The following is a 121,984-nucleotide window of genomic DNA, read 5'->3' as shown; positions in this document are numbered from 1 at the left end:
TGTGCCAAAGTCCCACTAAAACCAATAAAAACATTTAAAATCATAATTAAAAACCCCATTATCATCAGTCCAGGTTGGCCTGTTGGAAAAGATATGTCTTAAGGTCACGGCGAAAGGACCGAAGGTCTGGGGCCATCTGGAGCTCCAAGGGGAGCTGATTCCACAGGGCAGGTGCCCCCACAGAGAAGGCCCTCCCCCTGGGGGTCGCCAGCCGACATTGTCTGGCCGACGGCACCCTGAGGAGACCCTCTCTGTGCGAGCGCACAGGGCGATGGGAAATCGTTTCTGGCAGCAGACGGTCTTGCAAATATCCCGGGCCTAAGCTTGCCGATGTGTGCAAATCTAGCTGCAGTGAAAAACACAGACCCTGAAATGGTGGACCCCAGTGGGCGCACTGCCCTCTTTGCAATGTTTTCTAAGTTTATTGTAGGAGTGGACACTCTTCTTTGGGCACTGCCATTCAAATTCATGGAAACTAGCAAGAACTAGAGTTCCAGGGTTTTGGGGAAGTTAACGGGATGTGCTTCAGAGCCTAGCCTTCTCAATTTGGGCCAGAGACGATGACATATGACTCCAGATACCATCTCACATCCTGCTGACGGAGTTGGAGGAAGCAAGTTTTTTGAAGTTTCTTATATTGGTTTGCTTAGTTGAGAAGCCTGGCTAGGGGAAAAAAACCATGTGGAGCTTTGCCGTGTCCATATTCTGCCTCTTGACTGGTAAGTGTATTTTTAGAGGTTTTCTCAAGAGCTGGTGAATAAATCTGGGGATTCTGATGTTCTAGATTTAGATTTTTAGAGTTATTGTTTTGATAGCTACCTCAAAGCAGCAAACAGCTAATATTCCTTCCTCCTCCTATTTGTCTCTATGACAATAACCCGTTAGGTAGTTTTGGGAGAGAGAGAGAGAGAGAGAGAGAGAGAGAGAGAGAGAGAGAGAGAGAGAGAGAGAGAGAGAGAGAGAGAGAGAGAGAGAGAGAGAGAGAGAGAGAGAGAGAGAGAGAGAGAGAGAGAGAGAGAGAGAGAGAGAGAGAGAGAGAGAGAGAGAGAGAGAGAGAGAGAGAGAGAGAGAGAGAGAGAGAGAGAGAGAGACTGGTCCAAAATCACCCAACTGGTTTTCTTGCTTAAGGTGGGACTAAAACTCATGGTCTCCTGGTGATTGGCCCCAGGTCACCCAACTGGCTTTCATGCCTAAGGTGGGACTAAAACTCAAGGTCTCCTGGTGATTGGCCTAGTCACCCAACCAGCTTCTATGCCTAAGATGGGACTAAAACTCACAAACTCCTGGTTTCTAGCCTGGTGTCTTCTCCACTAGACCGAATGGCTTTCTCTTCAGTCTAGAGTGCCACCCACATGGCTATAGAAGAGGGGTCTTCTAGATGAGTTGGAACCACTTTCACCCTTTCCAGACAATGGTGGACTTGCATTTCCAATGTCTCTCCCTCCAGATTGGAGGGAAGGCATTGTAGAATCCTCTTTTATGGGCTTTGTTTGAGGGGTGGGGTGGAAGGACTGGTTCCCCAGTGTCAGCCTCTAGCACATAATGTGAAATCGAGGGACTCATTTAACTGTATCTTTTTATTCCAAATATTTCACATTGGATCACAAGCTGCTCTGTGTTGGCTCTCCATATTTCAGTCTCCAAATGCTGGACTACAAATCTTATCACTTATGGCTAATATTGAAACCAGTTGCTGATCATAGAATGTAATCTAGCAAACTCTGGGCATCACATCCAATGAATTAGGAGGCTCTGGGGGAACAGAATCTGAAAAGACTTTAATTAGTGCTTTAGAGATTGGTCTGTCTAGTCTATGGAGGCTAAATCCTACTTGCTGTAGTAATGCAGTTTCTTTTGGTGGCCCTTTGTTAGTTACAGCCCCTGTGCTTACACAAAGTGCTGAACCAGATCAGTTGCAAACATAATATACCAAGCTTGGTTAGATCTTATGTGGGGTTGTGTTGAATGTATAAGGGCTATGATTTGTGCAAACCCAATGCAAGGGCTCAGTAGTAACTAGCTGAAGTGCGTGGACGTGAAGCCAACTTTTACGCCAAAGAAGATTCAGCGGAAATCTATTTAGAGTGCTACATTGAGGTTACTCCAAGTCATATGTTGATCTCCATCTGAAGATCACATGTGATTAGTTGTGAAATTCCTGGCACGCATTGTCTTCACTGATATAGAGTTGCTAATGCTTCTAGCAGATAATGGCCATGTTCACATCATCACAGACTATATATATATGTATATACGGAATAACTCAACCCTTGTATGTTTCCATGCAGAACATCAGTCCCCTAAAATGATAAATGAATTTGTGTGACCCTTCATCAATAAAACAAGTCCTTTTCCTGGGATTCTGTTCAGACAAAAGCTAAATATAACCACTGCCTATTAATCATATTTTTTTTATCTGTATCAGAAATGTTTCACTATCCCAAGTGTCCGCTGGGACTTTGAAAGACAAAAGGAGGAGGCATTTTTGATAGTGTTCTCATTCTGCCTGTGCAAAACTGATGCAGTCTCTTTTTAAATAATAATAATAATAAAATTGACTCCCCTTCCTCGAATTTGGTCATGACCCTTTGGGGGGTTTTAACCCATAATTTCAGAACACTTGGCTTCATATGATGGCCTGAACACCACAACATTGAGGAACTATCATTTCAGTGTATCCATTCTGATGCATGAACTTTAGGATATCTTGGTTTACTACCGTATTTTCCGGCGTATAAGACGACTGGGCGTATAAGACGACCCCCCAACTTTTGAGATGATTTTCATGGGTTAAAAAGTCATCTTATACGCCGGAAAATACGGTAGCTCTGGAAGACCACTCTTAAGACTTAAGCCTGAGCTGCTTTAGAGTTACAATCAAATAAAAGAGGAACAGACATTATGGACTTCATATGCAATTCTTAACCACTGGGTCTGTCTTCTGAAAAGATCCTTAGTAAAGTGTTTTTTCAAAGAAAAAAAAAGAGAGGTATATATAGATGTCCATATGGAGGGGGATGTTGGTGGCCATAGTTATAAAAGCTGAGCTTCCAGCAATCACCCAGAATTCCTGATATTATTTATGTCTTCCTGCTGCTAACCATAGAACAATTTATATCTTTTCAATAGGACCCCTTTGAGTAATGAGTACAATCTGGTTCGGTGTAATGTAAGAGAGCTGCTTTTGATGATAGTATAGCCAACCTGTCTTCAAAATGAGCATTTTTTGTTATAATCTGGAATGATAAAAGACAGAATAATCTTCAGCCATATGCTCCTTTGAAACACTGCAGCAAATGCCTGGGATATGGTCAACCTAATAAATGTATGCATGTTTCTATTTATGTACATTATTAACTTCTCAGTATAATACTGAGCTCTTAATTCTTGTATATTCAATGTAATATATCAATATTCAGCAAAAGAGTTAGCTCTGATGTTAAGTGAAGGGCTGCTTCCCATCTATTTAGGATATCGGTGAGATGAAGGGGAAGCTGCTTAATCAGTACGTTTACCTGGGATCTGAGAGGTGAGGTAGCTGAAAGCATAAGAAAATCCACTTGCATAAGAAGTTTTATATTTGAATAAGTCTTCTTTCTTTGTTTTTTTTTCTATATTAGTTTTTTTTATATATATTTAATATTATTAAGGTTTGTTTTATCCTATATAAGCTAGAGAGTGATAGATTTTAGAGTTTATGGTTGTTAGTATATGGTTGTTTATGATTGTTTTTTTTATATATACCTTGTATTTAGCTCTGGGAAGTCGGGGGGGGGAGGGGGGGAGGGGGGAGAGGAAGGGGGGGAGGGAGAAGGGGGGGGAGGGGGGATTTTTTAAGGGAAAAATTGTATGTTAAAACTTTTCAATAAAAAAAAAAAAGAAAATCCACTTGCTCAAATCTCAATCCTACCTTTTATTGCTTGTGATGTGGCACCATCAGGAGAGGGCTTCTAGGCAGAGGATCACAATTCAGTAAAGGAAAATAGGAGATTTATTCCAATATCTAAGGGGCTGCCACAAAGAAGAGGGGGTCAATGTATTCTCCAAAGCACCTGAAGGCAGGACAAGAAGCAACGGATGGAAACTAACAAAAGAGAGAAGCAACTTGAAAGCAAGGAGAAATTTCCTGACAGAACAATTAATCAGTGGAACGACTTGCCTCCAGAAGTTGTGGGTGCTCCAACACTGGAGGTTTTAAAGAAAAGATTGGTCAGCCCTTTGTCTGAAATGGTATGGGGTTACCTCCCTGAGCAGGGAGTGGGACTAGAAGACCTTCAAAGTCCCTTTCAGCTCTATTCTATTCTATTCTATTCTATTCTATTCTATTCTATTCTATTCTATTCTATTCTATTCTATTCTATTCTATTCTATTCTATTCTATTCTATTCTATTCTATTCTATTCTATTCTATTCTATTCTATTCTATTCTATTCTATTCTATTCTGAACAAAGTCATGCATCCTAAGATCTAGAATGATCAATTTTATAATCGCCTAAGTCAGCTTTCCACTTGGTGCTCCCCAGATGTGTAGATATCACCTTGCAGAATTCGTAGTAATAGCCACACTAGCTGGGGAATCCTGGGACTTCAAGTTCACACATCATCTGGGTTAGCAAGTCCCAGGTGGACCGTTATCTTCTGAGCTGACCCCAACCAATTTGCTATTCTTTCAGCTTTCTTCATGTCCCTTTCTGCCCTTCAGCTCTCTGTAATCTGGAAGTATTATTGATAATTGCATTTTGTGTGGTCTTCAGGGACCCCCACAATGCTTCCGCATTTATCCAAAATGCCAACCTAGTGTGGGAGGCTCAGCAGAGGGAGCCTGGCCAGATCATGGTGCCCAGATGGTGGGCTTTACATGAGCGAGTAAGTGGGTATTCACAACCTGATTGGCCCTTTTCTGAGTATTTCACTTACTCTTAATTCCTTTGTTCCTAATTACTGCTAATTTTCTCCAGCCAACGAATGCCAAAACCCTCTGAACTCTCTGGCATGCTATTCTGTAATGGCAGTGATTGTTGATGTGATTGTGGGCACGGCTTGTGCAAACCCCTGATGGGGCTTCAAAGAAGAGGGAGAAGGGAGGGGAAGGAGTCTTCTGTTATTTTAGAGGACAGAAAGTTTTCTGTTTTCTCTGGCACATGAGAGGACTTGAATGAGGCTCAGAGGAACTGAAAATGCTGGCGGCCAAGTGCGTGTGTCGGGGGGGGGGCAGGAAAAGCTGGGGGGGCGCGTGCAAGAGGAACTAGTAGGATGAACTTATCTGCAGGGGTGTATACTGTAACCACAATCCCCCCCAAAAAAAAAGTCTTAACAAAGTTCAACAGAGACACAGGCAACTCCTCTTATTTCATGCCTTTTCAGCCGTAAGGCCTCATCTAGGTAATTTCACATTAAAGCTTTCCCGTTCATCAAATGGCAATAAAAATGGGCAAGTCAAGCTGAGCTCTCGGTGACTGCATGGATGCATCCATGTGTTTCTCTTAACCACTGCATGAAATTGGGTTCGGAATAACCTTTCCTGAGATTTATTTATTTATTTTAATTTCCCGATCTAACTTAAGCCTGACTAAGTGACGGTCGGTGGGAATGGCCTTGGGAGACAAGGTGGAAGGCTGCAGATTAGACTGCTGTCCTGCAAAGGACGTCTCAGCCCACAGAAGGAGGGAGGGTGTGGGAGCTTTTCAGAAGGGACCCTCCCTTATTTTCCAGAGAGTAAAAAGTCTCGCAAGAGTTCATTAGCGTATCCTTACAATAAAGATGGGGACGGTGTGGTGGCTCGGCGGTTAAGACGCAGGGCGTGTCAGCTGGCAAAGCTGGCATCTCAGGTTTGAGAACCGAGCATCACAGAGTGAGCTCCTGTCTTCGCTCCAGCTCCTGCCAAGCTAGCCTTTCGAAAGCATGCAAATGTGAGTAGATAAATAGGTACCACTTCGGTGGGAAGGTAACAGCGCTCCATGATGTCATACTAGCCACATGACCCTGGAAATGTCTTCAGACACCCCTGGCTCGATGGCCTTGAAATGGAGCTGAGTACTGCCCCCTATAGTCAGCAACAACTATTGGAGTAAAATCCGCAGGGATTTACTTTATCTTTACAATAAAGATAGCGCTAATGTTCATGGTTGTGCTTTCTGTCTGGACTACCTTGAAGAGCTAACAGGTTTCCACCCAAGGACTAACCACTCAGCCTTCACTTAGCTATTTTCAAAGTCAGCCAAAGGTGTTGAGATGCTGCCATTTAGCTGGTTGTTAAGACTTCGTAGTTAATCCATATAGAGTTGCTCTCCAGTAATGACTCTTCTAAAATATGGATTCCTAAAATTATTTTTGCTTTTGAATTTTTTTTTGTTTTTTTCCTATTTTCTAACCATGACTTATGTTACATATTACAAAATGCAGCGCAGCAGGAAGTCCAGAGTTAACACTCAAAAGCAGAGAGTGTGCTGATTCAATTAGTTGACTTCAACTTGGGGGGACCGCTTCCCCAACTGCAAACTTATTATTAACTTCAGAGATTTCAAGCCTCTAACCTTTGCCCTCCAAATACGGTAGGTTGGACTACAATTCCCATCACTCGTAGCCTGTTCAGTCATGCATCCGGAAATATTGCAAGGGAGCAAGATTGAAGAAAACTATTTTTATTAATGCAGACTTATAGAGCCCTGTTTGTAACTGAGCTGTTGTTTCCTTTCTTTGCAGGATTCACTGTTGCTGAGGGACCAGGTGAGGCATGCAAATTGAACTGATTGTTTTTTTAAAAAATGGTTTTTTTAGCAAATGATTCATGAGTATTGAAATATCTGCCTGTTTAACCATGCATACGAAACAGCCCCATTTATTTCTGAATTTGCTCACCAAAGCCCATGTATTTTTCCATTCAGTAAGACGCAAGGCCCACCAGCAAATACGCATTTGTGTCTACACTTCAGAATTGGGAAGAGTCATTCCAATTTGCATTTAAGCAAATATTCCAGGATCATTTATCACTCTGCACAATGAGTCTTTGGATTTTACAAGAGTGTCAGCTTTCATTTTCATTTTCAAATATTTAAATCCGCAGCAAGACTCAGTCAAGCTTGCAAGCAAAGCTATCTATCTATCTATCTATCTATCTATCTATCTATCTATCTATCTATCTATCTATCTATCTATCTATCTATCTATCTATCATCTATCGACATTATACACACACACACACACACACACACAGAGAGAGAGAGAGAGAGAGAGAGAGAGGGGGGGGGGTTATAGGTATAGGTATAGGCAGGGCTTTTTTTGTCATAGAACGCTCAGAACGGAGTTCCGGCACCTTTTTTGGATGGAACCTTGTAGGGTAGGCAAGGTGGGTTGTATGACATGTGTGAGTACCGGCACCTTTTTCTTTTACAAAAAAAGCACTGGGTATAGATATAGATATAGATATAGATATAGATATAGATATAGATATAGATATAGATATAGATATAGATATAGATATAGATATAGATATAGATATAGATATAGATATAGAAAACCAATGAAATGGCTCACTCCAGTTCTGGATGGGACCCTCTTTCAGTTAAAAATTAAATGTTATTTCAACTGTGTTTTGCCGAATCTTCAGTTGGATGGCTTTGCATGGCAGGCTAAGCCTCATGTCAAAGACTTATAAGCTTTTGGGCCTGATGGGTACATATGGAAAATATTTGCCATGATAAGCCTGGCTATTGGAAATGCCCAATTATAGAAAGCAAGCTGATAAAAGTGCTCCCCACCACATCTTCTCCAGCCTCCATGGAAGCAAGGGATGACGTGGATCCAGTTTGGAGCATGGGGATCTGGCTTGCATGCACTAAGCTCGGTGCCAAAGCACACTCCAGTTTGCCTGGCTAAGCTGTGGTTGTTTGTCCAGGCAGGACAGAAATCCTCTGTCAGGGCAGCCTGATAATTTTATCTATTTGGAGGCGCGGACCCACACCAACCCATTAATTACTTTAGACCCGTGGTGGCGAACCTATGTCACGCGTGCCACAGGTGGCACACAAAGCCCTCTTTGTGGGCACGCGCGCCATCACCCCAGCCCTAGGCCTTCAGCTGGGTTTTATAAAAGCTTTTTGCTTTAGGCCTCTGCGGCCGTGGGCAAAAAAAAAGGTTCAATCAATCAATCAATTTCAACTTCTCACAGAAAAAAAAGATCTCGCAAAGTTGGAATTGATTGATTGAACTTTTTAGTCCCACCCAGTCTGCCATTACCAGCGCAGCCACGTCCACCCAATGGGCCACGCCCACCCAATGGGCCATGCCCACCTGGCACCCGATGATACATAAGTGGGTTTTGGGTTGCAGTTTGGGCACTCGGTCTCCACCACTGCTTTAGACGGTCCTGGCATTGCACAACCTGAGAACGCTCTCGCTTATGACAATGAATGAATCCGGCCACATGTTCACTGCTAAAGGTGAATGGATTAGTACACTGGCCACCTTCACGTAGCTATTGAAGGGATTTTATTGTGTTTATGGTTTTATTATGCTTAAGCTTGATATTAGTAGTGTTATTTTGTAACCACTTTATATTGACATTAGTAGTGATACTTGGTAATCGTTTTATATATAACTTTGTTCATGTGTAAGCAGCTTTGCAGGTGCCTTATACTGGGAAATTATTTACATAAAAGCGAACATTTCACACACTGTATACAGGTGATTGCTTGCATAAAAGGAGCAAAATAAAATTCAATGGTCCAGGAAAGAGGGAGGGGAAAGGTGAGCTAGCCTGGAGTGATGTATATGTGTCACCAGCTTGGAATTTGTTTTTCCTGTACCTTCTTGCTCCTGATACTGAGACCTGAGCCTTTTTGTTCTGAAGGGGTACAGAAAGTGGAAGAAATCTTTTCTGTGTGTGCCTTCATCCCTTTTAAGCAGCCACCAAAGGGGAGGAGGACACCCAGCTCTGTTTCGATCAAAATAAAAGTCTTTTGCTTGCTGAAACCTTGGCTCAGGAGTTTCTTTGGCTTTCTAAAATTCCTGAGTGGCCCAGAAAAGATTGCAAGGTTAAAAAGGAGAACCTTACACTAGGACAGGGGTAGGCAACCTTGGCTCTTTTATGACGCGTGGAAACCTCTCCCTTTCCCCTCAGCATGGCTGGCTCAGGAATTCTGGGAGTTGAAGTCCACGAGTCATAAAGCGGCCTAGGCCTAGGCCAGGGGTAGGCAACCTTGGCTCTTTTATGACTCATGGACTTCAACTCCCAGAATTCCTGAGCCAGCATGGCTCAGGTTGGAAACCTCTCCCTTTCCCCTCAGCATGGCTGGGTCAGGAATTCTGGGAGTTGACGTCCATGAGTCATAAAAGAGCCAAGGTTGCCTACCCCTGCTCTATACAGGAAAAAAAAGCCTTTAAAAATGTTCATCCAACTATTCTTAGCTAATATATCGGCCCAGGAGTAAGCAACCTTTTTTTTCTCATTGCTACTCTTAAGGGACCCTAATCTAAGTCATCCGGTTAGTTAGAAATTCTGGAATTGCAATCTAAAGGCCCCTAGAGGGTATCAATTCAGAGAAAGCTGATCTACTGGGAGTGTGGGAATATACATTTAAAACCCATCTGTGAGAGGCAGTGTAAAGCTTCAGTTTACAGTTTCGAATTAAATCAGTTTCACTTTCTGAACCCAGTGATCAGATCAGAAGCCTCCAAATTGGAAGAACTTTTTCAGGTTTGCAAAATTTTGGAAACGGATTCAGATTGTCAGAGAGGATCACGTCAGGGATTCAGATCAATTCAGCAACTGAATGTATTCTGAGGGATGAGCCAAGCTGCACCTGGACTCAAACTGAATATGGATAAGGGTATGGATTTTCTTTAGACGCCTTCTACTCCCTGCTCCAAGCAGAGCGACGCAGGAAAGGAATAGGGACCTGGACTGATATTCTGCAAAACTGTGTTGTAATTATGGCAGGTCACGTGGAATTAGTCCTAGGTTGCACATCCCCTACTGAAGGGCCCTGTCCAGTGGTGGGATTCAGCCAGTTCACACCACTTCGGCAGAACCGGTAGCTAATTTTTTGTTGCCAGGGCACAGAACGGACTTCCGGAAGCGGCATCCACCCAGAGAACCGGTTGTTCACCTATTTGAATCCCAACACTGCCCCTGTCCCTTTGACAAGCAATGATAAAAAGGTGCCCTCTGTATATTTCATACTTGTATCACACCAAGGAGACCAACTGACCTTGCTTCTCTTATTCAGGGAGTTATGGCGACTGTTACCATATTAATATAGGCATCATGGTTGGGATTGCGGTTGGAGATCTTCTTCTCACCCTCCTCCTCCTCCTCCCTGTTTATTGCTGCATCCATCGAAAGGGTTTGAAGAAGAAGAAGAAAATGGGTAAGTGAACCACGCTTAAGAACGAGTTTCTTATGGGTCCAGCAAAAAAAGGGAAACGAAGAAGAAGGAATGGGGAGAATGGCCAACTGGACTGAAGTACTATTTTTTTTATTTTTTTAAATTTATTTTATTTCCATTTATATCCCGCCCTTCTCCGAAGACTCAGGGCGGCTTACAAGCTTAGCAGTAGCCTTCATTCTATGTATATGCCTGATTGTTAGGGCTTTCACACACACCCCAAGCGGCATTATTACAAAGTCAGCTTAATTGCCCCCAACAATCTGGGTCCTCATTTTACCTACCTCGGAAGGATGGAAGGCTGAGTCAACCTTGAGCCTGGTGGGACTCGAACCTGCACTAATTGCAGGCAGCTGGTGTTACTTAAGGAGGCATTAGCCCACTGCTCCACCAAGGCTCCTGTTTCTGTTTGCCTGACCCAGTCTTCCTCAACCTGGAGCCCACCAAATGTGTGAGATTATAAGTCACAACATCTCCTCTTCTCAGTGATCTTAAAGAACACCCGTTATTTGATAACTCACGTAAATGAGGGGCCCTTGGTGCTCTCTGAGCTTCGTTGTTTTCTTGCAGACCTTTCATTACCCAAACTAGGCAACATCATCGGTGCTAGTAAGGAGCGGGCCTTGCTCTCAGTTGATATGCCAGTGGCCCATAAATTCTTAATTCCAAGTTAGTTCACCTAAAGTGTGATAAGGGCAATTTATTATCCCAGTTACTAATAACAGGTGTAAAGTCAGGAGTGTTCAAGGGAGATCAAGATGTTGGCTGTGGTCACCTGATAGAAGCCCCGCCTCTTTTTAGGTATGTGGGGAAACGGGCGGTCCTTCCACTGCATTGGAGCCACTATTTGAACATTATTTTTGTCCCACTGAAAATGTTCTCTCTTTCATTGCATATTCAGTGAGCATATGTAGGCATTTCCAGAGCCCCTGACCTTAACTCTCTATCTGTGAAATTGGCCTAGCAGCTATTGCTTTTACCGCCAATATGAGTGAGCTTGCAAGTTTTTATTATAATTCCTCTCCTAATCTCTTAACCCCTGCCCATCATACAGTTACGTGTTCTTTGGTGAGAAAATGCCAACCCTTGTTGTTTTGTTCAAAATTATTTTCAATTCATTTAAGGGCAGGCCATTACGACGCTGTCCTTTGCATTGAGGTGTTTTTTTCCCTAATTAAAGGCAGGATATTAAAAATAAAAAGCCCCTATCAAACCTAATTGACCACCCTTTGTTCTTTCTACAGATGAACCAAGGAATTATGTGAACATGATTGGAGTACAGAAATAATAAGCCTTCCGGTTGGAGCTGCGTCAGATACGATCAGATCCGTGCTTCTGCAGAATTAAACATCAGGAAGTCCAAAACTGGCCCCCAGGATCAAGGATGAAATCTGCAAATGCCTCCATAACAAACTCTCTGAGTCTTCTAAATCTCTTGCTCGCTTTGCCCCTCGGAAATAGTTTGCAAATTCTCTAGCACGACATTTTCTTCCCCTTTTGCCTTCTTTTCTCTTGACAGAACCGTCCATCGCGAATTCCAAAGCCAGAGAGGAAGAGACCTCTCATTAGATTACAGATCCGGCTGGCCATTAAACCTTCAATACTGATTGGCTTTTGGAACAGCATTGCTTTTTTGTTTCTTTGTTTTTTTTAAAATTTTTTTTTAAAATTGCCTTTAAAGTAATAAGAGAAAAAGGAGAATCAGCGAAGCAAAACACAAAGATCATTGTAGTGCAAATACAGGTAGCCGTCGACTTGCCGTCACAACTGAGCTCAAAATTTAGATTGCAAAGCAAGACATTTGTCAAGTGGGTTTTATGAACTTTCTTGCCACAGGTGTTAAGTAAATCACTGCAGGTGTTAAGTTAGTAAGACAGTTGTAAAATGAATCTGCTTTCCCCACTGACTTTGCTTATCAGAAGGTTGCAAAAGGGGATCACACGACCCTGGGAGGCTGTGACCGTCATAAATAGGTGTCAGTTGCCAAGCCTCTGGATTTTGATCACGTGACCAAGGCTGCAGTGGTCATAAGCATGAAAAACAATCCTAAATCACTTTTTTTCAGTGCCGTTGTAATTTTGAATGGTCACTAAATGAACCATTGTAAATACTTCCTGTATGTGCAAACCAAGGGAAAAAAACAACACATAAAAAGTGTCTTAAAAAAATATAGAAGAGAAAAAAAAAAGGCAGTGTAATATACTGTTATAACCACGAACTGTTAAATTCTCTCTATATGTATATCTAATGTAAATATTATTCAAGTGCTTATAGGTTAAATTTCTTAGATAACTATCATTCTTTTTAACTTGCTGTATTTTGTATGAATGAGTTCTACAGTTCATTGTACTTGTCCATATCTGTGGATCACTTCTGGAAGATTTGGAATCGGCTATTTTGACATCTGAACAATGGGACATTTCCATCTCTGTTTCTGAACTGGGGATGACTGATAGATCTGGGTGGTTAGAAAGTGTGATTTCCATTTTAAAATGGGGCCCCTGGATGTTGCTTGGGAGGAAAACAGAATGAATAGACTTGGAAGGGAACTTGGGACGTCTTCTAGTCCAAGCGGGGGGGTTGGACTAGAACAGGGGTGTCAAACTCAATTTCATTGAGGGCCGCATCAGCATTGCGGTTGCCTCAGGGGGCCGGGTGGGTGTGGGTGTGGCCAGGGTGGGTGTGGGTGTGGCCAGGGTGGATGTGGCCTACTGGGTGGGTGTGGCTAGAGTGCGTATGGCCTGCTGGGTGGGCATGGCCAGCTCTTACAACGTTCGCATCAAGGGTGCCTATGGGGGCCTGGGCAGGAGTGGGACAGATCTGAGGGTCTCTGGCAGAAGGAGGGTCTCTGGGCCAGGGCCAAGGCAGTGGGGGCCGTTCTCTCACTGTTTCCAGGATGGCTTCGCGGGCCGCATGAAACCACTTCGCGGGCCGGATCTGGCCCCCGGGCCTTGTGTTTGACATGTCTGGACTAGAAGATTGCCCAAGGTCCCTTCCAACTAGGCAGGAAACCCTAATACCGTTTCAGACAAATGGTTGTCCAATCTCTTCTTAAAAACCTCCAGTATTGGAGCACTCACAATGTTTGGAGGCAAGTCGTTTCACTAATTGTTCCAACTGTTAGGAAATTTATCCTTAGTTTTAGGTTAGACAGAAAAGGTCTAAGGGAGGATTCTGGGAAAATGGGCTGTGGGAATTCTTACTTTATTGCTAGATATGTGTATATCAAATCAAGCAACAGGTGGAAATTCTGCCTAAAAGAATGGACCATCTGGCTTGCTGCATCCTCCACATGGCATATAGATCTGAACTCTGAACTCTGTATCTTGAATTAAATACATAGGACTAGTTGGAATTTTTCTGTAATGGCATTTTAGACTTTCTACAGTAAAAAAATTACTTATCAGAAGTTCCTGGATATTTGTATACTTGTATTCTTGTTTCATAGAAGGGACGCGGTGGCTCAGTGGGTTAGGACGCTGAGCTTGTTGATCAGAAGGTCGGCAGTTTGGCGGATCGAATCCCGAGTGCCGCGTAACAGAGTGAGCGCCTGTTACTCGTCCCAGCTTCTGCCAACCTAGCAGTTCGAAAGCACGTAAAAATGCAAGTAGAAAAATAGGGACCACTACGGTGGGAAGGTAATACCGTTCCGTGCACCTTTGGCATCTAGTCATGCCGGCCACATGACCACGGAGACGTCCTTGGACAAATGCTGGCTCTTCAGCTATGAAACGGAGATGAGCACCAGCCCCTAGAGTTGGAAACAACTAGCATGCATGTGAGGGGGAACCTTTACCTTAACCTATTCTTGTTTCATAGGTTCCTGTCTAGCCTGTCAGAAGAGAAGCCTGACCTGTATCAATTTGATTATGGGGTTAATAAAAAAAACTTCTCTAAATCAGTTGAAGTTGACTGGCTTTTCAGATCTCCTAGCCTAGATCTCTATACTAGAATATAACTGTATTGCTCAGCCTAATCAACAATAAGGGTGCAGTTGTGTTCACAATATACAGTAAGTACCAACTTATGGGACAATTCAATATGTTGGTTATCACCTTTAAAGCTGAGGGCCTGGGATCTTCAAGACTGCTTACAATTAGCCCTCAACTTACAACCACTTGTTTAGCAACTGTTCAATGCTACAACGGCACTAAACAAAGTGATTTACAACTTCCATCTCTGGAAGAGCTCCATGCACAGAGATGTCATAGCACATTGTCTCGCTGATGTCTCCCTGACTTTTATTTGAAGCACATTGCCCTTTTCGATAAGTACTAACTCTTCTCCAATCTGTTTTCACTAGCAAGAAAAAGGTTATCTCTGGTAAAGCTCTGGATTTGGGGAAGTTATTAAAATTTGATTTCTATCCCTGTTGATCAGTGCCCTTATACATTATTAGCATCCTGCTTTTAATATTCTGTCCCCCACCCCACCCTGCATATAACTGCTCTGAACATTGAGAATAGAGGGCCATGGAAATGTTAATTATCTGTAATAAAATAAAAGCTACTTTCAGGGCAAAGCACGGGTAGCCCATACAAAGGCCAGATTTTTGTAAGTCATGTGTGAATAGTGACACTCTTGTTTTGCAATGAAAGCAGAACTTTGGATACAGATAGTCCCAGGGCAGACAACCCGCAACCCCACATCCCATTAAAATATCTAAAGCATCACCCTGGTAGCATATTTGGTAGCAAATTTGGTAGCATAATGGCCATATGCCCTCCCTTGCTGTTCTTCTTAGAAGCCTAAAAAGTAAAAGGGAGATGGGAAAAAAAATTAGTTCTCTCCTGTTAGTGTGCCCAGCCAAGAGACTGGAAGGTTGAGTTATAGCTAGAGTAACAGAGGTGGAAGGGACCTTAGTGATCTTCTATTCCAACCCGCTGATCAAGCAGGGGATCCTTTACCATTTCAGACAAGTATCTGTCTAATCTCTTCTTTAAAATCTCCAGTGATGGAGCATCCACACCTTCTGGAGAGAAGCTGTTCACTGAATAAATCTCTGACTGTCAGGAAATCTCTCAGTTCTAGGTTGGTTCTCTCCTTGATTAATTTCCATCTATTGCTTCTTATCCAGCCCTCAGTGCTTTGGAAAATAGGTTGATTCCCCCCGCCCCTCTTCTCTGTGCCAGACCCTTAGATGTTGGCAGATTGCTACCATGTTACCCAGCCTAGTCCTTCTCTACACAAGACTGGACATGCTCAATTCCTGCAACCGTTCTTCATATGTTTCTCCTCCAGCCCCCTAATCATCTTTCTTGCTCTTATCATTGACTAATATAAATGATAACGGTATAAAATATTGTTTATGCCCCTCATCGTCAAGGCTATCTATCCCTGCTTCTAACCCCAACGGAAAAAAAAGCTGCATCACAGATGGTCACATTTTGTTAAGGCAGGCTGTTTAAACAAAAGGCTCTCTTTTACTGGATCTGTGATACATTTCCATGCCTTTTTTTTCCCCAATGGAGGAGTAAGTGCAGAAATATTCAAGAGGAAAGAACCGACCGCACTTGCCCTTCCCTTTAACTCCAGCAGGCGGAGTATTGAGTTAGAAGAACCTCTGTTTTTGGAGCTAAGGGTATGTACCATTGCCACATCTGTGTGGGAGTTGACTTCCTCTCTTAAGTTGTCTTTTGGGTACCCATCCCAATTACTTGTGCAATCATGAATGATCCGTGCATTTTTTTTTTAAATTTTTTTTGTCCCTCCTCGATTTCTTTTCCTTTTCACATCGCAACCATTCGGCTCTAAATCCACAGCCTGTGATTTCGTGGCCTTGGGTCTTTGCACAGGTGACAACCAGTGAATTATAATTAAAGCTTTCCCCTCCCATATGGGAATGTTAGGAGGGTTTCCTTTACTTTCCAAAGTCATGTTCTGTCGAGGATAAACTGGGGCGAGTCCTGTGCTTGATGGGAAGAGCTGAGAAAAGGTCCGCCCGAAAAGGTAGTCCAGACTAAGGAAGGAATGCCATAGAGGTCAGGACTATTTTTTACTGGAAGGGCTCTGGTAACAGAACTTTGCAAGGCTGAATGTGCTTCCCTCCTCCCTCTCTTTGTGTGAACTAGGGAAGGGCTTATATCAGGTATTTTCTCAAGTTGCTTTCTTGGTCTGGGCTTAGGCCAGACATGTCAAACATAAGGCCTGGGGGCCGGATCTGGCCCGTGAAGTGGTTTCATGCGGCCCGCGAAGCCATCCTGGAAACAGTGAGGGAACGGCCCCCACTACCTTGGCCCTGGCCCAGAGACCCTCCTTCTGCCAGAGACCCTCAGATCTGTCCCACTCCTGCCCAGGCCCCCATAGGCCCCCTTGATGCCAACAATGTAGAGCTGGCCACGCCCACCCAGCAGGCAATACGCACTCTAGCCACGCCCAACCAGTAGGCCACGCCCACCCAGGCCATACCCACCCGGCCCGCTGAGGGCAACTACAATGCTGATGTGGCCCTCAATGAAATTGAGTTTGACACCCCTGCCTTAGAGAGTCAATGAATCTCTCTCCACCCCCCCCAGGCCTTTCATTCTTTGGCTTTACTCTTTCTTCTCTCATACAATCCTCGTTTTACGAGATTGCGTAATGCAGCAAATCATAAAGAGGCTCTAATTTATAACCCACCCTAGTGCTTGCATGCACGTTCATTCTTAACCAGTTCATAATCACATTTATGCTAAACCTTTTGCAGCAATGCAACTAAATTGCAGATTTTATTGTTCCAACACTGATAGACTCTATTAGTGTGGTTCCAGAGAAATAACCGGAGAGCCAATTTAGGCAGGAACCCAGCTGGGTGACTTTGGGCCAGTCCTGATCACTTCGTCCAACTCAGAATGCTGATGTTGTAGGGACAATAGGAGGCAGAAAGTGTGCTGGATATGTTTGGATATCAATTGTCTATGGGGATTCTCAGTCATCCAGGTCATGGTTGTCCCATGACCTGTTCTGGGCATTCTATGACTCATTCTATTACTCTGTTCTGGGCATTCTATGACAAAAAAGGGTCTGCACCTACCTAATGGGAGAAGGTCAGATGGAGAAAAAGTTCTGACTCCATTGAGATCCCCTAATACAGGGGTAGGCAACCTCGGCTCTTTTATGACTCGTGGACTTCAACTCCCAGAATTCCTGAACCAGCATAGCTGGCTCAGGAATTCTGGGAGTTGAAGTCCACGAGTCATAAAAGAGCCGAGGTTGCCTACCCCTGCCCTAATATTTCTGAGTAGCCTTGGGTTTCTACGAACCACCGACATCCTGCTTTCCTAACAAAAATTGTGGTGTGCTCACGAATGCTTAAGAAAGCAGAATCCACTGCTCTGACCCATTTTATCTAAAACGGTCCAGCCCCCCCCTTCAGTTTTCAGTGGGAAAAACAAAGCAAATTTTGAATCAAACATGATCTTAAAAGAGACTGAATATTAAGTAATGGAATTCGTTTAGCTGACTGCTGAGTTCGGCAGAAAAATAAAAGGAACATTAGCTATAGAATGTAGCCAGTAGACATTTACATCTCTCTCTCTCTCTCTGTCTTTGAACAGCTGAACTGGATAACTGCCTTTCTTTTATTCTTATCGGATGGTGATGCTGTTGTAAGAGGGAGAATGGCAACTTTAGAAGAAGAAGAAGAAAATTGAAAATCAGATAGTCCTCCTGACTCCTCTCATGTGCCTATCGCAGGCCGAGCTTTTTGCAAGTAGGGCAGAACCAATGACACTGCATTTCAAGATGACACCGGAAATGTGGCAATATTGCAGCTTCGGGACACAACATAGTGTCTTTAATAAACTGTATAGTAAGTCAATAAACTGTCTTACTAACTTGGCAACTGCAGTGATTCAATGAACAACTATGGTTGGAAAGGACGTAAAATTGGCCAAAATTCACTTAACATCTTGCTGAGCAAATTTTGGGCTGCTTGTAATAAGAGATGAAACGGTCTGATTTTTGTATGCAACTGAGAGGAAAAAAAAAAGATTCTGAGACTCTAGAAAAAGTACAGAGAAGAGCAACAAAGATGATTGGGGGACTGGAGGCTAAAACATATAAAGAACGGTTGCTGGAATTTAACCCTAAATGGCTTGGGTCCGGGATATCTGAGGGAACACCTGCTGCCGGCATCAAGTTCCCTTCGTCCAGTGCGCTCCCACACTGAGGGTCTTCTCAGGGTGCCACCGGTAAGAGATTGCTGGCGGACAACACCGAGGGATAGGGCCTTCTCAGTGGGGGCGCCTGCCCTTTGGAACCAGCTGCCAGTGGAGCTGAGGACTGCCCCCGACCTCCGTTCATTCCGCCGGGACCTGAAGACCTGGCTCTTCGAGCTCTCTGGCCCAGGCTGAGAATTAATCTTAATTTTAACTGGGGTTTTATTTATGCAGGGACAAATATATTTTTTTTAAATTTGTTTTTAACTTTTGTATCTTGGTTTTTTAATCACCCTGTAAACCGCCCTGAGTCCTTAGGGAAAGGGCGGTATATAAATGTAATAATAATAATAATAATAATAATAATAATAATAATAATAATAATAATAATAATAATAATAATAATAATAATAATGTCTAGTTTAATGAAAAGAAGGACTAGGGGGGACATGATAGCAGCGTTCCAATATCTCAGGGGCTGCCCCAAAGAAGAGGGAGTCAAGCTATTCTCCAAAGCACCTGAAAGGCAATACAAGAAGCAATGGATGAAAACTAATCAAGGAGATAAGCAACCTAGAACTAAGGAGAAATTTCCTGACAGTAAGAACAATTAACCAGTGGAACAACCTGCCTCCAGAGGTGGTGAATGCTCCAACACTGGAAGTTTTTAAGAAGAGACTGGACAACCATTTGTCTGAAATGGTATAAGGTTTCCTGCCTGAGCAGGGGGTTGGACTAGATGACCTCCAAGGTCCCTTCCAACTCTGTTACTGTATTCTAAAGTTGTCTACAGCTCTGCTTATAGACTTGCCAATTTAACTATGGCTTATACAGTTAAAGGAGTTTGCTGCAGTTGCATGAAGTATTGAAGCCTGACTTAGCAAATCATGGAAGTTTACTCTAAGACCTTTTCACACGATCATTGGCTTTGGTGCAGCCCCACAACCCCTCAGGATTTTTATAAGTTAGTGTGACTGTCCTCAGCGATGTGATTTACTCCATGCACCACGTTCCCTTTTATTTTTCCCATTTTCCTCTGGGCAGCGGGCAGAGGCAGAAGGAAACAAAGATGGTGGTCAGGAGCTCCTGACTGTTCCCTTGTTGTGTATGCTTTTTGCAGAAAAAAAAAGCCAAACGCAAATAGCCACTCAATTGGCAAAAGCATTTCTCAGAATTGTCCAAAATTGCGAAAAAAACCTGTTGCAAGGCCCACGGTATCTGATTTCAAGAGGAAGGAAAGAAGGAAGGAACCCCAAGGAACACAGTGCTAGGATGAGGCAAGCGTTTTCATGAAGGAGAAACTGTCCACCACCCAGTTCCAGGTGAAATTTTGCTCAAATGCCCTCCTTTTTCTTTAGTGCAACTGCTGAGCTAGAAATCCATTGACCCGTCTTGTGAAAAAGATCAGTCTTATGGCATACGTCCTTGGCCACTGGTGTGCATCTTCAACCGCAGGATGGAACACGGTCAGCCAAGGAACAGCTGATGTTAGCAAACCTCTGGAAGGTTCCGTCTCAGTTGCTGTGCCTTCTTTTTGAAATGCATTTTCATTCTGAAGCGGTTTACAGCCTGATTCAGACCCTGCAAAGGGTTGCTTAAAAAAGTGGATCAAACTGTTCGTCATTCCATTGTTCAAAATATGCAAAATACAATAAGCAACAAAATACATAAGAAAGAACCCTGTCAAAACAGAAAAAAGCGCAGAGGAATGAGCCCATTGGGAGAAATAAAGTCTTTTAAGCCCTCAGGTCTTAAAGTTGCAAAGCTGAGAAACCCTGATTTAAATTTATTAACCCCCCCTCCCCCCCCAGCTCCAATGCCCGTCTTTATTTGGCAAAGGGCAGACAATAAGGATGCTAGTGGCATATCAGTTCGGATATAATTTCTAAATCAGGGAGTTACGACTGAAAAAGCCTACTTCTGAGTCATCCAAAAGGTGCTTTTCTAAAAGGCAACTGCAATTTCTTCTTCTTTCTTTGTCAACATTTCACTTCTCATCCAAGATTTAGTTCTAACTGACTAGTGGGAAATCCTTAGAACAGAATAGAGAATGGAACAGAATAGAGCTGGAAGGGACCTTGGAGGTCTTCTAGTCCAGCCCCTGCTCAAGCAGGAGAACCTATACCAGGGGTAGGCAACCTTGGCTCTTTTAGGACTCATGGACTTCAACTCCCAGAATTCCTGAGCCAGCATGGCTCAGCTTGGAAACCTCTCCCTTTCCCCTCAGCATGGCTGGCTCAGGAATTCTGGGAGTTGAAGTCCATGAGTCATAAAGCGGCCTAGGCCTAGGCAACCTTGGCTCTTTTAGGACTCATGGACTTCAACTCCCAGAATTCCTGAGCCAGCATGGCTCAGCTTGGAAACCTCTCCCTTTCCCCTCAGCATGGCTGGCTCAGGAATCCTGGGAGTTGAAGTCCACGAGTCATCAAAGAGCCAAGGTTGTTACTGTACTGTCATAGATACTAAATTGATGTTGAATTTAATTACGGCAGCAAGACTTTTAGTAGCACAATATTGGAAGGAGGAGGAACTGTCTACTATAGAAGAGTGGACTTTGAAAGTTTCAAACCTGGCGGAAATGGCAAAGATTTCAGCATATTTGAAAGAACAATCGCAACAGAGATACACTGTGGAATGGAGAAGATGGATCGAATATATTCAGAATAAATATGGGACTAAAAAGTTTCATTTAGCATTTGAATAAGTATTAGTTTTATATGATGTATTATTAGTAATTCATTATTTGTTAGTAATTTAGTTATGTTTAAGGGGAGTTAAAGTGGAAAAGCACCTTTGGGACAACCATGACTTGGATGACTGAGAATCTCCATAGAGTAGACCCTTGCTGCATTTCAGCATAGGAGGGAACTTAAAGCTGGTCCTCTAACTCAGAGGTCCTCTACCTTTTGGGCACCAGGGACTGGTTCCGTGGAGAGAGGTTTTTCCATGGACCGGAGGGTGCGTGGTTTTGTGTGCTGCCTGCATCCCACGGATGGGGCTTTGCTGGTTTGTGCGGACCAGTTGCTGGCATGCTGCGGCCCAGTACTGGTCCACAGACCGGGGGTTGGGGACCCCTGCTCTAAGTCTAAAGCAACCTTTCTGACTTTGAGGACTGGCGGAGGGAGGGAGAGGGTATTGTTCCATGCGAACGGTGGGCAAACACATACACATGCGCAGCTCCATTGCAGCTGATCCAAAGCCTTAAAAAATAAATAAATCTAAAGTGTAGATAGCAAATGGCGTTTCAGTGTTTCTGCTCTAATACAGGACAGTGACGAATTGGATCTGCAATCTGCAATCTGCCTGTCTTTAAGAATAACCTGTTTGGTCAGATTTATCTAATCCTTTATGAAAGAGTTTTTAGCCTTCTTACCAAACAAGCTGGGCAAACAGACAATACGATTCTACTAGTGCTGAATTTAAGAAGCATGGTTGATCTCAAGGTGAGATCCATTATTCTTACTCTTAAGACAGAGTTTAAAAGAATCACCGATTTAGGAAAGTAGTAAGTCTCTGAATTTCTTGGTTGTGCAGCCACCTGGGTGGAGGGTGTGTGTATGTGTGTGTGTGAATGTGATTTATGACTTTTTAAATTTGAGATAACTTCTTGCAGTATACTTCATCTTTCATAAAGGGAGAGTTTAATTAATCTGGAGGCTGCTGTCTCCAATAACTTCACCCACCCAGTATGTTCCAGCAGAGTGGGTTTACTCTTTTTTCTCTCTGTTAAATGTTGTCGTTTTGCGAGATCAAGGAAGCATGACTTTTTTGTTGTGCCCCCTGCTTCAGACCCCCCCCATTAAGATAAGGCTGTCTCCTAGGCATGGATCTGAAATTTAATAATTGACCAAGGTACCTGTTTTGTTTTGTTGATTTTGTTGTTTATTAGTTCATTTTAGTCCGGATTGTCCATCTGATTTAATGTTTTTGCTGCTTCTATGTTTAGTTCTAGAGTCCATTGGAGTTGGGTGGGCAATACATTTAAATCAGAGCTTTCAAACATATGGACTTCAACTTCGAGAATTCCTCATCTAATTGCTGGCTGGGGAATTCTGGGTGCTGAAGTCCACATGTCTTAACGTCGAGGACTGAGAAACTGATTTAAATGATTAAAAGAAGGAATAGATTTGTAATGAATATATACATTTATAATGAGTAATTTTCTTCTCTATGTTGGAGAAAGTATAATAATTGTAAAGGCGAAGTATCAGAACAATATAAATGATGTCTAATTTCTTAAATATTCAGAGTATGGGATATATAAGGCAGAAGAAAACCAACAAAAGGGTTACAGAATTCTTGTCGCTAAATTATTCTAATACCATTAGCACCTTTACCTACATACATGGCTTTCTGTTTACTTTTTTTAAAAATCCGTTTGCTATTGTATTGAGCTTTTATTCCCATGTTCGTAAAAATGTCTGCTTTGTATAAATTAAATTGGTCTTCAAGATTTTTCTTTTCTTTTCTTTGGTATCCATTTTTATATTTTGCCCTTGATCCAGATTCTTTATGAATTGATTCTAATACTTCTTCTTTTTAAAGAGTGCTTGAATAAATACAGTACTCTTTTCAAAGTGGCTTTTATAGCATCCACTAATGGGATGATGTTAAGAAGCCTGTGAAATGGTCTCTTTTAGTTACTTCACGTTTCCATATATGCTCCGTGTATTTTTGTGTGCACATGACACACTGCACCACAGACTAGCCAATTGCACGTGTGTGGTGTGTGCTCCGCCAATCGTTCAGCGATTCCCCAAATTTAAAACCTTTGCTTAAGTTTGTGTACCTGTGTTCTGCAACACAGAAGGAACAACAACAAAAAAAAGATGTTCTGTCTTCAGATACCCATCTCTCTGCAGCAAGCCAGGAGGAAGTAGCTTGTGGCTTTGCACTGTGTGTGTGGCTATGTTGCAAGGCCACTAATTAAAAACAAAAATTGTGAGGATGTACCCAATCGTTGCCCAATGCTGTAATACAGATTGGTCCATTTTGTAATTAACTAGTTGGCTAAGATCATGCAGATGGCACTATGCTTTGCATTGCCATGGCCAGTTTTTGCCCCGGCCTGTTTGATGAATGACTGGATAACTGGACAGTCCAGATGTCAGAGCTGCCATCCTTTGCTCATACTTACTGTATGCTTCGCTAAATGCAATAAGCCATGGGGGAAGATGAGGGAGAAACCGAAAGTGATCTTCGTACCATCTGGAGACATCCCAAGGCAGCAGACCTGGAAATGGAATGTAACGTCTATCCATCTACCCAACCATTGCAAGGATAGCTATCAAAACATCTTCTTTGAATGTCAGTGGACAATGGGAAGATAACGTGGGGCGGTGGAACAGAGAAGGGGAAGTTAATTCGGATTCTTAGATTCTTTGTGTGCAATCCTTTAGATCTGGCTTCGCTACTCTAAAGGTAAAGGTAAAGGTTCCCCCGCACATGCATGCTAGTCGTTTCCAACTCGAGGGGCCGGTGCTCATCTCCGTTTCAAAGCCGAAGAGCCAGCGCTTGTCCGAGGACGTCTCCGTGGTCATGTGGCCGGCATGACTAGACGCCAAAGGCACACGGAACGCTGTTACCTTCCCACCGTAGTGGTTCCTATTTTTCTACTTGCATTTTTATGTGCTTTCGAACTGCTAGGTTGGCAGAAGCTGGGACGAGTAACAGGCGCTCACTCTAACCACTTGGCTTTTAGTAAAAGTAACCTTTTCGCTTGTGGATCGAGAACTACCAGAAGTACAGGCAGGATTTCGAAGAGGCAGAGGAACTAGAGATCAAATTGCCAACATACGCTGGATCATGGAGAAAGCTAGGGAGTTCCAGAAAAACATCTACTTCTGCTTCATTGACTATGCTAAAGCCTTTGATTGTGTGGATCATAACAAACTGTGGCAAGTTCTTAAAGAGATGGGAGTACCAGACCATCTTATTTGTCTCTTGAGAAACCTATATGCGGGTCAAGAAGCAACAGTGAGAACTGGACATGGAACCACTGATTGGTTCAAAATTGGGAAAGGAGTCCGGCAAGGCTGTATACTGTCGCCCTGCCTATTTAACTTATATGCAGAGCACATCATGAGAAAGGCAGGGCTAGATGAATCAAAAGTTGGAATTAAGATTGCCGGAAGAAATATCAACAACCTAAGATACGCAGATGATACCACTCTAATGGCAGAAAGTGAAGAAGAACTAAAGAGCCTCTTGTTGCGGGTGAAGAAGGAGAGTGCAAAACTTGGGTTGAAACTTAACATTAAGAAAACCAAGATCATGGCATCTGGCCCTCTCAATTCCTGGCAAATAGATGGGGAAGAAATGGAGGTAGTGACAGATTTTATTTTCCTGGGCTCCAAGATCACTGCAGATGGGGACTGTAGCCAAGAAATTAAAAGACGCTTGCTCCTGGGGAGGAAAGCCATGACAAATCTAGACAGCACACTAAAAAGCAGAGACATCACCCTGTCAACAAAAGTGCGTATAGTCAAGGCTATGGTCTTCCCAGTTGCAATGTATGGCAGTGAAAGTTGGACCATAAGAAAGGCTGAGCGCCAAAGAATTGAGGCCTTTGAACTATGGTGCTGGAGAAGACTCCTGCGAGTCCCTTGGACTGCAAGGCGATCAAACCGGTCAGTCCTAGAGGAGATCAATCCTGACTGCTCTTTAGAAGGCCAGATCCTGAAGCTAAAACTCAAATACTTTGGCCACCTAATGAGAAGGAAGGACTCACTGGAGAAAAGCCTAATGCTGGGAAAGATCGAGGGCAATAGAAGAAGGGGACGACAGAGAATGAGGTGGCTGGATGGAGTCACTGAAGCAGTAGGCGTGAGCTTAAATGGACTCCAGAAGATGGTAGAGGACAGAAAGGCCTGGAGGAATGTTGTCCATAGGGTCGCGATGGGTCGGACACGACTTCGCAGCTAACAACAACAACAACAACAACCTTTTCGCTACAAATAAGAGTCCAGACCGAATCTGGTCTTTTCTAGAAAACCAGGCTGAACCCCTGACAGGGGAACTGATCTCTGATCTCTGGGGAGGGGCAAAGTTAATGCCATTAACCTAAGTGATTGTGATTAGTAGTTTTCCCACTGCTACAGTGGCTTTGATTGAGCTCATGAAAGCTAGAAGAGATTTTAAGTTTGTACCCCAACTGAACTAAGGTTTTGAAAATTGATTCCACAAGCCTATGGTGGGGTGAAATGCTGAGGTGAAAAAAATAACAGAATAACAGAGTTGGAAGGGACCTTGGAGGTCTTCTAGTCCAACCCACTCCTTAGGCAGGAAAACCTACACCATTTCAGACAAATGGTTATCCAATCTCTTCTTTAAAACCTCCGGTGTTGGAGCACCCACAACTTCTGAAGGCAAGTTGTTCCACTGATTAATTGTTCTAACTGTCAGAAAATTTCTCCTTAGTTCTAGGTTGCTTCTCTCCTTGATTAGTTTCCACTGCTATCATGTCACCCCTTGTCCTTCTCTTCGTTAAACTAGACCAGGGGTGGGCAACCTTGGCTCTTTTATGACTCGTGGACTTTAACTCCCAGAATTCCCGAGCCAGCTGCCTCAGGAATTCTGGGAGTTGAAGTCCACGAGTCATAAAAGAGCCAAGGTTGCCTACCCCTGGACTAGACATGCCTAATTCTTTCCACCATTCTTCATTTGTTTTAGCATCTAGTCTGCTGGTGATTGTCCCAAAGTCACCTAGCCAGCCTTCATCTCATCGTCTAAAAACTCATCATCTCCTGGTGATTGTTGCAAAGTCACCCAGCTGGCTGTCATGCCTACGTTGGAACTAGAACATCATCTCCTGGTGACTGCCCCAAAGTCATAATGTCCACTTGAAATCCAGCCAATCTACAGGTGGCACAATGAGCGGGTAACTGGCACAGTTGGTGCGCATCTTAAGGTCTTCTCTGGCTTTTGTTTCTCTGATAAGGGAGACACATTCCTTTCTCGAGTGGATAGAGATGGAAGAAGGAAAGCAGAAAGCAAACGTTATCTCAGGCAAAAGCAAACATTCCCCCTCTTCCCAACAAAATGGTAGGCCCCAAAGCAAAGCACAAGAATATATGTGGAAGGGAGACAATAAAGATTTGGGGACCTGACAATGGCGATGGTGAAAAGCAGCTAATTAGAAAGAACACAAGCACACAGCAAAGAGCTGCCCAACTCCTGAGTGGAGATTGCTCCGTTTTGTAATGAATGAGGTGGCTAAGACCATGCAGACGGCACATGAATTTCACTGCGGTTTGCATGCCCTGCCCATTTTTTTGTGTGTGTCCCTGCACAGTTGATGAATCTGATCTTCTCAATGGAGGGGCAAAGTTATAGCCAATACCTCTAAGTGATCTTGATTAATAGTTTTTTTCCACTGCTGCAGTGGTCTTGATTGAGCTCACTAAGGCTAAAAGGAATTTCAAGCTTGTACCCAAAATGAACTGGGGTTCCAATAAAGGCAAATATTTACAGCTCAGGATTGAAATGAGGGGCCCTTGGTGCTCTCTGAGCTTAGTTGTTTTCTTGCAGACATTTCATTACCCAAACTAGGTAACACCATCAGTGCTTGAACTGGGGTTTTGAGATAGATTAATTCCAGAAATGATGAAGAAATCTCTTCCTAGGCACAATAGAGCCTGGTCACCCTTAAACCTGCTTAGAGCTTCTTAACTTTTTAATGTTTTTCCACACTGAAGGTCATTAGAAGCCTGACTATTTAAAGGTCACTGAAGGCAGCCAGGATGCAAAATATCTCCATAATTGTTGAATGGTCTCACAAGATCAGAGAGCTCCTGAGATGCCACCTATTTCTTTACTTTTATTTTGCATTTAAGAAACCAAGCTGTTCCCTCTAGGAGGCTCTCACAGGTCGAGTGGCCCTGTGTGGTAATCCTTAGTTTAGCTCAGGGGTAGGCAACCTTGGTTCTTTTATGACTCATGGACTTCAACTCCCAGAATTCCTGGGCCAGCCATGCTGAGGGGAAAGGGAGAGGTTTCCATGCTGAGCCATGCTGCCTCAGGAATTCTGGGAGTTGAAGTCCACAAGTCATGAGAGGGCCATAGTTCCCCCATGCTGGCTCAGGAATTCTGGGAGTTGAAGTCCACAAGTCATGAGAGGGCCATAGTTCCCCCATGCTGGCTCAGGAATTCTGGGAGTTGAAGTCCACAAGTCATGAGAGGGCCATAGTTCCCCCATGCTGGCTCAGGAATTCTGGGAGTTGAAGTCCACGAGTCATAAAAGACCCAAGGTTGCCTACCCCTGGTTTAGCTTGAGATGGGAATCCAGCCATTCTCTTTACAGCAATCAGAGACATGGAGTTTTCTCTCTGTTATAGCAAAGCAAACTTTATTGAATAATAAAAAAAACCTCAATGAAAAAATGTACACAAATTGTTATGTATGCAGGCCCACTACACAATACAAATTATATCCAACAAAGGTAATAAAATTGTTATATCAAATTATAAACAGGAAACAAAGGAAAAGAGGATCTCTTACATCAGGGATGTCCAACCTTGGCAGTGTTAAGAATTGTGGACTTTATCTTCCAGAATTCCTCAGCCAGCTACCTGGCTGGGGAATTCTGGGAGCTGCAGTCCACAAGTCCTAAAGTTGCCAAGGTTGGACACCCTTGTTTTAGATGTTCTCTTTCCCTAGTTGGAAGACAGTGATAGAACAACTGCTTGCATGCTGGCAGTCCAAGGTTGTCTCGTTAGCCTTTCTGATTAAAAGAAGGTTATGGGAAATGCCTCTCCCTGGAACCCAGTGTCTACTTGAAGAAGTTAATAAAGAAATAGCTCTAGTAAAAGCAATTTACACATCTTCCATAACTACCGTGCCTTTAAGGTTGAGATGGGCTAGAACCGCACCTTGAAAAAAGAGTGCAAATTATTGGATTGGAAGTCAATGGAACGAACTTCATTGAAATCAGGTTTTAAGACACTATTCATCAGGTTTTAAGACACTATTAATTTCAATTCATGTAATTTCCATTGAATTAAAGGCAACTGGGTCTGAATTCGAACCTTTTGTTTTTGAGAAAAAAAGGGGGGGGTACTAAGAGGACCTCCATGAAAAAAAAATCTAATAAATAGATTCCCATAATCTTCCAGGCAGCCTTCTTTGTATATATGGTTATGGGGGCAACTTAGATTCAGTTAGGTCTGTGAGTCTGAGGACACATGAGCTGGATTGCTATACCAGAATCTCTCTACTTTGAAATTTTTTATTATTTATTAATTAATTTTTTTATGCCGTTCCTCTCCCCTATAAGACGACTCTGGGCAGAAATAATGTCTCTGTTTGGAGAACAGTGATTTCACACTTCCTGAAGAACTCTTTCAACGGTATGACCACCAATGAGTGGAACGGATGGCGATTCATGTGAATGTGTCTATTTTAATTCACTTATCTGTTCAATTTATAAGCCACTTCCATTGTCCAAGCCACCCTAGATGACCCACGTATTAAAACGATAGCAAATACGGGCAGTGGGGGACACAAATAGTTTTGAGAATAGACTAAAGGTTGATTGAAATGCAAGATGTTATATAGGGAAAGCCATCAGGTAGAAGTTCACAGTGGAAAGCTTGCACAGAGTACTGCAGCTGATCTGCTGACTTCAATCTCAGAATTTCTCATTTAATGTTGGAAGGTCAAGGAAGTGGAGGAAGGTTATCTGTAAGAAATTCGGGAGCCTGGATTTTTCAAGTCACTGTATACATCCATTCGCTGCACTTGAAGTTCCTGTGGGGTCAGAAAGAGGATAGATGTACATTATCATTGGCTTTTCCCAAAGAATCTTAAGCTCTGATAAATTAGTAACTAGTCCAGGGGTAGGCAACCTCGGCTCTTTTATGACTCATGGACTTCAACTCCCAGAACAGTCCATGAGTCATAAAAGAGCCGAGGTTGCCTACCCCTGAACTAGTCCAAAATTTTCTTTTGAGCCTGACCAGATGTCTTCAGGAAATCTGCAAATCAGGTATAACTTCAACCACTTACTTTCCTGTTATATTACTCCAAAATCTTTACTCTTCAGAATATAGATTATTTGGGAATGTATAAAGGTTCTATTTAACCAAAAGATGATAAAAGACCTATTTACGAATTAGCTGCGTTCCCCTTTTTTGGTAACATTTACAGATACTGGAACTAAATTTTCAGCAAATTTATGATAAAATTCCTATTTATTGGGAATGCCTGGTTGACACCAACCTGATAGCACGGAATCCATAGTGCACATTTAACAAACCATCATGACTGGGTTCACGTCAAGTCAAAACCCAACAAATCACATAGTACTCTCTCTGACTTGGCTCCTACAACTAAATTCTAAACCTGGCTTAACAAAGCCCAATTGCTGTGTTCAAAATAATCATGGATGGTGTATCACAACAAGCTGTCCCACAAACCAGGTGAATGCAGCTGGCCTCTTATAGCAAGGCCAACATTGTGTGTGTGCATACAATGTTAGATGTCAACTTCTCCTTGTTTCCCCTATCAGGCTAGTACTAATGTTGCAACTGTCGCTCTACACCCAACAGGAAAGAGCTCAGGAAGAAAAGTAAATATAGTATTTATACGTTATACTTACCTCATAGGGAGATTCATGCTGAACCTTGTCTATTAAGAAGAAAGAGAAGACTATGAGTGTATGAAAGATCATTTTTAGATTCCATCTGAAGAGAGTTAGGAGGACAGAGTGGAGGTTGTGTTCTCTCATGCTGAAGGGATGTGACACAGAAACTGTGGTTAATGGTTTACTGAAAGGCTGCGGCTGCAAGCTAGGACTGCCCAGCTTGAATCTTCAGACCAAGCTACCTGACCTTCTTTCAGCTTAGAAATAAAAAAAGGTTCTTATGACCACATGTTTCAGTATATACTTACTTCCTTACAAAGGTGGTTTTCTGAAGAATTCTAGCTTGTTCCTCTGCTACCTTCCTCCATTTTAAAGCTTCTTTTATAATACTTTAGCTAGACAGACAGACAGACAGACAGATAGATAGATAGACAGACAGATGATAGAGAGAAAGATAGGTATATATAAATAGATAGATATAGATCTCTGTATATAGACAGATTTTGGGAAAGCTTTTTAACCTGTTATCTTCCTTTTTGTCTGCTAAAAATCAGAAAAAGAAAGCATAAGCTTTTCTTTTTTTTTTCAAATGCACCAGGCTTGCATTACAATCTAGAATAGTGTTTTTCAAACTTGGCAACTTTAAGATGAGTGGGCCAACTCCTAGAATTCTCCACCCAACCATGCTAGCTGGGGAATTCTGGGAGTTGAAGTTCACTCATCTTAAAGTTGCCAAGTTTGAAAAACGCTGGTTCTATGACCTTGTCTTAGAGAGGGTGTGCAGATTGTACTTGGCACAGATGGTATGCTAAACAGTCAAGGCGAAGGCCATCAAATGCCGTCTTTTCTGCCAAGTGCACATTCAGCAACACGGCCATTTGCTGTGGGCACACAGGCATCCAGTCTCTTTCACTTAGGTCCATGCACCATCAAGCACTGACATTTCTTCAAGGGGAAAGTGTGCACTGGGGACATGGGATCTGCCTCCTCACCTCTGCTGGTTGCTTGCTGTTTATAGATACAACTGACCACGTAGTAGACGCCCAGAGCAATGAGCAAAGTCAGGAACAAGTCTCCCAGCACAACTCCTGCAATGGTGCCGGGATCAATCTTATAGCAATGACCACAATCTGGGGATTAAAAAGGATAGAATTGTGAGAAGCATAGAGATATACTTTCTGGGGCTTCACATAACCTAATTTCTTGGCAATTAGAATCTGGTCCTACCCATGGTCCTAAGTGTTCTCTGAGCTTAGTTGTTTGCTTGCAGATGTTTTATTACCTGATCCATTAACATTGTTAGTGCACTGATGATGTTACCTAGTCAGGTAATGAAATGTCTGCAGCCAAACAACCAAGCTCAGAGAGCACCAAGGATTCCATAGTTCAGTCTTGAGCTACAGATATTCTCTTCCATTGGGCTGGTCCTCCCATTAAGCCAAAGTAACTTTCTCTGCAGAAGCATCCCCAATTTAGGGCAGATGCAAAGTTAGGGAGTCTCCTTGGATTTTTAGTGCAGCTCCAGGAATGGTAGAGGAATGGCAGCAATATTCACATTTTCTATCACACCCTGCTACTCACTCTGTTTTTTGCCTGCATTTGCAGCTTGGAATAGTTGGAGCAGGTTTGGGGAAAGGGACAGACAATCGGATCAGGGAAGAAACAGTTTTCAGTTTTAATTTATTATAATCAAAGATCGGGAATCAAAAAAAAGGAAAAGCAAGTTGCGGCTGCTTTGCCTATTGCTAAATTGGAGTTTTAAAAATTCAGCTTGTTTCCTTCAGCTTGTAATTTTTATTTATATTTCCAGAGATTAGATGTAGGGAAGAGCATTCTTTCACTTTTATAGAATTATAAAGCATCGGTAAAGTATAACACTGGCTGCATGTAAAACAAGCACCTTTGTGCACAATTCTCCACATCTTGCTATCTTTTTCAGGTTTTCAGGTTTTCATTTCAGCAAGCTATTTTCTCCCACACAATGCATTTTTCTTCTATGCGAGTTTCATCATTAGGTGCACTTCCCCATTAATAGGACAGCAGCACGGCAAAAATTCAAAAACGAGTGAATTTCATTGTACCCATACATTTCAATTGGCCTATCAGTTTAAGAGCAAGCAATGAAGAAATTGCAAATTGCATATTCTGCCTTTAATAAGGACTAGACTGAATCTATAATGCAGAACTTGGTGACTAAATAGAAAACACCAGATGCTGTGCCATTGCTGTCAGTAAGCAGATGTTGGGTTTGTTCAACAATCTGGAGAAGTCACTAGAACAGTCATATAATATGCATGTCAAAGGTAACACACCAAAATGTTTTGGGGGACGCACCGGTATTCATCAACCCTTGACTACAACTTTTCTTGAAAGCACAATCCCTTTCTCACACGATTTTCAAAGGCCATATGAGAATGAGGTGTGTTCTCATGGAGCTTCTGAGCCCTCCAGAGCTTATAAAACTCTCGTGAGAATGGGGTGTGCTTTTGTGCAGTTCTTGGAGGCTGTGGAAGAGCATTCTTTGAAGCTGCTTCAAGAAGATTAGGGGGATAGCATTCCCCAAAGTTCACACGCCTTGAACAATGGCACAAGGTGGCCTTTCTGAGGGACAGTGTGGGCACTAGGGTTGAGGTTGAGGCCCGGGGAGTTGAGAATTGTTTCTATTTTGTTCACTGTGCGTGCATGTGTATCTGACATGCAAACAGAATCAAGTTAGGCATTTTCAAAATTTTTGATATGCTAAGTCCAAAAGGTTTGCCATCCCTGCTATAGAGAAATCTGCATGAGAATAGAGTGCGCACTTAAGAAATGCACACCTACGGACCATATTAATTACAAATCAGTAGTTCTCCAGCAGAGAAGCAGTGTGGAGGAAAAATTGGTGCAGCACTAAAATTTTAAACAGCAACGGTTCTCCTATTTGTATACCAGAGGACAAGTTGCATTGCCTAAATCATCTTTCTGCAATATAATTCCTTATGGATATGACTGGATTTTAATTCCAGATCTAGTATGGTATAGCCGTGACAAATGCTAGACAAGGATTTGTGGCCAGTCTCTCCCCCCCCCCTCTCTCTCTCTCCCAACCCACTTCACAAAATTTGCTCTTGTGGGTCAAAAATGAGAGCAGCCAGTGCCATCTTCAGCGATTGAAACAACAGTATGATATAAATCTGATTGATTTATTATGTGCCATCAAGTCAACGTTTGACTTCTAGTGACCACATAGATTTTTCTCCATGAAAAAGAAATCTGATAAATAAACTCCCAGGCAGCATAAATATTCCAACAAACACTTGGAGGGGACACGTAGTTCAAAACCTTTGTACAGCACCAGACTTGCAAAGTGTGTTCCCAAGACGCATTTATTTTTGTAGCACTTCCCTGTTTTCACTCTGCGTCATTGACAGGCTAGGCAACTATTTATGTACAGGGATGTGAAATGGCTCTTACCGTTTGCAACTTGAGCAGCTCCTGTGGAAGAGATAAAGGGGAGGCTGGGTCTGTTATCTAGTTTGCAGCACCATTTTAAGAAGCCCCCTCCCCAATTCATTTCAGAGATGACTTTGATAGGAAAAGATTCCAGATCTTCCAGCCATCTTGTAGCAACTTTTCTACCAGAAAGCAAATTTTATTCAAAGGCATCAGCTTTTGTGAGTTGCAGCTCACTTCATCTGATGCATAAACTAGATGAGTGTTTCTCAGCCTCAGCAACTTTAAGATGTGTGGGTTTCAACTCCCAGGACTCCTCCACAGCCAGCATGTTATACATAAAACAAGCTGGGGAATTCTGGAAGTTGAGGTTCACACATCTTAAAGGTTGAAAAACGGTGAGTTAGACCAACGTAGGATTTCAGTGGTGAAGCTGGGAGAAAGGAAAGGGAGACACGCTGGTTATGCAGATGGAAGTTACATGTGAGACAAATTACAAGTACCTAATCAATTAACAAATGTCATGTGCTAAAACATCATTGGGTTGGAGGCCTTCTGAGGCTGACGTTTTTGGGAGGTGTGCGAGTTCAGCAATGGCTCTCACTTCACCCCAATTGAATCCTACGTCAATCTAGCCACTTGGATGATGTGAGCTGTAGCTCATGGAAGCACCTGCCATTTATTAGTCAGGAAAGATTCTGCCACACTCCGCCTATTTTTTTCCTTTTTTTCTTTTTTTGCCACCATCAATTATCCAGAAAGGGACCATAATGGAGGGTTAATTGTTATGTATCCAAGTGCAGGCACCTGCATAGCAACAGCCACCAAGGGCCGTTGGCCTGGACGGTTTTGGCGGGAAACCCAGTTTTGGCGGGAAACCTAGGGCCAACCCCATTGGCTAGCCGCCTACCTGGCCGGGTATATAAGGAGGCCAGGTAGCCCTTGTTCAGTAGTACGAACCCCCCCCCCACAATAAAGAGCTGAACTTGTACTCCGGCTGGCGTCTCTTCCTTGCATCGGACCCACTACATTACATTAATATTTATGGGTGAATTTTAGGTTTGTAAAGCCATCAGAGAGGCAAAAAACAATTGGCTCACGTTAACCTACAGAAGTCAACCGAGTAAAGATTCTACATTCGTGAAAAGGAGCAGGACCACAATGTTTAATTTTTTCAAGCTTTTTTTTTCAAGAAGGGGAAAAAGAAACCCTCCCTCCAGAAGTGTTGAGAGGCGATTGTGCTGTGTCGATCAGCATTGGAGCTGGCTGCTCTTGTTAGTATAAATCTTCCGTTTCACTCGGCATAATTAGCTCAGTTACCAAATCAATACATTTTCTGAGATTGCGCAATGTTATATATTAGCCAAGTGAGTGGCTGGCACACTAGGCCACAAAAACTTAACCAAGATTAAAATTATGCAACCTTTGCCAGTTGTATAAACAGAGCTATTGCTTAATGTGGTATTTTGTGAGGGAACACCCTGCCGTCAGTGATACTTTCAGGCCCAAAGATGCTGGGTAGAATGTCTTGGGGCTGGGGGGGCATCCATCTCCCATTTTATGTCTCTTCCCCCCAGTTCTTTCATGTTTTAGAAGAGAAAGGGTAAGAGAAAAACATGGCATTTTAAACCTTTAAAATAAAAGATGTAGGGGAGGTGGATTTATAACTTGCTGAGCTGATTGTAGCTGTAGCGTGGTACAGAATAAGGCATAACGCATTTCCTCCGAGAATGTATCACAGGACTATTATATCATGCAGAAGCCTCAACTTCTGGGCCGGCCCTGCCCTCCTTTTCCCCCCAGATCAGATTCTTTGCAACCAATATGAAGGATTGTACATTTTTGACATAATGGAACAGGAATGCAAAGTCCACTACTGAGAGCGGAACAGAATAGAAGACCCAAGAAACCATTTTCTTGCCCTGTTCACCGCCCTGAGTCCTGCGGGAGAAGGGCGGTATAGAAATATTATTAATAAATAAATAATAAATAATAAATAATTTTGTACTCATATTCTCATGTTGTATTTCCTTGGTCAGATTTTCAGATATTTCCCCCCCCCTGAAAATGTTTTCTAAGGTGTTCTATAAGATTATAGGCTTTAGAGAAGCCATCACCCCTTCAGAGATATAACAAACTGTGGTTTAAAAAGCCGATCTGAGAGGCTGTAGCTAGAAAAGGGCCAACAGAAGGAGGAGGAGGAGGAGGAGGAGGAGGAGGAGGAGGAGGAGGAGGAGGAGGAGGAGAAGAAGAAGAAGAAGAAGAAGAAGAAGAAGAAGAAGAAGAAGAAGAAGAAGAAGAAGAAGAAGAAGAAGAAGAATTATTCTTAAATCCATCTCCTGATATGGCTTTGAGAAGCCACCACCATCCCCAGAAGATTAGTGAAAAGGATCTACGTGCTTTAACACATTTTTCCTCTTAAAATACAGTCTGAGAAAATGCCTAGATGTTATATTCATCAAGGGGTAGTCAATAAAAGGTGAATTCTTTCTAAGCCAGAAAGTCAAAGGAGATAAAAATGGGACCCCAAGATCCAAAGGAGGCCAAGATAGAGAAGGAGACTAAAAATGGTTGATCCAACTCACCCAACTGAGGCCAGGTCAAACCCAGGAGAATGGGGAGGACTGGGAATCCTAACTGTGCCATATTAGATGTTCCCAAGTTGGGGGATGACGTTGACACTGAAGACTTTCTGGTCGGGAGTCAATGTCCAAGACTCAGGGCGTTGGGACTGGAGGGGCAGTGGTGACATCTGTCTGAAGAGTGAGAGAACAGGAAGAGAAGTAGCTCTAGGCAGGAAACCTCGAAAAAGGGAAGAAGCTGTCATTGCGGTGGGATCAAGTCAACACGATCCCTGCTGCTCGCCCTCCCTCCACCGGAAGTAACTCCAACTTAAAAAGAAGAGGCCGAGATCACAGCATTGCTTCTGACCTGAAGCAGCTTCAGTCACATTGCCTGTATGTTTATCCTCGCTTTTCTTCTTTTCCTCTTTTCCTTTGGCCTTTGGGGTTTTTGCCTAGTTCTGGGTTTTTTGTTTTCCCTTTTTAATTCTTCAGATTTCACTTCTGAGTTATTGTATGCCACCCAGACTCTTTTTGGAATTGAGTGGCATAGAAATAATAGAAATATAAAAGTATGCCCTGATTATCTATCTATCTATCTATCTATCTATCTATCTATCTATCTATCTGTCTATCTATCTATCTATCTATCTATCTATCTATCTATCTATCTATCTATCTATCTATCTATCTATCTATCTATCTATCTATCTATCTATCTATCTATCTATCTATCTATCTACCCATCTACCCATCCACCTATCTACCCATCTACCTACCTACTTACCTACCTACCTACCTACCTACCTACCTACCTATCCATCTCTCTCTCCCATTTATATGCTGCCTATCCTATCATCAGGCAACCCTGGACAGTTTTTCACCTCAGAAATGGAAAGAGATGGATATGAAAGGACGGATATAAGTGTAGCATCCCTTCCCAGTGTTTTGATTTCTGATGTTCTACAATCCTTTCCAATGACCCACATTGAACATAGAACTGAGAATAACAAAGTTGGAAGGGACCTTGGAGGTCTTCTAGTCCAACCAAGCTGGAAGGAAATGATGTCCAATATAGTAGGCAGGAACCGGTTTGCTGACTCATAATCTTAATAGTTGGAACCTCTGTAAGGATTATGCCTGGAGTTCCTAGCACAAAAGCTCTGCAAACCAAGGGGACATAGAAAGGAGAGCACAGTATATTGAGGTCCAGTTGATAACCAGAGTTTCCAAAGGTAGAATGTAAGAATTAGTGAATTGGAAGGGACCTTGGAGGTCTTCTAGTCCAACCCCCTTCTCAGGCAGGAAACCCTATAGCATTTCAGACAAATGGCTGTCCAATCTCTTCTTAAAAACCTCCAGTGTTGGAGCATTCACAACTTCTGGAGGCAGGTTGTTCCACCGGTTAATTGTTCTAACTGTCAGGAAATTTCTTCTTAGTTCTAGGTTGCTTCACTCCTTGATTAGTTTAGAATTAGAATTGGAGAAGAAGGAAGGAAGGAAGGAAGGAAGGAAGGAAGGAAGGGCTATGGAAGGTATTAAAGAAGGCCAGTATTTTAAAGATGGGTTGGAAGGTAGGCAGCAGGAAAAAACTCAATAAATAATTATTAAAGCTTCTGTTCACTTTTGTTGTTCCTAGGCAAATTAAGAACATCAAGACAACAAGCAGTTGAAAGTACATTCTTAGGCAACAAGGTAAGAGCTACTATTGCAAATGCATATTCACTTTTTATATGATGAGGTCTTCTCGATGGGACTATAGGACTTGAGTCTGGAAACTATGAATGAAAAAAAATGATTCCCATCGATAAGCTTATTTTGTAGTTTTCAATCAATCCCAAACTAAATGTATTTATTCATGATTTGAAACATGGGGGTGTAGGCATCTGAACTCTGTAGTGCAGTTTGATGATGATGTTGGTGATAATAATATTTAAAGGGTCGCAGAAAAAGCTACATATGCCTAAAATTAATGTACCCTAAAACATGAAACTAGGGAAAGGTGTTTTCAAAAGCTCTGCACCTTGGACAAAATTCATGCAAAACGTACATGTGGGACAGTGTGAATGTTAAGACAAGCATTCTATTTATTTATTAGAATGTTTAAATACAACGCAAATATGAAGAATCAAAGGAAACATAAGAAAAAGTAAATGATTTTTGTCCTTTCCATTGAACAGTGATCATCTTACTCTTTCCTCTCCTTCTCTTTTCATTTATCAATTAATCAATTAAATTTATATGCCACTCATCTCACTCTGCAAAGTGACTCTGGACTTTTTCTTCTTCATCTTACTTTATAAATTCCCCCCTTTTAATTCTTTTTAATCCCCAAATCTATAAACCATCAATTCAATCTTTTCTTGTTTCAGCAAAAAGTATGTATAAGGTTTCCAGTCTTTCAGAAAAAGTGTTTATCACTTTTTTCCATGACTAAACTGGTCAGCTTCACCATTTCTGCAAGTTCTGTAAAGTTTATAATCTAATCTTCCACTGTGGGTATTTCATTATTCTTCTGTCTTTGTACATACAGTGATCTTGCTGCAGTTTCTATGTATAAAATTAATTTCCTATATTGCTTTTCTACTTCAATATTCATAAAACCCAATAGAAACAAGTTAAGACATTCTCGAAGTTACAATGACATACTGACATCTTTGCAGTAATGAAAAAAATGAAATAAATTCAAATGGACAAGTTTACTCATTGCTAACATTCATTTCTGTGAGGTGGATAAAATTAAAAGAAGCATTTTATCTTCAAGCTGTGAAGCAAGAAGTGTTGCAAGAGTTTATTTCATATATCCCAATCCAGCGTGCACTTCTGCTATTGCCAAGGCAGCCATTCTCTAGATGTTTGAGTCGTCTTCTCAATTTGGGGAAGTCCCTGATTTTTTTACTTCCTTGCTCAATAATCAAGGAGATTTATTAACTAGCCAAACTGGTTTCAGAGGTGAAAACCAGTTACTTTAAGCCACAGAAGGCATGTTGCCGCTTAAGAGTTGTGATAACCTGCAAAGCGACCCTGTAGAAAATCATTCAAATGCATTCATAGACTTTTATCAAGTCAATATGAGTTGGCTACCATTGAGTCACTCTTGACTCCTGACAACAGCCTGGACTTTTCTTGGTAAGGATTTTCAGAAGTTGCTTGCCATTGCCTTCTTCCTGGGGCTCAGGGAGAATGACTAGCCTAAGGCCACCCAGCTGCTTTGTGCCTAAAACTCATGCCTTCCTGGTTTCTAGCCTGATGCCTTAACTCAGGGGCCTTCAGATGTGGCCCTTTTATGACTTGTAGACTTCAGCTCCCAGAATTCCTCAGCCAGTTAGCCTTGAAGTTGTTCTTCAAGTCCACAAGACATAAAAGGGCCAAGTTTGAAGACCCCTGCCTTAACTACTAGATCAAACTGTCTCTTTTGGATTTTACAACCCCTTTATCTAACCCAGTGGAATTGTTTTGAATGAGGTGGTGAAGTTGACTCTAAAGGAGGCATAGAAGATTTTAGCATGCCACTCCTGAACTGAAGTGGACATAAAGATGATACTACTGTAGTAAACTGAGATTTAAACATCCAGACTCCTGCCAGATGACCAGTTGGCCTTTTCTTTATCTCTTTGCCGCCATCTAGTGGACCTCCTAATTATTACAACCCAGGTGTAGTGACAATGTGAAGTCAGCTGGGTCCTTAGGCAGGGCCATCAAAGAGTTCCCTTTAGGGAGGATGGGTGGCTATATGACACTGATAAATGAATGAATGAATGAATGAATGTATGAATGAATGAATGAAATCATATTACTTGCCAGTTAAGTCTTTAAAGTTCTTAGAGACCATTGTTTCTCAACCTTGGCAACTTGAAGAGGTATGGACTTCAACTCCCAGGATCCCCCAGTTTAGATAATCAAATGTGAGTTTAATTGCAGCATTTCACTTTGCAGGAGGGTTTTGCTTAAGGTGCCCTCTAGTGGTGAAGGAGAGTGTCGTAGAAGCTAAGCAAAGGGATTTGCACAGATGGCTCTGCGAGAACTCACTGGCTATTAGAGACAGAAAAGACTGGAGGATTGTGTGCACCAACGTATTTGTCTGTAGCTGCAACGTTGAGTCTCATCTGACTTTGATGGAAACTTTGGTGCTCTCTAACTTGGTTGTCTGCTTGCAGACATTTCGTTACCAGATTAGGTAACATCTTCAAGGCTAGAAGGAAGTGGGGTCTCGTTTAAATGCTTACTTTAAATGCTGTTTGGGCCGAAGGTCCCTTAAAATAAACATCTGAAAATGCTTTTGGAAGTTGTGTGCCTACAAACAACAGCAACCAGTAAACCAATACATTATTAAAAAAAAACAGTTTACATCCGGAACATGAATGTTTAAAAAACTGCCTTAGGGATATTCATACAAAGTGATGCTGGAAAAATATGCATAAAGAAAAAGGGCCCTGAGTCATTTACACAAGTAGTTATGAACATGGAGAAGATTGCACAAGAGCTCCATGGGTACGATGAAGTTGTATGCATAAGTGGTTTGGTTATAATTTTTTCCCCTAGGGATTTGTTTCAAAACAGACTATGGATACTGCCTCATTGCATAAACAAGAAATAGACTAGAATTGCAATAGTGATGAATGTCTATAGCTCAGGTGTGGGAATGAAGGTTTGTTCCCCAAGCTTGTGGGTTGATTTCCAAACGTTTCATTACCAGGCTAGGTAACATCTTCAGTAGAGTTTAAGGGATATCAGTCTCAATGTCCTTCTGTTCCTAAGTGCTTCAGATGTAGGTGTTGTCAAGTGAGGGTCTTGTGAAGCCCTGAAACAGAAGAACACTGACGCTGAACATCCCCTAAACTCCACTGAAGAGGTTATCTCACTTGGTAATGAAACGTTCAGAAACCAACCAAGAAGCTCAGAGAACAAATCTTCACCCTCATAGACCAAAATTATACTGATCTGCAGTTCTTAGTCTTCATGCAAGTTGCCTATCCTAATTTGGATAACTGGTCTATCAAAGATGGCAACTTGTTCTCTGAATAAGACCTTCTGACAATTTTTTTTTAGTTTTTTTGGGGTGGGGGCGGAAATAGGATATTTTCAGAATACCTCCAGGAAACCTGTCCCGTAGGTGGGACTCAGGCATATGTAGATCTGCTTGCATGTTCCATTTGCAGACCCAACATTTGGAAAACACTCCTGTTGCCAGAATTCATGTAAAAACTCAGTTAGTTTGATGACAAGATAGCCTTAATGCATATGGATGGGTTGGGGAGTTGGAGGCTACAATAATCTTTTCCCGGGGACTAGATTTCTATTTTTCCATGTCCAAAGGAGTTGCCTTCTAGATCAGCCATTTTGGTGCAAAAGTGAGATTGATCCTATCTGAAGGCTATGTCTTTCTCAGAAATTAAAACTGCAGCTCCATGTAGGGGGAAATTCTGAATGACTAGTTAAATCAGCTTTGATTGTGCCAAGTCTCAAGATAATATAGGTCAATCTCTGCTCCAGGATGTCTGGCCCCCATCAAACCAAAACACCCAGACTTTACTTGGTTCCTTTGAAGATTCCACAGAACCTCAGGCTGATCATTGTGCTTGTATGCCTGCTCTAAAAGGGTTGATGGTACTTTCTGTCCCATTAATTTTGGGTAATAGGACATCAGAATTCAGTTGTGGAAAGCCTGAGAAATGACTAGTACATCTGTAGAATGCAAGAAGGGCACAAATTAATTGCACACGATCTACCTGGGTACTGATAAAAAAAAAGGCAGGACTTTTTTTTTTAATCTCATGTATTAAAATAATTATAATTAAAATCTAAAGTCTAGGGGATTTGGATATTTTTCATGACATGGCAGATAACATTCCACCCAAATTCTACTAGGAACACATTAACTTGTTTATATGACAACTGACGTGAGCATTTGTAAAATAAAGATAGGATAGCAGGTTGAACCGGCTGTTTCCTCCAAGTAGGGGGGAATACAAATAATTTCAGATGGAGGATAAGGAGAAGCTAGGCTGCACTACTCAGACTATATAAACGGGTGGCATGAACTCAGCACTGGGATCCACAGAACCTATCTGCAAGCGAGAGGACAGACGAGTGAAGGTATAATGGAAGAGGACATCATACCTTGTTCCATTGGGTGGGATTGTCATGTTTCTAGATGGGTTGAGGAACGCTTCTCGCAACAAGCTGGAACTCACGTTTGATCATAATGAGTAGATCAGGAGCAAGCTGCCACGAGCTGCCATGAGCCTACGGTTTTCCTTCTCTCAAATTGTGTAATCTCAAGGAGTTTAGAAGCTGCTAGTTTTACTTAGCCTAGTTTTGTCACATTATCTTGGCCAGTGCTAACTTTGGTTTCTTGGCATTTCCAATGAAACGGGTTTCTTGGAATGCACCACTGTCGGCTTGAGCCAAATCAAGGATGCTGATGAAATGCTGAATGCAAATGGTGCTAATGCAAATGAAAGTAGAATTGCTAACTCTACTTAAGTCACTGGCAGAGAGAGGAGAGAAGAGGGGGCACTAGAAGAGGGGGCGCTAGCCTGCTCCTCAGGCTAACAGTGTACAACTGTTATCCTGAGGAGTGTGCAACTTCCATTAGTTTGCAAGCAGCATTATGCTTTGCACGTCATGCTGAAGGTTGCATTACTGTATTAAATTGTGTATGGCCAGGATTCAAGACTAGTCCAATGATTGAGTGGAGATAGTTGCCTGAAACCTCTGTAAGACTCAAACACCTATTTGGTCTCTTTGGCATCCTATGAAAAGGTCTACTGAAGGATGCAAAAGGGGAACTTGTGGCTTGTATAAAGTGCATGAACTCTGCTCATGTGCTAAACTATGGCTGGGCACGATAACTTAATGTGTCTATTATTCTGATTCACACTACAAAGCCAGAGTGCAATGAATGCGTAAATGGAGGTGAAGATTCAAATCTTCCTTTGCTGAGATGGTGATGAGTGCTCTTTGCAAGTTGCTTATTTAAAGGCTGTATTCTTACAAGGAGCATAACATAAACGCAGCTCCTTCTGTTCCTTCAATATGCTGCATACATAAAATAAGATCCTCAGCTTAAGATAAAGATGTCTTTTCCAGGCCAGTTTTGAAAATAAAGAGCCACACAAAGAAAAGCAGATGGCTTAAAATTATCCATCCCTTGGACAAGATTTTGACAGCAGGGACTTAAACGTCACCTGATTCCTCTTTTCCTGTTTGTAGAGAAAAATGGTCTTCCTGTTTAAATGATTGCTATTTAAATTATTTCAAAATGTGTATGTGTGTGTATCCATAAAATATACAAATCTGTGCCTTTTTTATTATTACGCATACTTTCTCCTTTCCCATAAGTTTGTTTTATAACCATTGTGATAATCTAGTTAATTTTTAAGGAGTCATAGGACTGTTTTGTTTTCTGTCATGGTACAGTGGATTCTTCCAAACTAAGTTCTCAGGGATGCTTTGGAAGACAGCAACAATGGAATCTTGACAGATACTCATGTCTGCTTTAAGCTTGTTGGCATTTCAGATATCTGCATCCAAGAACTGTTGATCTGAAGGCTTTCTCATTCTTCTTTTTGAGCAGCCATGGGGAGGATGAAAGACCTCCTCCTCTGCTTCTGCCTCTGCAGTTCAGCCTTCTGGGGTGAGTAACACTAAGTCTTTAAAAATGCCCTCCTCTCCCGTCCCCTCCTGTCCCCTCCCCTCTCCCCCTCCCATCCCGTCCCCTCCCCTCTCCTTTCTCCTCCTTGTATTTCCTTGAGATGCCTGCAGAAAAATATTGCATTATTTTTTTTATATAAATGTTTTATTAATTTTCTATTTTCACAAACAAGTGCTCCATAGACAACGTGATGACTGAGTCCATTAGTAATTCTGTGGTACATATAAGCTTCTTCCAACTAAAGTCCAATATTACACCCGCCAGTACATTTCTCTCTTCTTCTGGTAATAACCGTTTTTCCGCATTAAGCAACTTCTTCTTATTGTTAGTAAACATACGATTGCATATCAACATTTGTTTACATTTTTCTAATAATATCAATAATATCAGCTTAAAATATCTTTTCTAGCCAACGCATATATTAATTGCCTTTGCACTCAATTTCCACTTATTTAATCCATATCCTATTTTCGTTTTTTTCAAAAAAATATTGCATTATGATGCTCTTCTGTGGTGTCTCCCCATATAGACCCTCATATGGCTTCAAAAAGGCATAAAGACTATCAACAATAATTTTATGAAAGCCAGCATTACTGGCTTCTTCAACTAATGTTTTCCCATCTTTATCCTAATTTCTGGATTTTATTTCTATCCTTCTTTCAGCCTCTGAGCCCAGGAATGGCCATAATTCAGATCAGGACTTGGGAACACATAATGAAATTACATTAGTTCCTTTGATGAGGGGGATTAATAATGGGAGATGAGGGATCAGTTCCTAATTCTTCCTTTTCTCTGTGGAGAACAGTCATCCAGGTCATGATTGTCCCAAAGTTGCTTTTTCAAGAGGCAACTAGACTTTCTTTGTTTTTCCTTGAAGACATTTCACTTCTCATCCAAGAAACTTCTTCAGTTCTCATTGAATGGTCAGTCCCCATTCAGTCAGAACTGAAGAAGCTTCTTGGACGAGAAATGAAATGTCTTCAAGGAAAAACAAAGAAATTCCCTTGAAAAAGCACCTTTGGGACAATTCTTCCTTTTGAACGGAAGCTTAAAAGGGGGTTAAAGCTGCAACTAAAACAGAAGTTGGAATTTGAGCAGATCCAATGTAACCATCTCTCCCCATCTATTCTTTTCATCTTCCACTCCCAGCGACCTGCCTGAGTCAGAGCATAGGAAGAGATTTTATCACCTCTTACATGCAAAATTTTGGGACACAGGCCCCCCGTTTAGAGCTTCAAATTACTGGTGTCTTTGACCAGACTACCGTCACCATTTCTGTCCCGTGCGACGTCTGTGGAAAGGAATTTACGAAGACCATTATTGTGCATAAAGGAACGCTGGAGTCTGTCGTCCTCCCCGCCACTATTGAAATCAAGGGTAGCAAAGTGTTCCCCAATGTGGCCCGCATCTCTGCAGACAAAGATATCTCGGTGGTAACTTTCAGCTCCAAGCCTCTGAGTACTGAAATTTCACAACTCTTTCCTAGAAGTGCCTCAGGAACTGAGTATTATGTTGTCACCCCAACGGGAGGTCCTAGTGGGGCTTTCCCAGAGTTTGCAGTCTTATCTTACGAAGAGTCTAATGTGATAGACATCTCTCTGACAGCCCAGGTGGTCTTCGAAGGCAAAATATACCTTGCTGGAAGTAAACTTAAGGTAACACTGGCTGCTTTTCAAGGAATCCAGTTGCAAGCGACAGGGGACCTTTCTGGCACCAGAATTGTCTCCCAGAAGGCAGTGGTAGTCCTAGCGGGACATATCTGTTCATGGAAATACACCAAATGCAACTTTGTCTTTGAGCAGCTCCGTCCAGTGAAAGCATGGAGGAAGAACTACATAGTCCCACCTATACCTTGGCAGACAAAGAGTGACATAGTGTTTATTTCAGCCTCCCAAGCCACAGCCGTACGATACCAAATGGGTGCACAAAAGCAGGCAGTAAATCTGAATGGTGGGCAAGTCTTGACAATTAACGTCTTGTCTAAAACACCCTTATTTGTGGAAGCCGATATGCCCGTGCAACTACTTTTCTATAACACAGGCTCTACTTACCAATCCTTTTCGTACGACACATTTTTGATGGGGATTCCAGATACAGACTCATACAGCCAGACCTACAGTGTGGCTGGGCAAGCTAATTTCCAGAACTTTGCCATTTTGGTGGTAGAGACTTTGCAGATCAATGGTCTCCTAGTGGGAGGCCGAGCCCTACCTAAGTTGGAATGGAATCCCATTCCTGGCACAGTTTTCTCTTGGGCCTTGTATCAGTTGCAGGTGGTGCTTTCCCCCTATAGACTGGAACATCCGAATTCACCATTTGGCCTCCTTGTTGTGGGTGTGGCAAGCATGAACAGCTATGGGACTTTTGGTGGTAGTTTGCAAGGTGAGTAGAATGTCTACTGACTTATACTCAAGTTTTGGGGAATGGGAGGGTATTGGGGAATATTTAAGAGCCATGGTGGTGCAGTGGTAAGAATACAGTATTGCAGGCTAACTCTGCTCACGCTGCCAGCAGTTTGATTCTCTTGATCCTGACAGGCTCAAGGTTGATTCAGCCTTCTATCCTTCTGAAGTCAGTAAAATGAGGACCCAGATTGTTGGGGACAGTATGCTGACCCTGTAGAACCACTCAGAGAGAGCTGTAAAACAGTATGAAGAGGTATATCAAGTCTAAGTGCTAGTGCTAGGTGCTGTTGGAAGGGAGCATTGTGTCTTCCAAGCTTTTTTTTAAATGAAAGGGCAAAGAACATTGTAGTAATACTAGTGCTGATTTCAGCCATTCGGCTATGGGTTTGGATAAGGGGAGCTTGCACTCCTTCTGAATAGTATCCTAATGGCCAATTCATTTGCCCTTTACTTCTGGACCCAATATGCAACATCGTGGGGTGGGTGGGGCACTTCTTTGCAATGGTCTTAGTTCTGAATTGTCTTCCCATGATGTCTAACAAAAGGCCAAAATCTCAGAACAGTCATCTCCTTTCAAATGGCATTGAGTGGCATTTAAGATGAAGTGCATACCCTATAGTGCCACAATGAGTAACAGCCATTAAAATTCTTGTCTGATTGTTGGTGCAATCCTCTTTTAAAGCCTTCGAAGGATGGCTGTCATGAGGTTAGTGACTGCACTTTCTACTCTCTAAACGTGCATTGTGTCTCCAGACGTTCCAGTCTCCAGACTGGAAGTTTTAAAGAAGAGATTGGACAACCATTTGTCTGAAAAGGGTAGGGGGTTGGACTAGGAGACTTTCAAGGCCCCTTCTGTTGTTCTGTTATTCTGCCTTAATAGCCCACCATTCAACTTCATGGGATGATTTGATGTCCCATTATTATTTCCCCCTCTATTCCCTTGTTCTCCTTGAATTACTGCTGTGACCAAGAGCTCCCAAGTTGGAGACACAGTCTTGAGATGAGATGGATGGGACACATCATCAGAATGGATGACCTCTAGAGAACTGGTAGACATCCCTAAACAATCTAGGTGTTTACTGAACCCAGATGATAGTTTATGCCTACTCTGGGTTCCCAAGGGTGAACTTTGGAGCTTTCTAAATTGCCATCAAGATACAGGTAGTCCTCAAGTTATGACAACAATTGAGCCCAAGTCTGTTGCTAAGTGAGACAATTTGTAAAGTGAATTTTGCCCCATTTTACAGTACAATCTTTCTTGCCACATTTGTGAGGTGAATCACTCCAGCGGTTAATTTAGTAACCTGGTTGTTAAGTGGATCTGGCTTCCCCATTGACTTTGCTGGTCAGAAGGTTGCAAAAGGGGATCCCATGACTGTAGGACACTGCAACTGCCATAAATACAAGTCAGTTGCCAAGCATCTGCATTTGGATCATGTGACCATGGAGATGCTGCAATGGTCATAAAGTGTGAAAAACGCTCATAAGTCACTTTTTTCAGTATGGTTACTAAATGAACTGTTCTAAGCCAAGGACTATATGTAGCATCACCCCAAGAGCCTTGGTGGAGCAGTGGGCTAATGCCTCCTTAAGTAACACCAGCTGCCTGCAATTAGTGCAGGTTCGAGTCCCACCAGGCTCAAGGTTGACTCAGCCTTCCATCCTTCCGAGGTAGGTAAAATGAGGACCCAGATTGTTGGGGGCAATTAAGCTGACTTTGTAATAATGCCGCTTGGGGTGTGTGAAAGCCCTAATAAGCAGGCATATACATAGAATGAAGGCTACTGCTAAGCTTGTAAGCCGCCCTGAGTCTTCGGAGAAGGGCGGGATATAAATGGAATTTTTTTTAAAAAAGGCATTGTGACACATTAAAATAGCACGCAAAGCAACAAGTCTTTGACCTAGGGCACTATGAGTATTATAGTCAGGTGAGTTTGCTTGGGGACAAGTGTGGGCTGAAGGAAGAAGGAAGCCCATCAAGAGGAGTGTCCCATGATTCTCTGAAACTTCTGAAATCCAAAGTCAGGTTTGATCACTGCTGAAAATAACATGATATTTTTGCTTTGAGTCTGATTCTTCCCTTAACACAGGACTAGTGATTAAAATTGCATATCCGGTCCTTAGGTCCTCTCAGTTGCAGCCATGTCCTGTGCCCAAAAGGCCTAGAATGCAAGATGATCAACGGTCAACCGCATTGTGTGCCAACTTCAAACGCTACCTGCGAGATATGGGGTGACCCTCACTACATTACATTTGATAGGTTTAAGTACGATTTCCAAGGGACCTGCACCTACACAATTGCCAAGACATGCGGCAATATCGTTGGACTCCCGTCTTTCCACATCTATGCCAAGAATGAAAACAGGGGGAGCAAACGTGTCTCCTACATCGGGATGGTGACCGTTGAGGTTTATGGATACACTATCACAATATCCAGATCAGAAAATGGTTTTGTGAAGGTAAGAGATGATTCAGAATTGATCTCAGCTGCTTGAAGAATTGCTTCCCAACACCATTTAGATCAGTGTTTCACTTAACTGCTTTAAGATACATGGACTTCAACTCCCCGAATACCCCAGCTTAAGCAAGAAAAACCAAGTGCAGAGTAGGTGGCACGTGACTCAAAAGCCGTAAGTGTGAGTCCTAGGAGTCCTAGTGGACAACCATTGTAGTATGACCCAGCAGTGTGCTGCAGCTGACCAAAAAACCAATGCAGTCAACACAGGGATAGTATCAAGGTCATGTGAAGTGATGATAATGCTTTATGCTGCTTTGGTAAGACCACATTTGGAATACTGTGTTCAGTTTTGGTCACCACAATACAAAAAAGATGTTGAGACTCTAGAAAGGGTGCAGAGAAGAGCAATAAAGATGATTAGGCAGCTGGAGACTAAGACATATCCTGTACTGTATGGTTGACGGAACTGGGTATTCTAGTCTCATGAAGAGAAGGACTAGTGGTGACATGATAGCAGTGTTCCAATATCTCAGGGGCTGCCACAAAGAAGAGGGAGCCGAGCTATTCTCCAAACCACCTGAGGGCAGAACAAGAAGCAATGGATAGAAACTTATCAAGGAGAGAAGCAACCTAGAACTAAGGAGAAATTTCTTAAGAGAGAGAACAGTTAAAAAGTGAAATGGCTTGCTTCAAAAGTTATGGGTGGAAAACCTTCCATCCCTACAGGTTTTTAAAGAAAGGATTGGACAGCCTTTTGTCTGGAATGGTACAGGGTCTCCTGCTTGAGCAGGGGTTGGACTAGAAGATCTCCAAGGTCCCTCCCAACTCTGTTATTCTATATTCTCTAAATAATAATAATAATAATAATAATAATAATAATAATAATAATAATAATAATAATAATAATAATAATAATAATAAATAATAATAACAACAACAATAACAATAACAATAACAACAACAATATTATAATTTGGAAGGGACCTTGGAGGTCATCTAGTCTAACCCCCTGCTCAGGCAGGAAACCCTATACCATTTCAGGCAAATGGCTGTCCAGTCTCTTCTTAAAAACCTCCAGTGTTGGAGCATTCACCACTTCTGGAGGCAGGTTGTTCCACTGGTTAATTGTTCTAACTGTCAGGAAGTTTCTCCTTAGTTCTAGGTTGCTTCTCTCCTTGACTAGTTTCCATCTGTTGCTTCTTGTCCTGCTTTCAGGTGCTTTGGAGAATAGCTTGGCTCCCTCTTCTTTGTGGCAGCCCCTGAGATATTGGAACACTGCTATCCTGTCACCCCTCACCCTTCTCTTCATTAAACTACACATACCCAATTCCAGCAACCGTTCCCTATATGTTTTAGCCTCCAGTCCCCCAATCATCTTTGTTGCTCTTCTCTGTACTCTTTCTAGAGTCCTGACATCTTTTTTACATCGTGGTGACCAAAACTGGATGCAGTATTCCAGTTGTGGCCTTACCAAGGCATTGTGAAGTGGTATTAGTACTTCACGTGATCTTGATTCTATCTTAAAATGCTAAGATTGGGAAATACTGATTTAGATGGCCTAAATGAAATGACTGTAGTGATACTTGGGGGGGGGCAATGCTGTATTTATTTGTACTGTTCCTCAAAAAAATCAGAGCATGAACATTTTGTCAGCTAACACAAAATCTGGAGATGGAGTCCAAGACAACTGCAGGGTTAAGGTGGTCCTGGGAAAACGCTACCTGTTTTCCGAGACTTATTTCGGATTCAAAGGAAACCTGGCGAAGGTGAATTCAAAAATAGTTTTTATTACTTGCCCTAAGCCCTTGTTAGAACAATGACAACTGGCCTATTTTTGTAGATTTAACTTAATGGCTACAGATGTTGGTTTAATTTTCGGAGTAGGAGTTAAGAAAAGAAGCTAAAAAAAGGACAACAGCATCTCATTAAATATAGCAATTAAATACATACCTAGAAATAACTTTAAAGGAAAATCAGAATGAGCAAAGCAAGCAGAACAAGAATCAAAGCTCATATTTATTTATTTAAAATGTTGTTAGACTGACTTTCAAGGCAAAACCTCCTCCCTATCAAAACAAAAAAGCTTTTCATTGTTAGTGGAATGCTATTTTGCATATAATGTGTCATAAAAGATTCATTTAAAAGTACAACACAGGTTTAAATTAGTCATAATGAAGCTCTTTTTAAGTTGATTTCACACAATATGCTGCTTTAACAAAATGCAATGGCTGCCTTCACAAAAATACTAATACAGAAAAATAAATCAGAACATGGCTCAGCCTTGTGTCTACATCACAGAATAGTTGGGGGTCTTTCAATGTGCTGAAATATCAACTACCAAACCCTTTTTTAGAGTAGCATCTTATGCAAACTCAACCTAGGTTTTCCTAGAACAAAAAATTTCTCATAGCCGAGTGCCCAGTATACTTCAGGCTTCCCTGGAAAATAATTCCTTCCAATCTTAGAGAGTAATATTCAACTGAAATTAGAACTTTTCTTGCTGTGATTAATTGACAACCAATTGGAAAAGAGCCACGGAAGCTTATCTTTATCTATGATAACTGCTATGAGATTGTTACAATGGACAAAGATGGAAAGATTTTGAAATATCTACCATGGAGGAAGAGTTGGTGATGAATTAGCAGAGATAACAAAATTGACTTGTCCCATTAGGGAAAGTAGATTAATTTATTTGTGATTGGAAACCCTTTATGGACTTTTTTTTTACCAAAAAAAGAAAAAAAATGACCTTGTGATTTATGGGTTTGATGATTAGAAAAGGCAGAGGATGGAAAGAAGGAAACTGTTGTAACCTTAAGGTAAAGGTAAAGGTTCCCCCGCACCTGTGTGCTAGTCCTTTCCAACTCTAGGGTGCTCATCTCCGTTTCAAAGCCGAAGAGCCAGCGCTTGTCCGAGGACATCTCCGTGGTCAGGTGGTCGGCCTGACTAGACGCCAAAGGCGCACGGAACGCTGTTACCTTCCCACTGTAGGTTGTAACCTTAGCAAGAGGGTAAAATATAAATGAACTTGTAACTGCTGTGAAGATCAAAAGCTGTTTCTTTGCATCTTTTTTCTCCTTTTTTCTTTCAAGGTGCTGGCGATGACCTATCAAGCCCTAAATGGCTTGGGTCCGGGATATTTGAGGGAACACCTCCTGCCAGCATCAAACTCCCTTCGTCCAGTGCGCTCACACAGGGAGGGTCTTCTCAGGGTGCCGCCGGTAAAAGATTGCCGGCGGATAACACCCAGGAGAAGGGCCTTCTCTGTGGGTGCGCCTGCCCTCTGGAACCAGCTGCCCGCGGAGCTTAGGACCGCCCCTGACCTTCGTTCATTCCGCCGGGACCTGAAGACCTGGCTCTTTGAGCTCTCTGGCCCAGGCTGAGAATTTTTAACTGGGGTTTTTATTTTCAGGGATAATTTAATCTTTTTAATTGTTTTTTAACTTTTGTATTTTGTATTGGTTTGATTTTACACGCCCTGTAAACCGCCATGAGTCCTTCGGGAAAGGGCGGTATATAAATTTAATAAAATTAATTAAAATTAAAAACTTTTCTCTCTTTTCTTTTACGTCTTTACTTCCGTTTCCTTTCAATTTTTATATCCTAAAAGCTATTTAATAAAAATTAAATATAAACATAAAACTCGGATTCTGAGATCCCCCCCTCCTTATTAGTCTGACAGTCTCTTATTTTATTTTTTATTTTTTTACCTGCCTCCAACGCTGGGCTAGGAGCAGGGAAAATATATTAGGAATAGTTTCCTTTCCAGCTGGGGATCCAGACTGCAACTGCTTCTGTATATTGTTGCAACGCTGCAACCCTTGTAATTCTTTTTTTTTTTTTGCAATGCAGGTAAATGGCATTAAGGCACACCTCCCCATCTACCTAAATGGTGGCTCTCTCCAGATCTTGCAAAGTGGAGGGTCTGCCTTACTGGTCACTGACTTTCATCTCCGGGTGTTTTATGACTGGAATCATCTCCTGCGTGTCACCACCAGCAGTGTTTTCTATGGAAGTCTCTGTGGCCTCTGCGGGAACTATAATAAGGATCCCGGTGATGACTTTCAAACCCCAGCAGGAACGAAGGCCCCAGATGCCAATGCCTTTGGAAAGAGTTGGAAGGTGGATGTTGGTGACCAAGACACCTGCTGGGATGATTGCCATGGGCCTTGTGTGCCTTGCCAGCCTGACCAGGCCCAAAAATACCAGGCTGAGCAATATTGTGGTCTAATAATCAAAGCTTCCGGTGGTCCCTTCTCTTCTTGCCATTCTAAAGTGGACCCCCAGTTCTACTTTGAAGGTTGTGTTTACGACGTTTGTGCCAATGAAGGGCACAGACAATCTGTATGTGATGCCCTGGAGTCCTATGAAGATGCCTGCCAGAAAGAAGGGGTTCAGATTGGCGAATGGAGAAAATTGGCCGGATGCTGTAAGTATGCAAGGAATGTGGGAATGCCGTCTCCTAGCCTCTAAGTCAGGGGTAGGCACCCTTGGCTCTTTTATGACTCGTGGACTTCAACTCCCAGAATTCCTGAGCCAGCATGGCTCATCATGGAAACCTTTCCCTTTCCCCTCATAAATGGCTGACTCAGGAATTCTGGGAGTTGAAGTCCACGAGTCCTAAAAGAGCTGAGGTTGCCTACCCCTGCCCTAAGTGAGTTAGACCTGGATGCCAAGTGAGGGGTTCAAAGGCACAGCGTAAAATGCTGCCTTGAGGCTGTTTAGAGTGCTCAGACACAAACTGATGAGGAGTCAGGAGCTAATTTTGTAAAGTGCTAGCTGCAAGCTCCTCCATTATCAGTGAAAAGAACCCTGCCGCAAAAGCTGTTAGAAAGAAACTAAGAAAATACCAAAGTACAGGCTGTCCTAGCAATTTGTTTAGTTACAACAACACTAAAAGCGACTTATGAACGTTTTTCCACACTTACGACCGTTGCAGCACCCTCACGGTCGCGTGATCAAAATTCAGATGCTTGGTTGGCAACTGACTCATATTTATGATGGTTTGCCGTGTCTCTAGGGTCACGTGATCCCTTTTTGAGGCCTTCTGACAAGCCAAGTCAATGGGGAAGCCAGTTAACAACCGTGTAACTTAACCACTTAACAACTGCAGTGCTTCACTTATCAAGTGTGGCAAGGAAGGTCCTGAATGGGGCAAAATTCGCTTAACTAATGTCTCGCTTGGTAACAAAAATTTTGGGCTCAGTTGTGGCCATAAGTTGAGGACTGCCTGTATTATGAGTAAAACAGTCATAAATAGGAACTAGTTGAGGGGCTGAAATTCTTGTAAACCAATGCCCCCCCCTTCACCTCAATAAATCTTGTTAAAGGAGTTTGCTTGACAATCTTGAATTGAACTAATTACTTTCAATTTGAACTCGCTTTGAGAGACACTCTGCATGTCTTAATTCTCCGCTGGATTCCATGCTATTCTTAAAAGTCGGTCAGTCAGCACTTTGTGTTTATAATCATGTTCATCTCTCATGAGTTGTCTTCCTTTTCTTTCCTCCTTTGGTTCTTTTCTCTAAAGAATAAGTGTACTTCTGCAAATTTCAGGGCATGTATAAGCCAGAGGAGCCTTTTTGTATATAAATACTGATATCTGGAGAATTAGATTTCTATGAGTGTATTCTGAATAAATTGTATTTCTTAAAATCCAGCTATCCTTTTTTTTTCATATCAGTTCCTCTGCCTGTATCTTTCTTATCCTACCCAGTTTTAAATATCCCTTTAATTTACTAAAGCTTGGTAAACAGCTGAAAATGGATTTAGGAGCAATATAAAAACCACAGTGAGGATTTTATGCTGTTCCTTGGCCATGTGCTACACGCCCATCATTTTGATCAGGAAAACTCAAAATGTTTTCCATGAAGGTTGAGGATCACTTTTAGCCCTTGAGTTGGATTTGGATCTGTATTCCAAGGAAGGCAAATTCTAAACTGCAATGAATTTAGAATGGATTCATGAACATTTCCCCATTATTTCCATATTTAAAAAAACCTGTGGTTTGGCAGCCACCTTTGAAAGGAGTCCTGGAAGACGAATTAAGTCTTGAGATGGACAGATGCCACCCTGGTGGCCTCAAATTGTGCCATCCTTTTTAGGAATGATGCTTGTTTTACATTGTGATTCCCCACCGAATTCTCGATAAACTTGTGAAACAAATGCTCTTGCTAATGGACCGGGTGATGAATTTGCATGAAGCAGATTGGCACCGAGGTGGCAAAAATATGAAACATCCCCCCCTGCCCAACATCAATACGAATGGATTGAGTGACAATTGATTGATATATTTAGACGTATTCAAACACATAAAATGTGATGCGTTTTCAAAGATCTGAAGTCAGAGCTAACATGAAGGGGTTTCCGAAATTTACCAGCCCTTTTTTGCAGCTGGCCGTTTGGGAGTGTGTTATGTCTAATTACGGGGAATCAGGATTAATTTGATTTTTTAAATGGTTTCAACAGGTGAGGATCTTATTACAGTAATGTGCTCTCCAGACAGCAGCCACTTATCAATCTGAGATAAATATAGTCATGTCACTGCATATTAGCGCATCTCTAAAGAGACGCCGTCCATTCTTGCCCTTTCGGGTGCACAGGAAAGAAGAAAATATTGACCATTTTCTTTCTCTTCTTCACACAGTACCGGAATGTCCTCCCAACAGTGTGTACCAGCAATGTGGAACAGCCTGCCCAGCCACTTGCCTGGATGACCAAACTCAGCAGCAACTCCTCTGCCCAGCGGTGTGCGTAGCAGGTTGTCAGTGTCTGCCCGGTTATGTGCTGAGCCAGGGGAAATGCATCCCCAAGAGCAGTTGTGGATGTTGGCACGAAGGCTACCTCTTTGCCCCCAATGAGGGTTTCTGGGCCGATGATAAGTGCACAAAGCGATGTGTGTGCAACCCAGCCACCAATCGGGTTGAGTGCACCCAACAAGCTTGCAAATCCACAGAAAAATGCCTAGTCGTAAAGGGTGTGAGGCAGTGCTACCCTATTGACTTTGTTGACTGCAAAGTTCATGGCGATCCCCACTATCTTTCCTTCGACAAGTATAAATTTGATTTCCAAGGGCCCTGTGCCTATGTCCTCACTGAAGTGTGTGATAAACCCATGGATCTGATTTGGTTTGGTGTCTATGTCCAGAATGAGTATCGGGGAAACCGTGCTGTGTCTTGGACCCGGAGTGTACAGGTCAACGTCTATGGTATAGAGATCATACTCAGTAGGAAATATCCTGGGAAAGTCTTGGTAAGTTTGGGTAGTATCTGGCTATTACAATCCTGATCCCTCTTTGATGCTCATTTGATAAACAGAATCCTACTATAGACTGATAATGCATGAGGTCTCTAAAATGGGACAGCTTGCCATTTCTCTTTTTCAATCAAACCAAAATATAACTACTGGATGCCATACAAAGCTGCTTATAAACTGCTGGGTTTCATTGGACACATCTAATCCAGGTCTGCTGGAGACAAGCAACATTTTTGGCCTTGAGCACCTTATACATTGCCACATTGGGGGACCAATAGAAAGTGATGCATATTTATATGTACCTCTACAAAGGTACATCTCTATACAAGCATTTCATACTTACACCTCTCCTCACATCTACACATCCCAAACCTCTTTTGGTGAATAACTTGTTTCTGATTTCTTGTCACAATATACTCCTGTAACATAACAGCTTCAGATAGGAATCCAGCTGGTTGCTGTTTTCCTATTAATAATATTAGAATGCCATTATTTTTTTCCAGGCCAGCTGATTGTATATATCATTTGAGTATTTAAATAGGATCCCAAGATGGATACTTGGCTTCTAAGCTATAGGTGTGTCTTCCTGTTAGTGGGTATTCTAAGACTCTGGCTACAAGGAGATTCCATGTCCTTTTTTTGAAGGCCCCATTGCCAGGCAATAGAGGCAAACATACATACATTAATGTGCACAGATGTACATAAAGATGTGCCTGTAGGAGATGACCAGGCTGAGATGGAGGGAGGGATAAATCATCAATCATGAGTCCCTTCATGCCCAGAAGAGATCTATGTCCAGCCCAACTTGAATTCCTTCTCCTCTTATCGCCTGCTAATTCTCCTTGGCTGTTAGTAGTTCAGATTCTTGCAGAAAGCTCAGGCTTACAATAGATCTTTATACCCCTTTGAATGGTCTGGATCTCCAGATGTTCCTGGCATTTAACAATGGGGGAAAAAATCAGTCCCATGATCTCACCTAGTTTTTGCTCCAACCATTGTCTCCTTCAACTACTGTAGAATAATGCCAAACATTTTATGATATCTGGTCAAAAAAAAAAAGTTCCCTATTTCTGCTATTGGTCTCAGGTAGGCAGACCCTGAGATGGACTGAAGAAATGATAGGCAGCTTGGATATGATTGGGTTTGGGGTCCCCCCCCCACCATTGCTCCTTTTCATTTGCTTAACGGAAGCATCCTATTTCTCCTTCATAGGTTGGGGGTATATTGACCTTCCTGCCTTATAACGCTGTTGGAAAAAGAGTCAAGATCTATCGAAGAGGCTCAAGTGGGGTGGTTGAAGCAGACTTTGGTCTCTTGGTCAGCTTTAACTGGGACCACCAAGTCACGGTCACTGTACCCAGCACATATAGAAATACACTCTGTGGCCTATGTGGGAATTTCAACAACCAACGTGCGGATGATGCTCTCATGCCTGGAGGGATCCTTGTTCCCCAAATCCCCGTGTTTGGTGCTAAAGGCACAATGGCATATGACCCCAGCTGCAAAAAGATCATCGATCCCACCTGCCCAGGGGTTGACGTCTTAGCAAATCAGCAGCGGGCTTCCGGACGGGATTGTGGACTCATCGTAGCCGCGAATGGGCCTTTCAGAGAATGCCATGGCCACGTGGACCAAGAAGCCGCCTTTCAGGACTGCATTTATGACTCCTGCTTCCTCAAGGGACGTTACGCCTTTGTCTGTGCAGCGGTTGCCAATTATGCGAAGGCCTGTCAAGCTGCTGGCATCACCATCTACCCCTGGAGAACTTCAACTTTTTGCCGTGAGTCTCTGGGATGTAAACTGGGGGTTCTGATTGGGGAAGAAGACAAGTCCATTTCTAGTAGGATCGGGAACACCAGACGCAGAGAGAGGAGTCAGTGTAGATAAGAGAAGAAATGGCAGCGATGCTTCAGGCTTAGCTTTCAAATAATCCAAGCACTTTAGTCATCGGAAGGTTGCAATTGTACTAGGATAGCTTATCTTTCAATCAATCAGAATAGAGCTGGAAGGCACCTTGGAGGTCTTCTAGTCCAGCCCCCAGCTCAAGCAGGAGACCCTATACTATTTCAGACAAGTGGCTGTCCAGTCTTTTCTTAAAAACCTCCAATATTGGAGCACCCACAACTTCTGGAGGCAAGCTGTTCCACAGGTTAATTGTTCTCACTTTCAAGAAATTTCTCCTTGGTTCTAGGTTGCTTCTCTCCTTGATTAGTTTCCATCTGTTGCTTCTTGTCCTGCCTTCAGGGGCTTTGGAGAATAGCTCATCCATTCTGTTTCCCTTTTCAGCTCCGCGTTGTTCTGCCAATAGCCACTATGAACTGTGTGCTAAAGAATGTGACCAGGCATGTAGCAGCCTTTATTTCCCAACCCCTTGCCCCACCAAGTGTCAAGAGAATTGTGCCTGCAATGAGGGCTTTGTTCGGAGTAACGATGCTTGTGTACCTTTGGCGAAGTGTGGCTGCCTCCATCAAGGGCGGTACTATCCCGTTTCCGAAGTTTTCTATCCAAGTTGCCAAGAACGTTGTGTCTGCCAGTCTGGTGGGAGCGTGGCGTGTCAAGAGACCCCTTGTGGTCCCAACGAACAATGCCAACTACAAGATGGACACCAGAAATGCTACCCAACTGGAAGTGCCACTTGTTCTCTTGTTGGAGGTCTCTATCTTACTTTTGATGGGCTGCCCTACGACTTCCAGGGCACCTGCTCCTATATCCTAAGCAAGTTGACCACAAAGAATGTGAACCTGGACCCTTTCACTGTAGTGGTACAGAATGAGGCCTCGGGGAATGGAAACATCGCAGTGCCCAAGGTGGTCACGGTGGAGGTCTCCGACTTAGTGCTTTCTCTGTTGAAAGACAAATGGGGATATGTCCAGGTGAGTTTCTTAACCCTGTTCACTGGATGTGCATGTGGAGTAGTGATGGTGGTGGTCTCCTCGCTCCACTGGAGAAAATCCATCCCATGTAGAATAATAGTAGATGCAATTACAGTGATGACAGTAAGTGTCCAGTGTCCCGCTCCATCTGAATGAAAGGTCTCAAAATGTAGATGGTGATTTTCAAATATCCAGGTCCCCAAAGGTGCTTTTCCAAATTACACAGCCAACCAGAGACAGCACCGACCCTCAACCAGCTAACCAACTCTTACCTCTCCCCAAACTGGAGCAAAATCATCACTTAGTCTTCCATTTCTAGGACTGCTTCTACTTTCACATCCCCCTGGTCAAGGGAAATGAAAAAAAATCTCCTCCTCCTCCTCCTCCTCATTACAGTTTTTCAGGAAGATATTATTTTATTCTGACAGGTAAATGGTAGACTCCATCGCCTCCCTATAAACCTTTTGGATGGAAAACTCCGAATCTACCAGCACGGCTTATATCAGAGGATCGAGGGTTCCTTTGGTTTCATGCTGACCTTTGATCTCTTGTACCATGTGAGAATCTCTGTTCCCAACAACTACCAGGGTCAGCTGGGTGGCTTATGTGGAAACTACAACGGACAGCCAAAAGATGACCTTCAGCTACCAGATGGCATGGTGACCTCAGATGTGTTTGTGTTTGCTGCTGCCTGGAAAATCCCGACCCCTGGAATCCCCTGCTCGGTTGGGTGCTCCGGGAAGAATTGTCCAATATGCACAGAGGCAAAGATAGAATTTTTTAAGCAACGCTCCTTCTGTGGTCTCCTCACAGCTTCTGATGGGCCTTTCACCTCTTGCCATAGTGTTGTGGATCCCACTTCCTACCTAAACCATTGTGTCCTCGATTTGTGCATCGGTGGTGGGGACAACCAAATCTTGTGTCGTAGCATCCAGAGCTATGTGGCAGCCTGCCAAGAAGCCAAGGTCACCATCCAGCCTTGGAGGAGACCAGATTTCTGTTGTGAGTAGCGATCAAGAAGCATTACTCATTGGAACGCAGATGGAAAAGGGGGATGTCCCTGATATAAAGACTAAGGGGCTGTGTGAACCAGCTAGGATTCTGTAATTTGGTTCCAAAAGTTGATGCAAAATTAAAAAAATCAGTGCAATCTGAAGAGTTGATCTGATCAAAGTACATGCGCACATAGATAAAAAAATATCCATCAAATCTTCAGAGGTGCCCAATTCTGTTTCCTGCATTGAATGGTTAGAAGATTTGGTGTGAAGATTCAGTTCAAATGATGATTTGACCACCTTGGCTATAAATAGAATCGTTGATGCTTTGCACAGCCTTAATTAAGAACCCCGAAGAAAGAGAATTAAGTAGATAATTGGAAGGTGATCAGCACTTAACACTCCTTTCTTTTCACTTGGCCACAGCCCAAGAAAGTTCATTGCTTTGGCTAGTATCACACCTTGCATTCCCAAATAGGAAATATTGCTGCCTACTATCTCTACAAGGGACGCAGTGACTCAGTGGGTTAGGACGCTTGGCTTGTCGATCAGAAGGTCGGCAGTTTGGCGAGTCGAATCTTGAGTGCCGCGTAACAGATTGAGTGCCTGTTACTCATCCCAGCTTCTGCCAACCTAGCAGTTCGAAAGCACGTAAAAATGCAAGTAGAAAAATAGGGACCACTATGGTGGGAAGGTAACAGCGTTCCGTGCGCCTTTGGCGTCTAGTCATGCCGGCCACCTGACCACGGAGACATCCTTGGACAAGCGCTGGCTCTTTGGCTTTGAAACAGAGATGAGCACCGGCCCCTAGAGTTGGAAACGACTAGCACGCATGTGCGGGGGAACCTTTACCTTTACCTTTACTATCTCTACAATAATCATTGCAGTAAATGTAGAGAAGATAGAGGAGGAAGCCAGCTTGGGGTGTCCAGCCTAGGGCACCTTCTGTCTATTCCTATCTGTGTTTCCCTGAAAATAAGACCCAACCGGAAAATAAGCCCTAGCATGATTTTTCAGAATGCTGGTAATATAAGCCCCACCTCCAAACAATCCCCAATTAAGATTGTCAGCCAGCCAGATGCATTTAGTACCATATTTCCCCAAATATAAGCCCTAACTGGAAAATAAGCCCCTAATGTGTCTTTTGCTGGCTAAGGAATTCTGGGAGTTGAAGTCCACAAGTCTTAAAGTTGCCAAGGTTGAAGACCCCTGCCCTAGATGTTTGTAAGAAAATACAAGCAATGCTAACTGTTGCCACCTACTACTTGTTGCATTTCAGCTCTCCCTTGACAACTCCTGCCTGCTGGAGACTTCTCCCACACACCTTAAAGTTGCTGAGGTTGAGAAACATTGCTTTAGCTGATTAGTTCCTCTTGCCTGTCTCTCTGCAGCGATAACCTGTCCAGCCAATAGCCAATATAAGATGTGTTCTAATATCTGTGAAGTCACCTGTGCTGGGCTTACGGATCACCTTGAATGCCCAAAGACTTGTGTTGAAGGTTGTCAGTGTGATGACGGCTTCTTCTGGGACGGCCTCAAATGCCTCTCCATGGATGAGTGTGGCTGCTTTGAAGACAACACATACTATCCGGTAGGTTGAAAAGGAAGGCAGTGGTGGACCTCAGTTTGTTTCTTGGATTAGCCTGCGAAAATCACATCGGTATTAAACATTTAATTTAGCATTATCATGTTTGTTATTTACTTTTTCAGCTGGAGTCAAGATGACATTGTTAATTTGCTGCAGGCCCTGAGTCTTTATTTATTTATTTATTTTTGAGACCAATTTTTGGAGGTTTCCCTCCCATCCACCCCAATCTGATGCATTGGTAGCCTATCTTTGCTAGACTGTTACTGTGCTTGTAATCAGAAACTAATTTCATTTGTTAACTGCTTATAATAGCTTTCGTGTTAAGTGCAGCTCAGTTTTATAGGAGGATGGCTGTACTCCTTAATTAGTCAGTTCCTGTTCCCTGCAGGGTGTTTTATTAATCTCTTGATGTTGTCACTCGCTGTGCGATGGTCAGATGGATGAATTAATCCAGGAACTGGTAAATTGCTCTATTGTTTTAGATGGTACAAAAGAACCTCACAGCAAAAGCAAACCATTCAAAGTGTCTTCAGTGATTGCTGTCCTTTTATGAATGGCTCCATTGTAAATTAATGCAGTGGAATGAAAAACTCAGTATGATAACATTTCATAAAGCCCTGGAAGATCATGAAACAAGTGGCCCTAATTGCTTAGATCCAATCCAATCCAGTCTAGAGGCCTTTAAGAAGAGAAAGGACAGCCACTTGTCTGAAATGATATAAATTTGCCTGCTCAAGCGGCGGTTTGAATTAGAAGACCTCTAAGGTCCCTTCCAATTCTATGTTCTGAGTTCTAATCCCATCCCTCTATGGATTCTTAATACGTATCTAAGACATATCTAGGATTTCATTCCTCTCCCTCAACCCAGTAAGGAATTACAGTTTCAAGACAATTAGCATTTCCAGGAACCAATGAGGATCTTCTACTCTAGGAACCTTCCATGTAGCTGCAAGGCATTTTCTAAATAAGTTTCGTTCCTTCCACAAAGCTGGTGGAAGCATTGCGGAAGTACATGAACCTGGCTCCTGAAGGAGATTTGCCTCGCTGTAGATAACTTTCTCCCAACACGATTGTTAAAAATATATATATGTGATTTTGGATCCTTCTCTCTTACCTGTGGTTGTTTTTCCTAACGTTCAGCCTAACGTGCCCATCTTGCAAAACAATTGCAAGGAGAAGTGTGTCTGCAGTCCAGCTGGAGGATTCTTCTGCGAAGACCATGCTTGCACGGCCAGTGAAGCCTGTGTGGTGAAGGATGGGATTATGCAGTGCCAGAACATCGGTAATGGGTGATGCCAGCTCAGTTGTCAGCACTTGATGGATGGAGAAAGAAGGATATGATTTTATCAGGGTGTCTCGAGAGTAACCAGTAGTTCAGCCATGCTGGACAATGATCCTGTGGGTATAGATTAAAGCTGCATGTAGGTGTTGTGTGAAATGCATGTGTTTCAATTTCAGTAGCTGCTATGGGAGTCCCAAAAGGGCTTTTTCATGAGGCAACTGGATTCCTTGTTTTTCTTTGAAGACATTTCGCTTCTCATCCAAGAAGCTTCTTCAGCTCTGACTGGATGGAGGGGAATGGTCATTTGTATTCTTTTTGAAAGAGGGATCTCAAAGAGGCCATCTGTGTCAAAACTGAACAGCCCTCTCTCAACAGAGGGGGAGGGATAGGACGTCATCTATCTATCTCCAGCCTACAACACAGTCCTTTCAGCAGTTCCAAGAAGGTTCCACACCCATTTGCACTACACAGGTGACCCTGATGATAAACCTCCAGGTGGCCTCAACGACTCTCTAAAAGAATGCAAATGACAAGCTGTCTGCAAGCAGTATAAGTCCACCATCCAGTCATAGCTGAAGAAGCTTCTTGGATAAGAAGCGAAACGTCTTCAAAGGAAAAACAAGAAAGTCCTGTTACCTCGTGAAAAGGCACCTTTGGAATAATTACGACCCAGATGACTGAGAATCTCCATAGACATTCTACTGTGGGAGGGACACTGATTCTATTTCCCAGAATGCCTTTCTGAGCATTTATATACCTGGGAGGATTTTATACATAGGTCTATAATCTACTTAATCTACATTTGTTCAACATGCTTAACCAAGTCACTAACCAACGTAATGGCTATATTTGCTCAACTTGCTAAACCTGGTTAGTTTTAATCTGTGGTAGATTTGTGTGTGTGTGTGGTTTCACATGGGGTGCAAGTTTTGGTTATTTGAACCCAGGCTATTTTATGCTTCAATATATTCTGCAACCTAGAAAACAGGCTGTCTTTGAAATCAGATTAAGCATGTTGTGTGAGGACAACCACAGGATTATCCCAGCTGCAGATATATACATTTCAAGACATACTGATCCTCTTCTAGACTTAGTTTCTACTTTTTGCAGCCTATCAAAGAGAAGAATTTTGTGTGTGTGTCTGGGGGGGGGGGAACATGATAACTGTCTTCCAGTACTTGAAGGGCTATCACAGAGAAGAGGGCATTAACATATTCCCCAAAGCACCAGAAGTAATGGGTGAAACCTTGTTAAACAGAGAGCCACCCTAGGAGAAATTTTCTGACAGCAAGAACAGTTAAACTATGGAATAGTTTGCCTAGCAGAGTTGTAAGTGCTCAATCACTGGAAGTTTTCAAAAGTAGACTGGACAGCCATTTGACTGTATAAGGTCTCTTCCTTGGACTAGAAGACCTCTGGGCCCTCTTTCAGATCTATGATTCTATGTTCTGTTTTTTTTCCCCCCAGATCCTTGCAAAGTTAAGACTTGCCGTCCCAAAGAGACATGTAAGGTCAAGGATGGACAGGCTGTTTGTGTCCCGGACTATCAGGGACACTGTTGGTGCTGGGGGGACCCACATTGTCATACCTTTGATGGCTACAGCTATGACTTCCAAGGCACTTGTTCCTATGTGCTCAGTCAGTCAACCGGCATCGATCAAAGCCTTGTACCCTTCTCAGTGGTGATAAAGAATGAAAACCGAGGGGGTAACAAAGCTGTCTCTTACGTGCGACATGTCCACATCCGTGTGTATGAGCAAGAGATAACCATCTATAAACAAGAAAATGGCAGAGTCTGGGTAAGAGCAGTTTTATCAATTGCTATGTTGAAAATTCACTTTATACTTCCGCCCCTACCCTATTTATTTAAAACATTTATATACAGTAGCTAGCCATCTTTTAGCCACCTCTGGGCAGTTCTCAATCAAATTGATAGGAGGAAAATGTTTCCAGCTTTTTCACTGTCATTTTAAAGTACAGATAGTCCTTGACTTACAATAGTTCATTTAGTAACCATTCAAATTTACAATGGCACTGGAAAAAAATGACTTATGACCGTTTTCCGCGCTTAACGGCCGTTGCAGCATCCCCATGGTCCAGCGATCAAAATTCAGATGCTGGGAAACTGACTCATATCTACGACAGCTGCAGTGTCCAGGGGTCATGCGATTCCCTTTTGCAACCTTCTGACAAACAAAATCAAGCCAGATCCACTTAACAACTGTGGTACTACGTAATTTAAGAAGTGCAGTGATTCATAGAACTGTGGCAAGAAAGGTCCTAAATTGGGGCAGAGTTCACTTAACAAGGGTCTCACTTAGCAACAGAAATGTCAAGAACTATAGTGCTTTTCACTTCAGGAGGGAGTAATGGAGGGCTGTATCTAGATGGCGTTTCTCTCTTGCAGTCTGTCCTTCCTTGCTTTGCTGATGGGAAAATCCAACTCAGATTGATCTGTCTCTCTCTTCTTGCTTCCCCAAAGCACAGTTATTTGCAAATTTCTTTTCCAATTTTTCCGACACAGGTTAACGGTGTGATCTTCAACCTGCCAGTAACCCTTCTGGGAGGTCAAATCCGGATCTTCTCAAGTGGCAACCTTGCCAATGTGCAGACCGACTTTGGCCTACTGATGACCTTTGACTGGAATTGGCAAGTAGACCTCCACCTGTCTAGCAGCTATTATGGAAACACCCAGGGACTTTGCGGGAACTTCAACCAGCTGCCAGGGGATGAACTAAGGAGCCCCCTTGGTTTTCTGTTGCCCGATGTGATCAGTTGGGCTACTTCCTGGACAGTGGAGGATGGGGATCCACTTTGTTTCCATGAGTGCAAAGGAGACTGCCCCATATGTGACCCGCGACAGCTTGCAAAATACAAGACAGATAGCTATTGTGGGATCGTCTCTGTCTCAAACGGACCCTTCCAGGATTGTCACGCTGTTTTAGATCCTAACATTATCTTAGACAACTGTGCTTTGGATGTTTGTATGAATGGAGGAGACCATGCCATTCTGTGCCAAGCTGTGAACTCTTATGCTCAAGCGTGTCATCAGAAAGGCCGCCGGGTTGGGGATTGGAGAACCCCCATCAATTGCCGTAAGTGCTGAACATTTGGTCGTCTGTACAGTGTTCTAGCTTAATATCCACATGAATAACAATGAAAGCTAGTTCAAGACCAACATGATGTGAGTGAGGAGCAAAAACCAATATATATATATTTTTTTAAAAAAAATTCAAATTGAGTTAAATAAATAAATAACAGAATAGCAGAGTTGGAAGGGACCTTGAAGGTCTTCTAGTCCAGCCCCCTGCTCAAGCAGGAAACCATATACCATTTCAGACAAATGGTGGATAACACATTTAAGCAACTTTTGTTCTCCTTCTGGAAGGAATATGGGCAGTTCTCGACTTAATGACGACAACGGAGCCCAACATTTTTGTTGTTAAGTGAGGCATTTGTTAAGCGAGTTTGGCCCCATTTTACAACACTTCTTGCCACAGTTGTTAAGGGAAACACTGCAATTGTTAAGTGAATCTGGCTTCCCCCTTGACTTGGCTTGTCAGAAGTTTGCAAAAGGGAATCACATGACACCCTCCCCAGGACACTGAAACCGTCGTAAATATGAGTCAGTTGCCAAGCATCTGAATTTTGATCCCATGACCATGGGGATGCTGCAACAGTCGTGTGAAAAATGGTCACAAGTCACTTTTTTCACTTTGAACCGTCACTAAATGAAGTACTGTAAGTCAAGGACTACTGTATCTTCTTAAATAGGAGATCTTAACAAGGCTGAGGAGATCAATAGTTGGCGGCCTTGCTTTCTGAAGCAGGAAATCTTAGGTTTCAGGGGCACAGGTGGGTATGTATCAATGTAGAAGAGCATAAAGACTCATGAAGATAACTGTCCAAAGTGTGGAAGATGTATAGAAAAGGTGGTTGGCTACGTGGAATTTAGACAATGAGAAAATCATACTTACTTCCTTTCACTTCCTTTCACAGCTGTCCCTTGTCCTGAAAATAGCCACCATGTGTCTTGTGGAAGTAGATGTCCAGCGACTTGTTCCTCCCTCAACTCACCTGTGATTTGCACATTGGAATGTGTGGAAACCTGCCAGTGTAACGAGGGCTACGTCCTTAGCATTGACAAATGTGTGCCCATAGAAAGCTGTGGTTGCTCTCACAATGGCGTCTACTACAAGCCAGACGAAGAATTCTGGGACAAGGACTGCGCTTTGCGCTGTAAGTGTGATCCCAGGTTTGGTGTTGTGGTGTGCACCCCAGCTTCCTGCCAAACTGGGCAGCAGTGCAAAGTGGTCAATGGAATCCGCGGATGCTACGCTAGCTCTTCTACCTGCATCTCCACGGGAAACTATGAATACATCACCTTTGACGGGCACAACTATAGGTTTGAGGGCAAGTGCGTCTACCAATTGTCTAAAGTCTTCCTTCCCAAGCTTGGTCTCACACCGTTTGACCTCTCAGCTCAAAACAGCCCAGCTCCTGAAGGCCGTGCGGTTACATTAAAAGTGTATGGAAAAAACATTACTGTACATAACGATCAAGTGCAGGTAAGACTTTTTCACTCAATATGTTGAACCAGGCCAATTTAAGATCTAACTTCTGCATTTGCATGACATGCTAATCTAGGTTTGTTTTAACTTTGGATAGTGTTGTCGTTTTTTGGGGGGGTTCCGATTTAATGTTTCCATTCGGGCTTTCTGTGAAACCAGACTATTGGGTTAATTTCCAGATCAACATATCACATAGAGCTAGGAAAAGTGGTTAATTCAGTAATCAGATTGACTGTCGATAAAAAAAAGGGCAGGGTAAAAATTTAAAATACTTATTAAACATAACATTTACTGCCCTTGTAGGGTTTGCAAATTTTGCAGTAGGTGTTAATTATTACTATTATTATAATTTTTTGGCTTGGGTTAGCATGGCTTATGATATGATTATATTGCCAGATAGGCACAGCTGATATTTTATACTGGGGTTTGAGTGTAGTTGGTTTTTTTAATAACGGAAAAGTGGTTTATTGATCCTCCCAGAATATTAACATGCATATTTGGGGTTTCATTCTTTACAAATGGGTCATATACTATGTTGCTGAAAATTACTATTTTATAGAATTGAATTTCAGCAATATGATCCTAACGGGCCCACTGGGGACTACAACACTTAATCTGAGGAGGCACATGTGATCTTCAGGCAATTACATATCTACCCATATTTAATGGCAGTGTGTGTTTAAGTGTTGTTTAGAAATATATGCAATCTTAAGTTTAAAAGTGTTCTGGTTCTGTAGCAAGAAAGGCTGGATTTTTCAACCTGTGTAATTTACTCTGTATTTCGTAGACTGAATTACATTGATTAATCTAGTTCATTCTGGGGAAAGCAGAAAATCTTAAAGGTCAACATTCAAATACCTGTATCTCCTGCTTCCTACATACCTTTCTTTGTTTAGATTAGGGCTCTTCAAACTTGGCCCTTTTATGATTTGTGGACTTCAACTCCCAGAATTCCTCAGCCAGCGTGCCTGGCTGAGGAATTCTGGGAGTTGAAGTCCACAAGTCATAAAAGGGCCAAGTTTGAAGACCCCTGGTTTAGATTCTATTTCCAAACATTTCTTTTTTCCAGCACTACAATAGCTGGGAAATTGGGGTTTTGTTTAGTTTAATTTGAAGAGAAACAAAATTAAATTCTCTCTTTTATTCAGGTGGATGGCAACCCGGTAAATCTGCCTTTCAACTATGAGGAGAATATTAAGGTTAATTCTGACGAGGTCCAATTTGTCATTATGACGGATTTTGACATAGTGGTCAGATTCATCAGGGGAAACCTGAACATTGAAACAACTGTGCCCGAGAACTATGCAGGACAACTGAGCGGGATGTGTGGAAACGCCAATGGAAACCTTGCTGATGACACATTGCAAGAATACGGGGAAAATTGGTTTGTAAGCTGCTCTCCAGGCTGTTCCCCAAATTGTCCTCCCTGCTCATCCGCTGAACTAGAAAGATACCAAACAGATTCATTCTGTGGGTTGTTGAGCCGGCCCGATGGACCCTTCGCTTCCTGTTATGGGGCCATTCCACCTGCACCCTACTTTGATGAGTGTGTCAGAAAGACCTGTGAAGTTCAGGGACAGAAGAACATTTGGTGTGACGTTATTGCTTCTTATGTAGCTGCCTGTCAATACAGAAGTTTCCCTTTGAAGAATTGGAGGACTGAAAGCTTCTGCCGTAAGTTTGAACTCGAAGCATTAGAGGGTTTGGCTGAAGGAGGTGAGTCAAAGAGAGCAACTGAATAACAGTGTTGGAAGGGACCTTGGAGGTCTTCTAGTCCAACCCCCGGCTCAGACAGGAAACCCTATTACCATTTCAGACAATTGGTTGTTCAGTCTCTTCTTAAAAACTTCCAGTGTTGGAGCATCCACCACTTCTGGAGGCAAGTTGTTCCGTTGATTAATTGTTCTAACTGTCAGGAAATTTCTTAGTTCTAGGCTGCTTCTCTCCTTGATTGGTTTCCATCCATTGTTTCTTGTCCTGCCTTCAGGCACTTTGGAGAATAGCTCGGCTCCCTCTTCTTTGTGGCAGCCCCTGAGATTGGAACACTGCTATCATGTCACCCCTTGTCCTTCTCTTCGTTAAACTAGACTTACCCAATTCCAGCAACCATTCTTCCTATGTTTTAGCCTCTAATCTAGTCCCTTGATCATCTTTGTTGCTCTTCTCTCCAATCTTTCTAGAATCTCAACATCTTTTTTATATCATGGCGACCAAAAGTGGATGCAAAATTCCAAGCATGGTCTTACTAAAGTGTGATAAAGTGGTATTAACTCTTTGTGTAATCTATTTCTCTGCACACCGCTGGCTGATATTTCAATGACTGTCCACTAGGACTCCAAGATGCCTCTCACAGTTACTGCTGTTGAGCTAAAGTGCCTTGAGAAATTTCAATAGTTAATGCAACTCGGGTATTTCAGCTGAATTGGATTGGAGCTGCTATCTATGCTGATCACCTGACCTAGAGGTTATGATAACTACAGTTATGCCAAAGATTATTTTTGTAATATTTCTGTTCATCAGTAAACTGCAAGCTGAGTGGCTAAAGCTGCAGGTGATCTTGTTCTTTAAACATATTTATGAGAACTTATAATACAAAACTATCTCACAGAGGCAATGAATATGATTAATTAATCTTCTGCCAACATTAATCTCTCCCATAGTGCTTGATGGAAGAGTCTTCTCTCTTTTTAATCTAACCACCTCATCTATGCTGGATTAAATGTTGATCCAGGAGCTGCATATGGCTGTAGTTTCCAGACTTCACATTGAATTCCTTGTCACAAAATGAAGAATATTTCAGCTTCATTTCTCTGTGCCTGTTGAGCATAATCCATTTAAACTTTTGCTGTTGACATTGGTTGTAAGGACTAGGTTCACCTAATATAGGTAGTCCTTGAACTTATAACAGCCCATGTAGTGACTGTTCAAGGTTACAACGGCGCTGAAAAAAAGCAATTTTGACCAGTAAATATGACCATTTTTCACCCTTACCAACCACTGCAGCATCCCCATGGTTACGTGATCAAAACTCATATGCTCGACAACTGACTCATGTTTATGATGGTTGCAGCGTCCCGGGGGAGGGGGGTGTCAGAAGATCCGCTTTTGAGACCTTCCCACAAGCAGAGTCAATGGGGAAGCCAGATTCACTTAACAACCGTGGCACTAATTTGAGAAGTGCAGTGATTCACTTAACAACCATGGCAAGAAAGCTCCTAAAATGGGGCAAAGTTCAATTCACAAATGTTTTGCTCAGCGACAGAAATTTTGGGCTCAGTTGTGGTCATAGGTTGAGGACTATCTGTTCAGTTCCGCTGTGGACAGCATAGTTTGCTCAAACGCTCTGATCCTTTGCTTGATCATCTCCTTATTTTTCCTTATCTAGCTCAACCCTGCCCAGTTAACTCTCAGTATGAACTTTGTGGGACCCGTTGCGCTGCTACCTGTGAAAACCCACAGCTTCCCCTGATGTGCAAGGCACCTTGTGGTGAAGGTTGCATCTGTAATCCGGGGTTCATCTTGAGCGGGAGCCAGTGTGTCCCACTCCGGGAATGTGTCTGTGAATTTGAGGGCGTCTTCTACAAAAAAGGAGAGGAATTCTTCTCCAATGTTTTCTGTCGGAAACGCTGCCGATGTATGGAAGATGGAACGGTTCAGTGTCACGACTTCTGCTACGATGAGGACTTCTGCAAAGTGGTGAACGATGTCCCAGTTTGTTTCCCCAGAGAACCGGGCACCTGTTATGTCCTGGATGGCTGGAATTATGTCACCTTTGATGGTGTGCAATATTTGCTGCCCGCCCTTTGCTCCTACATACTTGCCCAAAGTGACGAGCGGCACAAATTCTCCATCGTCCTGTCAGCTGGAACTACCGGCATCGAGGAAGTCAAGATTCAGGTTTCTGGCTATGATGTAGTTCTTCGAAGACACAAAGCCTGGGAAATTCTGGTGAGTCTTTTCCGTGCCAAATATACAGGAAAGGGCCCCAGTCAATCTTCCTTTGAGGTTCGATTTTTTTTTATTAGTTTATCAAAGTATAAAATACAGAAATACAAAGAAAAAATGAAAACAGTGGGGAAAGAGGGGAGGAGAAGGGAAAGAGGGAAAGAGTGTATGGAAAGGGGCAAAAGGAAAGGCAAAATCACTGACTTTTGACCCTTTTTTTGCCTCAGTAGAATAATGTAATAACAAACAACTAATAATATATACTAGCCATTTCTCATAACAACAAATCTATCAAATCGGCAAAACCCAAAATGGGTCCCCATCGATTTTCCTGATCGTGGGGAGGAAGGATCCCAGATGATTTCTCCCATAAGGTTTTTATGGAATGAAACAAACTTGGATAACTTGGGGAACTCATCAAATTTGCAGACGACACCAAGCTGGCAGGAATAGCCAATACTCCAGAAGATAGGCTTAAGATACAGGAGGATCTGGACAGACTCTAACACTGGGCACTATCTAACAAAATGAAATTCAATGGTGAAAAAAGTAAGGTTCTACATTTAGACAGGAAAAATCAAATGCAGAGGTATAGTATAGGTGGTACCTTGCTCAATAGTAGCAACTGTGAGAGAGATCTCGGAGTCCTAGTGGACAATCACTTAAATATGAGCCAGCAGTGGGCTGCAGCTGCTAAAAAAGCCAACACAGTGCTAGGCTGCATTAACAGAGGGATAGAATCAAGATCACGTGAAGTACTAATACCACTTTACAATGCCTTGGTAAGGCCACACCTAGAATACTGCATCCAGTTTTGGTCACCACGATGTAAAAAAGATGTCGAGACTCTAGAAAGAGTACAGAGAAGAGCAACAAAGATGATTGGGGGACTGGAGGCTAAAACATATAGGGAACGGTTGCTGGAATTGGGTATGTGTAGTTTAATGAAGAGAAGGGTGAGGGGTGACATGATAGCAGTGTTCCAATATCTCAGGGGCTGCCACAAAGAAGAGGGAGTCAAGCTATTGTCCAAAGCACCTGAAAGCAGGACAAGAAGCAACGGATGGAAACTAGTCAAGGAGAGAAGCAACCTAGAACTAAGGAGAAACTTCCTGACAGTTAGAACAACTAACCAGTGGAACAACCTGCCTCCAGAAGTGGTGAATGCTCCAACACTGGAAGTTTTTAAGAAGAGACTGGCCAGCCATTTGTCTGAAATGGTATAGGGTTTCCTGCCTGAGCAGGGGGTTGGACTAGATGACCTCCAAGGTCCCTTCCAACTTATTATTATTTATCTTGTAAAAACAAACTCCTCTATCTCTTTCTAACTGGGTGCGTGACATACTGTAGATTAACCCTGCCATCCTTTACCTCAACAAGGTGCTTCTCATGGAGACATTGAGCTCCTTGTTGTGGAGATGGTTGCATTCGCTTCAACAAGCTGCTTCTTGTGCTTCTGGGACTTCTTCTGGCTCCTGGCATGCTGGATGAGTCCTTTGAACAATCTGGAGCAAAGTGACCTGCCAACGTGCCTCCCATTTTAGGAGCATGTGCGTGGGAGGGAGGGGGGAATAGCACATTGTATCACAAAGTGTCTTTCAGTGGGTACTTTGTGCAAACTTTCTTTCAAGCAAAGCACTCCACACACCTTTCAGAAGTTAGCACATATTTATTCTAAATGCAGATTTGTTTTACCCATGTTGGCTTGACCCCTAAAGGAGAAAAGGATGAGCGGTCATGTATTATAATAATAATAATAATAATAATAATAATAATAATAATAATAATAATAATAATAATAATAATAATAATAATAATAATAATAATAATAATAATAATACAAAGACCTACAAATAGAACAATAGATAGAACAAATAGATAACAAAATACGAAGATCTACAGATAGAAATAGAACAACTGTGGCAAAGGCAAGCAAGGGGAGTACCAATAGTAATAGGCGCCTTGGGTGCAATCCCAAAACAACTGGAGCACCACTTGAACACCATTGGCATTAACAAATTCGCCATTAGTCAATTGCAAAAGGCGGCCTTACTAGGAACTGCTTCTATTCTGTGACGATATCTGTAATACCATCAAACATCCACATCTGCCTATCGCAGGTCCTTGGTAAGGACTCGATAGGTAGACAAAAATGCCAAATCCAGTCTGAACATCTGGCTGACTATGCAAATAACAACAACAACAACAACAACAACAACAACAACAACAATAATAATAATAATAATAATAATAATAATAATAATAATAATAATAATAATAATAATAATAATAAGTTGGAAGGGACCTTGGAGGCCATCTAGTCCAACCCCCTGCTCAGGCAGGAAGCCCTATACCATTTCAGACAAATGGCTGTTTAGTCTCTTCTTAAAAACTTCCAATGTTGGAGCATTCACCACTTCTGGAGGCAGGTTGTTCCGCTGGTTACCGTAATTATTCTAACTGTCAGGAATAAGTTTGCAACCTTCCGACAAGCAAGGTCAGTGGGGAAACCAGATTCACTTAACAAACCAGGTTACTAACTTAACACCTGCAGTGATTTACTTAACAAGTAAGAAGTAATAAAGGTTGTAAAATGGGGCTAAAGCCACTTAACAAATTTCTCATTTAGCAACTGAACTTTGGGGCTCCGTTGTGGCTGTATGTTGAGGATTACCTGTAGTTCATTCATTCCAGTGGTGTGGTGGCCTAGTGGTGAAGATGCTCACCTTCCACATGGAAGATTCAGAGTTCAATCCTAGGTACAGACAGATGTTTCCCTGCTTGGGCGCAAAGAAAAAAAATATCTGCTGCAAACTCTGCATAGGCATCTGGAAGGGCATCTGGCTGGTAAATTCTTAGCTCCATCCAATCACACCAACTCTACCCTGAATAGAGACAAAATGCAAATAGATACACTGGACTCAGTCTTGTTTCTTGCATCTTGTTGCCCAGGTCAACGGAGAGCGTCTTCGCTTGCCAGCTGACTTTGGAGATGTCTCGGTGAGACAAGAGGGAAAAGTTGTGCTAGTTCGTAGCAATTACGGTCTGCGGGTTTATTACGACCACAACGATTTGGTGGCAGTATCTGTACCTGGTACCTACCAGGGCCTCCTGAAAGGGCTTTGTGGCAACTTCAACAAGGACAAGAATGACGAATTCATCTTGCCCAGTGGGAGGCCAGCCCAGGATTTGATTGAGTTTGCAAACTTTTGGAAAATTGAAGGTGGCCAATGCTTGGAAGGCTGCAAGGATAAATGCTCTCCTTGTGACAGCAGTCTTGAAGCAGCATTCCAAGGCAACGAGTACTGTGGCTTGATCCAAGTGGCTCCAGGTCCATTCAGTAGATGTCATGCCATCGTGAACCCAGAGCCCTTCTTAAAGTACTGTGTGGCCAGGATGTGTTCCAGTTATGGAGCGACAGAATCTCTCTGCCAAAGTTTGCAGGCCTATGCAACAGCTTGTCAAGTGGCTGGGGCCACCATTGATGAATGGAGACCTTTTACCCATTGCTGTAAGTCAAGATGGAGGGTTTTCACGTGGTGCTTACCTACCCCTAATGTTTAATCCAATCTTCTAAAGAGCCAGAGGCTTCGTTTGCCCAGCATGATAATCTAGTACTTTCCAACTTAGTAGAATTTTTTTTTAAAAAAAGGCTTAGCATGTAATAGGAACCCTCCCCATTGATTTATTCATGATTTTATTTGGCCTAAGTCCAGTAAATGAGTCAATACAGTAACCAGCCTTGGAGAGCTGTAAAATGGAGGTAGAGAGGTGGTCCCCTCTTTTAAAACATGGTGATGTCATTGAATAGATGAGACTATGGTTCCAGGGATTGTAGAGGTTTTGTATACCATGCTAATATTGGGGTGTTTTTTTTGTTTTGCTACAAAGAGAGGACTTTTTAAACTCCATTTCCAGGTAGTTGATCGCTGAAATTTGGCAAGGTGGTTTGAGAGAGTGGAGTGGGGATAATAAAAAGTGTGTGTGTGTGTGGGGGGGGGGAAATCCGAGAGCCATCTGTGAATCCCAGGGCTGAGAAATGGCCATAAAACATGTGAAGAAGCAAACCAGTATGCCTGGGTGTGTTTGTGTGTGCCTTCAGATCAGTGCTGACTTCTGGCAACTGCCTTACTAAGCCCTGCAGTTTTCTTGGGAGGGTTTTTCAGAAGTGGCTTCCCATTGCCTGCTTCTCGGGGCTGGGAAGGTATGACTGGCCCAAGGTCATCTTGCTGGCTTTGTGCCGAAGGCAAAACTGAAATTCACAGTCTCCTGGTTTCTAGCCTTATGTGTTAAATACTGCACCAAACTGACTCTCTATAACTAGCTGTGAGATTATGGGGAAAAGTGTAAAAAGCAGCTTGCAATGCTGCAAACGGCTCTCCAGAAGCGTTTCGCTAATAGCTTCCAAAGGGCAGCTTCTGCTCATACCAAAGAGAGACCTTTTGTCAGGCTAATTTCCTTGGGGGGAGGTAATGATCCTATCCATCCAAGCATAAAGAGACAACTCTGCATGCCACAGTCCTAAGCTTGGACACACAGGTACATGTATACCTGCGCTTTAAAGTTCTTAAAATAGGCATAGCCATATTTTAAGTTGCTGTTTTAGGACTGCATACCCAAAACAAAAGGACACTTTCTTTTCTGGACCATGGTAAGTTCACACTGGTCTTACCTGCCACGGGAACCCTACTACTATGGATGGCGAATTGAACTATTACGGCATGTAAGTCATGGTTGGTGGATGATTCTAGGGCTTATTCAACAAACTAAAGTTAGCTACAGTATGTAAAGTATGCAGAGGGAGACTACAAGGAAATGATCAAACAATTCATTCTGCACGAATAGTGTCAACATTTAGGTCAGTGTTTCTCAACTGTGGCAACTTGAGGATGTGCGGACTTCCACTCCCAAGATTACCCAACCAGTCATGCTGCTTGGAAGTCCATCTTCAAGTTGCCAAGTTTAAAAATATTGATTTGCACTAAGCAGACATTATTTTCTCCAAGAGCTGTGGTGGCGCAGTGGTTAGAGTGCAGCACTGCAGGCTATTGCTGCTGACTGCCGGCTGACTGCAGTTTGGCAGTTCGATCCTGACCGGCTCAAGGTTGGCTCAGCCTTCCATCCTTCCGAGGTCGGTAAAATGAGGACCCAGATTGTTGGGGGCCATAATAGGCTGACTCTGTAAACCGCTTAGAGAGGGCTGTAAAGCAGTATGAAGCGGTATATGAGTCTAAGTGCTATTGCTATTGCTATTATGGAACTGTCCAAAAGGCACGTACTCTAATGTCTCCTAAGTGGGATTCTGGAAGAAAATAAGGAACAAGAAGCCTATACAGTTGGATGATGATGATGATGATGATGATGATAATGCTGATGACATGCCACAGTAAATTACGAGATGTTGGCTGGAAAAATTCATTCCTCATTTTTCGTTTCTGCTCTGACCCTAACACTAACTCTCCATAGAAAAAAAGGCTTCAGGTCTCAAATCCCTTCTACTAGCTTCCTCATATAATTGAACTTTACTCCACAGCTGCTCTGAACTGCCTGCCTGGCACCCATTATGAGCCTTGTGTGCGGAACTGCAAGAGAACCTGTGCAGGAAATCTCGTGTGTGTGGATCCGTGCGTCGAAGGCTGCGTCTGCAACGTGGGAACATGGGCAAACGGAGCAGCCTGTGTGAACACAGAACAGTGTGGATGCTGGTTTGATGGGAGACTCATCCTGGTGAGAAAGCTTTAAAAAAAACCCAAAAACAAAACAAAACAAAAAAGTTTGGACTACCCCTCTCTCCCAGAAATCAACTACTGTCCTTAAATGGAGAGTTCCAGGGATAGGGTGGAAAATATTAAAGTGTCAGTCATGGTGGGGTGATTGAAGCTTTGACTGTTTTATTTATTTATTTATTTATTTATTTATTTATTTATTTATTTATTTATTTATTTGTTTGTTTGTTTGTTTGTTTGTTTGTTTGTTTTATATACCGCCCTTCTCCCGGAGGACTCAGGGCGGTGTACAGAGCAATAAAGTAAGAATACAATAAAGCAATAAAGTGAGAAAATTTTAAAACCCAAATCCATCAAGCCTGGGCAATAACAGAATACACAGAGCTGTAAGGGACCTTGGAGGTCTTCTAGTCCAACCCCCTGCTCAAGCAGGAGTGTCAAACTGCCGGCCCGCAGGCTGGATGCATCATAGCAAAACCGTGCCCACCCCATTGCCGGCAATGGCAAAAAAAAGTCACGATATGTCGCGACACGTCACGTGACGTTGCGAGTTTGACACCCCTGCCCTATGCCATTTCAGATAAATGATTTTCCAGTCTCTTTTTGAAAACCTCCAGTGATGGAACACCCACAATTTCTGAAGGCAAGCCGTTCCACTGGTTAATTGTCCTCACTGTCACAAAATTTCTCCTTAACTTCTCCTTAAGGTTGCTTCTCTCCTTGATTAGTTTCCATCCATTGCTTCTTGTCCAGCCTTCAGGTGCCTCGGACAATAGGTTGACCCCTCTCATCTTTGTGGCAGCCTGTGAGATATTTGAAATGCACATGCAATATGTATTTTCAAAATGGATGGAGATCGGTTCACACACCATGGTGACCTAACTGGACACTTTTGCCCATATCCTGTGCCCAATCCTGGCCAAAAGTGTCTGGAAGGTATAGTTTAAAAAAACAAAAAAAAGATCAAATAGTGGCCAGTATGGTATGACCAATATAAGACCCAACTTTGACTTTTGTTAAACTGTTCCCGGAGTTAAACCACATAGCAATCTAAAAATTTCCACATCTGGATTAAGAAAGGAAACTGTATTTAATGAATCCTCTGTCCATCTTGGTTAACTGATTGGTGGGCAACCCATCGTCTTCTCTTGCTACTAAGCATGCTTGAGTTAATTCAGATTTGTTTCTTTCGTTCTTTGTTTATTCATTCATTTATTCATTCAGATGGGGGTTGGGGGAAGGGCCAAGGGTTTTATTCCATTCTTAAGCTTTTTCAGCTCTGAAATTTCTCCATGCATGTAACCACCACAGCAGACTCATTTTGGCTTGATTCCTCTCGTAACTCACCACCTGAATTTGCTATTTTAGGAAATGATACCACACTCTGCTGGTTATATTGCCCTTGGAGCAGTTTCATAGCAGAGCAATAAAAGAACTGAGCCACAAACAACTCTTATGAATGATGGCGGTGATCATGCTGTACAACAGCCAAAGTATATGGACTCCATAAATGGAATTCAGTCTTTTTGCTCTGATTTCAAGAGCCGCCTTTCAACCTGAAGCACATTTTTCATCCCTCATGTGCAGAATAAAAGCTACAAATGTGTGAATGGTGGCATGCACACACACACACACACACACACACACACACACAGAGAGAGAGAGAGAGAGAGAGAGAGAGAGAGAGAGAGAGAGAGAGAGAGAGAGAGAGAGAGAGAGAGAGAGAGAGAGAGAGAGAGAGAGAGAGAGAGAGAGATGCACGTACGTTTTGCTTAAAATTTAATGGAAAATTCAGTTCCCTGGATAGGAGTATTCAACCCAAAACATTGGTGCTTTGCAGCCATCTGCATATCCAACCCTGATGATTTTTCTGCATTGCCATTATATCTTCATTTTTCTTTCTTTCGGTCTCTTTCCAAATTGGCTGAACTCATAATTTTGAGTAATGCACGAAATAATAACGCTGCCCCGATTGCCTCGCTTTTATTAAATTACATATTGCAGATGGTGTTTGATGTTTACAATTGCTTCTGGTTGATGTCAACCATGTAATTTGGTAACATCTTGAACTTCACCCCCCTCCATTTATTGTTGCTCATAATCTTATTATTCTTTTGGCGATGCTCTTTCTTGAATTGTAGAAAACAAAACTAATCCTTGCTTTTTAAAAAAAATAAAATAAAATAATAAAAGCTCATAAAACAAAAACAACTCAACCCATGTGATAGAAGTCTGCATATATTCTCCTCGCTGGAGAATATGAAGCTCCAGTTTCTAAATAATGGGAGGCTGTTTTCATGGGGTGTCTTCTTCTCTTTCCCCAGCAAGGGGAGACATACATCACTCCGGACTGTAAGATGCGCTGCACGTGCCAAGGCCCTGGCGAGGTGGGCTGTCTCCTCTACGGCTGTGGAACTGGTGAAGCTTGCGGAGTGAGAGATGGGCAACGTGGTTGCTTCCCCACTGAAGGCCGCTGCATAATGATACCAGGTCAACATTTCTCTTCCTTCGATGGCCTGTCTGGAGATGTAGTTGCTCCTGGAGCCTACCAGCTGGCCTCCCTTTGCGACACCCTCTCCGACGATTGGTTCCGCGTCATAGTTAGAGTCACGTCATGTCCGCCTCTCCAAACGACCACGGCCACCTTGTACATCTTCTTCAAAACTTTATTCATTACGATGAATGACCAGAAAGAAGTTTGGGTAAGTGGAAACCAAACCAAGGAAGGGTCTCTCTTAATGACCTACTAACAATTACCTGTTTTAGGTAGTCCTCAACTTATGACCACAGTTCAACCCAAAATTTATGTTGCTAAGCAGGACAAGTGAGTTTTGCTCATTTTACGACTTTTCTCATCATGGCTGTTAAGTGAATCACTGCAGTTGTTAAGTTGGTAACACGGTTGTGAAGTGAACGTGGCTTCCCCAGTGACTTTGCTTGTCAGAAGGATGCAAAAGATGATCACGTGATCCTAGGGCACTGCAGCCGTCATAAATATGAGTCAGTTGCCAAGTGTCTGAATTTTGATCATGTGACCATGGGGGAATGCTACAACGGTCATAAGTTTGAGAAACAGTCCTAAGTTACTTTTATCAATGCCGTTGTTGTAAGTCAAGGATCCCCTGTACTTTAGCCCTTCATGGGGACTCCTGCAAGGGTAGTTGTGTAATCTAAGACATTGTCACAGTTTACCTTATCTCGGAACACAACCGAGTTGTTCTCTACTGTGCAAGTCAAACCCACATTGCATTGTGGGGAAGGGGGCAGGGATGGTTTGCTACCACAGAAATCATAGTAGCCTGGGGGTCAGGTAAGATGATTCTAATGTTTGTGTACGGGGTTCAGAAAATAGCACTAGCAATACCACTTAGACTTTTATACACACCCCACAGCACTTTACAACACTCTCTGGACCGTTTACAGAGTCAGCACATTGCCCCCAACAATCTGGGTCCTCATTTTACTGACCTCAGAAGGATGGAAGGCTGAGTCAACCTTGAGCCCCATCAGGATTGAACTTCTGGCTCTGTGCAGAGTTTGCCTGCAATACTGCATTCTAACCACTGTGCCATCACAGTTCCTGGTAGATAGGGTAGGATAAGAGGATAGGGAGGTTTAGCTAAATGCCTTGTTCTCCCTTTTGCCTGGACATAATGTAATGAGCAGTGGAGGGAGACTGTTGGGTGACCAGGCAAGGCTTGGTGTGTTAAAAAAAACCCTGGCCCTGTTTTGTCTCTGATCCCTTGGGTCTGGTTCTGCCTAACGTTACTGCAGCCATTTGCAGTAGTCACCCATTTTGTGAGAATGGTGTAGCACATGGGTGTCAAACTCGTCACGTGATGTGTCGTGACATATCGTGGCTTTTTTCACATTGCTGGGTGGGCATGGCCTCTGTATGATGCAACTGGCAGTTTGACACCCCTGGTGTAGCATGTGCTAAAAATCCCAAATGTGCCCCCTTAATTTTATTTATTCATTCCATTTCTATAGCTGCCAACTCAACTAAGTGAGTCTGGGTGACTTAATTTCCAAAGATTGACCAACTCGGATCTATGGCTCTTAACAATTAGGTCTCTGTTGTTGTTTTTCACTGTTTTCTCTACTGGTACCTGGGTTTGAGAAGATCCTTAGTGCTACACACTGCAGTTGATAGAGAATTATAGCAATTATGATCCGAAACCAACTACAAGCTGCCAAGTAGCCTGCTCCTGTTCTGCAGATAAAATCCCATCAAGCTTGCATAGTTTCCATTCTTAACTTAAGCCTTTGGAGGAGAATTTTGCACCACTAGATATTTTCCCTGCCTCTCCATCTAACTTTGCTGGTCTCTGCTCGTGTGTTCCAGGTGAATGGGTTGCCGGTGAAAGTCCCACTCCAGATCACAAACTCAGTGAAGTTTGACTTGACCGGTGATGTGATTGTCCTGCAGACACCTCAGGTTCAAATAACATTTGGTCCAAATCGCAGAGTAGCTGTATCTGCCATCCCAGCTTTGGCAGGGAAGATGTGTGGAGCGTGTGGAAACTTCAACGACACACCGGTGGATGACTTGAACGGGCCAGGCGGAGTGGATGTCAGCAACCTTCCAGAGCTCTTGTTGTCCTGGATGGCCAGAGATTTTGCTTCGCTGGTAAATGGGTTTTTGATTATTTCTCCCTACGGATTCTTCCCGCCCTGTCTCCCAGGCTAGTTTACTAATAATAAGGCTTTGCTTGAATTAAGGGGAGGCACAATGGCTCAGTGGTTAAGGATGCTGAGCTAGTTAGCTGGGAAGCTGACAGGCCAGCTTTGAGACCCAAACGGCGCGTGATGGGGTGAGTTCATGTGCTGGACCCTGCTCCTGCCCACCAAGCAGTTGGAAAGCATACAAATCTAAGTAGATAAATAAGTACCGCTTTGGTAGGACGAACAGCATTCCATGAACCTCGGTTGGTGGTGGGATTCAGCTAGTTCGCACCAGTTTGGCAGAACCGGTAGCTAATTTTTGGTTGCCCAGGCCCAGAAAGGAGTTCTGGAAGTGGCATCCACACAAAGAACCGGTTGTTCACATATTTGAATCCCATCTCTGGCCTTGGTATATAGCAGTGATGGTGAACCTTTTAGAGACCGAGTGCCCAAACTGCAACCCAAAACCCACTTATGTATCATCGGGTGCTGGGTGGGCGTGGCCCATTGGGTGGGCGTGGCTGCAGTGGTAACAGCAGACTGGGTGGGACTAAAAAGTTCAAGCAATCAATTCCAACTTTGCAAGATCTTTTTTTTCCATGAAAAGTTGAAATTGATTGATTGAACCTTTTTTTTTTTTTGCACACGGTGGTGGAGGCCTAAAGCAAAAAGGTTTTATAAAACCCAGCTGAAGGCCTAGGACTGGGGTGACGTTGCACGTGCCCACAGAGAGGGCTCTGCGTGCCACCTGGGGCACATGTGCCATAGGTTCGCCACCACAGGTATATAGTCATGCTGGCCGCATGACCACAGAAGCATCTTCGGACAATGCTGGCTCCCTCAGCTAAGAAATGGAGATGAGCGCTGCCTGCTGGAGTCAGACCTAACTGGATAAGAGACAGCTTTACCTTTCCTTGAACTAAAACAGTCAGCTGAGCCATCATCTTCCTAAAAGAACCGTTGACTTGAAACCAGAGAGCTGGGCTGAGGGAAGAACATCCATTGACATTTCAGTGGCTTTTTATGACCTTGAAATGCAGTGAAGGAGTTTGTGGTGATCCTTTTCCCACTTAACGTGTTGACGCCTTTCTCTGGCTCTTCGCTATTGCCTCCAAGGGTTTCTCCCCAAAAAATGATGCTCTGATCTAGCATCATTACCTAGTGGTATCTGGAAGCGGAGAATGAGGGGCCGTTAGTGTTTGACGGACAGAGCTAAAGCTTCTGCTGCCCTCATCGCAGGAGAAGGCGATGCTTTCATCTGGGAACCATTTGTCACTCACCAGGACGTTTCCCCTCTGAAATAGATAACAACATTTTATTCTGTTGTAAATCATGAAACTGTAAATGTACCAGAGCGAATGGCTGGAAATACTGGAGTCTGACCTCCTGGACATATTTAACAGAGTTCAGATTTATACGCATTCCCTTGCAGTGAAACAGCTTTGATGTGTACTTTAAGTCTCCCAGCTGCTCCATCCATTTCAGAGGAAGTATCAGGGTTCCTGAAGGGTCTCCTTCTGTTGACATGAATGGGGGAAAAAAACAAACCCACCCCCGCATGCATTAAAGTTCTGGGCGGCATAGGTGGGAGTTTGCAGGGGGAAGATCATTCCAGAAAGCAGGTGTCACAACTGAGACGCATGTCTCCTGGTCCCATCAAATGGCATTGTGTCAGGGAAGGAATATGAAGCACGTTCAGTCTTTTGAAGGGTATAGGGTGAGTATCAATAGTAATATCTGCAAATAACCTAGTCCTGCACGATGCAGGGCTTTCTAGGTGGTAAACAGACTTTGAATTACCAATAAAGGAGAATATTTGTAGCTCAAGGTTGAACTGAGGTATCCTTGATGCTCTCTAAGGAGGAAACCACATATGCTCAACATTGGTAGGACAAGCTACTGTATGTAGAGTAGAGTAGAGTAGAGTAGAGTAGAGTAGAGTAGAGTAGAATAGAATAGAATAGAATAGAATAGAATAGAATAGAATAGAATAGAATAGAATAGAATAGAATAGAATAGAATAGAATAGAATAGAATAGAATAGAATAGAATAGAATAGAATAGAATTATGAAAGAATGGAGTGGAATAGGATAGCATAGCATAGGATAGCATAGGATAGCATAGCATAGCATAGCATAGCATAGCATAGCATAGCATAGCATAGCATAGCATAGCATAGCATAGCATAGCATAGCATAGAGCTGGAAGGGACTTCCAGGTCTTCTAGTGCAGCCCCCTGCTTAAGCAGGAGAACTAGAGCAAACTACACATCACTTGCACTGATAATGTTATCTACTAGGGCAGGGGTCAGCAACCTCAAACAGTGAAAGAGCCACTCGGAACCGGTTCCCTCACAAAAGGAAAAACTGGGAGCCGCAAAAAATATGTGCGCATGGACGTCCATGCGCACATGCGCAGAACAAGGTTTGACTGAAGAGTAGAGCCAAGGCAAGATATGCACCTACCCTGCATATTTGAATTGATTGGTTGAACTTTTTTAGTCCCGCTTTTTTTTGGGACTGCATATGGCAGAGGACCGGGAGCCGCAGGAAACGGCTGAAAGAGCCGCATGCGGCTCCGGAGCCGCATGCGGCTCCGGAGCCGCGGGTTGCAGACCTGTGTACTAGGGTAATGGAATGTCTGTGCTTGGTTGCTTTCTTGCAGACATTTCATTATCCAAACTAGGTAACATCATCAGTACTAGCAACAACCAAGCTCAGAGAGCACTATGGACCCCACTGACCTTGAATTGCACCTGGAAAATATAGGAAGCCATTGTAGTTTGGAAATGAGTGGTGTTACCTGGGCATACCTAAACATACATTTACTACTTGTGCTAATGTATTTTGGATCACTTGTAATTTTTGAGAGGGCTTCAAGGGCAGCCCATGGATAATGTGTTACAGTAGTCCAGTTGGAAGTGACTAGAATACCCATGACAATGAAGAGGGCCTTCTAATCCAGACCAAGACACATCCAGCTCCTGACAGAGTTGTGCAAAGGCTCTCCTAGTTGGCAGTTGTGTAGCTCAAGGTTGAAATGTTGGGAACTCAATGTTTGTTATAGGTAGCCCTCAACTTACAACCACAACTGAGCCCCATTTTTTTTTGTTTTTAAGCGAGACTCTTGTTAAGAAACGTTTGCCCCATTTTACGACGTTTCTTGCCACATTTGTTAACTGAATCATTGCAGTTGTTAATTTAGTAACAAGGTTAAGTGAGTATGGCTTCCCCTTTAACTTTGCTTGTCTCAAGGTCATAAAAGATGATCACATGACCCTGGGACACTGCAACCATCATAAATATGAGTCATTTGCCAAGTGCTGGAATTTTGATCCCATGACCCCACGACCATGGGCTGCAACAGTTGTGTGTGGGAAAAACGGTCATAAGTCTCTTTTTCCCCCCAGTGCCATTGTAACTTTGAATGGTCACTAAATGAACGGTTGTATTTCTTCTTGTAAACATTATGTCACCAAACTACACATCATCATCAGTGCTTTGATGCAAGGTAGTGAGGGTTGACCTCTTATGCATGGCTGCTCTTGACCCTATGTTGTAAAGTTTGTGTTCCTCTTTCTCATTGATCTACTTGGCTCAGTAACTTCCCTATCACACACCCAGCAATCAACATACAGATAAGGGAAAACCCACATTGTATGTAGGAACAGCTCAAGATGAGACAGTGAAGCTAACCAAGCCAGGTACATTAATCAAAGATCTCAGGAGTGAGGTTGGTTTGATGGGGGATTAACGCTCTTAAGTTTTCTTGGGTTGAGCAGTGTTGCCCTTTAAAAACTCCTATCTGCTTTGTGTTCATTGGTGGATGCTAGTTCTCAAACTCCCTCCCTTCCTCTAAGACTTCATCTCTCTTTTACTCCTTAGTGTGCCTAGGGATAAGAGTGAACAGGCTGATCGGACGATGCTAACCGGATTGAAATCAAGAAGGAAGTCTTCAGCAAGCCTCGCCATCAAAGGAAGTTGACGTGGGAAACACAACATTTCGGAGGTCTGAGTTTCCATAGGCATTGCTCAAATGAAGTTAAGCGATGCGGAATTTAAAACTCTGTAAAAGTAGATTCTCTTAATTAAAAATTGATTCGCTCTATGAGGACCCTTTGCCATAATAATTTAGTTTAGACTGATCCTGTGGAAAGGAGCATGAAGAGGATAACGAGACACAGGCTTGTATTTTGTGGAGAAGGATGAAAAAGGCTCATCTGATCATCATCATAATAAAAAAAAAAGGCAGAATAAGGAGGAACAGGAAAACTGGGGTGCTATTTTCAAGGCCAAATCTAACTACCTCACTGCCCATATAGATTTGGGTGCTTTTTCTGTTTGTGTACTTAATGATTGCCAATGCACCTTTTCCATCTCCTATAAAATCTTTTCTCAATCTATTTTCTTTCTCACTATATCTCTGTCAGTTTGGCTGGCAGTCCAGAGATCATTGTTATAGGGTATTTTAATAAAGGATCTGGCTTCAAAACTTCATTGTTTGGATTACTATTTTTCCCCGTGGCAGATAGATCTTAGTTTAACCTCCTCCTCTTGCTTCTAGCATGAAGCTTTGACTGCAATGAGGGAATCATTGTTTATTAAAGTGGGCTAGTGGGTTCTTCGAATGAAAGACAAGTGATGGATATGAGATTTGTACGAGAGAACATGCTTACGGAATTCTTCTGACTTATCTTCGGGGCTGAATCAATGAAACGGCTACAGCTTTTAGCAAAGTTCTAGGTGGATTTGTGTGTGTGTGCCTGCATTTGGTTGCTTCTGCGTACAAGAAAGATTTAAAATCCAAAGACATCATGACCAATTAAAGTCCACCTTTCCCTATTTTCACTAGGCTACAGAGCCTGCTAAATTCTTCCTTCTAGGAATGGTGTATGTATAAAACTGTATGAATACAGTGTAAATGTTTCTGTTAAAGCTGTAACAGGTTCAATGTGAACAGCATACAAAACTGCAAAATCTTTTTATCAAAAGCTTTAATTGATTCTAACAGTTTCAACAGTGTTAGTTCAAAATGATTCAAAACATTCAACCTCCCTCTCCCCCCAAAAAGCTATATATCTAAACCTTATGTTGCAGTGAACAGCTACTATTTTATATTTAGAGCTACCACTTCTAGATTGCAAGTATCTGGATAACCACTAGACAGCAGAGAAGAGGTGCAAATCTCTAGTGTCACCTTGTGGTTAACTGAACTTTTGCACTTCAAATATGGTAACCATACCAATTCAGCAGATCTTGCATTTGAAATGTGTGTTTAGTAGGTAAACTAATGTTAAAATATCAAAGTAGATTTTTTTAAAAAAATGTAAATCCTAGCTAGAATCTGAATTAAGTATAATCTCCTCAACTGCTGAGGCTTCAGCATTTGTGAATCAATGCCTACATTCACACATCAGCATAAGCTATAGTGTTGCTTGTTTGATGTTGGCTTTGCTCAGTGTTAGAAACAAACCAGGGATTATGATGGGTGATCTCAGCCAATAATTATGTTTGTAGGATATGTGAATCCAGTTGGTGGGAGGTAGCTGTTGGCAATAGAACAAAAGATGCTGTATGTTCTGTTTACAAGACCATTTGCCGGCTATCTGGGACTCTAGAACAGGGTTTCCGAACCTTGGATAGTTTAAGACACAGGGATTTCAATTCCTAGAATTCTACAGCTGGCCTTGGCAATTTTAAGACATAGGGACTTCAATTCCCAGAATTCCCCAACCAGTGATGTTGGCTTAAAGTTGGCATCAATCTCCCTGCGCCCTGTGCGTTCCCACAGAGAGGGTCTCCTCAGGGTGCCACCGATCAGAGAATGTTGATTGGTGGCCCCCAGGGGGAGATCCTTCTCTGTGGGCGCTCCGGAACTATGGAATCAGTTACCGGTAGAGCTCCGGATGGCGCCTGATCTTCGCTCCTTTCGTCGCGATCTGAAGACGTTTTTGTTTGTACAAGCCGGCCTAGCCTGATGGGGGATTGGTGGGTTTTTTTATTCTTGTATTCTTAATATTGTATTTTTGGGGTTTTATAATTGTAACATATCAATTGTTTTAAAATCGGGCAATTATTTAATTTCCTTTTAATATTTGTAACTTTGTATTTTATTCTTGCCCTGTGAACCGCCCTGAGTCCTCAGGGAGAAGGGCGGTATAGAAATATTATTAAATTAAATTAAATTAAATTAAATTTGGGAAACCCTGTATTAGAAGATATTCCAGCTTGTAGGAAAAGGTGAATCTACCAAATTTGCTGAATTTCCCAGCATTCAGTATTTAATATACATTTAAAAAAATACATGAAAATTCACACAAAATTTGCACACATTGGGGAATCCCTTTCTCATCCCTTTTTCTTAATGCAACACCTTTGTGGATTCTGTTCTCCAAATATTCTTCTATGGATTTTTAATATGTATAATTTTACCATTTTAGTTTAAATTCTGCTGCCAAACATGGTCAAATGCAGATTTTCAGAGATGCAGATTGAATGAGTTCATATAAAAAAAGAACTTTCTCTTCCATCCATCCATGATACAGTCCAGACTGCATTCCTGGGAATGTTGGTGTTACGAAAACTGGTCTTTCAATCAAGGTGCCGTATAGGAGTGGATTTTGAAATGAGCTTAAAAAAAAAGGAAGGAAAAAAGTGTTTAGTATTTTGAATTTCAAACAATGGTATGCACCCCCTTCAGAGCAATAAATGTGTGTCTAGCACTTCCATATGGAGCTTGAAAAGACTTCAACATTAAGAGGAGCAAACATTAAGTAGACCAACATGTTTCCTTAAACGTGAAGGGTCAAGTGCCAGGCTATGGTACACTTAGATGTTTGCATCTGTAGTCACTGATGGGAACATGATATTCACTTCATAATTTAACAGAATAACAGAGTTGGAAGGGACTTTGGAGATCTTCTAGTCCAGGGGTGTCAAACTCAATTTCACTGAGGGCCGCATCAGCATTGCGGTTGCCCTCAGGGGGCCGGGTGGGTGTGGCCTGGGTGGGCGTGGCTAGAGTGCGTATGGCCTACTGGGTGGGCATGGCCAGCTCTACATCGTTCGCATCAAGGGTGCCTATGGGGGTCTGGGCAGGAGTGGGACAGATCTGGGGGTCTCTGGCAGAAGGAGGGTCTCTGGGCCAGGGCCAAGGCAGTGGGGGCCGTTCCCTCACTGTTTCCAGGATGGCTTTGCGGGCCACATGAAACCACTTCGCGGGCCGGATCCGGCTCCCGGGCCTTGTGTTTGACATGTCTGTTCTAGTCCATCCCCCTGCTCAAGTAGGAAAGCCTATACCATTTCAGATAAATGGCTGTCCAATCTTTTCTAGTGATGGAGCACCCAAAACCCCTGGAGCCAAGTCATTCCATTGATTAATTGTTCTATCAGGAAATTTCTCCTTAGTTCTAGGTTGCTTCTCTCCTTGATTAGTTTCCATTCGTATTTGTCTTAAATATGGAGTTAAATTAGAGAGCAAAACTAGAAAAATATTAAGAAAAAGAAAGAAAGAAGTTTCTATCTTTACATACCCTGTTGTATTCCTGTTCTGACTCTCCAGTAGTTGATGACCTCAGTAATGGTGTGGGCCCTCTTACCATGGGGAAGTCTCAGGTCATCTGCACCATTACCATTGAAGTTCCCACAGGATCTGGACACTTTGTTGGCCAGGGTTGCGCTGATTGTAACTGTTAAGTCACCACCAGAACTAAAGAGAACCCGTACACCTGGTTCATGTGCCACTATCACCGTATCTTGGGTCAAGGTTATTGATACCTCCTTGGAAGGCTGAGCTGGGAGATGAACGGGATGTCCATTCACCTAGAAAATGCAAATCCATAAATTGCCTGGAGACATTGTGTACTGAATTGTGGAAGATACGTGAGAAAAACAAGGTGAATAAGAAAAAACTAGAATGAGATCCCATAGATCAAATGGATCAGTTGGGTGGTAATGTACAGTTAGATGCCCACTCACCCTGAATTTCAAGAGTTAGTTATAAATCTACGAACCTTTGGCATTTTTCCTGAAGTCTGTGTCTCTATCCTTGAGTTTTTCTATGTATTAATCTACTTCTCTCTCTTCTTGATTCTGCTTCACATTCTTTCAGAATTTGCTTCCTAAGTCTCACCAGTTTCAGCCTCCTAGTTTATCAATCTGCACCTAATTATTCCACCCTGAATTGCCATACCAACTCATAGACATTTGGTCTCTGATGTATACATTAAATTTTGCAGCTACTAGGATTGTTGGAAGAGTGGGTACAAAAACAGCAAGGGAAATGTTTGAAGCCTGGGTCCCTCATCAGTCAACAGGAGTGCTGATTTAACACCAGCTTATCAACTACTTAGGAGGTGAGGCAGCACAAGGAAACATCAGCCAACAACAATGGCCAGCCATCAACACCCCAATCAACCACTAAAAAACCACACACAACAGGCAACATATAAATACTACACACAGAATAACCCAAAGCACACATTCTGCCCGAAAGAAGCTCCCTGAGGATGGGCTACCATACAAGTCCAAAAGCTCAGAAGACTAAACCTCTGATCCCGGTGACTGACCCAGATTGGATCCTGCAACATTATCCCGTGACACGTACATTCACCTTCCTCCATTTGATTTTTGTGTTACCTTCTAGTCTTGTAAGACTCTAACTTCATTGCAGCCGGATCTCAGTTGCTACTGGTACCTTTCATTACAAAATTTACACCTCATTGATTTGTTCATTAGTTGTGGCAGTCTAGGTCAGACAGAGACAACTAGGTGAAAAGGGAAGGGAGAAGGGAAGGCAATTAGGCGATTAGAAATCCTGTACATTTTGCATGTAGAAGGAGAAGAAAGAAGAAAGAAAGAGATAAAGTACTATAAGTAAAGTAGGTGAATAAAACATGAGAGTTATCATCTGCCAGCAGTTGCTTCTTACCGAAACTGAGCTATCCTTATTCACCAGCACAATCAGCTTGTGGAAATAGACAGTGACAGAGACCACGCTGGGTGTCGCACACTGGGGACATTTCTTCACCTGCACCACCACCCGGAACCAAGATGTTGACTTAACATTGACAAGGGCTGTGATCTCAAAGGACCCCTCACTTGGAAGCTTTCCAGATACTCCATCAAAAGAGGTGAAGATGTGTTCATGGGCAATGGTGCAGTGTCCCTCCTTCCTGACACAGGCCCATTTGTTATTATTCAGTGCACAAGTTTCTCCAGCTGTACATGGTAATGGAGTGCATGTCAGTTGACCTTGACGTTCACAAGTACATCTCTCCATGCATTTGGCTGTGATCATTGGAGTTCCAGGCTGCAATAAAAATATGGCAGGTTTAGAGGTGACAGCTAAAAAATGGCCAGCATCCATGGCAGGATGTACTTATACCTTACATTAATAAGATAATAGTCACAATTATTGTGGGATAATGGCATATTTGCAGAACCTTCTTATCTGATATCTAATTATCAACCTTCCAATACTTCTATTGGAATTGATAGATGGATTCCTTAATTTCTATTAATCTGGATTGTCCCTCTTTCTCCACTGTCTCTCTGGCACCATCGTTATTCCCATTTTTATTTTCATTCTTCTTTTCATTCAGAATAGGATACAGAATAACAGAGTTGGAAGGGACCTTGGAGATCTTCTAGTCCAGCTCCCTGCTCAAGCAGAAGGCCCTTTACTATTGTCCAATCTCTTCTTAAAAATCTCAAGTGATGGAGCACCCACAAATTCTGAAGGTAAGTCATTCCACTGGTTAATTGTTCTGCCAGGAACTTTCTCCTTAGTTCCTGGTGGCTTCTCTCCTTGATTAGTTTCCATCTATTGCTTCTTGTTTGTCTTCCGGCGCTTTGTGAAACAGGTTGACCCCTTCTTGTTTGTGGCAACCTCTCAAATATTGGAACATTGCTACCCTATCATTCCTAGTCCTTCTTTTCACTAGACTAGCCATCCCCAATTCCTTCAACCTTTCTTCATATCTTTTAGTCTCCAGCCCCCTAATCATCTTCCTTGCTCTTCTCTGCACTCTTTCCAGAGTCTCAACATCTTTTTTTATATTGTGGTGACCAAACCTAGATGCAGTATTCTAAGTGTGGTCTTACCAAGGCATTATAAAGCGGTATGAACACTTCATGTGATCTTGAGTCTATCTCTCTGTTAATGCAACCTAGGATTGCATTGGTTTTTTCAGCGGCTGCAGCACACTGCTGGCTCATATTTAAGTGTTTGTCCACTAGGACTCCAAGATCCCTCTCACAGTTACTGCTATTGAGCCAAGTTTTATTCCACCTTATCCTTTAATATTGTACTCTTTTGGGATGCAGCAATGAGAATGCCAACACGTTTCTGTTTGATGGCAACACCAGTTCATCCATAAGATCCCTTTCGTACAGCTATAGTTCTACTTTGGAGAACCAACAGTGTGCCATTAAGCAGAGGCTATTCCACTCCCTAAATCATCAACCCTGCAGAAGCATTCAACATGCATCATTGAAACGGAAAAGGCAGAAAGCCAAAATTGAATAGTGACTAGATGTCTCCTGCTCTGTCCTTTTATTGAGTCAATCAGTTATTTCCTTTCAGCTCAGCCTACTCCATGGGTTGTTAGGAGAAAAACTGGAGGAAGATAGAAGGTTATGTCTACAAGAAGTCCTTGATTTACAACCATAGTTAAGAACTGGGTCATAAGGATCTCTAGGCAGGTCCGTCGTAACTTTTAAACGATCGTTAAGCAACCGGTTGTAATTCGAGAACTACCTGACCTACCTTTGCTCTCTGAAGAAGAAAAGCTGGATAGAAAAATCTGCTAAATAAAAACAAAAGCCAAACTTCACCATCATAAGAATTTCTGCTCTCACTTGCCTTAAGCCACATGCCTTTGTGGAAGCAGTGACATTGACTGATGGGGGCACAGTGGTACCCTGCCATAAAGAAGCCCCTTTTACACTGGCAGCCTTCAGCACAGTGGTTGGGGCACTTCGTGATGGCAGTTGCCTCTTTGCATCTGCTGGGACAAGCCCGGGAGCAGAGTTCATAGTGACTGTTGACTGGGCACTTCATAGCTGGAAGAAACAAAGAAGACTAGGTTATCCAGAAAAGAGAAGGTAGGCAGTAGACACATAACAATACGAGAAGCTGTATGTTAGAACAGGGCTTTCCAACCAGTGGTACGGGTACCACCTGTGGTACATTGGCACCTGGCAGGTGGTAGGTGGCCATCCTAGAAAAGTGGTAGCAGAGGAGGGGAATGAGCTGAACTGGTGGCAGCACCGCACAAGCCTGAGCGAGAGACGGCTGGAGCTTCAGGGCTGTCAGGGCTCAGCGGAAGCACCAGGATCAGCGCCGGGCTCCATCTGGAGCTCAGCGCTGATCCTGGCACATCTGCTGAGCCCAAAAGAAGTGCCGATCAGCTGGAATGTTGCAGCATCTTCAGGGTCTTGTGATTTACATTCAGATGCTTGGCAACTGATTCATATTTATAACGGTCACACTGTCCCAGGGTCATGTGAAGTGACCAAACCTTGCTGCAACCACCCAGCAGACGGGGGGGGGGGAAATAAAAACCAAACACCCCCCCCCACCCCACCCTCGCTGTCAATCCTCAACAGAAATGCTCACAACAATGAAAACCTCGGACAGGAGGAAGTGCGCCGCTGGGCGGACAGGCAGGTGTCTTGCTCGGCTGTGGCTTGGGGGGCACTTTTTTCAGTGCCATTGTAACTTTGAACAGTCACTAAGTGAACTGTTGTAAGTCAAGGACTACCTGTACTTCATCACTTTTTTCTTTTTTTCTTTTTTTTGCGGGGGGGGGTCATCGAGTTTTTGACACCTTGCTCGGTGACTGGTGGTACTCGGATGTTGACATATCCTAAAAGTGGTACAATGGGTGAAAAGGTTGAAAAGCCCTGTGCTAGAACAAAGATTGCTCAAGAATTCTGTATTGACTAGTTTGATAGCCAAAATGAAGCCTCTTCTGACACTGCTTGGGCTTGAACTAATAACCTCCTGCAGGCAAAGCATGTACTTTTCCCCATTTGAGTCACAGCTCTTCTTCAAATAATGCGCAACGGATTTCCTCCTGTGAGGAGAAAACCTTACTGCCAGAGTGAGTTCTCCTCTTGTGGATGTTAGAATGAGGTCAACTAATGTGCTTAGATCAGGGCTTCTCAAATGGGTGATTATAAAATACTCTTTAATACCATCAAATGACATCTGCCTATCTCAGGTCCTTGGAAGAACTTGATAGCTGAATGAAAATGCCAAATCCACTCTAAACATCTGGCTGCCACAAACAATAACAGTGACAATAGAGGGAGAACAGATGGGTGATGGAAGGGGAGGGAAATTGGTACACCTGAAGCTGAATTACTATCAAAGAAACCTCTTCCAACTCTGAGAGAGACAGACAACTGATGTGCCCATTGTGGCTCTGCCCATTTTATGCCCTGCACCTCCCATTCTCCCTACTCTGCCATAGGAGTTGCTCTTCACAGAAACTGCCTTCCTAGAAGCACTTACGACAGAAGCCTGCTGTCCTCCAGGGTTTGATCTGGACACCAGCTGCTTGACAAGCAGCCACATAGCTGTGGATAGCTCGGCAGAGAATCACTGGGTTCCCCCTTGCCTTGCAGAGGTCATGCACACAATTGTTGTAGAAGTCTGTAGGGTTGATCGTGGAATAGCAAGCACTGAAAGGTCCATAGGGGGACTGCAAAATGCCACACTGGGTGCTGTGTATGTAGCTGGCCTTCTGGCTCTCTTGACATGCACCACACACAACAGAGGCACAATCTTCGTCACAAGTGGCAGAAGGAGCAGCTACTTTCCATGCAGCTGAAAAGGTTTGCACGCTTAGGGCTGGCTGGCCAGTGGGCAGAGTGATGTCATCAAGGGGGTGCCCATTGTAATTGCCACACAAACCACACATCTGGCTCTGATAAGCCTCAGGCACCTGGACAAGCAGGTGGTAGAGTTGGTCAAAAGAGACAAACAAGCCGAAGTCCGTCCGAAGCACAATGTTGTCTCCATGATAGAAGACCCACATATTATCGCTTTCAAGGCGGAAAGGTAAGTAGGTCATGGCACCATTCACCTGTGGTGGGCAGTAAGGGGATGAGAGTGAAACAAGAAGACAATTGAAGAAGACCAGTTACCTCTGATTTGTCTAAAAAAAACCATATCATCTTTGTCAATTTATTTATTAAACAAATTTATGCAGCCACCCAACTCACACATAAGCGACTCTGGGAAGCTGCTCTATTTAAAAATCCACCACATAAAAACCCATACCTACACACACACACACACACACACACACACACACACACACACAACCACACACATGATGGCAGCAGCACAATTAAAACAACCACTTGGTTGGCTTCATCTCCATTCAGAGTTCACAGGCCCATTGAAAAAAAACCACGTTTTTAGGGCCTTTTGGAAAAGCAACAGAATGGGGACCAACCATACTTTGGGGGAGAATGATGTTTCATGGAGAGTAGGCCACCACTGAGAAGGGTCTTTCTCATGATCCCACTGGATATAACAATAGCACTTGGACTTATATACAGGTTCATCCTCTCTAAGTGGTTTATAGAGTCACATACTGCCCCCAACCATCTGAGTCCTCTTTTTTTCAACCTCAGAAGGATGGAAGTCTGAGTCAACCTTGAGTCAGTAAGGATCGAACTCCTGGCAGTGAGCTGAATTAGCCCTCAATACCGGGTTTTAACCACTGTGCCAGCATGGCTCCTCCTTTATATCTCTAATTGATGGGACCCATAACATATTCTACTTTCCCTCTAGACTTTTGATGGCTGATATAACTAGAACCATTCGCCACCCACACTCACATGGCCACCTCAACATGCACACCTTCAGCATTTGCATTGCCTTGTGGCTGGTACAACCATTGACTTCTTTAACTTATCTGCTATTGAAACTCCCAACAAAAGGAATCTCACCCATCCCTACTCATAATATTTCCATTTGTATCTCCTTACCAGGATAATGCCTCTCCTTTCTCGCAAGAGAGAAATGGTGTTTTGGTAGGCTGTGACAGATACAACTTTTGTTACGGAGATTTTTCCCCTGGATCGCCTTTCATTCTGTACGTTGACTGAGAAAGATGGAAGGGAATGCTGGCGTGTACAGCTCCTTGCCAGCGTATAAGTGCAGTTGCTCTGAAGGTCAAAGGTGGAGCCATCAAAGGTGATGTAGTGAGGGTCTCCAGCTACATGACAGGTCCCACTCTTCTTGGGAGCCTCGGAGTGGCACTTCTGGATACCTTCCACCACACGGCACTCCTCGTGGGGTGCACAGGAGGAAAGGTGGCACTCCATGATACCACCGACGTGGCAAGTGCATCGCTCCTTGCAAAATCCATTGACAAAGAAAGACTCACCCGCCTTGTAGTAGAGACCTTGGCGGACACAGCCACATTGTGAGATGGGGACACATTGATCTCCGCTCAGAACAAAGCCTTGGTTGCATTCACATCCTTCTCGACAATTAGCAGTGCAGAGGACTGGATTAAAGAGGCTGTGACAGGTCACAGGGCAGTGGCTGGCACAGACTTTATAATTACTATGTGGGGGGCAGTCAGGTTCTGGGGAACACAAGAAGACATGCTATATCACATTTTCTTAAATTTCCCTTTGAATCTTGATTGGAAACTACACACACACACACACACACACACACACACACACCAAGATTTGGCTTCACAACTGAAATAAGTTGCGAATGGCATGGCTGATGATGAAAGATTGAGGATTTGAAATTTAGATCATCAGAAGAGTCCCAGATTGTTTATCATGGCTTTAGGTTTAGTTTTCTTAATTTCTGATTCATTTTATCATCAAAGAAAGAAGATAATATTAGTTTCTGACTTTTTAGATCATTGTTTCTCAACCTTGGCAACTTTAAGATGTGTGGACTTCAACTCCCAGAATTTCTCAGCCAAGAAATGCTGGCTGGGGAATTCTGGGACTTGAAGTCCAAATATCTTAGGGTTACAAAACAGTATCTTAGACATTGTTTCAATGCACTGCTCCAGGTACCCTCTAGATGTGGCGGTGCCCTTTCAATATCTGAGTTAGGAATGTTTAAATCAAGGACACCTGACGGTACCATGTTAAGCCAGACTGTTTTTCACTGGGTAACCAGGAAGACCAAGATAGTACTTCTGAGTCTGAAGCTAGGAAGACAAAGATATGAAGGTAGATCTGCTTATTAGAACAAAAGTCGATCCAAGGGTTGCCCATCCAAATATCAATAAATTACTATTCCCCCAAACCTTTGCCATTGGACATGAAAGCTAGTGTTGCTGGGATCTGTAGTTAGAAGAACATCTGGATGACTGTACGTTTCCCTACCTTGATCTAGTTTAACATTCTGTTTTTCATAATGATTAAGCACAGCGTTTTTTGGCTGACCCAGCTTCTAGTCTGGGTGAGCAAGAATGTTATCTCCCTAGCCACTTTCTCATTAAAATGAATAATTCATATCTTTTTCACTCAGAAAAAAAGTGGCTTGCTTGTTGCTTTGCTCATCATTCTTGGTAGGAAATTTCTACAAGCTTCTTATCCATAAATAGTCTGCTATGGATATGAATATAATTCGTTCATCACCAATTTCAGTAGGAACTGACCTAATTCATATTTCTGATCTGTTTCCATAAGACTGAAGCATGTATCCTTTCCTTACCTCATCTGATGCTGTTCTCCAGTACATAAAATTATGGACATTAAGGAAATGTATAAAACTAATCAGATCTCTACGTAGAGTGGCTTTGACCCAAAACTATACATTTTGCCCAATTTGTACAAAATTGTTTCGCTTGCATAAAAACATTTGTCAAAGTTACAGAAGTAGGTGGATATAAAACTTGCACAGACAAACTGGGAACACGATACAGGCAATCCTCAACTTGCAACCCTCCATTTAGCGACCATGCAGAATTATAATAGCCTTGAAATTGCAATCAGCCCTCTCACTTATGACCGTGGCAGCGCCCCCATAATCAAAATTTGGGTGCTTGGCAACCAGCATTTATTTACAACAATTGCAGGGTCCCAGGGGCACGTGATCACCATTTGCAAGCTCCCTGCCAGCCTACCTTGTTTCCCCAAAAATAAGACCCAACCAGAAGATAAGTCCTAGCATGATTTTTCAGGACGCTCATAATATAATCCCCACTCCCAAAATAAGCTCCAGTTAAGATGGTCAGCCAGACGGAGGCATTTAGTACCGTATTTTCCCGAATATAAGCCCTAACTTGAAAATAAGCCCTAATGTATCTTTTGGAGCAAAAATTAATACAAGGCCTGGTCTTATTTTGAGAGAAACACTGTATTTCCAACAAGCAAAATTAATGGGGGAAGCTGGATTCATTTAATGACCATGTGATTCACAACATTGCAGTGATAGACTTAATAACCAAGGTTGTAAAATCAGGCATGACTCAGATAAAACCTGCCTTGCTTAGCAATAGAAGTTCTGGCCCCAACTGTGCTCATAAGTTGAGAACTTCCTGTAGAAAGCAATATATGTTTGCCCATCCTTACTTACTGCAAAAGTGGACAGACCTCCACTTGGAAATCTCGATCCCTAATGTTTGGCAAGCCGCAGCGTAGGAGGAGATAATGTGACAGATGACATTCTTGTTGCCCTTATTGGAACAGTAATCAAAGACACAGTTTTGGAAGTACGAGTGAGGTGGCACCTTGCTATGGCAGCTCTTGAATGGGCCATGTACATCTAGTAGGAGACCACACTCCTTACTCATTCTCTGCGTGTACTCCAAATGCGCCATGTCCACACAGGACTCTCTTTCCTTCTCATGGCATCCTGGGATATCCCGGATCTTCCAGCTTCTGGCCAGCTCTGCAGGATCTGTTGTTGGCATTCCACTTTGTTGCATCATGTCATCTTCTACTTTCCCATTGAAATTGCCACAGAGACCGCACATTCTTCCCCTGTAGCTTCCTGGCACTGAGATACGAATATTATTCTTCATGTCAAAGGTGATCATTAAACCAAAATCGGTCCTCATCTCAATATCCCATCCCAGGCGGTAGAGGGAAATTTTGTTATAGTCAACATTGTAAGGCAGGTTGATCAGTAAGCCGTTCAGCTGAAAAGCAAGGATGGGGGGATAGAGAGAACATTTCACAATATATATTAAACATTAAACAATATAAAAGGTAAAGGTAAAGGTTCCCCCACACATGCGTGCTAGTCGTTTCCGACTCTAGGGGCCGGTGCTCATTTCCGTTTCAAAGCCGAAGAGCCAGCGCTTGTCCCAGGACATCTCCATGGTCATGTGGCCGGCATGACTAGACGCCAAAGGCGCACGGAATGCTGTTACCTTCCCACCGTAGTGGTCCCTATTTTTCTACTTGCATTTTTACGTGCTTTTGAACTGCTAGGTTGGCAGAAGCCGGGACGAGTAACAGGCACTCACTCTGCTATGCGGCACTCGAGATTCGACCCGCCAAGCTGCCAACCTTCTGATCGACAAGCTCAGTGTCCTAACCCACTGAGCCACCGCGTCCCTCTATTAAATAATATACATAGGGTAAATCCAGATGGAAGAAGCATTCAGGTCTCGATCTTGGAAAAGCATAAAGATACCCACCTTGAAAATACATCAGGCCTTTTCAGAGGTTTCTTTCAGCCTACACTTTAAAGGGGCTATTTCCTCTTTTGCTTGATACCTCTTTTTTTTCTTTCCTGGCATTCTCCATTCACGCAATTTCCCACCAGTAAATACAGAAGTGATTAGGGCTCAGCCAGATGTGTTTCCTTCCTTAGAGGAAGACCAAGCTGATATACCCAATTTTGAGGGGTCCTCGGTGATCTCTGAGCCTGGTTGTTTTCTTGCAGACAGTTCATTACCCAAACTAGCTAACATCATCAAGGCTAGCAAGGAGTGAGATTTGCTCTCCGTTTATATTCTCCTGGCTTGCCCTTCGCTGTTGGTGGAGGCTGGCCTTGGGGGTTCTTTGGTTGGGCTTGTCTGGTAACTACCTAGTATGAGTCATGAAACGTCTGCAAGAAAACAACCAAGTCCAGAGAGCACCAAGGAACCCTTATTTCAACCCTGAGCTATTCTCTTTTATTAATAAGAGCCTTGGTGGCGCAGTGGGCTAATGCCTCCTTAAGTAACACCAGCTGCCTGCAGTTAGTGCAGGTTCGAGTCCCACCAGGCTCAAGGTTGACTCAGCCTTCCATCCTTCCGAGGTAGGTAAAATGAGGACCCAGATTGTTGGGGGCAATTAAGCTGACTTTTTTTTTTTTTTTTTTTTATTGAAAAGTTTTAAAATACAATTTTCCCTTGAAAACCCCCCTTCCCCCTCCCTCCTCCCCCCCTACCTCCCCTCCTCCCCCCTCCCTCCTCCCCCCCCCTACCTCCCCCCCTCCCCCCCCCTACTTCCCAGAGCTGAATACAAGGTATATATATATAAAAAAAAGCAAACCTAAGCAACCATATACTAACAACTATAAATTCTAAAATCCATCACTCTCTAGCTTATATAGGATAAAACAAACCTTAACAATATTAAACATATATATAAAAAAAAAAACTAGAATAAGAAAAGGACACTCTCTAGCTTATATAGAATGGAACAAACCTTAATAGTATTAAACATATATTAAAAACAAAAAAAAGGAAAAAAAAAAAAACCCTTCTCAACCCTATACTTATCCTAAATAAACTCCATCCATTTTATCCATTCCATGATATAACATTCTTACAAATAGTTTTCCAAATTAACCAAGGATCCCAAATCAAAAAACTTTAAAGTCAACTCTTCTGTAATCGACCCAGTACTTGCACTTATTCCCAAAGACTCTGATCAGGAGACAAGACTACCCACAGCATTGAAAATATAGGTTGAAAAAAAAAGCTGGAGAAGCAGAAGGTGAAAGAATGACCATGGGCAGGGGAAACTTAAAAGCTCTGTGTAGTCAAATTCTAGCCAACTCAAAGCTTCTTAGCTTCATCTCTGCTTGGCTGGGGAGTGCAGAAGGCTTGAGTATTAAAAAATTCACTCAGAAAGCAGGTTTCTAGCTAGAATCACTTTGGGGTCAGTTTTACTTTGAAGCTGCATATCTTTATATCTGCCAGGGTGAATCCTTTACCTAGGACTTAAGAGAACAGGATTAGCACCAGATAAACAGGAACAATCAAGAAAGAAAGAAAATATTCAAAGAGTGACGAAGGAAGCAAGGCTAAAAGGACACGTCAGTACAGTATATATAAACAGCCAGAAAATGACATTCCACCATGGACTAATGCTGCTACTTAGCCTGGTAGCGAAACATCTGCAGCTAGAGTAGCAAACTCTCAAGGCAGTAAGAACGCAACAGTTCAGCCTTGTGGCATTCTCTGTTTATTGTAATTAATCAGGTGTTTTTTTTACTCTATGCTATGGTTTCATCAGGGACGCGGTGGCTCAGTGGGTTAGGATGCTGAGCTTGTCGATCTGAAGGTCGGCAGTTTGGCGGGTCGAATCCCGAGTGCCGCGTAACAGAGTGAGCGCCTGTTACTCGTCCCAGCTTCTGCCAACCTAGCAGTTCGAAAGCACGTAAAAATGCAAGTAGAAAAATAGGGACCACTACAGTGGGAAGGTAACAGCATTCCGTGCGCCTCTGGTGTCTAGTCATGCCGGCCACATGACCACGGAGACATCCTCGGACAAACGCTGGCTCTTCGGCTTTGAAATGGAGATGAGCACCGGCCACTACTAGAGTTGGAAACAACTAGCACGCATGTGCGGGGGAACCTTTACCTTTACCTATGGTTTCATCTCTTGAACCCTGACTCAAAATGTGGATTGCTAGAATTTGGCCCAGCCCCTTGCAGCTCTGCTAAAAAGCTTATTTATAGCTCTGTGAACAAGTGTGATAGAAAGTGGACTGTTACTGAATGCTTTCCCAGAGCCCCGTGGGGAAAGACAAGTGACAGTAAAATGGAACACTTTAAAGTTAATAGGTAAAGGTAAAGGTTCCCCCGCACATGCATGCTAGTCGTTTCCGACTCTAGGGGCCGGTGCTCATCTCCGTTTCAAAGCCGAAGAGCCAGCGCTTGTCCGAGGATGTCTCCGTGGTCATGTGGCCGGCATGACTAGACGCCAAAGGCGCACGGAACGCTGTTACCTTCCCACCGGAGTGGTCCGTATTTTTCTACTTGCATTTTGACGTGCTTTCGAACTGCTAGGTTGGCAGAAGCTGGGGCGAGTAACAGGCGCTCACTCTGTTACGCGGCACTCGGGATTCGACCCGCCAAACTGCCAACCTTCCGATCGACAAGCTCAGCGTCCTAACCCACTGAGCCACCGCGTCCCCTTAATTAAAGTTAATAATAGGTCATAAAGGGGCCATAATGGCCCACCTTTGCTCAAGAACCACATGGAACTTCAGAAGGGGATTCCACTTTGATGATGGAGCAAAATAAGCACCTGAAGCTGCTTCATAAGTTAACAGGGTTGGGTGGTTTCCCAAGAGCTGACTGCCTTTTTACTTTTCCTGCCTCAGTAACAGCTGCACAGTTGTGTAGTACAGGGGTCCCCAACCCCCGGTCCGTGGACCAGTACCAGGCTGCAGCATGCCAGCAACTGGTCTGCACAAACAAGCAAAGCCCCATCCGCGGGATGCAGCCAGCACACAAAACCACACCCCTTCCGGTCTGCAGCAAAAAAACCTCTCTCCACAGAACCGGTTGGGGACCTCTGGTGTAGTAGAAAGGTTTCTGGGTATGCCAAGTACCTTTACAAACCTCTCTTCTGGATTTTGCAACTAAGAGGAGGCTAAGAGGGGAGTGCAAAGTGATGAAAAGCAGCTCGTTGAGTTAAATCACGTTGCCTCTTCACCCTGATAAGGCCACTCAAGTTGCTTTTACAGCATAAAGTACCTCATTGAAATAAATCAAAACCTTCTCGCTCGAGCCAATTATCTTAAATATGCCTGAGTGAACAAGCATGCCTTCAATTATTGTTTAAAACAAGATTGCACGGGGGGGGGCAGCTGTTCTTTTCTTGGGAAAGAGTTCCTTAATTGGAGGCAGGGGGGTCCCTCGATTTCCTTTTTTTAATTTGAGCAGTGGGGGCAGGCATTTGTTATCTCTACTGCTGCAAATTTGCATGGTTGATTTTTCCTTAGAACAGGAATAGGACACCCCAGCTGCTGATATGCTATAATTCCCAACATCCCTGGGAATTACAGCCAAAAATGAGGAATGTTGGAAGGGGTACTTTAAGTAACATCCGGAGAATAGCAGGTTATTTGCCTTTGCCTAAAAGAGTGATGTGCAGATGAAAGAGGTGTGTAATTTCTGATCAATTATTAACAATTTCCCAATCATCCTATTTTGATTGCTCGTTCTCTTCGGAGGAGGATAATAAACCCTCCAGAAATCAATGAATCAACTCAAATCAACTCAAATAATCACACAAGAATAAACAGGAGAAGGGTAGAAGATGCTAGGTAGTCCTCCATTTATAACCATTGGCCTGGTGACCGTCTGAAGTTGCAATGACATTGAGAAAAGTGACCTATGGCACTTTTTCACACTTACAACTGTTACACGGCACCCCCATGGTCAAGTGGTCAAAGTTCAAATGCTTGGCAACTGGCTCGTATTTATGACAGTTGCAGCGTGCTGGCGTCATGTGACCAGTTTTTGGAAACTTCTGGCAAAAAAAGTCAGTGGAGAAGCCAGGTGCTCGTAACAACTACATTACAGGTAGTCCTCGACTTTCAACCATTCATTTAGTGACCATTCGAAGTGACAACAGCAATGAAGAAAGTGACTTATGACTGTTTTTTCACACTTATGGCATCTGGGACTATCCCTGCGGTGACGTTATCAAAATTCAGATGCTTGGCACATGACTCATATTTATGACAGTTGCAGAGTCCCGGGGGGATCATGTGATTCCCCTTTTGAAACTCTCTGACAAGCAAACTCAACGGGGAAACCAGGTTCATTTAACAAACCACGTTGCTAACCTAACTGGAGTGATTCACTTAACAACTGTGGCAAGAAAGGTTGCAAAATGGAGAAAAGCCCGCTTAACAAGTGTTTCACCTAGCAACATCAATTTTGGGCTCAACATTTCATAAGTCGAGGTCTGCCTGTACTGACTGACTTGCAGGGACTCCCTTAAACAACTGTGTCAGGAAAGGTCATGAAACGTGAGAAAGCTCACTTAACAACTACCTTGCTCAATTGTGGTCATAGGTTGATTAACAGCCTGCACTGTACTCACCAAGACTTTGCTATGGCTGATAAGGATTGCCATCCCATAAACGTGGACCTCAAGTACTTTGGTGGCAGCTGGCGTCTCAGATCCCTGTCCTTGGTGCTGAACCAGGATTTGGAATTGAGTGAGGTTTGCTATCTTGTAGCAGAGCTCAGCCAAACGATAAATGCAAGTTCCGTGGAAGTCAAACTGCAGTCCATCAAAGGTGATATAATGCAGCTGGCCCAGAGTAGTGCAGGTCCCATAGAAAGTTGGGTGACACTTTCTTATGCCATTAATCACATGGCACCCTTCTCCTTCCCTGCAAGCGGAGCTGTGGCAGACCACTTTCCTGTCTTGTGGGTTGCATACACACTGCTGATGACACTGCTGATCACCCCAGAACTGCTCATTGGGAGCATAGATCTGACCATGATAGATGCAGCCACATTGCTCTTTGGGAATGCATTTGCCACCATCAAGCACATAACCTGGCTTGCACTGACAGATCTCCATGCAGGGCAGGTGGCATTTCTTTGGCGCATCAGGATTGCTACAAGTGGCAGGACACGCTGTGCCACAGGCCATGTGCTGGCTGTGGTCAGGGCAGATCAAGGCTGTAGAAGGAGGAACAAACATAGTTAGTTATAGATGTTCTTGTACGAGATCTCACCTTTGCTATATAATAAAATGCAATGAAACTGATAAGATTCCAGGTTTGTGGAGGGCCTTGGGAATTGATGCTTCACACTTTTGTTTAATATCCAGGTTAAGGTCATCCATCAACATGGGATCAGATATTATTGGTAGGCTGGTGATACTTAGCTATATATTTAGGCCCCTGGTTGATTAAGTAATACTATTGAAGCCTTCGTCCCATGTCTGGAGCTCTTAGCATCCGGGTGGAGAGCAACAGGCTTTAAAACGGGTGTCCCATCTTGGCAAATTTAAGGCCTGTGGAATTCAGGGAGTTGAAGTCCACAGGTTTTAAAGTTCCCAAAGTTGGACATCCCTGTTTTAAACTCAAGCCTGACCACAGTGAATGAAGGGCATAGTTCTTCTATAGGTTTTGAGTGGTGTGGCACTTCCTCAAACGGAACAGCTGTGCAATTTGAGGTTCTTATGGACTCACAGCTCCTGTTCTAGGAGCAAGTGGCAGCCATGAACAGCAAAGCTCTTACACAAATTTATCAGTTGCCCCAAATGCATCCTTTCCAAACCAGAAATTCCTTTTCCCAGTCACTCAGAGAGGGCCTCCTTCCCTCAGAGAGGGCCTCCTCAGGGTACCTCCGGTCAGAGAATGCCAGCTGGTGGCCCCCAGGGGGAGGGCCTTCTCTGTGGGCGCCCCGGCTTTGTGGAATCAACTGCCGGTTGAGCTCCGGATGGCACCGGATCTCCGCTCCTTCCGGCGTGGGTTAAAGACCCATTTATTCGAACAAGCTGGCCTGGCCTGATGGGGAGTTAACTCAGGGTTTTAATATTTGTATATTTTTACTGTTTTACTTTGGGCAATAATTTAATTCTTTTTTAACTTTTGTACTTGTGTATTTTTATTTATGCCCTGTTCACCGCCCTGAGTCCTTCGGGAGAAGGGCGGTATAAAAATTTAATAAACTTAAACTTAAACTTAAACTCACCTTGTATGAGTGCTCTCCTCTGCATGCTGCTACTCTTGAACATTCAGAAATTACATTTGGTGCGGAATACAGTGGCTGTAATGCAGGTAAGGCAATTGTGGAGTACCATGCCTCTATCTGTTTATGAACACTTAACTAAGCAACCAAAGAAAGGGCTTTTTATTGGCCAAGTCACCCATTCTTATATAGATTGGCTGGCTCTTTGGCTCTCTTTCCATCACTCCTCTTCTCCATCCATCTTAATAAAATCAGTGTTCTTATTTTCTGATTATTTTCAGCAGCCCATCAACTCACCTCTTCTGAGAACTGTTTCCTTTTAAATGTAATGTTGTAGTCAATCTCTATCCCATTTACCTGCAACATCTGTCTGGCTATACATATATGCAACACTGATTTATCACACCCATTCCATTCTGGAATGACAGTCCCCTTCTACGACTGCCTGTCACTATAAACTAGTGGGAGCGCTATCGCCATAAATCCCAGGCTTTACTCACGGCAGCCGGCGTGCTTCCTCCAGGCAGATATTACCATCCCTTCTCTCTGACAAGCATCAGCATAAGTCTTCAGGGCTTGACACAAAATCTGCTTGTAGCCCTCAAAAGCACATAAATCAATTACGCAGTCATTCAAATATGGCTTGGGATCAATCAAGGAATGGCAGCGATGGAAAGGACCACTCCTGTGTTGAACAATCATGCCACACAAACTTTCTGTGTTGTATCTAGCTGCTAACTCTTCAGAACACCGCAGGCATCTGTCATGGCAGCTGTGTCTGCAAGCCAGATCTCCATCTTCTACTTTCCAGCTCTTGCCCAATTCCACAGCGTTGGCAGCCAGGCTTCCCGAAGGGGTAGCAAAGTCATCATTGGGATCTCCATTATAGTTGCCACAAAGGCCACAGATCTGACTCTGAAAAGCTGCAGTGACCTTCACCACTAGGTAATAGTTCCAGTCATAGTAAACCTTCAGGCCAAACTGTGTTTCGATAACTAGTTGGCTTCCTCGATGGTATATGGAGACCATCCCATTGTATAAACTTACAGGCAGACGAGAGCGTATCTGGTTGATCTAGAAGAGACAGAGGCCAGTGATTATCGTTTGTTTTTAAGATTACATATTTGACAGATGAATTGGATTTCAACAAGACGCCAAAGCAGCTAGTGCATTGCAATTTCATTTTCAGAAGCATTAAATTAAAAAAGATAATGGATTGGATTGCATTAATAGAAATTTTAAAATGGAAGAGAAGATGGGCATTTTGAGAGTTAAACCTCAAAATGGTCCTTCTTGCCTAAATTCTTGTTCCCATAGAGAAACACTAGATGCCTATAGGCATCCCAGAAAAACATCTTCTGTAATAGGCTGACCCATTTTTTTTAATCAGTAAGGTAGGTTTATTTATGAACATACTCCTCCTTCCAGTCCTATGAAAGCAGATAACTTACATAGGTAGTTAAGTCTGCCATGCTATGGAAGCAGAACATTTTCCCAATTCTACTATCTTCAGGTTAAAAGGGAGCTCAAGTTACTAATCAATGGGTGAGATCCTGGAGGGCTTGTTGTTGTTAGTTGCGAAGTCATGTCCGACCCATCGCAACCCCATGGACAACATTCCTCCAGGCCTTCCTGTCCTCTACCATCTTCTGGAGTCCATTTAAGCTCACGCCTCCTGCTTCAGTGACTCCATCCAGCCACCTCATTCTCTGTCATGCCCTTCTTCTCTTGCCCTCAATCTTTCCCAGCATTAGGCTCTTCTCCAGTGAGTCCTTCCTTCTCATTAGGTGCCTGGAGGGCTAGAACTGGTCAAAACCTACTCTACTGAGCCAGTATGTGAATGTGCTCCCATGGTTTGTTTTAGTTATAATTTAAGAACATTAAGAGTAACTAAAGAGCCATATAATCCAGTGTTCATTCTGTATCACATGGTAGCAAAAAAAGTACAGCAAGGGACACATAGGATAGGAAGGCAATACAAGAAGATATAGTTGCCTAAATACTAAAACAGAGTAAAAGGTAAAGGTAAAGGTTCCCCTGCACATGCGTGCTAGTCGTTTCCGACTCTAGGGGCCGGTGCTCATCTCTGTTTCAAAGCCGAAGAGCCAGCGCTTGTCCGAGGATGTCTCCGGGGTCATGTGGCCGGTATGACTAGATGCCAAAGGCGCACGGAACGCTGTTACCTTCCCACTGTAGTGGTCCCTATTTTTCTACTTGCATTTTTATGTGCTTTCAAACTGCTAGGTTGGCAGAAGCTGGGACGAGTAACAGGTGCTCACTCTGTTATGCGGCACTTGGGATTCGACCCGCCAAACTGCCGACCATCTGATCGACAAGCTCAGTGTCCTAACCCACTGAGCCACTGCGTCCCTACTAAAACAGAAGAAAGCCATAAATCCTGGTTTCCAGCCCGCAGTGACTTGCTTCTAAACCAGGTGTGTCCAATCTTGGCAACTTAAAAACCTGTGGACTTCAATTCCCAGAATGGCTGGCTGAGGAATTCTGGGAGTTGAAGTCCATAAGTCTTAAAGTTGCCAGTGACAACTTTAGATGGGACATCCTCCTTATAAGTCATGCACTTCTTAATGGCTTAGTGTAATGGCCTGTTGTCTGTTCTGGCATAAGGCAGATTCATAAGCTTCTATAACTATTAGATTATCAACTTTCAACGCTGGCTTACCAGAAGAAATGTTTTTTTGCCTGCTTTCTTTCGTCTCTCATAAGCAGAATTTTACTTGGTGCAGCTGAGGTTAAGCCATCAGTACTTTCTCAATGTTTAAATGAAGGAGATGTGTGGTTAAGAAATGTGAAATGTAAATAAGTAAAAAATAAATAATGAAATGGTACAAAGATGGTTCTTACTCTGACAAGGCCATACTCGTGCTTGACCATGGTGATGCTGGAGTTGTAGATGGTGACGGTGACATGATTGATGAAAGAGAAAGGGGAACTCATCTGACTCTTGGTGAAGATATGGAAGACTGGAAGCTTGGAGCTGGTTCTGCAGGTCTTAAGCACCGTATAAGTGCAACTACCTTGGAAATCAAAGCTGCGTCCATCAAACGTGTGATAATGGGGCTGACCAGAGGCCCAACACATTGCATAGGAAGATACAGCAGGAAAACATCTAGGTGAACCTTCCACCATTCTACAAACAGTCCCTTCCCAGCATTGAGTTGTCTGGCATGAATGTGCAGGGGCCACACATTTGGGCCAACCATTTATAACTTGACAAATAGTCCCACTTTGACAATGGGTGTTTTCACAGGAGGTTGGTATAGGAATGCATTTGGGCCATCCACTGGCCATGTCACAGATAGTCCCAGCAGGACACTGAAACTGGCTACAGGAAGGTGTGCTGGACACGCATTGTGGGCTTCCACCAATGAGCTGACACACAGTTCCTGCTTGACAATGCATAGAAGCACACAGCGTTGATGATGCTGGAACACATGTTGGCCAACCGTTCACGATCTGGCATATCATCCCTTGCTTACAGATGGTTTTGTCACAGGAAGATGGAATTGGGACGCAAGTTGGCAATCCATTAACAATCTCACAAACGGTACCTTCCTGGCAGTTTGACCTATCACATGAGGATGGGATAGGAAGGCATCTTGGCCAGTTATCAACCATTTTACAAACACTTCCTTCATGGCAGGTGAATTGATCGCATGACAGTGATGTAGGAACACACTGGGGCAAGCCAGAAACCATTTGGCATGTGGTCCCAATGCTGCAACTGGCATTTCCACAAGAAGGAGGAATCAGAACACACTGTGGCCAGCCATTGTTTATTTGACACACCATTCCACTCTTACAGTGGAATTGATGGCAAGAGGTGGATCTAGGAAGGCATTTTGGCTGTCCTTCGTATATCTTGCACACAGTTCCTTCATTGCATTTGACGTTCTCACAAGAGATTGAGATAGGAACACATTTGGGCCAACCATGGCTGATTAGACAAACTGTTCCAGCACTGCACTGAAAATGGTTACAAGAAGGTGCGATGGGGAGACATTTCGGATGCCCATCATATATTTCACACACAGTCCCTTCTCTGCATTTGAAGTTTGCACAAGAGATGGGAACACATTTGGGCCAACCGTGGTTGATTTCACAAATGGTTCCTTCCTTGCAGATGACATTAGCACAGGAGGTGGTGATGGGGACACATCTGGGCTGCCCGTGAAGTGTTTGACATATCATTCCTACACTGCAGTTGAGTTTTTCACAAGGAGAAAGACCAGGAACACATGTTGGCCAGTCATTATGGATCTGACAAACAAACCCTTTTTGGCAACGGTAATTGTTGCAGGAAAGAGATACAGAAATGCATTTTGGCAACCCATCATATATTTCACATTTGGTCCCTGCCTGGCAGTGGACTTTTTCACAAGAGTTCAAGATTCGGCTACATCTGGGCCAATCATCAACCATTTCACAAATAGTTCCTTCTTTGCACTCGATTTTATCACAGGAAGCTGGAGTAGGTATGCACATGGGCCAATCATCAACAATTTCACAAATGCTGCCATCTTTGCAACGTAGTTTGTCACAGGTAGGTGGGATGGGGACACACTGAGGCCAGTGATCAATTATTTTGCAAGTGGTCCCTGGTTTGCAGTGGATTTTGTCACAGGATGCGGGGATTGGAACACATCTCGGCCATCCTTCCACGATTTCACAAACTGTCCCTTGTTGACAATAGATGTGCTCACAAGAGGGAGGCACTGGAACACACACAGGCTGGCCATTTACTTTTTCACAGATGGTTCCTACTTTACATCGAAGCTGGCCACAAGTGGGTGGGGCAGTGACACATTTAGGCCAGCCATCAATTATGTTACAAACAGAGCCCTGTGCACACTCTATTTTCTCACATGAAGATGCCAAAGGTATGCACCTTGGCCATCCATGCACAACTTCACAAACAGTTCCCTGTCTGCACTTATATCTGTCACAAGACAGTGGGATGGGTGTGCAGGTTGGTGCGCCATTCACCATTTCACACACAGATTGCTCTCTGCAAACAATGGCTGCACAAGTTGTTGGCACAATCGGAATACAAGTTGGCCAACCATTGGCGATGTCACAGACTGTTCCATTCTTGCACACAATACTCTCACAGGAGTGTGGGCGAGGCCTACAGGTGGGCCAATTGTCGATCATTTCACAGATGGTTCCTGTCGGGCACTGTACATTGTTACAGGAGGTGACGGCAGGCACACATCTGGGGACACCGTCAAGGATCTCACAAATTGTTCCTTCTTCACAATGGATCCTGTTGCAAGAGGGTGGGATGGGCACACATAAGGGCTGACCATCTGCCAGCTGACATACAGACCCAGGCCTGCAGTGAATTTGGTCACAGGAGAGTGCACTGGGCAAGCATCTGGGCAGGTGGTTAATCATCTTGCATTCAGTACCAGCTTCGCAATTTAAATCTTTGCAAGTTGGACTTGGGACACATTTTGGCCACCCATCAACCAAATCACACATGGTCCCTTGCCTGCATTCAATATGGAGGCAGGACGGTGGCAATCGAACGCACCTGGCTCGGCCATGGACCATCTCACACATGGTTCCTTTCTCACACAGGACCTCACTGCATGAGGCAGAGGTTGGAACGCACTGAGCCTGGCCGTGAACGATCTGACATTCGGTCCCATCTTTGCAATGGACGCTGTGACAGGAAGGCGGGTGAGGCACACACTGCGGCCAGCCATTAATGAGTTCACACACCATTCCTGGGTTGCACGGGATGTTTTGGCAGGACGCGGGCCTTGAAATGCACTGAGGCCAACTGTTAACAATGGCACAGATGGTGCCTTCTTTGCACTGAACGGAGGCACAGGATTGCGGCACGGGAACGCATTTGGGAAAGCCATCTGTCAGGCTGCAGACTGTCCCTTCTTTACATTGGACCTGATGACAAGAGGGCGGGTAAGGAACACATCTGGGAAAGCCATCGACTATTGCACAGAGGGTCCCTTCTTGGCATTGGACAGAATTGCAGGATTGGGGTTCTGGAAAACACTCTGCCTGATTGTGAATAGCTCGGCAAACATATCCTTTCTCACAATTGACCTCATGGCACGGATCAGGAAGAGACCTCATCTGGGGCAGCATGGCTAGAAAAGAAACAAATTACAGATGATATATGGGGGGGGGAAAGAAACCCCACGCTGCCAGGATAGAAATACTCTGGAAGTTTCAACGTGTAAAGAGATGTCATCGGGCTGCTACACAGAACTGCAATTTTCAGAAAAACATTCATCGTTTACGTTCATGGAGGACGTGATATTTTTTTAAAAAAATCAATATACCTTGAGTTGTAGTTGGCCTGCCTGATACAGTACGGCATGGCTGATTAAAATGCTAATGCCCTCAGCAGAAATCAGTACGGATGTAATTTGTGTGATGTTAAAAAAAAAAAAGGCATGGCGAGGAGGAGAGCGAACCCTGTTTATATCTAATTCAGACTGAAAAGCAAATTAAAATGATTCTGAATTAAATAATTCTGAATTAACATGTTATTTCATTCCCCTTATACGGCCTCCATTATACGGAGTGGTGGAGAAAAGGATCTGCTCTGCCAGGTGGTGGAGCAGGCAACCTTATAAGAAAAAGCAATATTCATCACCAGGACAAAACGTATTTGCATTCTGGATAGAGCTGCAATTTTTTGATTTACTGAATTGCTGGAATACATTAAGGAACAAATATTTGGTGCTTTCCATGCTATTTGCATGGACTCCATAAAATAAACCTCTGGTTGCTGGGTGCCTTAAGTTGGTAAATGTCCATGTCTTCATTTTCCCTCCTCCCTCATACCAAGCGCAGCAGGGTTTCCCAACCTTGGCAAATGGAAGGTGAGTGGACTTCCATTCCCAGAATTCTCAGCAATGGCTATGCTGGCTATTGGATTTTGGGAGCTGAAGTCCATCTACCTGGAAATGGTCAAGGTTGGAAACCCCTGAACCAGTGGTCTGAAGGCTACTTTGAATGTCTATGGAGATTCTCAGTCATCCAGACCAGGGTGGTCCCAAAGGTGCTTTTTCAGGAGGAAACTGGACTTTCTTGTTTTTTTTCCTTTGAAGACGTTTCGCTTCTCATACAAGAAGCTTCTTCAGCTCTGAGTAGATGGTTTCCATCCTTCCGCTCCCCACCATCTAGTCAGAGCTGAAGAAGCTTCTTGGATGAGAAGCGAAACATCTTCAAAGAAAAAACAAGGAAGTCCAGTTGCCTCCTGAGAAACCACCTTTGGGATAGCATTTTGAATGGGATGCAGAAGTTGATCAGTGTAGCCACTCTAGCAGGGATGTCCATGCTGGCTGGGGAATTCTGGGAATTGCCAAGGTTGGACATGCCTGCTACAGTGGCTACACTGATTACCAATCAACTTTTGCATCCCATTCAAGGTTGGATACTCCTGATCTAGAGCCTTACAGCCTTCAGCCACTGGGTGTGGAATTCAACAGCATTCCTGATCCAGCCTGTTCTGGCACTATACGGGTGAGTATTATTGATATATATCATCCCAAATTGATGTGATGTCCTGCATTGGATCATCCATGGATATGTATAAACACACGTTGACTGCTTGCTTAGGGAGGAATAGAATCAATGCCAATTGACGTGCTCAATATCCTACCTTTGCAGGTCATCCAGAAGGATAACATGGCTAATGGCATCAAATGCTGTCAATAGTTGATGGGCATTTAAACAAACAGTGATTGTTTGGTTGTGATTGTGGGATGCAATCTTGGGCAGAATGCAGGGGGTTCTTGATTCATGGCCACGACTGAGCCTAAAATTTCCATTGCTAAGCAATGACCTTTCTTGCCAGAGTTGTTAAGTGAATCACTTCCATTTTTAAATTAGTGACATGGTTAAGTGAATCTGGCTTCCCCCAATGTACAAACCAACTCTGCTTGTCAGAAGGTGATCATATGAACCCAAGACACTGCAACGGTCCTAAATACACGCCAGTTGCCAAGCGTCTGAATTTTGAACACGAGACCATCGGGGTAGCTGCAAGGGTTGTAAGAGTGAAAAACGGTCATAAGTCACTTTTTTCAGGACCATTGTAACACTAAATGAATAGTTGTATGTGACCCATAATATACTATGGTTTGCTTACCCATGGTCTGTTGTACAAACCACGCATCTTGCCTGCCTTGTTTTCCATGAATACTTACAGTTAACAACAGCAGTTGGGAGTGGAATTTCTATCACTAAGTGACATGGTCAAAAAGCATGATCTTACCTAAACATACTGCTTAGCAGCAGCAATTCTGACACTCTCAGTTGCTGCTGTTAAGCAAATCCCACGCTGTCATTAAGCGAGGATGTTATATGGTTATCTTTTGTGACATCCTGCTGGCTTCCCCATGGATTTCCAGCTAAGGATGACTACATGATAGCAACAGCAATAGCACTTAGACTTATATACCAGTTTGCAGTGCTTTACAGCCCTCTCTAAGCAGTTTACAGAGTCAGCCTCTTGTCCCCAACAATCTGGGTCCTCATTTTACTGACCTTGGAAAGATGGAAGGCTGAGTCAACCTCAAGCCGGTGAGGATCAAACTCCTGACAGTGGGCAGAGTTAGCCTGCAATACTGCATTCTAACCACTGTGCCCCCACAGCTCTTGGGCTCATGGGAATGCTGTGACAGCTGGAACTCTAAAAACCCTTTGGAAGTATCACTCATTCAGCACTGTCACGAGTTTGAACGATGGTTGAACAAGTGGTCATTAAGTTTGGATCACCTGTACATAAATCAGCCACGATTTTGAGGAACTAGCTTACTTTTTCCTCAAAAATATTTATCATCCGTGAAGACTGTACTTACAGAACATGACAAGCAGTATCTCCAGAAGCCACATTCGGGACATCTTGCAATCTGGAAAGTAAAGCAAGAATAAAGGGCATTAGAAATCTCTTTTTAAAAAAGCATGGTTACCTTCCCCTCTGATCAGTTTAAACAAGGAAAAAATGACCAGTTTCTAGCAAACAGAGCAGGGCTATATATATATATATTTCTTCTGAATAAATGTACTTCAGATTGCTTTCCACTAGCTGTTTCATTTGACAAATGAAATCCCTCTGTGTTTAAGATTATAGACTAGAGTCATATCCATTGGAAATAAGAACAGAAAGATATAAGCAGAATCCATCTTTGGGTGCATACAGGTTAGTGCTGGATAAGAAATCTGGTTTATCAGGAAATTTTAGAACAACATACCAATTTCAAACCTGCCAAAATATATGCAGAATATAAATGCACCTGAATGACATTGCTTTTTAAACATTTCGGGATGTGAGTTGCAAATGCACACTTTTGTTCACATTGAAGAGTTGGAAGGGACCTTAGAGGTCATCTAGTCCAACCTCCTGCTCAAGCAGGAAACCCTATACCATTCCAGAAAAGGGACTATCCAATCTCTTCTTAAAAACCTCCAGTGTTGGAGGACCCACAACTTCTGGAGGCAGGTTGTTCCACTGATTAATTTTTTTACTGCCAGAAAATTTCTCCTTAGTTCTAGGTTGCTTCTCCCCTTGATTAGTTTTCATCCGTTGCTTCTTGTCCTGCCTTCAGGTGCTTTGGAGAATAAGTGGACCCCCTCAAATATTGGAACACTGCTATTGTGTCATGTCTAGTCCTTCTTTCATTAAACTACACATGCCAAATTCCTGCAACCTTTCTTCATATATTTTAGCCTCCAGTCCCCTAATCATCTTTGTTGCTCTTCTCTGCACTCTTTATCAGTATTGTGGTAACCAAAACTGCATGCATTGCTAGATCTGCACATGCAAAAAAATATTTTGAGCCTTGGTGGAGCAGTGGGCTAATGCCTCCTTAAGTAACACCAGCTGCCTGCAATTAGTGCAGGTTCGCATCCCACCAGGCTCAAGGTTGACTCAGCCTTCCATCCTTCCCAGGTAGGTAAAATGAGGACCCAGACTGTTGGGGGGCAATTAAGCTGACTTTGTAATAATGCCACTTGGGGTGTGTGTGAAAGCCCTAATGAGCAGGCATATATACATAGAATGAAGGGTACTGCTAAGCTTGTAAGCCGCCCTGAGTCTTCGGAGAAGGGCGGGATATAAATGGAATTAAAATTTAAAAAAAATTGCTAAGTTAATTTATTTCAGCCAAAGCAATAGTCACCTATTAAGGCACCTTAATAAACTTATGGTATTGTTGCATGACCTTGCAAGTATCCCATCCCAGTCATTCTTAAGGAAAAAGTTGCAGGTTTTCAAGAATTACAGACCCAAAGATATCAGCATTTTTTTTTCCTGCAGGGAAAAACATCCCAAATGGCATGCTATGAAAACAGAATACAAAAACTCTTATATTTGAAATGTGTGCACAGCGACGCATGTAAATATTTGTTGTGCATTTTTCTGCATAAATAGTAGGTTGATAATTTACAGTTGGTAAGTCGAAAAAACAACAACAGCCCAATTGATATTCATTTCCGTACAATAATAGGAGTGATTTCGCTCTTTTCATTACAGTGGCATTAATCCTGCACAAAGATTCCTAGCTAAATTCGTGCAACAACAAAAAAAAGTGGGTGTAAAGAAAACAACCATCAGCCCTCCCCTACTTTCCTTAACTAAGTGCGGCTTCTGATCTTTTCAATTTCATGATAGGCGGGAAAGAACCTTTGAACTTGCAGAAGAGAGGGTACATTTTATCTAATATCTCTACAAAAAAAAAAAGATCTATTGTGGAGCCCTACCATGAATATTTGAAAGGCTACAAGGATTCTCTTAAAGGTATGTGAATTTGCATAAATCCTTTACCGTGTTAAAAAGCAGTTTTTACATTAAAAGCGTTTTAAAAGGCTCTCAGCATAGTGTCTGTGCGAGAGAAATGGGCGATGACTTAAGTAGGATCCAGCAGAGTTTTGACCAACATAGAAGAGAGAACAAAAGAACATGGGTTTTTTACAATCAGTTGCAAATTCTTCAGTCCAAATTCTTCTCAGTTGATGCTATTTGAGTGCTATTTGCCTTTTTTTCTTTTTTTTCTTTTTCCTTTTTAAAAAAAAACTGGTTAGTGAAGAACGGATGCAGTGCGTTCAGATATCTATCAATGACTTCTCAATAGGAGTGGTTCTTTGAAATAGTGAAGGAAGGGTAAAACAATTTTATGTGAATAATTGATAAGTTCCAACTCATTGTTAGGTCACCTTTCATTAAAAAAAAGTGCAATGTCCTAATGAAAAGGGAGCATTAGAAGCATAACAGATTATGACAATGAAAGTGATGACTTGCTTGCCGGTTATGGTTGGTTCCATCAGCTATTCATTTAGTATATCCAGCCTTGTTTCTCCCAGCTGAGTTGAATAATAACTCTCATAATCTTTTGACAAAATTACATGGTGTTTTTTTCTTGTCTGCAAGAAAAACAAGCAAGCTCGGAGAGCACTAAGGACCCCTCATTTCAACCACAAGTTAAAAATATTCTCCTTTATTTGATTTTTTTTTCTTGTCCATGTCCTAGCTTTCTCAACTGCCCTTTTCTTCCAGACTTGATACACAACAAACCACAGACAAAGTTCAAGTCAAGAGTGAACAAATAGGAGAAGCAAGGATCTGCAATTAAGATTAGGAGGCTTTAATTATTAGAATCTGACATTCCTGGAGAAATATGACCAGGGTATATGCCCAGTGATTCCAGCCCCAAGGCTGGTTCTGCTTCAATCACTTTTACAGGGCACTCATCATTATTTTTTATCACCTTACAACTCCAAGAAGTCCTTCCAATTAAATAAGCTGCAAGCATGGAGCAGAAGAATATAACTTTTGGACCTTGACCTTCCATGGACAGAGATGTTGGTTAGGGGAATCTGTTGCCTACATTCCTGGGCAAAGTCGGCCTCCTTCTCTTGCATATAATATGTATTCCCTCCTACCTTGGTTGACTTGATCTTCCCAGTCTTGATCTTGATCTACCTCATTCCTGGCTCCTAGGTGAGACCTTGGGACTCAACGTCTCAGTTTTCTAGGCTTCGTGACTAGAGTCCAGCCAATGAGATAAGGGACACTCCTTGACTTCAGAAAGGCTATGTGCTGATAATAATAATGTAAATGGGATACATGGAAACCAGAATTTATTTCTGATTGGTTGCTTCACAGCAAAGAAAGCGGGAGCTGATGGTGATGTCAATCTAGTAATAAAGTCAGGTTGCCACATGGGGGCAGCCCTAAAAGTCAAACCATGTGGGGATTCCTCTCTATAAAAACCCTTGGATTTTCTGGAGTCTGTGTGAGCCAGGGGTTAAGATGTTGGGTTAAGAATTAGGAGACTCAGATTCAATCTACCTTCAGCCACATTAGCTTACTGGGCAATTTTAAGCTAGTGATTTTCTCTCAGCTCAACTTGCCAGTTAGGATCATTGTGGGAGAACATAGGAAGAAGGAAAGCTACATATGCCACCTTAAGCTCCTGAATGAAAGGCAGAATATAAGTCACATACATACATACACAGATAGTTTTTCTGTTTGAAGAACTTCAAAAACAGGAGGGAGAATGCACAACACATGGCTTTTCGTGTCAACAATGATTGTTTTTGAAACTGCAAATTTGGACTTCCCTGTTTTGTGAAGTGTTTATGGAAGGCTGAAAGTGAGCACTGTTGAGGTCAGCGGTGCAAAACTCACAGCCCTCCAGATATTACTGAACCAACACATCCAACAATCATGGAAATAACTTCCTTCTCAATTCTCTTTCTCCATCTCCTTCACTTTCACGCCTTCACCCATTCTCCTTCTCCCAGCCAATGTTTGCATTTGCAAGAACAGAAGACTATCAAATACTTTAAGCAGATTACTCAAGAGCAATTGCTCAACAGAAATATTTCCTACCCTGGCATGCCTCCTGCTCTCCAAGACAAGAAGCTAATAGCCACCAGCTGGAAAATGGTGGGACTATCTGTCCAATATATCTGAAGGTTATGGATGGAGATGGTCTTCTTTCCCTGAAATCACACCATATTACTCAGATTTTTTAAAAAAAACACACACAAAGAGAGGAGTAGGGGTCCCGCATCCTTGGTCCTTCAAGTTAACCATTCAGATTTTTTTTTAATGGTTAGGTGTTCCCTCCACAGGAAAGAGGAACAAGAAATAAATAAAACACTAGCTTTACCCACTTAGAGCTTTGGCCACTGCAAACATGCCTTCCTCACTTGATCTTTATTGTGAACTAAAATCCCCCAGGGATGAAGGGCTTGTCCGTGCCTGTGCTAGAAGTAATAATTTTGTTTTCCCCACCAGTTGGAGGCTGACTTGATTTATTTGTCTTTCTCTGATCAGATTCATTAGCCCCCATTGTGTCATTCTGCTGTGGGTCAAAGGCAAGATCATGTCACCACCCAATTATGCCTTTTCTTCCCTTTAATTGCTGAGTAAATCAAAAGCGTAGACACAGTCAGGGTGGAATCACTGCCCGTAGATTTATGGATAGAGTGTCTCCCAGCCTGGAGACGGAGGGACTCAACTGTAAGGTTGATCCATGCTCCTTGGCAGACCAGCCTTTCCATATCATCCATCTTGGGCACAGGAACAAAGGAAAAATTGCCCTCTGCATGCAACACATTTTCTTTTCAATTATATCAAATCATAATTTTTGAAAAAGAAAAAGGTCTCAGGGACCTTTATTGATCTACTTATTTATTATTTCATTAATTTCTAGGTCACTCCGGTCAGCTTCACGAGTAAAAGAGAGGGCCTCCTCAGGGTGCCTCCGATCAAAGAATGTCGACTGGTGGCCCCCAGGGGGAGGGTGTTCTCTGTGGGCATGCCAGACCTGTGGAACCGCTTGCTGGTCGAGCTCCGGATGGCCTCCGACCTTCGCTCCTTCCGACGGGATCTAAAAACTTACTTATTTGAGCAATCCGGCCTGGTTTGATGGGTTTGGGGGTTGGGGTTTTAACATGGTTTTTAATTATTGTATATATCGGGCATAATATTTAATTGTTTTTTTAACTTTTGTACTTTGTCTTTTAGTATTTATTGCCCTGTACACCGCCCTGAGTCCTTCGGGAGAAGGGCGGTATAAAAATTTAATAAATATAAATATAAATATAAAATATCCCAACACATTAATCTACCCTCAGCCACTGTGCAGAAATCTTGCAACTGCGCAGACGATCATTCAGTAGCTCTGACAGATGATCATCCAATAACTTAAAATTTCTCCCATGAAAGACCATCTGCTAAGTTCTAAAGTGTTCAATGCTCAGATTTTCCTGATTAAAATCTCTCTCTCTGAAATAACTTCCCTTCCTTTTCTATTCATCTCTGATTTTTCGTGCCCTCTGAAGAAGATAGAACCATCCTTAAATCAGAGAAGCTTGGAAGCAGCTGAAGATGTCAGGACCTTGCACCTGGATCCGAAAGAAGCAGGTTAGGAAGAGTATTATTGAAGCTTCTGAAAGCTGTGTTGGAGGAGATAAAAGAGGAAATCAATCAGAGTTCTCACCTGAGGCATAAATGAATAGGCTCAAATTATCCAGTTTTGGACTCATCATGCAAGATCCAGGTCCCTGAAGAAACCCACAATGCTGGGAAAATGGAAGGGAAGAAAGATGATGATTAGCTGCAACAAGGATGGACTTGATTAGAGCAGTGATGGAAGACTGAAGGCCAGATTGGGACAGAGCATCGTAAAGTTGTCTATGGTTATTAAGAATTAACATCCAGGTAATTGATCATTCACTCAGTCCATCAATCAATGTCCTTCCATATTTGTGAACTTCCTTTTTAAATCTGCTATGTGGGACACAGAATGCTTGATGACTTGGACTGTGGGCCTGATCAAGCAGGATTTTTTTTTACTATTCTGATAAAGCTTCATCCTAGGAGCCCTAGAAGAATTGTCCACATTGGTTTCTTCCATATTTCTTTTTCTTTGTTTTTATTGACTCTTTTTTTGTGTGCTTATGAAAGAATGTGAGAATTCTTTAGAAGAACCTTCTCCAGATGTGTTGGAACATGCAGAACTCTGCAGGGTGCCAGAAGAGAAGAGACTTATATTAAACAACACCAATGAAAGATGTGATTCTTTTTTGTTTGTTCTTTGTACTGTGTTATTCTCTTGATGAATAAAAACCAATAACAATTAAAACAATAATAATTTTATAAAAGCATAACTATTACCAAAAATAAGATGGGGTTCATTGACATGTCAATATCTAGAGAGAGCCAAGTTGATGAAGACTAACTAGAGAAAAAAGCCAAATATTATGATTTACAAATTGAGATTATCAAGATAAAAACACACACACCCCCAGTCTTTGATGCAATGTCCCGCAAAAGAAAAAGAAAAATCCAATATGTAGAAATTTTAAAATTTGATTTTGTAAAAGTCAAAGTATACTGCTCAAAAAAAATAAAGGGAACACTTAAACAACACAATGTACTGTATTTAATAGTAGGATGTCTTATTTTCTGTTCCCTTTATTTTTTTGAGCAGTATATATGGCACAGCATATATTTTACAGCAAGACTTCCATGACTTTTAGACTTCCATGACTTGTTGGAATCAACATCCAGTTGATTAGACTGTGATAGTCATTTGGATAATGATGATGATGATGATGATGATGATGATGATGATGATGATGATGATTTGCACTGAGCAAACTAGAAGAAGTTTCAGGGACGCTTTCCAATCACATTAAAGCAGATAATTGGTGTGAAAGTTCTTAAGACTTTGCTGGGACAAGATTGTCTGTCTCTCTCTGTCTCTCTCTCTCTCTGTGTGTGTGTCTCTGTGTGTGTGTGTGTGTGTGTGTGTGTTCTCCTTTTCAAAAGGCAGCAGGTACTTATGAGTTACCTATTGCATCAGGAACAAAAGCCATCAAAGCTTTGTGATCAGCATGGCGGTTCTTTCAGGGTGCAATTACTGTGGGCAGAGGAGCATGGGAACCTCAACTGGAGTCAGAGGTACCGGTGTGCAAGAGCAAGGCAGCTGATCACAATGGGAGCCATGGTTAATTGCAGTTTGCAGGGGCCACATTGACCCAGTCAGAATCAAGGCATTTTTAGACATTCTCTGCAAGGTGTGAATGCAAAACAATGGTTGTCTATTGAAAAACACTGAGTTGTCTATTCAGAGATGAGACAGTCCTACTGGTTAAAGAAAAAAAACCCAACACACAGATTTGACCAACCGGGTGCTTTTTTCAACGGCTCTTTTGCTTGTTCCCATAGGAAGAACAGTGCAGGTGTATTGTTACCCCAAAGGTAGAGACAGAATGCTCTACTTTATTTTTTTTCTTGGGGGGGGAGGATTAGATTTTTTTTAAAGACATCCAAAATAATTAGAATATTCACCCTTTTTGACAAAAATGACTAGGGTATTTAAAATGGCCGCTGGAACATCTACGATAAGTAAATCATTTATTTCTGCTGGCGAAGTCTGAGAGCGGGGGTGGGTGGGTGGGAAATGAGCTGGTAGCCCATGGAACAGAGTTGCTCACTTCTTAGTTAACTCAGGATGACTTTTCAATTGCTTGAGAACAAGCCATGTGTCATTTGGAGTTCTTTTTT

General features: G+C 42.9%; 3 protein-coding genes across 5 annotated transcripts; 1 reads left to right on the top strand and 2 right to left on the bottom strand.

Annotated features, from left to right (window-relative positions):
- The first annotated feature begins 21,941 nt into the window (after positions 1-21,941).
- Positions 21,942-86,014, top strand: FCGBP (Fc gamma binding protein). Of its 3 annotated transcripts, XM_081334456.1 has the most exons (22): positions 21,942-21,967; positions 37,738-37,793; positions 43,678-43,737; positions 44,905-46,137; positions 48,285-48,619; positions 52,471-53,047; positions 55,265-55,869; positions 57,085-57,652; positions 58,159-58,745; positions 59,174-59,747; positions 61,132-61,331; positions 62,469-62,610; positions 64,078-64,409; positions 65,135-65,705; positions 66,610-67,178; positions 68,330-68,855; positions 70,567-71,129; positions 74,079-74,637; positions 76,660-76,853; positions 79,177-79,554; positions 81,198-81,482; positions 85,403-86,014. In XM_081334456.1, the coding sequence occupies exons 3-22, from the start codon at positions 43,680-43,682 to the stop codon at positions 85,409-85,411; spliced, it is 8,865 nt and encodes a 2,954-aa protein (XP_081190582.1). In that variant the 5' UTR covers positions 21,942-21,967; positions 37,738-37,793; positions 43,678-43,679; the 3' UTR covers positions 85,412-86,014. The 3 variants fall into 3 exon arrangements, with proteins under 3 accessions (XP_081190582.1, XP_081190583.1, XP_081190584.1); XM_081334457.1 differs by lacking the exons at positions 21,942-21,967; positions 44,905-46,137 and adding an exon at positions 36,473-36,494; XM_081334458.1 differs by lacking the exon at positions 21,942-21,967 and having other exon boundaries at positions 37,767-37,793; positions 46,023-46,137.
- Positions 27,849-36,289, bottom strand: TYROBP (transmembrane immune signaling adaptor TYROBP; the record flags this gene model as incomplete). Its single annotated transcript, XM_081334945.1, is given in 6 exon segments — positions 27,849-29,270; positions 30,121-30,149; positions 31,098-31,235; positions 33,559-33,579; positions 36,123-36,211; positions 36,213-36,289. Coding segments are annotated over 6 exon segments (426 nt in total). The 3' UTR covers positions 27,849-29,198.
- LOC308671884 (IgGFc-binding protein-like) lies at positions 85,654-111,537 on the bottom strand (the record flags this gene model as incomplete). Its single annotated transcript, XM_081334367.1, has 11 exons — positions 85,654-85,664; positions 89,116-89,338; positions 90,447-90,827; positions 92,382-92,581; positions 94,038-94,611; positions 95,525-96,129; positions 98,094-98,658; positions 103,799-104,388; positions 105,906-106,479; positions 108,268-108,553; positions 109,697-111,537. The coding sequence occupies 11 exons, from the start codon at positions 111,535-111,537 to the stop codon at positions 85,654-85,656; spliced, it is 5,850 nt and encodes a 1,949-aa protein (XP_081190493.1).
- Between the last annotated feature and the right edge of the window lie 10,447 nt (positions 111,538-121,984).

This window comes from Vipera berus (genome assembly GCF_964194415.1).
Source record: "Vipera berus genome assembly, chromosome: 9".
Lineage (NCBI taxonomy): Eukaryota > Metazoa > Chordata > Lepidosauria > Squamata > Viperidae > Vipera > Vipera berus.
This window is presented reverse-complemented; position numbering and strand designations above follow the sequence as displayed.

Excerpts from the sequence above, each read along its gene's own strand:
- FCGBP (XM_081334456.1), top strand. The coding sequence starts at position 43,680 with ATGGGGAGGATGAAAGACCTCCTCCTCTGCTTCTGCCTCTGCAGTTCA. Across the intron at positions 48,620-52,470 it reads CAGAAAATGGTTTTGTGAAG|GTAAATGGCATTAAGGCACA; the intron begins GTAAGAGATGAT and ends TTTGCAATGCAG. Across the intron at positions 74,638-76,659 it reads GAGACCTTTTACCCATTGCT|CTGCTCTGAACTGCCTGCCT; the intron begins GTAAGTCAAGAT and ends TTTACTCCACAG.